General features: G+C 43.2%; 1 protein-coding gene across 1 annotated transcript; it reads left to right on the forward strand.

The window, feature by feature from the left end:
- The first annotated feature begins 12,855 nt into the window (after positions 1–12,855).
- Positions 12,856–60,470, forward strand: MIEF1 (mitochondrial elongation factor 1). The gene is made up of 6 exons (XM_033929505.1): positions 12,856–13,023; positions 23,664–24,018; positions 28,829–28,980; positions 31,511–31,691; positions 36,641–36,894; positions 57,121–60,470. The coding sequence occupies exons 3-6, from the start codon at positions 28,837–28,839 to the stop codon at positions 57,931–57,933; spliced, it is 1,392 nt and encodes a 463-aa protein (XP_033785396.1). The 5' UTR covers positions 12,856–13,023; positions 23,664–24,018; positions 28,829–28,836; the 3' UTR covers positions 57,934–60,470.
- The last annotated feature ends 83,709 nt before the right edge of the window (positions 60,471–144,179 follow it).

The raw sequence follows: 144,179 nt of genomic DNA on the forward strand, positions 1-144,179 counted from the left end.
ACCAGGAAATTGTAAACTTATGGACTGAAAGGGTATCACAGTTTGCGAAGCAAAAAGTTGATGTATATGCCAGAGTCCTGCTTTTTGCCATGTTTTCCATTAAAATAATTTATATTTGTATTTAAGAGCTGGGTTATTCCAGAGAGACATAGAAGGTAAATTAAACATTGATATGTCAGCAGACTTATTCAAAAAACAGAGAGCCTGTTGCATTGCACTCAAGAGCGTAAAAATTTTAAGTTTTCTAGGGATGGATAATAGTACTAAGAGACCTCAATGGTATTGGGGAGCATATGAATTTTTCAGTTTCCAACCAAGCCGGGGAGTCAAGTTGGGCATAATCTTGTGTCCAATATGCTCCATATTTAACTAGAGATGCTATATGGTAATAATGGAAATCAGGGAGGTTTACTCCTTCATTCTCTTTAGATGCTTTCAATTTACTAATAGATATTCTCTTTTTTTTTTTTTATTCGCCCATATAAAGTTGGTGAGCTTTGTATTTATCCATTGATAGATAAATTATTTATTATATTGTGGATTTCAACATGGGATCTAGATTTAGAAGGTTTGCACGTGGAGGGCCTATCCAAAACAAAATCTAGAGTCTGATTAAAATCTCCAATGATGATGGAATGAGTAGAAAACTCAAGCAGGGTGATTTGAAGATCTCTAAAAAATGTTAAGAAAATGTTAAGAAGTATAAATGTTAAGAAAATGTTAAGAAGTATAAATTCTGATGAGTGCAACACAACATGAGCCAAACACCATCTTCCTTCCAAGTCAGCCTTGTGGGAGAGAATGGTAAGTGGAACAGTATTTCTAAAAAAGATAGACACTCCGTTCTTTTTCCTATGAGTTGCAAGGGAAAATATATGATTGGAGTAACCTGGGATAGACAATTTAGATGCAGAAGTATTAGGGAGATGAGTTTCTTGTAGAAAAATTACATTGGGGCATTTGGCTTTTAGAAAGTTGGCTACCTTAGTATGTTTGATAGGGTGATTCAAACCATTGACATTAAATGAAAGAATATGTAAATCAGCCATCTGGGTGCATATATAAATGTTTTCTAGATAGGAAAAACCTCAGGGAAGAAATACAGAAAAGAAAAAGGACAAATCCAAATAAATAAACCGGAGCAGAAAAAGGAAGCAGATAAGAATGAGAGAAAATCAAACTCATAGCACAATACTTACTCACTAAAAAGGGAGCAGGTAAGTGTGTAAGGCAAAACAGTTTGTGGGTGTTCCTGTAAGAACAGTGAAGTAGCGCTATGGAGAAGCAAGCCACCTCCAAGAATATTTTTTTTTAACTGAAACAGACCTTTGCAAGGCTACCAAAAAAAGCTGTAACTGCAAAAATGCAGAATAGAAGTATAAACAAGCACCGGATCAGAGTGCAGAATCAAATCACTGCATTTTGACTGAGTCCAAGAAAAGTCTGAGTTCTGTCAGTTCAAGGTATGACGAGGTGCGATTATTATACGTGACTCTCATCCTTGTGGGTACATTAGCCCGAATTTTGCACCAATATCTTTCAGATCTTGTCACAAGGAGAGAAATTATTTCCGTTTAGCGGCTGTTGTCTTCACCAAATCCAGAACTATGTGAAGGCATTTCCCTTGAAAAAGTAGTTGAGGATGTGATTTTGCGGCTTCCATAATTTGGAGAACATGCTGGAATCAGAGAATTTTCACCAGAATCGGGCGTGGTGTTTTCGACAATATCGGGTGAGAGGGAACTCGATGCACTCATTCGATCTCGAGCGATTCTTTGAAGGTTAGGCTGAACAGTTTAGGTAAAGTATCCTGGAGAAAAGCAATGGTATTAGAGCCTTCCACGGTCTCCGGTACGCCTATGAACCGTATATTGTTACACCGGCTCCTATTTGAGAGACCTTCCACCTCTCTCTGCAGAGCGTGTATACTTTTATCATGCTGATCTACCAAGGTTAGCTTTAATTTCGTCGATGAAGCCTGTTCTTCTAAAGCATCTAGATGATGTTTCGCGTCTGGGTGCATTTATGGCCTCGAGTTCCTCCTTTACTAATTTCTTTTCAGCCACTTGTACAATCCGTGGACCTGGCCGCCATTTTTTCAGGCGTGCTGGGTTCTGGTTTAGGCCATTTCCCACTGGGCTGGGGTGTGGAAATCTGATCCACCTTATTCGGCTTTGGTGGGGTCATCCGTAATATAGAAGAGAACCGGAACTAAGAGTGCTGTATATAATAGGCAAAGGTATAATATAATTTGTAGATATTGTAAAAATTCCGGAGGAGCTCCTACTCCATGCGTCCGCTCGCTGTGCTGTGCCAGGTTCCGCCCCCTCGGTTCTTGATAACTTTCATTAATTTCAACGTTCATGGGTTTAGGTTGCCTCTTTTCACTAGTCAACATCACCTTAGAGCACTGTTTCTCAACTTCTTTAAGCCATGTACCCCCTAAACCTAACAAATACCAACTGAGTACCCCCGCCCAAGCTCCGTCCCTGACGCCACTCCCATGATATTAGTACTAATTGTAATGCACTTTCTTCCATCCATTTTTCATATACATGCAATATAATCTTATTAACAATACATAATGGTAATCACAAAATTAAAAAACAAAAAACAAAGCACACTGTACACAAAGAAAATGTTAATTATCATTTATAGTCTTTTTTTTCCCCCAAAGGTCAAGGCAGATGACTTTAAAATATGCAAAGTCACCTCAGTAACAACTATTGAAAAAAAAAAATAGACAAATATAGTGCAACATATAGACAGCAGATTATAAATTCTCAAAACTGACACATTTTGATCATTAAATTGAAAATAAAATCATTTTTCCTACCTCCTCCACCCCTATTAGCAACATGTCTCCCTCTCTCTCTCACACACTGTCCATCTGTCTTGAGAGATCCAGGCATCTATCCCCCCTCCTTTTACTGTCACATCCAACATTTCTCCCTCTCTCATCCCCCAGATCATGTGCAGTATTTTTCACCACTGCCTACCAGTCCCATGCCCATTTCTCCTTATATCACCTCTCCAGCACAATGCCACATCTCTCCCTCCATCACTATATCCAATATGCCTCACCCTTGCAGCCCTTCAAATCTGTCCCTTTGGTCCCTCTCCACCACCATATCCAACATGTCTCCCTCTCATCCTACTCCCCATGCATCTCTACCTCACTTCTCTCTCTATGCCCAATTTTCTTTCCTCATGTGTACCAACTCTCACATACTCATGCCCAACAATTCTCCCTTTCTATTCCCTCCCTCCTATGTCCCAAGTGAGTGTGCCCTTCTTCCCTCCCTTGTTTCCCATGTTCATGTTCCCTCCCTTCTGTGTTGAGTTTGTGCCCCCCTTCCAGCCTTTGTCCCAAAATTAAGTGGTATACCGGGGATCCCTCCCTACCTGCCCGCCGCCCCCCCCCCTGCTGAAGCTGCTGCCAGGGATCCTTACCTGCTCCCCCCCCCCGTGAAGCTGACCCAATTAATTGTTGGAGCCGCACTTGCACAACTGTCCCCAGTAAACTCAGTGCAGGGAAGGCGTTAGCATCGAATCACATGCTGCATGTCAGAAAAGATTTCCAGGTCAGCTACTTACGTGCAGTGTGTAAGTCGCTGCATGTGCCATCCCTGCATGGAGTTCGCTGGGGACGGCTTCGGGGGGGAGGGGAGCATGGAGGGAGGGATCCCCAGCAGCAGCTTCAGTGGGGGGAGGGGGGAGGCAGGGATCCCCGGCAGCAGTGGCTTCCACTGACAGGCAAGGAATATCCTCTGCAATGGCCAGGCTGCGTATCCTCAACAAGTGGCTCACATTTCCCTAAGGGTACGCGCACTGCATGTTGAGAAACACTGACTTATAAACATACCCTTGGCTTCTCAGTACTGGGGCTAGGGGTAGTAAACAGATATGGTTCCAAGGGAATTGGCATGTCTTCCCTTTATCCTCAAGGGCAAATGATTTCCTTTCAAATGGGATCCTTGGTCCAATTACTCCAGGGGTAGCTGTGTAGATGGGCCTTTAAGACTGTCCCATCTCTGGGTCTCCAGGAGGACCTCTCTCTTCTGGCATAGGTTTTCTCTTTTCGTAGGTATTTCTTTACCCATACTCAGGCTTCCTCACCACAATATACGTATAAGCAGTTTACAATACATAAAAAGTATTAAACATATTCCAAAAAATAACAAATCATATACAAATGAAGTAAAATCTAATAATATCACAGCGCTGCCTCCAGTAATTTGTTTGTATCAATCATGATACTGAAAAAGCTAATCTAAGAAAGGACAAAATCCATTTTTTAAAAACTTTTGTAAATGCACTTTCATTCATAATCCAGGGTATTCCAAAACACAGGTGCTAAGAAAAGACACAATTCCTATAATTTCAGCTCATCTAAATAGTAGCAATGCCTAACTAAACATGTGGTTTTAGTTAATTTTTTCAGACCAAAACTTTACAGTTTATTATAAAGACTGGGAGTTATGTTAAATAAGGTTTAAAAGGTGACAATTTATTTGATTTGAAGAGAAACCAGAGATTATTGTTAAATAAGGTTTAAAATGTGCTAACAGACTGTGCACAATAAAGACCAGTAGCATGTGCTAAACTTTGGTAAGCATGGCCCTATGGTTTATAAAAACCACTTCATGGCACACATTTGAGCAAAAATTTAGAAACTATAATCACCAGACCTCTTACCAGAAGGTAAAATTGTGCTAATAATTGCATTTGCAAATAATTAGTAGCAACATTAGATTTGTGGCAGTGATGGTGACTACTCTAGATGTCTATTAGCTCTCAGTGGCGTAGTAAAGGGGGAGCAGACCGTCCTGGTTGCCATCTTGGTGGGGGCATGGGCACATCTCCTCTCCACCCCCTCCCGCTCCTTCCCACTACTCCCCCCCACCACGTGCACGCTATAAATTCACTCCCACCATACCTCTAGCTCTTTGCTGGTGCGAGCAACAGTTCCAACCTGCTCCTCATGCTGGGGCTGGTGTTCCCTTCTGACGGCACTTCCAGGTTCCGCGACTAGGAAGTGATGTCAGAAGAAGAACTGATGCCGGCCTGGGCAGCAAGTAAGAAATGCTGCTTGTGCTGGGGAAGCTAAACAGGTATGAGGGAAGGGGAGCACATAGGGCAGGAGAGGGGCGCCATACCTCTCATACCTCTTAAGCAGAATGTCATGTTGTGTGCACTTTGGCTAGAGTACAAGTTTCCTCTCAGGACTGATGTAGCTTTGCAAAATGATGGTATTTTTAGTTCTTTTTCTACAGTGTGAGAATAACCAAATTGACCTTATCGTGGCTGCCTGCACAAGAGATATCCTTTGGCAACAAGTTCCAAAGCTTAACACTAGTTGAATAATTGTGGAGCTCAGGGTTCCATCCCCTCCGCATTTCCTTGCTTCCTTGACTCAGTCAGGAGCTTGAGTGCAGGCTTTTAGGTATCAATATGTCCTTTGGGGCACTCAGATGCCTAACAGCCTGCACTCAAGCTCCTGACCGAGTCAAGGAAGCGAAGAAATGCTGAGGGGCTGGAACTCTGCGCTCCACAATTATTCACACTGGCTTAACAGGTCATCAAAGGCTGCACCTGCCAGCTGCAGATTCTGCTCCTCCCCAAGCAGGTGCAGCCAGTCCTGGAGCTGCTTAAAAAAGCCACAAACAACTGTAAAAGACCACAAAATACACCATAAAAAATAAATACAGGGAGCAGATCAGAACACCTTCATGCTTGCCTGCACAAGGAAAAACTGAGAAGGGCAGCAGAGGCCAGGCAAAAGGAGGAGGAGCTGAAAAGCTATGATTTACATGTCTGCAGAATGCTCATGAGCAGACATGGACTACCCTGCGGTTCAGCATACTATTCCTATTGCACTGGAAGTAGGTTTAGTGTTGAATATGCATGAATAATTTAAATGCTATAGCTGATTTATTTTTTTAATGTTTGTCATGGAATTTATTTTGACCTGAATATTTTTAGTCAAAATTATATGCTCTGCAGCTTTGGAAGACAGCCAGCGCTATGTGGATAGGGCTGTGGTTTAAAAAAAAAAAGAATCATTCACATCTCTTCTCCACAAACATAAGAACTGCCATCTCCGGATCAGACCCATGGTCCATCGAGTCCGGCGATCCGCACACGCGGAGGCCCAGTCAGGTATACACCTGATGTAGTTTTAGTCACCCATATCCCTCTATGCCTCTCGTAAGGAGATGTGCATCTAATTTGCCTTTGAATCCTAGCACAGTGGATTCCTTAATAACCTCCTTTGGGAGAGCATTCCAGGCGTCTACCACTTGCTGTGTAAAGCAGAACTTCCTGGCATTTGTCCTGGACTTGTCCCCCCTTAGCTTCAAACCATGTCCTCTTGCCCGTGTCGCGTTGGACAATGTAAATAATTTATTTTCCTGCTCTATTTTATCGATGCCTTTCAGCATTTTGAACGTCTCGATCATGTCCCCTCGCAGCCTCCTCTTCTCAAGGGAGAACAGTCCCAGTTTCTTGAGTCGTTCCTCATATTCCAAGCTCTCCATACCTCTTATTAGCTTCGTTGCTCGTCTCTGCACCCTCTCCAGCAGTTTTATATCCTTCTTTAGGTTGGGAGACCAATGTTGGACACAGTATTCCAAGTGTGGTCTGACCATTGCTCTATAAAGCGGCATTATGACTTTCTCCGATCTACTCGTGATTCCTTTTTTTATCATGCCTAACATTCTGTTTGCTTTCTTTGCCGCTGCCGCGCATTGTGCCGACGGCTTCAGGGTCCTATCTATCAGTACACCCAGGTCCTTTTCTTGTTCACTCTTACCCAGAGTTGCGCCTGACATTCTATACTTGTGTTCCTTATTCTTACTACCTAAATGCATTACTTTGCATTTCTCCACGTTGAACTTCATCTGCTATTGCTCTGCCCATTTCTCTAACTGATAAAAGTCGCTCTGGAGTTCCTCGCTATCCTCCTGCGATCTGATTGCCCGGCATAGCTTTGTGTCGTCTGCAAACTTAATGATCTCACTGGATACTCCTTCTTCCAGGTCATTGATGTAAATATTAAATAGGATCGGCCCAAGAACCGAGCCCTGGGGCACACCACTAGTCACTTTCTCCCAGTCTGAGAACTTCCCATTTATGCCCACTCTCTGCTTTCTGTTTTCCAGCCATTTGCCTATCCACCTGTGTATATCTCCCTCTATTCCATGGCTTTGTAGTTTCCTGAGAAGTCTTTCATGTGGAACTTTGTCGAACGCCTTCTGGAAGTCCAAATATATTATGTCCACCGGCATTCCACTATCAATTTGCTTGTTCACGGTCTCAAAAAATTGAAGTAAATTCGTTAAACATGATTTCCCTTTCCTGAACCCATGTTGACTGGGTTTCATCAAGTCGTGTGTATCTAGGTGCTGGACTATGCTATCCTTGATCAGTGCTTCAGCCATCTTTCCAGGGACAGATGTAAGGCTCACAGGTCTGTAGTTGCCCAGTTCCCCTCTCGATCCTTTTTTGAAAATTGGCGTGACATTCGCTAACAAGGCCAATTCCTCCTCAGTTTATGAATGGCTCTTCTTATCTTATTCATGTTACTCCCCCTCCAAAAGTGCATCCTGAGGCTATGAATATCTTCATAAGATTTCAAATGTGTTTGTCTGCTTGATGGTTTAGATGAGTTGTCAAATTAAGAAATACAATAAAGATAAATTCATGGATGTTCCTGACCTGTGCTTTTCAGAAACTATTTGTGCTCCTCTTCTATACTGGCGACAATATGTCTTCCTGATTATGCCATACTGCATGCAGGGAGGAATAATAACACCTAGAGCGAAATGTATATGGAACATGCTAGAAGGCAGGATTAGATAAGCCTCTGGGTTTAGTTATATGAAGTGGCTGAGTTTACCAGAAGAAGACACATTCACTTGGAGGCAGGGAGGTGCACACACAGCAGCTCCATAGCTCTGAATTCCTGTATTGTCTGAATATTGGGATGTACATTCATGCCTGTTGCAACACAAAAGTCCTCTTCATGAAAGGCAGCAATGATATTTATTCTTTCCATCCCAATGGAAATGGAAAAGGAAAGGATTGAGAATATTTCAAACGTCAGCTTTATTTGGTGTACTAAAATTATTTTTGAAGCAATTTAGTATAAATCACAGGTTCTCAGCCCAGTCCTTGAGACATGCCTAGGCAATCAGGCTTTCATGACACCCACAATGAATAGGCATGAGGTGGATTTGTATTCAATGGACGTAGTGCATGCAAATTCATTTCATGCCTATTCATTGTGGGTATCCTGTAAACCTGACTAGCTAGGTGTGTCCTGAGGACTAGGTTAAGGACCCCTGGCATAGATAGAAATGGTTTAAATATCTCTGTGGCATAACTGAATAGGAGGTGAGTCTCAACTGAAAGGAAGGTCTGGAATGAGGGGGTATAGGATGAAGGTGAAAGGGGATAGAGTAGACTTAGGAGTGACCTGAGAAAATACGTCATGGAAAGAATGGTGAATTCATGGAACAGCCTCCTTGTGGAAGTGGTAAAGACAAAGACTGTATCTGAACAGCAGATTGTATGGATGGGCAGACTGGATACAGTGGTGTAGTAAGAGGGCGGTGGGGCAGACCCCCCCCCCAGTACCTTCTTCGTGGAGGGCACTGATGCCTCTTCTCTTTGCCCTGTGTACCTCTTTAAATGTTCACCAGCACAAGCAGCACCTTCAACACCTTTCTGACATCACTTCCTGGTCATGGGACCAGGATGTGATGTCAGAAGGGAGTTGGCGCATGCAGTGGGTGGAAAATGCTGCTCGCGCCAATGAACATTTCAAGAGGTAAGTGGGGGTGGGCATGCCCAAGTGGCAGGGAAGAGGGGGGAGGGTGCATAGTGAGCAATGCTGGGTGTCATTGCCCCAGGCACCAACCTCCCTCGCTACGCCACTGACTGGCTAGGTCAGTGGTCTCAAACTCACGGCCCATGGGTTGCATGAGGCCTGCCAGGCACTATTTTGAGGCCCTCGGTATTTTAAAGAATGATTCTTTATGGAAAACTTGTGCCTTAAGTGTCCGGTAGTCGCATCCGCAACCGCCTTCAACTCTCACCTCCAGCATGAGATTATGTATGCACGCACAAGCTGCACTACCTCCAATGGTTACCTTATGTTCTGGAATGTTGCCTGCCTCACTGCTGTAACCTCATGCAAGCGCTTTCCTACGTCTGTACGCGATTGTGAGATGGCTTGGAGATGGACAATCGTGTATGAGAAGAAGCCCAGATTTACAGGACCGTACAAGATAAGTGACCTCTATTGCACCTTTAACCCAGTTGTAAGTGTTTCAACTATGCTGCAAGGTTTGGTTATACAGGTTGGAGGGTTTTTTATGCCAATGACTGATTTCATGACAGCACTATACTACCTATGTTTATGACTGTCATTTTGAGGCTTTTTTCTCAACCTGCTACCGTTGCAGATAGATTGTTATACACTCTCTCTGTGGTTTTAATCCTTTTCAACAATACAGTAAAGAGTATCGTGGAAATATCTCCCATGCATGTGTAGTTGTGTGTGTGTGTGTACGTACAGCATCTGTACTGTATGTGTGTTTTTATGGAACCTCTGATCCAATCTAGTCTATTTTAGAACAATGTGTCTCTACCCCTCTACGCCAAATTCCATTATATGTTTAAAGTGGCATGAGGACTGGCGTCATTGTAGCTTTTTGGCTAGCACTGCAGAGTGGAAACCTGAATCTTGATTCCTCTGGCTACTGGAAAATTTCTTTCTGGAGCCTTGAAAGGCTCCCTGGGTAGAGGGTCCTGTGGATTGCGATTGCACCAGGAGCCACAAAAGGATCCTTGGCTGTGGCCTCTAGCTGCTCAGGGTCTGCTGTCTGATAAAGATTTTTGCTGGCAATCTTGTATACTGGCCATAAGATCACCCAGGCTCTTGCCAAACAGCATCTGTTCCCTGAAAGAAAGTCTACTCAGTGTCACTTTAGAGGTCAAACCACCCACCTATTGCCTGATCCAAAGCATATGATGGGAGATGATTGAAAATGCTGAGACTTTCACCATTACTCTGATAATGTCACAGAGTGCATCTGTAACATAGTCTATTCCCACCAGAAAAAGCTGAGGCAGGAACTCAGTCTGTCAGGCTCTGATTTCATAGTCTAGAACAGTGTGTAACAAACGTTTTGCAGCTGCGGCACACTAAACGCAGGGCCATGGCTGGAGGGTATCCAGAAATGCGAGGATGTCAATGCAATGATATCATGTGCATATGTGACATCATCATGTTGATGTCTGCTCATGCGCAGATGCCTTCCAGCCATGCTCCTGAGCCTCCAAATAATGCCAGTGGGGTGGGTGGGGGGTGGCTGGAGAAGGAGACGCATTGGCGAAGAGGAGAAGCTCTGACTGACTGCTTACAGGACGTGTAATACACTGGTCTAGAATAACAGGCCGCAGATGCAGCCTTAACCCATCAAACTGCCTCCAGAGGACCATATCCACACTGTAGTTTTGCAGATCCTTTAAAACCACTCCTCCTTCACTTGGAAGGGAAGTGCATTTGGTCACCTGGGCTTCCAGGGAGTCCACCTTTGGCATAGTAAACATTTGCTAAAATTCCTGATCCATAGGATACAGTTTAGCCATGGTTTAAGCTACCCTCGAGGAGCCTTCAGGGATTTCCCAGGGCTCTGTAACTAGGATCCTCATATCTGGGTGGTACGGAAAAAACGTGGGTTGATCTTGGATCCCGAAGAGAACACTGGGAAGATGGGGGTTTGCGGAGGGTCTATTTTCAATTATCAGAGGGACTCAGTAATGATCTCCAGTATAGCAGAGGACTTAAAAAGTTGGCGAACAGAGGGATCCTCTCACTGATCTACAGCTGATACCTCCTGGTCCTCTGGATGGGATGCTATTTCTCCCATAAGAGAAGCCTCACTTAGGGACAGTAAAGGGATCAAATCTGACCCCCTCATCTTCTAAGTCCCTGTCCGATGGACCATCATAGTCAAGCATAGCCTCCGCTTTGCCCACGGACCTAACCAGCAGATTTCTGCCTTGTGCATAAGCCTGCCAGAAGAGATTAATGAACTCTGGAGTAAAGGCCTGAGAGGGCAAATCTCCTCATTCTTTAGGGTGGAACAAATGCCTTTTCTTGGGCTGTGAAGCTTCTTCGCTCTTACGGTGTGCAGAGCCGCTGTCTTGGGGATTTAGAAGGTTTAGCATTCCCTCTGATGGGACCATCTGCCTTTCTCCAGCCCTAGAGACCTATTCCTTTCTCTGGAAAAGATTTGGTTCTGTATTAATACCTAGTAAGTATTTAAATGTCTGCATCATATCTCCCCTGTCCTCTAAAAGTATACATATTCAGATCTTCCAGTCTCTCCTTATATGTCTTTTGGCTCAATCCTCTTACCATTTTAGTTGCCTTTCTCTGGACCACTTCAAATCTTCTTATATCCTTCGCCATATATGGTTGGATTTTTTTATTGTAAGCAGTTGCAATTTGCTAAAGAGTAATATAGCTGTATATAAAGTAAATAAACGTAAAATTTTTAACTGGACTGCAGAGAAAATCCTAGCTCCTGTAACTGGATAATTTGCCAGCACTGCATCAGCAAACCTGGGTTATTAGATCTGCCTAGCCCTAAATAACGCAGTTGCAAGTGGGAGGACTTTTTGAGCAGTCCTAGTTTAAAATTAACATTCCAAAACTAGTATGGGATTTGTAATCCCTAGTTCTACTCACTGATAGTGCTCATATGTCCCATAAATCCAGGACCGATCCTTTAATTTCCCTCCTAGAATGGGGTAAACAGCAATGTTAAATATAAAAATGAACTAAGAAATCTCACCGGCTCACTATCAGAGACGAAGATTAAATTTCTCAAGAGCCCACGTTTAACTACCAGAGCTAGTCATGGTTGTTAGACCACTGTCAGGGCCATCATCGAGTATAATCTTATTTTCTCTGTGAGCCTTATGTTATAATTATTTAATTTTAATTTTATTTTTTGTTTTCTCAATAAATATTAATTTTTATATTATTTTTTGTTTTCTCAATAAATATGCTTTGATTCAAATACTCCTTTTGAGATTTTGTTCAGGGCTCTTGAGAAATTTAATCTTCGTCTCTGATAGTGAGCCGGTGAGATTTCTTAGTTCTATTGTTGGCCTAGCACAGTGTTTTAGTAAGGTCACTACTATTTTAAGCGAGAGTGTAAATATAAAAATGAAGCCTATGTTTATGATATCACTAGAAAAATGAGACCACGAACGTAAATCGATAAGTTGAATTAATAATTTATTATGTTGAACATAAAAGGTTGAAAATATTAGAAAATAAGAAGAAAGAAAAAAATAAACTAAATAGAGTATTTATTAGAGCGATCCGGTGAAGATAATGTACATGAAGCTTAACGTTATGAAAGTTGTTTGAACGTGGAGTGGTGCATCTGAGGATTCTTAACTACTGGGTTCTAAGTGGAACAAGTTAAATATTAGCTCTAAGGAAGGAGCAGAGCATAGCTACAGGTTCATATGTAGATTTACTATCATAACTTTTTATTTCTACTTAAGTGTTTTTCTTTGTGCTGGATTTTCTTAATATTCCATCATCTTGTTTGCTTAAGACACATTGTCATTTCCACTGCTTATCATAAGAGCCAGCTCTGCGGTGGGTGTCTGAGCACCTCCGATATTGACTTAAGTCCAGGGACAGGCAACTTCCATCGGATTCTGCACCCCCCAATAATTTGTAAAAGCTGACTCCTAGGCCGTTTATTATTCCCACGTGGGACCAACACTTTAAATCCAGCAGGCGGCCGCCACACTCGCTCTCGCTGCAAACGGAAAGTACCCCGCGCCGGAAGCGCATCATCTGGCGATGTCGGAAATGACGTCAGCCCGGCGATGAGGGGGGGCCGCCATGCTGTTAATGACCCAGAACAGGAAGGGAGAGGGAAGCGGGGCTGGGGGCTGCAGTAACGGAAGCGGCGGGGGAGCCTGGTAAGTGTCTGTCCTTACACCGAGGTGAAGTGATCCCTCGTCCTCCCGCTCCCCAATGCGGAGGTGTTATGGGGGCCACTTTCTCTCTGGCCGGCTCAGATTTGCGCCTTAGGCAGAAAAGTCCCGTCCAATAAGGAAGGTGGCAGTTGTTTATAATAGAATCTGTCCCCTTCATATTTTGTTCTTTCGTGTTGTCCCTGTTTCATATTGTATTTTTTTTCTCTTTTTTTTAAATTGTATCTGTGTTAATTCATGACTGCCTAGAGCACAGGTTCTTAACCTGTGTTTTACCGGGGAGGGGGGTTGGTAGAGGTCAAATAAGGTGCAGTGAAATGGCTTGAAATCTTGTACCTGTCATTTAAATTGTCTTTTTTTTTTTATTAACCCCAATATGTACAACTTAATCCTGGAAAGCCTAATGGGGTCAAAATGACCCCAGCGTTCATTTTTGAGTCTGCTGTGCAACAATGGTTCAAAGTTATCTTTTAATATTTTACGACTTTTCATGTATTATAGTTAAAGTTAAATGCATGCAGTCCCTGTTTTACGAACATCCGATTTACGTCGGACTTGTACTTACGAATGGGGGGGGGGGGGTTCTGTTCTACCTTCGGTGTCCCAACACGCCATTCTCGCTCCGTTCTGTGTCCCAAGTTCATGCCTCCTCTCTCCTGCCTTCCTTCCTTTGTCCAAAGTTTGTGCTTTCTCCATCCATTCTGTGCCTTCTTTTAAAGGAACTAAAGTACTATGTGCCAATCTTTAGTATTTCTATTTGCAAAACTATGGAATGGACTTCCTTTTGATATTAGAACTTACAAAGCTTTTGAAAATCTTTGAAAACTTTTACTGTTTCAGTAGTCATTAATTGATTGTTCAATTCCCAGACCAGATTAATTTTAATAATGAGTATATGTTTAACTTTTAATCTTTTGCTTATATTTAACTATTTATTTGTAAAGAGTCAAGCCCTCTTTTTCATGGATGATCTGGTATATAAATTTAAGGATTGGATTGGATTGAACATAGGCTCTTTAATACATTTCAGAAAGCAAAAGGCTTTTTATTTGGCCAGGCATTCTCAGTTTGATTTTGCAGAGGATTCAGCAGACTTTAGGTTTATTTTGTTTTTATGATTGATTTATATATTGTGTGTGTGTTATTTGTTCCTTGCCTAGAATGGAAAATAGTGTGGGCTATATACTGTTAGTATTTTAAATAAAATAAAAATAGAGATGACTAAAAGGGATTAGATTTTGGATTTAGTTCATTCCTTTTAGTTATAGCCCAAGGCAAGTTACATTCTGGTACAGTATTTTTCTCTTCCCAAAGGGAGAGACAAAAAGATCAATGAAGGTAAAGACCATATGGGCCTATCTAGTCTGCCTAAACCAGGGGTGTCAAAGTCCCTCCTCGAGGGCTGCAATCCAGTCAGGTTTTCAGGATTTCACCAATGAATATGCATGAGATCTATTAGCATATCATGAAAGCAGTGCATGCAAATAGATCTCATGCATATTCATTGGGGAAATCCTGAAAACCCGACTGGCTTGCAGCCCTTGAGGAGGGACTTTGACACCCCGGCCTAACCATATTATAAGGGCTTACAGTCTGACCTTGAAGCATAAAAGTTTAGGTGACTTGGCCAGGCTCAAGAGTAGCTTCTTTAGGATTTGAATCCTGGCTTCCCCTCATTCTCAGCCTTCTCTGCTAACTACTAGGCTACTTCTTCATTCAGGGGATATGATAGAAGTTTATAAAATTAAGTGGGTTGGAACTGTTAAATAAGGGAGCAGTTGTTTTAATATCTTTCAGCCAACTCAAACAAAAGCACATTCCATTAAACTAATGCTCTGAATACAAATTGTAAAAAGTTTTGTTTTGCACAGCTGAGCTGTGGAATCAGTTGCTGGAGGATGTGATCAAGGTTACTAAAATAGTGGGGCTCAAGGTTACTAAAATAGTGGGGTTTGGACAGTTTTCTGAAGGAAGTTTTATAAAAGATTTTAAAGTTTTCGTCAGCCCTTCCCCTTGGCAGATGTGCCTGCCTCCCCTCCCTTTTTGTTTTTTCCTTTTTTCTTCTTTTCTATCTAAACATTGTAGTTCCGCCTTGTCTCCTCTCGTTCCAGTAAGTCATTGTTTGTCTATTGGTCTTCTGTTGTCCTTGATGTTGTTTTATTGTCCCTTTTTTAATTTTAATAATACATTGTAAAACTGCTTTGATTTTTGATAAGGTGGTATATTAAATTTTTTTTTTTTTTTTTTTTTTTTAAATTTTTATTTATAAGTTTTCCATTCTTACAATATTTGAGTAATATAATATACAATAAAGTTTTTTTTTACATATTTAAAATATTATCATTAATAATACATCGTATTTAAAATATAATATGATAAAGATTATACATTAGCATATAAAATATAATTCCCATCCCCTTTTTATATAGTATATTTCCATTAATTAGTCAAATCCCACCCCATTCATATATAATTATTTATCATTGTGCTAAGAACTAATCATTAGAATATTTTGTCAATGGTTGCCAAATTTTATTAAAATTAAGATGATTTCCCTGTTGTAACGCTATTATTTTTTCCATTTTATAAATATGACAAACAGAATTCCACCAGAACGTATAATTTAATTTGGTGTAATCTTTCCAATTTTGAGTAATTTGTTGCATGGCGACTCCTGTTAGTATTAGTAATAGCTTATTATTGTTTGCTGAAATCGGACTCTTAGTTCTCATTGCAGTACCAAATAATATGGTGTCATACGAGAGTCCTACGTGATTCTCTAGTAACTTATTAATTTGGGGCCAAATTAAATTCCAAAATGCGTTTACAAAGGGACAAAAAAAGATTAAATGATCTAACGTCCCTATTTCCAATTTACAATGCCAGCATCTATTAGATCTAGTACTATCTATTTTTTGCAGGCGCGTTGGGGTCCAGAATACTCTATGTAATAAAAATAACCATGTTTGATTCATAGATGCTGACCTTGTAGATCTTAATCTCCAGGACCAAAATCGTGGCCATTGAGATTCAGAAATTGTCTGACCTATCTCAATACTCCAAATATCCCTAAGACCTGTTTTCTTTTTTTTATTTAAAAATCCATATATCAATTTGTACCATTTTGCGGCTTGGTGACCCAACAAATCCGTCTGGAAACATAGAACCTGTAAACTATATTGATTATTTAGATTTTTCCATTCAGGGAACCCTACCTGAATGGCCTGCTTCAATTGCATCCATTTAAAATATTGTGATTTATTTAATCCAAATTTATTTTGCAATTGTGAAAAACTAAGCAGTGAACCTTCTGATATGATATCATTCAATGTTCTTATTCCTGCATTTATCCATTGTTTCCAGACGATTTTAAATCCGCCAATTCTGATCCTGGAGTTTATCCATATTGATTGATTTAGAGATTTAGCAATAGGTTCAGGTGATAAATTACTAATATATCTCAATGTTTTCCAAGTGTCAAATAAAATTCTGTGGTCTTTGTATCTTTTAGGCATTGTTATAGTTATTAACTGTTCTGGATATAAAGGGAACAGGAGCCGCCATTCTAAATATAGCCAATCTGGTACATTTTCTAGAAGCTCTGGGAGAATCCAATACATACCCTGTCTTAAGATATAGGCTTGATGATACCTATAAAAATTTGGAAAATTTACCCCCCCTTCCATAATTGGTCTTTGTAATGATACTAAAGCGATTCTTGATCTTTTCCCACACCAAACAAATTTTGTAAGAATATTGTTAAGTTTTTTATAAAATGACCCCTGAAAAAATATTGGAATCATACTCATTTGGTAACAAACCACAGGCAATATCATCATTTTAATTGTTTGAATTCTTCCCCACCAAGAAAGATGTAATGGATTCCATTGCTCACACATTTCTGTTATTTTTTTCAATAAAAGTTTTTCATTCTCTTTGACTGTGTCTTCAATTGTATTTTTGATCATAATTCCTAAGTATTTTATACCATCATCTTTCCAAATAAATGAATATGGGTCAAATAATCCTTTGGTACAATGAACATTTATTGGGAGAATTTCAGATTTGTTCCAATTAATTTTATATCCAGAAAAAGTACCATATGTTTCTATTAAATTAAGTATACATGGAATAGTAGTTTCCGGTTTTCTTAAATATAATAATATATCATCTGCATATGCAGATATTTTAAATTCAAAATTGTTAAATGATATTCCCTCTATCTCCTTAGTTTTGTTTATTGCAATTAATAAAGGTTCTAGGACAATATCAAAAAGTAAAGGAGACAGAGGGCATCCTTGTCTAACTCCCCTGTGCAAGTTAAATCTATTTGATAAATTATTATTAATATATAATCTTGCTCCAGGAGAGCTATAGAATGTCTGAATCATTTCAATAAAACCGGATCCTATACCAAACCATTGTAAAGCTTGGTATATAAAATTCCATTCCACTCTGTCAAAAGCTTTTTCTGCATCTAAAGATATTAAAAAAGCTGGATCATTTATATTTTTTGCTAAATTTAATGAGTGGAATGCTAATCTAGTATTATTTGATGAATGTCTTTTAGCAATAAATCCTGTTTGATGTACATCAATAATGAAAGGGAGAGCTTTTGCCAATCTTAATGCTAATACTTTAGCCATTAATTTGTTATCCACATTCAATAATGAAATAGGCCTGTAATTTGAAACCAGAGTAGGATCTTTGTTTGGTTTTGGTAAGACTATAATTATTGATTCTGCCATAGTACCAGAAATTTTTCCATTCTTTATTTGATATTGATATAAATTTAACAGATGTGGTAATATGATATTTTGAAAAAATTTATAAAATTCAACAGTATACCCATCTCCACCTGGAGCGGATCCAACTCTAAGAGACTTCAATGCTGTTTCTAATTCTTTTAAAGATATAGGTTCTTCTAAACTTCCTTTTATATGATCTGGAATATTTGGTCCAATATATGAATTTAAAAAAGTTAATCCGTCTTGTTCTTTATTTTCATAAGAATTGGAAGTATATAATTCTTTATAAAAATCAAGAAATTGTGTTATAATATCTTTTGTGTTGGTATGTGTGTTACCTTTTGTATCTTTAATTGCAATAATCTTAGATTTTCTTTTCTTTGCTTTTAGAAAGTTTGCTAATAATTTACCAGCTTTATTTGAATTTCCATAATATTGTACTTGTTTGTTGAAAATGTCTTTCCTCACAATTTGAGAAGAAATTTCATTGTATTTGACTTTTAATTTTAATAATTCTTGTAATGTATTATTTTCCCATTTCTCAATTAATTTATTTTCTAATAATTTAATTTGCTTTCCCATCTCAATAAATTGTTTTTTTTTTTGTTTGTTAATAAATGTTGAATATGAAATAATATTTCCTCTCATAGTTGCTTTAAAAGCATCCCATAAGATCTCAGCATTAATATCATCTGATTCATTAAATTGAAAGAATTCTTGCATTTTTATTTTGAAATCTTCAAGAAATTTTGAATCCGCTAATAAATCATTATTAAATCTCCAAATTAAATCAGAGTTTTCAGCATCATAATTTTGAAGATTAATCCACACACCAGCATGATCTGAAATTATAATGGGATCAATTACTGCTTTTAAGACACGCTGCGCTATATTATTAGAAACAAATATATAATCAATTCGTGAAAAGGATTTATGGACCTGAGAACAAAAAGAAAATTCCTGATCATTAAAATGAAGAATTCGCCATATATCTACTAAATCACAAGATAGTATCAAATTATCTAAGCCTAATGATTTCATAACTTTACTTGGTTTTTTATCCAATATCGGATCCATTACAGCATTGAAATCCCCTGCTACTATTAAATTAGATGTAGCCAGTGGTAAGAGCAATTGTTGAATTTGTTTAAAAAACTCCATTTGATTCGTATTAGGAGCATATAAATTGAATAAATTCAGGGTAGTATTTCCCAGAACCATTTCGACATGCACCCATCTTCCTAAGGGATCATAATTAATTAGTTTAAAATCTGCATTACATTTTTTATTTATTAGAACAGCCACTCCAGCCTTTTTCTTTAAAGCCGGTGCAAATAAACATTTAGAAATAAAACCTCCAGATAATTTTTTTGATTCAATTTCCGAAAGATGAGTTTCTTGAATAAAATAAATATCCGCATTTTGATTTTTAAGGAACGATAATAATTTCTTCTTCTTAATAGGATGATTTAAACCATTGACATTCAGCGAATACATTTTTAGATCCATCTGATTAATAATTATACTTAATCAATATTCTATGATTGTTTACATGATTAGCTCCTAGCACATTCATTGAAAATTTATCCCCTAACCCACCCATTATTTTCCCTCCCCTCCCACCCATTATCTTATTCTGATTTGGAACACGCATTGGTCATGCAAAACCTACATCTCCATCTCCAGGCAACTAATAATACATTATATTATTTAAAATATATTTCTGAATTCAATACATTCTATATACTTCCACCCTTATATTATTAAAAATTATATTCATTTAATCTATAAAATTTTATAAATTTACTGAGAATTAAATATATTTGAATTATAAAATTAAATTCAATATCATGCATACTTGTAATATAATATTTCTAATAAATAAACATATTTCAAATATAGCTCTTATTCTCTATATATATCTATATCTATATCATCATATAACTTAAATATATCCAGTATTATATAAATATATAATATTGATCTTAATTATAATGCATTTCAATCGTTTTCATAGATCATCTTCATACTGAATTAATTTGAATGAATAATTGATTAAAATATACATTTTATGTCAGTAAATAAGTTTTATAATAAATTCATCTTTTATTAATTATCTATCATTCCATTACATTATTTTCTTATTTTTCATAATAAGTTAATATGACTGAATAATTAAATCAAATAAAAATTTTATATTAGACATCTATTTTATTAATTATTTCTGTCAATAATCAATTATTTTCTTGTATATATTTCATAAAATTATAATTTTCTTATACAGTGTTAAAATATTGTTTTTATAATAATTAATATATTTCATTTTTAAATCTTATTCTCAATATAACAATTATAAATTTTTCCTTTCAATATTTTAATGATATTTTCATTGTAAATCATTTCATTGATCCTTTATCATAATAATTTAATATGTTATATAATAGAATATATTATCTATTTTGATTAAAACTTGTATTTTATATATATTTTTTTAAATAATTAATTTATTTATATTTTGATAATAATAATATATATATTTTTTTTTTTTTTTTTAATAATATTAATAATAATTAATGATATTAATGATTGTGGATGCTAATTTTTAAATATTGTTCTATTATTGCATCCATTATTTCAATAAATTATATTTCCAGTTGATAACATTTCTTTTAATAATCTTCTTTATTTTCCCTTTTTTTCCCATCTTCTTTCTTCTTTCTTCTTTCTTCTTTCTTCAGCTGAATTGTTCTGTTATTTATATAAACTTAGGATCTTTTTGTGTCAGAAATTCTTTCAGTTTTGCCGGGTCTTGAAAATATATGGATTTATTTCCACTGGATACTCTCATAGTGGATGGATAATATATTCCATATATGTATCCCTTTTCTTTCAGCTGCTGTCTGTATGTGAGGAATTGTTTTCTTATGTTAGCAGTATATTTAGCAAAATCCGGTACTAAAATCAGTTTTGATCCTTTATAATTCAAGTTTTTATTTGCTTTTGCCATTTTTAATATTTCTTGAGCTTGTTGATACCGTAATACCTTGAATATCAAAGGTCTTGGAGCAGCTTGGTTTACTGGCTTTCTTGTGGGGATTCTGTGGGCTCTTTCAATTTCTAACGGCCATTTTGAGTTGAGCTGAAGCAGTTTAGGTAACAGATTTTCTAGGAATTGTACAGGATCTCCTCCTTCAATATTTTCAGCCAGCCCCAAAATTCTTATGTTCTTTCTTTTTCCTCGGTTTTCCATGTCCACCATTTGATTTTTTAAAGCTGCTATTTCTTTTTTATCTTTGTCATATTCCTGTGTGAAAGATTCACACCTCTCCACTTTTTCTTCCAGCACTGTCATTCTCAGTCTCTCAGTTTGGATTTCTTGTTTCATGTTAAGAAGCTCTTCTTTTACTTCAGATATTTTATTGGAGTTTTCAGTCAGCATAAGTTTTATTTTAAACAGTTCAGTCATTATATCAGCCTTTTCAGTGATTTCTTCAGTCTCCATCGGGAACGGCACACTCGATGGTGACAGGGGAGTGACTTTTGTTCTTTTTGCTGATATTCCCGATGTTGAAGGTTTTTCAGTTTTCCCCTGCTTTATATTCGCCATCTCCGACGTTGTTTAGTGTATTTTTTTTAGCGATTTGAAAAAGTAGAAGTTTTAATTTTGTTCCGTTTGTTGCCTGGATACGGGAGCGCTGTAGTTAGGCTGCCATATCGTGCGCGCTCCAAGCCACGCCCTCGGTATATTAAATTTTAATAAAACCTGAAACCTGATTATTAGCCAAATAGTCTTGGAAGAGCTATTGCTAATCCTTGGAAATGAACAATAAAAAATAGATCTACTGGGTACTTGTAACCTGAACCAGCCACTTTCTGATCTTGGTCTGACCCAGTAGGCTTTTCTTATGTTCTTAAAAATACATTTTGTCCTAGCAATCTCCAGAATTAAGTAACCAAGCAAAGGAATGCATGGTCTTCTCATTGGCTCTAAGTCAGGGGTGTTAAAATCCTTCCTCGAGGGCCGCAAGCCAGTCGGGTTTTCAGGATTTCCCCAATGAATATGCATGAGATCTATTAGCATAAAATGGAAACAATGCATGCAAATAGATCTCATGCATATTCATTGGGGAAATCCTTAAAACCCAACTGGATTGCAACCCTTGAGGAGGGACTTTGACACCCCTGCTCTAAATTCACCTGCAATCTGTCTATCCCAAGGATCTCTTAATATCTAATTTCTCGTTGTAAGTAACCATTGTCGTCTCTTGAATTGCTGAGCATAAACAGAGGCACCTCGGTCAGGGTGATTGCCCTTTTCATTTAAAGATCAGGATGAATTACAGTAATTAAAGTGGAAGACCAGAAAAACCACAAAGCTGCATGGGGGAAATGAGAAGGCTGGTGAAGTGTTATAGACTAACTGATCTGAGGCATGAGCTTCAGAGGGCAAAAAGCACACAACACTAAAAAAAACAAAACATAAGACATCATGATACCTGGGATTCAAATACAACAGATGGCAGTAACTTCTCCCTCTTTCTCTTAGAACTGACCAACAGTGGAGAAGCTCCTGTTGCATTTTTTTTTTTTAACAGAAAGGGTGGTTGATGCATGGAACAGTCTCCCGGAAGAGGTGGTGGAACCAGAGACTGTCTCTGATTTCAAGAAAGCCTGAGATAGGCACGTGGGATCTCTTAAAGAGAAGAAGAGATAATAGTTACCATGGATGGGCAGACTAGAGGGACAATTTGGCCTTTACCTGCCATCCTATTTCTATGTTTCCCTCAGCAGCAGAGTTTTATCATATCATGTTCTCTAAACTTGAAAGAATATTTCCCAGGTACTCCCCTGACTGGAAATACTTTTCAGATGCCATCCTGTGTTCCCTCAGAGGCTGCTGCAGTCATATCAAAAACCAAAAAAATATGACCCCCAAAATATCCACAGAGAAGAAAATCCAGAAGAAACCAAAAGAAACTCTCTGGAATGACGATGTTCCTTAATGGACTTTATATGAAAATGTCAAAGTTCCAAAGGTACACTAAAATAATCCACATAAAAGTAAAGTAATCCACATAAAAGCCTTAAAGGACCTAATCTGCTAGGGATGCAGGACCCAACACGGCCTGCGTTTCGACAAAAAGTCTTCTTCAGGGGTCCTATAATGGTGAATACATGGGAAAGCTAATATGTGGTGAGCACTTTTATTCTATTCCTCTTCAAGAATAAAAATTGGGAAATATCACCTTTTTCACATAATACAGTAAACAATTAACACAGCTCTGTTCAATATTATGTTCTCTCTGTGGACCTGTGGGGAAACTTGGTTATGACATTGCATGTAATTTCTTTCTAGCATATTATGTACAAACTTTAACAAACTCCCTCACCCCCAAGCAGTCAGCAACTTTTAAATCCAGTACACAGTCAGCAATCCTTAGATGACATGCCCTCACCAGCATGCTCCGGATTGCCCAGTACTTATTTGTGGGTATCTCGTATAATCAGTAGATTTTTAAATATTGTTTTGTGTAGGAAAATTTATTTTATTAGCCAAGATTCACAAACATAAGTGTTAACTGCAGCTGAAAGTCATTTTCTGTCCTAGTGTATTTCCACTGAACAGTAATTGAGTGTTAAATAGCTCATGACCCCTGAACTGAGCAGGTATGAGTCGTAAGCCACAAAGCAGCATTTAGAAGGTGCCCTGTTTGGGAATGAGGGGTATCTTATTATTTTGCACCAGGGACTTGCTTTAAAGTGTGGAATTGTTGAGGACAGTTCAGTTGTGTCTGGATCCTGACTTGCACTGAGCATCAATATTATCTTATAAAGACTGTAGCCTGCATTCATTTCTTCCTTTTTTCCCCCCATCAGGATGATACTGGCTTCTTCCTTGTCTTGTCATGGCAGGGTGGTCCCGGGAGGCAGTCCTGAGTCTTTATCGTGCCCTGCTGCGCCAGGGCCGCCAGCTGCAGTACACAGATCGAGACTACTATTTGTCCTATGTACGGCATGAGTTCCGCAAGAACCAGCAGCTGACCCAGCCCGAAGACAAGGAGAGGCAGCTGGAGAAGGGACAGTTCTTCCTCAGAACCAAGCTGGGAGGGCTTATCTAGAAGTGTGACACAAGACTCCTCCAGACTGCACAGAGCAGAGGAGGGGGGTGATACAAGCTTCGATGTACACCTGTTCCCTTTTTTAGTTGGAAGCCATACAGCCTGGTGGAGGGGTAAGCTTCTAGGTGTGCTAACAGAAATGTGTTGTTTTATGATGTGTAGCCTCAATCCTTAGGTAGTTTGTGTGGCCCATGAGCAGTTCAAGTTCTACATTAGAAACATAGAAACAGACGGCAGATAAGGGCACGGCCCATCTAGTCTGCCCACCCTAATGACCCTCCCCTACCTTTCTCTGTGAAGATATCCCACGTGACGATCCCGTTTTGTCTTAAAATCAGGCACGCTGTGTCCTCGATCACCTGAAGTGGAAGACTATTCCAGCGATCAACCACTCTCTCGGTGAAAAAGTACTTCCTGGTGTCACCGTGCAGCTTCCCTCCCCTGATTTTCCACGGGTGCCCTTTTGTAGCCGTGTGACCTTTGAAAAAGAAGATATCTTCTTCCACCTTGATACGGCCCGTGAGATATTTGAACGTCTCGATCATGTCTCCTCTCTCTCTGCGTTCCTCGAGTGAGTATAGCCGCAACTTATCCAGCCATTCCTCGTACGGGAGGTCCTTGAGTCCCGAGACCATCCGGGTGGCCATTCGCTGGACCGACTCCAGTCTCGGCACATCTTTGCGGTAATGAGGCCTCCAGAATTGTACACAGTATTCCAGATGGGGGTCTCACCATGGATCTATACAATGGCATAATGACTTCAGGCTTACGGCTGACGAAACCCCTACGGATACATCCTATGATTTGTCTAGCCTTAGATGAAGCCTGCTCCACTTGATTGGCAGTCTTCATGTCTTCACTGATGATCACCCCTAAGTCCCGTTCTGCTACAGTCCTTGTTAGGATCTCGACATTAAGGGTGTAACTTTTGCATGGATTTTGGCTGCCAAGGTGCATGACTTTGTATTTTTTGGCATTGAAACCTAGTTGCCAGATCCTAGACCAGCGCTCCAGTAGGAGTAGGTTGTGCGTCATATTATCGGACATTGAGTTTTTGACCGTTGCACTCCTGTCTACTACTCTGCATAGTTTGGCGTCATCTGCGAATAACGTTATTTTACCTCGAAGCCCTTCAGCCAAGTCTCTCATAAAGATGTTGAACAGGATCGGGCCCAAGACCGAGCCCTGTGGCACTCCACTGATCACCTCCGTAGTTTCAGAGGGGGTGCCGTTCACCACCACCACCCGCTGAAGCCTACCTCCAAGCCAGTTCTCAACCCATTTTGTCAATGTGTCACCCAATCCTATAGAACTCATTTTGCTCAACAACCTGCGGTGTGGTACGCTATCGAAAGCTTTGCTGAAGTCTAAGTATACGATGTCTAGGGGCTCCCCAACATCCAGCTTCCTCGTCACCCAGTCAAAGAAGCTGATCAGGTTGGATTGGCAGGATCTCCCCATAGTAAATCCATGTTGACGGGGATCCTGTAGATTGTCCTCGTTCAGGATCGTATCCAATTGGCGTTTGATTAGAGTTTCCATCAGCTTGCTCACTATTGATGTGAGACTCACCAGTCTATAGTTCGCAGCCTCCATCCTGCAACCTTTTTTGTGGAGTGGAATGACGTTAGCCGTTTTCCAGTCCAACGGGACTATACCCGTACTAAGGGAGAGATTGAAGAGCGCGGATAGTGGTTCCGCCAAGACGTCACTCAACTCCCTGAGCACCCTGGGGTGTAGGTTGTCTGGCCCCATCGCTTTGTTAACCTTGAGTTTAGACAGCTCACAGTAGACACTGCTTGGCGTAAACTCGAAATTATTAAACGGGTCTACTGAGCCATCCCTTGTCTGTAGCTGAGGGCCGGATCCCAGCGCCTCGCGGGTGAAGACCGAACAGAAGTATTCGTTTAAAAGTTTAGCCTTTTCCGAGTCTGCTTCTACATAGTTCCCGTCTGGTTTCCTAAGGCGTACTATCCCGCCTGTGTTTCTGTTTCTGTCACTAATATACCTGAAGAAGGATTTATCACCCTTCTTGATCTTCGCTAACGTCTCCTCGTTTCGGAATTTGGCCTCTCTAACTGCTGTTTTGATGGCTCTTGCCTTGGCCAGGTAGTCTTCTCTCGAGTCCTGATTCCCTGATTGTTTGTAAGAAATGAACGCTCTTTTCTTCTCTTATGAGGCCCGAGATCTCCGCAGAGAACCACTGTGGCTTATTGTTCCTTTGCCGTTTACTTACTGATTTTATATAGCGGTTGGTTGCCTCCTGTATGGTATCTTTCAGAGCTGACAACATTTCTTCTACGTTATTTGTTACTGCTTGGTTTTGTAGCGCATGATGGATGAATTCCCCCATGCCCTCGAAGTTGGTGTCCTTGAAGCTGAGGACCTTGGTCAATGTGTTAGATTTGGCGAACCCCTTTTTGAGATTGAACCATACCATGTTGTGGTCACTGGAGGCCAACGCTTCGCCCACTGAGACCTCTGTGACACTTTCGCCATTGGTAAGTAACAGGTCCAGTATTGCCTGCTCCCTTGTTGGCTCCAATACCAGTTGTCTCAGTCTTGCTCCCTTCATAGAGTTCAATAGCCTCCTGCTGCTGCTGGATGCAGAGGAAAGTGTGTTCCAATCCACATCAGGCATATTGAAGTCACCTAACAGTACTGTATCCCCACGCAAGGTGATATTCTCTGTCTCTGATCAATTCCATGTCCAGGTCATCCTGTTGTCTTGGGGGTCTGTATATTACGCCAAGATACAGGCATTTGTCTTTCCCCCTGGCCAAATTTACCCAAAGGGATTCCCCTGTGTACCTGACATCTGCGATTCTGGTGAATTTAATGTCATCTTTAGTATATAGTGCTACACCTCCTCCCATTTTGCCCTCCCTGTCACGGCGAAGTAAATTGTAGCCCGGTATGACCATGTCCCACCCGTGGGAGTCCGTGAGACAGGTCTCAGATATCGCCACCACATCCAGGTCAGCGTTCCTCATTTCAGTCTCTAATTCTAGGATCTTGTTGCCCAAACTGTGGGCGTTGACGTACATGGCTTTCCATGTCGCATGTTCGCTAAGTTTCTGTGGGGATATTCCCACTTGAGGTACTTGAACACTTTTAGTACTAGCTGTAATATGAGCACCTACCCCAGACTCAGAAATGTGTGTACCCTGTGGGGGAATTCCCGCTTGAGCTACTTAGACTCTTTTGGTATAATTTGCAATGTGTGTACCCTCCCTAGACCCCGAATCACAGCATGTACCCACCCCAGACTTGGAAATATGTGTACTCGCCCCAGACCCAGAATTTTGGTGTCCACTTACCCCAGTCTCAAAAAAGTATTGGCAGCCTAGCTCGCCAGGTGGGTTGTTTGAGCCTGTACCCTCCCCCAACTTACCTAGTTTAAAGCCCTGTGAAGTAGGCGGGCTAGTCGGTGTCCAAGGATGTTCTTCCCTCTTCTGGTCAGGTGTAGCCCGTCTGATCCTTGTGGTCCTTGTAGTGCCTCTCCATGGTGCAGGAACCCGAAGTTCATCTCCTTGCACCATCCTCGCAGCCAGTCGTTAGCCCTCTGGATGCGCTCCTCCCTGGCTCTACCCTTGCCCCTCACTGGGAGGATCGAGGAGAAGACCACCTGTGCATCCATCCTCCTCAGCTTCTCACCCAGGGCTCTAAAGTCTTCTTGTATGCTCTCCTGGGTGTTCCTGGCAGTGTCGTTAGTTCCAATGTGGATGAGAAGCATAGGGAAGTGGTCCTGGGGCTTGATGAGTCTGTCCAGGCAAGCGGTTACATCCCGGATCCTGGCCCCCGGCAAACAGCAAACCTCTCTTGATTGTAAGTCTGATCTGCAAATTGGTCCCTCGGTGCCTCTCAGTAGTGAAACCCCGATCACCACCACTCTGCGCTTCTTACGTGGTACTGAGACTGATTCTTAATGTGGGAAGAGGTTGGAAAAGGGGGCATGTGCCAAAAGAGAGAAGCATCCCTATACTCTCAGGTCATCTGAAGGGATTTCTGGCTTCTTAGTCTGACCTCTGAGAGGGAAGGGGGATGGAGGAGGCAGCAGTGCTGAGCTTTGTGTTGGTAACATTTGCTGGCAAGATAGTGGGTTTAGAATGCAAAGATGGATGCAATCTATATCAATGGTAATATTTTCATGAGCTGTAGAGACAAATATATTTAGATGGCTGCAACGTTCTCTGCCAGAGTGCTGTGTGGAACCTCCAGTTTCCAGTCTTTTTTTAAACTTGAGATGCACACTTGTGGTTTCTGCCTTCTTCAAATCCAGGATGCCTTGATTTTGTTTCAAGTTAGGCAGGCCTGTATTTCACGTGTTAAGAATAAACTGGCAAGTGTTGATTCAAGAAACACTGCCTTTGTGTGTGTCTCTGCTCGCGCAGGACCTTGTGAGACCAGAGCAAATGGCAGACACTCCCTGATGCTGGCTCTGTATGCTGTCAAGCATGTGGCTGCTCAGGAGAGCCTTCATGGGCTCTTCTCTCACCACATTTAGGGCAGAGACTTTCCATGCTAGTCCTTAAGAGCCCTAAACAAGATACCAATGGAGCTATATATGATTGCTGTTTACTTCAGATATTCTGAAAAGCCAAGGTCTGTGGCCCTTCTGCTTCTTCAAACTTGTAATTCATTGTTCATAACCACTGATTAGAAATCTTATTGTAAGCCACATTGAATCCTTGTCAAAACTTGCAGTATAGAAGAAAATGTATGGTATGGTATGGTTTTTTTAAATTTTTTTTAACAGATGATGCACCAGTTCTGAGCATGAGGGAGAACTGCCTGCTGCTGGCAGTAAGAGGGAGGAGTATCGCTGCCAGCAGAGAACTGGAGTTTTGTTGGTGTAGTAGTGAAGGAGTGGGAGCAGTATTTGAAGTCCAGGGCAGCATTTGACCAGTTTCTGTTTTGCAGGCACAAGGATGGCTGGTGCAGGGGAGCGAAAGGGGAAGAAGGAAGACAATGGCATTGGCACAGCTATCGACTTTATGCTCTCCAATGCTCGACTGGTGCTGGGGGTTGGAGGAGCTGCCATGCTGGGTATTGCAACACTGGCTGTCAAACGGGTAAGGGGGCAAGTCTCAGGTTGCTCATATGAGGTTGTAGAAAACATTTGAAAAGAAGCAAGGGGGGGGGGGAAGGATACCTTTTATATAACATCCTAGGATTACAAAGCATTAAGAATGGATATGCACTAAATAGATTAGAACATATAGAATCTTGATGCGACAAGATGAGGCTGAGGCCAAGGCAGCATAAAAAAACTAGAAAAGGTTGGGAGGGAGGTTAGGGCATTGTAGGGGTGTTTTTACTAAACATTAGTGTGTTATCTGCAGCAAGGTTCATAGGAATAAAATGATTAGTATAGATCCCTCATGAGTAAGAAGATAAGGAACCCCGAGATTCTTTGTAGCAGTGAAAAGGAAAGGGAGGGAGCTGGAGGGATTGTTGCAAAAGAAAGGAATTGAGAAGATAACCCACATGGAACTTTTATTCCAGATATGTAAAGTTTTAACATTTGAGTTATGTGAAATAACTGATTATTGGCTTATGTTGAGTCAGTGGGTTTTTTGGATGGTTATACTGTATCTAAATATTGAATGTATTTTTATTGTTAGTTACGGATACTGTGCAATAATGTGAGCTGCTTCCCTTTGAGATATGGGGTATATAAATGCTTTAAATATAAGAAAATAACTGAATGGAAGAAGGTTCAGTTTGAAGTGGGATCTGGAGATGGGTAAGGAGGTGCAGTGGGAGAACAGGCTTGAGTGGAAGTCTTGGGGATAGACAGGAGAGTATGATTGAGAGGTCTGGAGGCAGTACTGGAAAGACCGTGATCTGAGATTAGGTGAGGCGAAGCGTTCTCTGAAAGAGCACAATGGTGAGGTTGTTATAAGCTTGGAGACTGCTGGTGCCTTTTTGCCTAAGCTATTCATTGAGGCATGAGTTTTCAAGAAGAGTTAAATTCATTAAATATGTGAAGTAGATAGATTTGTCTCTTCAGAATCTCATGTCTCAACATATCATTTAGTCTAGACTAGGGATTCTTAACCCAGGCCTTGATAACCTGTAGATATCTTGTGTCCTTGGATATCCACAATGGATGTGCATGAGATAAGTTGCTTGTGCTTTCTTCAATGTATGCAAATTTACCTCATACGTATTTATTGCAAATATCCTGAAAGCTGCATGGGAATGAGGATTGTGGAATTCCTGAGGGGATGGAAGAAGTTGCCACAGGATTCCTGTGAGAGTGTAGTCAGGATCTTTAGTGACTCTGGAATGAGGCTTGGCATGCACTGAGAGAGGCAATTGGAGTGCCAGAATGAGACATGGGATGCCCAGAGAGGGAGCTAAAACACCAGACTGAAGCTTGACAAGCAGATTGAATAGTGAATACCATTCAAAAAATCCACGGGAGGCTGTTGGGATTGGGAGGAAACAGAAGGATGTGAGCAAGTAAATAGTGTCAACTGCAGATATGGGTGGGGATTGAGGAGATTATTTGAGGGAAGGGTGGGGATGGAATGGATCTTAGATTCCATTAGGGATGGGCAAAATTTCTGTCCTTTTCAACTCTCTTATTCAGAACCCATGGTCTCTAGCAGGGAAAAATGACAAACATGTCTACCTCTCTGGAACATATAATTTTATTTAACAGTATGAAACTAATAAAGCGGAAAGAAAGTCACTAAAAAGAGAGGTGAACTGAACCTGAAATAAAGAATACTGGTAGCTAGAAGAGGTGACTTACGGCTTCCAGTGTCTATGACTCAGCCAGCAGGCTGCTTCATTGCATTCCTGTGTTTACCTGAGCAACTTCCTTTGGGTGTGTGTTATGCTCCCTAGGGCCCATGCTCAAAAGATTTGCTGTAGAGGAAACTCTACTGCAAATCCAGTGCTGAAAAATCAGCACAGCATACTCAGAGTAATGATCATGCAAATTCATGCTATGTTAGAATTGTGGTAGTAATTTGCTGCTCACTCTTCTGCACTATTTTCCTGTCAATGCCTGAGCACTGATTGGCTCAGACACTGACAGAAAGTTGACATACCCCCCCCCCCCCCCAAGAAACCAACATTTTGAACAATCCCCCCCTTAAAAAAATGCTCTTGGTGGTCTGGTGGACCCCTTCCAGTCCCGCTGACAATTGTTCCAGTAAGATGCCTGACCAGTTGTGGACTCCCTACCCCCGCCCCCCCCAACCCATAGCCCCAAACATACCTTTGAGAAAGCAAGGAGGAGAGAGTAGGCATCCTTCCCTTCTCTCTCCAAGGGCAGCATCAAAATGGTGGCACTCCATCCTGCATGGTGCATTCTGGATGCACTGAGTGGAGCTAACGACCAAATAAGGGAAGCCATTAGAGCATTGGGTGGTACACTAACATTGACGCTAATTGCCCTTAGCACTGGCATTAGGTTTTGAGCATTTGGCCTGCCAGTGAATTTGGGGGGTGATAAACATGACCCAGGGGTCTATAATGGAACAGTGTAGGGAGAGTGTGACTGGAGTTGGCTAGGAGATAAGGAGCAGAGCAAGTTTTCCTGGTAACTGTAGCCATCTCTCATGCCTTGTTTTGCTCTGGTTTCAGATGTATGACAGGGCCCTTAGTGCCCCTGCCAGCCCTTCCAGGATGAGCCAGGCTGGCAAAAGGAGCTGGGAGGAGCCTTCCTGGATGGGGTCATCATCTCGTATGCTGAACAAAGATATGAAAAACAACATCAGTCGCTCACTGCAGAGCCTGCCTACGGAGCCAACGGCATTTGATCCAGGTTAGAGGAGGTTTAGATCTCAGAAACATACCCTGGGTACCATTTAGATTCTGAATTTGATTGTGCCTCATTACGTGAAGTGCTGCTTTTGGTGCAGGAGCTGTGTCTGTCAGGAGATCACAGGATTGAGATGTCTGAAGAGTCTGAAGTTACATGTTGCTCCACTTGTTATACCTCGGATCTATCATGACTTTTGTCTCATCACTGCTGCTGCTGACTGCTTCTATGTGGCATCTATAGTTCTGGCAGGATCACAGGGGAATCCCATGCCTGCTCTCTAGAGAACAGAAAGGCCTGGGTCTAGTGTGGGGATCTTGGGGCTTTTTGCTAGTACTGACTGCAAAGTGAAATTGTTTGCACTGGCGTTCGTAGTTTGGTATCCAGCGCGGGTTCTTGTTCTACAGAGATGGCATTGGGTTAGTAGAGAGAATCTTGGGTATGGAGTGCTACTTGAATCAGATGCCAGGCTAACTGCATCTTAAGTGGGATAGACACTGGGAAAGATGTAAACTCCGGTCCTTTACTGCCATTATCCAGTTGAGTATTTCAGACATCCATATTGAATATGCATGAGATGCATTTACATTTTAATTAAGTGATTTTTTTATACCACCATTTGAAGGAGTAGCATTAGAATGACTTATAGTGTCCAGTTGTAGCTCATGCATATTAATTGTAGATATCTTGACATCCTGACGGACCTGCAGCATTCAGGGCCAGAACTGCTTACCTCTGGTGTAGACCCTCAGGGAAGAAATAAGGCAGTGTTTCTCAAGTCGGTCCTGGAGTAACCTTACCCCTTGCCAGTCACGTTTTCTGGATATCCACAATGAATATGCATGGAAAAGATTTGCATACGGTGGAGGCAATGTATGCAAACCAATCTCATGCCTATTCATTGTGGATATCCTAAAAATCTGACTGGCAAGAAGGTAGTCTAGGACTAACTTGAGAAACACACTGAAATAAGGGAACAGCAAGAAATAGATTCAGTACAGCAGACCTGTAGCTGGTGCTTGTAAGTTTGAGTAACTTAGTCAATATAAAATATATTATTTGCTGTTTTCCTAGGGAATGCCTAGCTATATCTAATCTGCCTGGAACTTTTGGGGTTTAGGTGGATAGTACAGTACAGTGTTCCCGCAGTCAGCGGTTCGCTGTATTTTCCGACCACAAACCGCCAACAAGGAGAGGACAGCTGAAGAGGCAGGAGAGAGCAGCTGGAGCACCGGCGAGTGAAAGATCACTCACTGTATGCTCCGACCACCTCTTCCTGCACTAAGTCGCTCCTTGCCAATCAGGAGCTGCTTTGACACGCAGCTTCTGATTGGTAATGCCCGATTAGTGCAGGAAGAGGTGGTCGGAGCATACAGCGAGTGATTTCCTGCACTCGCTGGCACTCCGGCTGCTCTCTCCCACTGCCCTCTCCAGTCTCCCCCACAAAAAACCGTATTTGCGGTTTTTCAAAATTCGCGGGGTTCCTGTCTTCCCCATTTCCCTTCAGCGTCTTCTCCCCACTCTGTCTTCGAATGACCTGGTAGGCAAGTGGTAGGCCAGGAGGGATTGCTCCCATTTCTTGTCCCAGCCGACTGACAATTTTTTTACCTTCCTCCCACCTTCCCCCATGTATCTTTTTGAATCCCTGGTGATCAGCAAACCTGTGCTCCTGCTTTGAATTCTCACGGCCCAGCAGTATACCAGGTATGAGCGAGCTTTTTGTGCTTTTGCCTGATCCTGAGCCGCTCCCTGAATGGCTGCTGCCAGTTCTCACAAGTCCCGTGAGAACTGGTGGCAGCCATTCAGCAAGTGGGTCAGCGCTGGGCAAGAGCTCAAAAAGCTCACTCTTGCTCAGTACACTGCTGGACTGCAAGAACTCGCAGCAGCCATTCAAAGCGGCTCAGCATGGGGCAGTAGCGCGGAAAGCTCGTTCCTGCCCGGTACACCAGGGATTCAAAAAGGTATGTGGGGGGGGGGGGACCCGGGAGGGAGGTAGAAAAGTTGTCTGAGTTGGCCAGGACAGGAGATGAGAGGGATCCCTCCTGTCCCGGCTCACCAGGTCATAGGACAGGCCAATGGAGGCCTGCAGCAAGTCCGGGAACAGGGCGGGTGAGCGCTGACCCAAATATAAGACGAGAACACCCATTTTGGGGCCCCAAAATATAATCTTATATTCGAGTATATATGGTAGTTACAACTGTGAAAACATTTGAAATAAAAACATCTTTAGCCCAGATTATGTGTTGCAGCATTAAACTACCAGGCCAGCATAAATTGGGCATTGATTTTAAAGTACTAAAGTATAGTTAAGTGTTTTCCTTTCCTTTAGGGTTCATGGTAACCAAGCCGCAGCATTTAAAAAAATGGAAAAGTGCAGAGCATATGGCAGTAAATTCTGGAGAGGCTGTGAAGGGGAGGTGAGACTTGCTTATAGTAGGGAGGTAGATAGGAAGATAGGTGTCTAACAGGGAGATTTCCAGTTCCATCTTTCTGGTTTAGCAACTAGAGTTGTGCGGGGACAGAAATCCCACCCGTCCCCGTGAGTTATCCCCTCCATCCCCGCCCGTCCCTATAAACTTCAGAAATAGTTATTTCATTTAATTATGCTACTGAATTAAAGGCTCTGGTAGAGACCCATTTACAAATAAGCAAAGACACTTTATTTGGAAATATTAATTGGGAAGAATACATACTTTGTAAACGGGTTTCTACCAGAGCCTCTAATGTAAATATAAAATATAAATACTCAGCTGATGAGAACCCCTAAGCTGTCAGCTGAAGACTTCATTTGCAGTTGGCCAGGGGCACCTTTTGCCAAGCTTGGCAGGCAGCAGTAGCGTCCCTGAGTCACAGATGCTGGCACCTCAGTGGCTCATGGATGTTGCCAGCGACTGCTGTGCTTGGTGGAGGGGAGTTCTGGCCGTCTCTAGAGGAGGTCCTCTGCTGGCGGTGCTTGGGGATCCCCACCAGTCACAGCAAGGGTCAGCAAGTACTTCAACACTGTAGAAATAAAACCATTTCCTTTTATTTTGAACACAATAGAAAGACATCTGCTATATACATTTCCCAAAGCTAACATATTTTAGTCAATAAATTCCGTTTTTTACCTTTGTCTGGAGACTTATTTTTCCATAAAGTTGGTCCAGACTTCATTCCCTCCCCCAACTTTTTCTTTTTCACCCTGCCCCTTTCTTTCTCTCTCCCTGCCCCCTTTCTTTCTTTCACCCTCCCCTCCCCCAAGCCACCGCCATTGGGGAACAGGCTGCCACTGCTGCCGCAATCGGGGAACAGGCTGCCGCCAAGTTCTGAGTTCTCCCTGCTTCCTTCCCCATAAAGAGGATGCTGAAGCGCCGGGCCGACCAACCTCCACCCCAGACCCCACCCCCATAATAGTACTAATTGTAACACCATTTTTTCCATCCATTTTTCATATATACACACATACAATATAATCGTATTAAACACATAATGGTTAACCACAAGATTAAAATACAGAAAGCACACTGTATGCTTTTCAACATTCATTTCTACCAGAAAACAAATAACCCCATGCAAATGCAGGACCAAAAACTTAAAAGTACTAATATTCAAACAAACCGTAAGATGCACGACTCTTCAAGCAGTACAACCCCCAGAGAAAACCAAACAAATGCATTTCTTCCTGAACAGACAGCAGATGCAAAATCACTAAATAAAAGCATTTCCTCTACCGTTGTTGTCTCTCTCCCTCCATGTAGGCAGGTAGGGAAAAGAAGACGAACCTCGCGGCTCGAGTGCATCGAACCCCGCGACCCTAGGGGGTGTCCCCACAGGATCCCCATGACCCGAAGGGGGAACCCACAGGATCCCCATGACCTGAAGGGGGAACCCGCGGGATTCTCGTCGTCCCCGCTCCCGTGCAGCTCTCTATTAGCAACTTAGAAAGTCTGTCAAGTTCACAAATAATCAGTAGGCATTGTCTGTAGATTATAGGAAGTATATCTTTTGTTTTATTTATTTATTCATTTTTATAGCCTGTCCTCCCAAGAGCCCAGAACGGGTTACAATAAAATAAAAGTAAAAATTAGGTACTTGGAAATTCCCTAACTTTCCCGAATGTTCACAATCTAGCTAAAGTACCTGAGAAAACAAATCCTATATAATAAAAGCTTACCGGCGCATGCGCTGTTAAAACAGCTTGATCCCTGCCGCTGTGGTGTGTGATCCGTGGCTGTGTTCCATTTTAGAACCCGGCGGCAGGGAACATTCTGGCCACTCCCCTCCTCCCACCCTCACTCACCAACCGGAAGTGCAGGCAAGCTCTCTCCCTGCCCGTGTCCTCGGCAGGGAACACACCTCCTGCCCTTGCTCACCGCTGCCGCTGATCCTCCTCTTCAGAGCAGCCTGCGATCATGGCCGGCTTTAAAGAACCTCGCAGGCCACTCTCCAGCCTCAGTAGCACGTTCCCTCTGATGCACAGGATCACATGAGAGAGATTTGCATATAATGGAAGTGACAGGCATGCAAATCTGCTCCATGCATATTCATTAGGGCTAGCCCGAAAACCCGATTGGCCTGGTGGTCCTTCAGAACAGGGTTGGGAACCACTGGCCTACACCATATTACAGACCTCAGCGGTTTACATTCCAAGTTACATTAAATATCTAAGAAAAATCGATTCTCAAAGAGAGATGAAGAGAAAAAAATTGTACTATAGATAAAGACAAAAACTACATCAAGGTACAACTAAGAAGAAGCAAACAAAAGAAAAAACAAAAATTAAGCCATCCCACGAAAGAAAGGTATAATAAATCAAATCCCATTCAGTCTCCACAGTCTCATCCAAATTGGTTGCCCAATACTTGTAAAACTTCCACTGGCAGCTCTCAGCTGGGTTCCCATCCGTCTGCTGCACATAGCTTAATCTTGGTTCCTTTAATTTTTCATCATTAACCTCCTTGTTTCCACTTTAGACTTCCCTCACCTCAAGCCCCCCAGTAAGAAAAGCTCCACGGACCTCAAGAAAGCCCGACTGCGTCTTTCCATGCAGGAAAAACTCTTCTCGTACTACCGCAAAAATGTGGCCATCCCGGCTGGTGAGCAGAGCCGTGCCAAGCAGGCTGCCATGGACATCTGTGCTGAGTTGCGCACCTTCATCCATAGCAAGCTTCCTGACATGCCCTTGCGTGACATGTATCTGAGTGGCAGCCTCTATGATGACCTGCAGGTAACCTTGGAGATGATCTTGGCCACAGTATGTTGTTTTTCATTTGCTCTTGACCTAAAGTGGTGCAGCCAGAATCTTGATTGGAGCTGCTGTCATACATACATAGGAAGTGCTGGCAAGAAAAGATGCCACCCCTGTAAGATTTCTTCTCTCTTTAGTACTCTACCCCCTTAGATAGAAAAGAAAACAATATTTCCCATTTAGTTTTGTGCAGCATCTTGTCTTTCCCATGCCTAATCAGAGCTCTGTAAGGGTTCCCCTACTTGCTTCTAGGATCCTAGTTATTACAGCCTGCTGCACATACCCAAGCTACTGGTTTGATTCACACCTTTACAGTGTGACAGCTCAGTTGTGTGGATCCTATGCTACCACTAGTTCTTCTAACATTTTAATTCCATTCTTTATATGATCAAAACAACAAAATTGAGGAACCAATGACATGGATCAATGAGAAGTGAAAGAGCATTCTTTATTTCTGAATTCCTGTTTTACTACTTGGGATCTGGGTTAACTACTGTTGGAAACAGGATACTGAGCTTGATGGACCTTGGGTCTGTCCCAGTCTGGCAATTCTTATGTTCTTAGATATATAAATCTTAATAGTTTTAAACATTTTTTAATAAGGTATAATAGATAAGACTGCCTTGGTAGCCAATCTAGTGGCTCTGTGGCTGATTATGCACCACCAAATTAATTCTAAGGTGAGCAAGTTTCACTGTGACCAAACTGTTTGAGTCCATTTGTCTTCTCCCCACTCTGTCTTCCCCCATTTCCTTTCAGCGTCTTCTTCCCCCTCTGTCTTCCCCAAAGTATGCTGTAAACCATCATGCTATGAATTACATTCAGCTCAATCGTGCTTTCATAGAAACTTGTCTTGTAAAGCTTTCGCAGTTCTTTTCTGCACATCCTGGCAGCCAAGATGCCCATTGTTGAATCAGACAGGTATGGGGTGCTGTGGATGCTTTAATATGTGTGGCTCAATCATGCCTTCTTTCTATGCTTCTAGCAGGTAAGCATCCTCTAGGCCAGTGGTCTCCAACCTTTTCCATGTAGAGGGCCACAAAGTGAACAAGAGAGCTCTGGGGGCTGCCCAATGGTTTTAGGCTTACAAATGTAATTTTAAATACTAATTTTGATTCTACAAGCATAATGCCTTCCAACAGTGTAACGTCATGTAGATAAGTGCAAGCAATGAGGGTGCACACAACACAGGCCCTATATTCCATTGCTGCCCGTCAGCCCACCTTGGTGCAAAGTACCACAGACCTTTTCTCTAATTTTCAAACCTATCAAGCCAATATTAAAAAAGGAGTTGTATGTTCACCAGCAACCAGTAAACCTGTAATTCCACTTGGCTTACATTTTTGGGACTGAGCTGGAGCAGAGGTGCACCTGTGTGACTGCATGGTCACCTTGATGTACATACATACACAGGGAGAGGCGAGTAGACAGGCATTTTTGTGCCAGCGCATCAGTATGACCATGCAGGCACATGTGATATAACAGAGCTTCATAAGGCCTTTTCTCTACCCACAGTAGCAGTGGGGGTTGCTGGATAGGAGGGCCACAAAAATGGACTGCAGGGGCCACTTATTGTAGACTATTGCTCTAAGCTTATTCTGTGTCTTTTAGCTCCTGCCAGCCAAACCAGGAGGGTGTCCATGGTTTCACCAGCCTTACTGTGTTTGTCTCACCTCAGAACTTTGACTTGTCATTCTAGAACATTCTCTCTTGAAGGTTTGTTTCTTGTGCATTAATATTCTCCAGTTATTTAAGTCTCCCTTTTTTTTTTTTTTTTACCTAGGGTAGACACGGGGACAAATTTTTTTCCCCGTCCCCGCAAGAGAGTCTCTGCGAGGACAGGGACAAATTTGTCCCCGTGTCATCCTCTAGGGTAGATATATTTAGATGTTTAAGTCTCACAGGGCCTTTGATGCAGACCAATTTGGTTACTCCTCTAGACTGTCTTCGCTGTCTTATGGCCACTGTAATCACAGTACTCTAGTACCCTTTTCTTCTACTTATACTCCTGTATATATCTTCAGCTCCGGCTGTTTCTTGTCACACTATATCCCTCCCTTGAAACCATCAGCAAATAATTCTAAGTTCTTAACTTGATTTCGTGAATATCAGCATCTTACTCCTTATTTCCTTTTATTTGATTTACTGCCAAATGGCAGCTAGGCGGTTAACACTATAAAAATATAAGAACATAAGAATTGCCATATTGCCATACTAGGACAAACTAAAGGTCCATCAGGCCCAATATCATGTTTCCAACAGTGGCCAATCCAGGTCCAAAGTAGTAAAACAGATTTTATGCTGCTTATCCTAGGAATAAGCAATGGATTTCCCATGACCATATCAATAATGACCTATGGATGACTTTTTTAGGAAATGAGTGCTGGTCACGGAGGCGTTCGATGGTCTGGTTTGTTTTATTTAGTTTAATGATGTCTGTTATTGAGGCATCTTGTATGACTTATAGAATTTTATATTTTGATATGTGTGGGTTTGGCCAGTTTTGGCCTTAAATTATATTTGTCGCTGATGTAATTTGATTTGATATGTAAGTATGCAATTTGTTAATAGTGTGTCCTTGAAGTGTTTTGTATGACAAATGTAAATGTTTTAATTTGTATGTTAATATGTAACTCGCCCTGGATAAGGGCGGGTGAGAAATAAACAAACAAAACAAAAAACCCTGATTTCACCACATTCTCCAGCAACAAATTCCAGAGTTTAATTACATGTTGGACATGCCTCCTAGTCCTAGTATTTTTGGAAAGAGTAAACAAGTGATTCACTTTTACCCTTTCCACTCTACTCCAGTATTTTATAGACCTATCTTATCACCCCTGAGCCATCTCTTCTCCAAGCTGAAGAACCTAGCCGCTTTAGCCTTTCCTTATAGTGCAGTTGTCCCATCCTTTTTATCATTTTCATTGTCCTTCTCTGTACCTTTTCTGATTCTGCTATATCTTTTTTGAGATAGTGACCAGAATTGCACACTGTATTTGAGGTGTGGCCATATCAGAGCGATACAAAGGCATTTTCATCTTTGTTTTCCATTCTATTCTAACAAGATGGCGGCCAGTTAAGTCATCAGCTGTGCTGTCTCCCTCACCCTGTTTATTTTATTTTTTTCCTTTACCCTACTTATTTGTTTTCAAAATTTTATGTTTTATGTTTTATTCTTTTATATGATCTGTTTTACTCTTAATCTGTTTTTTGGCCCTGGAGTAAATAGCTCCTCAAAAAAAAAAAATTAAGATCGATCTGATTGTTGGCTCCTGTCTAACGGTCAGGGGTGCTCTCTGCCTGCTACCGCCATCTGGTTCCACGGTGGCGGTTCTGGGGTGCCGTCTCGGATGGAGAGATTGGAGTTGGCTCCTTTGACTTTTCGGCTGCACAGACCTGCTTGGAGGGTTTGTGGCCAGGTGCTGGGACTGGTGGAAAGGAAGGAAATCAGCTGGGCGGAGAGACAGAAACATCGACAGTGCTGCTGAAGCGTGGTTCACCTCAGAAGGCGGCGGCATTTTTTTTTTTTTTTTGCATGGAGCTCTTCTTCACAGGCGGCGGCTCTCTCTCTTCCTTCAAATCAAGAGGCACTGCTGAAAATCATGATTTTCCGTCGTTGGAGTCAGGCTGGTTGGGAGGAGGACGGCGCATCAAAGTGAGCTCGGAGACGGTGCTTCTGAGGAGCCACCTTCCACCACAGCCCGATCAGGAATGGTGGCAGAGAGGGGAGAGAAAACAGCTGGCTGGGGCCGAAAGTGGAGGATCGGATGCTGGAGTTGGACCTGACTGTCTTCCAAGTTACTGTTTGCCTTCCATACTTTCCCAGCATTGAGGGGTCTCTTTGTCTCCACTGGACTAGGATCTGACTGGAATTTTTTATTTTATTATCTATTATCATTTTTAATTAATTTTATAATTAACTAATTTTTTTATTTTTAATGTAATCTTTGTTTTCATCCTCATTGAATGCTTGTTAGGATATACGTATCTTATCTCTATCTTTCCTATCTTTAATGGAGTTCCTTTCTTTAATCAATTGTTGCATTGTAAACCACTTAGGTCAGTGAAATGCTGAGTGGTATATTAAATCTTAATAAACATAAATATTCCATTCCACTAAAAGTTCAGGGAGAGCTGTAAGGAGGAGGGGAAAAAAGGTCAGTTGAGGAGTTGATAATGTATGTTCCCTGCATCACGAAGGAAAGGCTTGATTTAAAGAGGCAAAGTTTATAAGGAGCTTATTAAAAGTAAGATGTTCATATTTAAAGTGAAGAGCTAAGGTTTTCCAAAGTTGAGGTCCAGTATATGCAAAAGCTTTGGCACAGGTGTTGAGCCTTATAACAGAAGGATTTCTGCGCCCAAAATGTTTAACTGCATTTTCTTATAGCTGCCAAAAGGCTGATTACCGTATTTTCATGCATATACCACGCACACGGGTATAGCGCACGGGAAACCTAAATTTATGTAAACAAATTATTATATAGCGCGCACACGCGTATACCGTGCATGCTGCTCCATGAATTTAAATCTCCTTCTGCCTGTCCCCCTTTGAAGGTCTGCCTGTCCCCCATTGAAGTCCTGTCCCCAACCTGAAAGCCTGATGCCCCACCCTGAAGGACCGCTGAAGGAGGGGGGGAGTGCAAGCAGTCCTTCGGGGTGGAGCATCAGGCTTTCAGGGCTGGGGGATGAATCGGACGTCGGGGGGGGGGGAACTATGTAAAAAAAATTGTACAACGCGCTCACGCAGCTGTAAGAAGGAAATTTAGATTTGCGGTTAAGGGCAGGGAGGTTTGTCAGACCAGGGCTGTTGTCGGTCTGTCGGTCGGGGAAGCGCCACAAAAGTAAGGGGACCTGGCCGGCTGTGCTGCACCCGGGGCGGGAGAGAAGGAGGGGGGAGAAGGACGCTGAAAGCATTGGGGAAGACAAAGGGGTGGAGAAGGACGCTGAAAGGCCATGGGGAAGACGGGGTGGGGGGGAAGGACACTGAAAGCATTTGTGGAAGACAGAAGGGGGAGAAGGACGCTGACAGGACATGGGGAAGACGGGGGGGAAGAAGGACGCTGAAAGCACATAGGGAAGATGGGGGGGTGGAGAAGGACGCTGAAAGGCCATGGGGAAGACGGGGGGGGGGTGGAGAAGGACGCTGAAAGGCCATGGGGAAGACAGAGGGGGGAGAAGGACGCTGACAGGACATGGGGAAGATGGGGGGGAGAAGGATGCTGAAAGGAAATGGGGAAGAGAGAGTGGGGAGAAGACGATGGCAGGAAAGAAGACAGAGATGCCAGACTATGAGGGGAGCGGAGGGAAGAAGATGGGTGAAGCCCAATTTGGAAGGGGGGAGAAAGGGAGAGGCACAGTAACAGAGCAAATGGAAGACGCAGAAGGAAGAGAGACAGTGGATGGAAGGAACTGAATGAGAACATGAGGAAAGCAGAAACAAGGCAACAAAGGTAGGAAAAGAATTCTATTTCTTTTTTTCTTTTTTTTTTGCTTCAGGATAAAGTAGTATATTAGTTGTGTTGATAAAAATTTATAAACAAAAGAGGCTCTGGTAGAAACCTGTTTACAAAGTGTGTATTCTTCCCAATTAATATTTCCAAATTAATAGTCTTTTTGCTTATTTGTAAATGGGTTTCTACCAGATCCTTTAATTCAGTAGCATAATTAAATGAAATAACTATTTCTGAAGTTTATAGGGATGGGCGGGGACGGGTGGGATTCCTCACGGGGACGGGTGGGGATGGGTGGGATTTCTGTCCCCGCGCAACTCTCTAGTCCGCAATTAAGATATGCGGCGCGGCGGGAAGCGAGTGTGCCGGTGTCTGCTTTGCAGCTCACCTGGCAACAGGGCCGGACTGGCCATTGGGAGGACCGGGCATTGTCCCGGTGGGCCGCGGCCCATCCTCCTGTGCTGGCTGCAGTCCTGTGAGTGGATGTTTAGCCTGCCTGTCTTCCCCTTAGTATCCTATGAGCCAGGCAGTGTGAGGGGGAAGTGGGGGGAGGAAGAGAAGCTTCACACTGAGTCTGTCACAGGAACTCAGTGAGGCTGTAGTGTGACTCCACATGTGACATCTGTAATCAGGAACAGTTCCTAGTGCTCCCATGCTAGAGAGGTGAGGATATGGGGGGATGTTAATGTGTCTAATAATGTGCTCCTCTGTAAAAACCTCTGTATCTTCCATGGGGGACATGCTAAATTCGAGGAAATAAAAAAGCTGCTTATGATGATTGCATAGAGAAGTTCAGTAAGCTGAGAGGAGGGCTGGGCTCTCTGAACAACCAACACACTAATCCTCTGTGCTGTACCTTATGGAAAACTCAATATAGCAAAAAACAGTAACGTGTATATGTGGCCCTTCACAGTGCTTTTGTAAACATCATAATAAAATAACAAAGGCTCCAATAATGAAAAATAAAAGTCCTTTTCCCATACACTCAGGTTGCACAAGTCCGGTTTTCACCCGGACAGTATATTTTTTGACCAAAACGGATGTCTACAATTAGTAAAATTCCCCAATCACATATTTTTTTATGGGGACGGATTTGGATATAGCACTTCATTAGATTTTTTTTATTATACAAATTTTATCTTTTTGTAGACTTGAAGTCTTGAACAAAGAAAATGAGTACAGCAAAAAAAGCAAAAACAGATAGTGGAAGACCATTCCAAAAGGCCTGGACAGAGTACATATGGAGTGATTGAATGCAGTGGGAAAGCATTGTGTATTATGTGTAATGAAAGTGTTGTGTCTCGCACATCAAGTGTCAAACGTCACTTTAATCCAACCATAACAGTGTTGCTGAACTTGGTTTAGCTCAAAAAAAAGAGTTCCTTGTAGGAAAATTAAAGAAATATCACTCCTAGTCTCTTAGTTTTAGCAACTATCTTTCAAAAACTAATCATCTTACAGTTGCCAGCTTTCAAATTTCACTGTGCATGGCAAAACATGGTAAGCCCCTCTCTGATGGAGATTTTATTAAAAAGGCAATTTTGGCTGGGAGTAATTCACTCTTCCATGATTTCCAAAACAAGGATAAAATTGTGCAGCGCATCTCTGAGATGCCGCTAAGCAGAAATACTGCAAAAGATAGGGTTCTGCGAATGGCTGCTGATGTTAGTCAACAGCTTACTTGCGACTTACAAAAAGCACCCTTCTACTACATGTGCTTGGATGAAAGTACAGATATTACTAACCATGCAAGACTAGCGCTCATTTTGCGTTATGCTACTGGTTACATCATGAGAGAAGAGCTGGTAAAACTGCTGTCTTTGCCTGGAAGAACACAAGGGATAGATATCCACAATGCTGTGATGGAGGCTTTTTCATCACTAGACATTAGTCCAGAAAAAGTGGTTTCAGTTACTAGCGATGGAGCACCTAGCATGGTGGGGACAACATCAGGATTCATTCATTTCTTTGCTAAGGAAGCAAAACATCCACTGATTCAATTTCACTTCATAATACATCAAGAGGCTCTCTGCGCCAAAGAAAGCGGCAAAAAACTTGACGATGTCCTCAAAGATGTAACAAAAATGGTGAACTTCATCATGGCGCGTGCTCTTAATTTTCGACAATTTCAAACCCTTCTTGATGAGATTCAGGCATAATATAACACTTTACTGATGTACAATAATGTCCGGTGGCTGAGCAGAGGACGAGTGTTAGAGAGATTTGTGGCCTGCTTGGAAGAAGTTAGGCTATTTATGAACGAAAAGGGGGAAGACTATCCTCAACTCACCAACATGGCCTGGCTTACCAACCTCATGTTCTTTACACATTTTACTAACCACTTTAATGTACTAAACAAAAAATTACAAGGCATGGGAAAAACAGCAGAAAGCATGTTTAGTGACATCAAAGCTTTTGAGAGAAAATTGCATGTTTTTGAAAAAGACCTTGAGAGTGGACAGCTAAAATATTTCCCCAACCTAAAAATACATTTGGATAATTCTACAACATTTGTGGACAGTCATAAAAAACACCAGGAAATCCACAAAGCATATTCCACCATTGTAGCCGAAGCAAAGGAGAATTTTAGTAAAAGATTTTCTCAGTTCCGTAAGATGGAGACAACCCTTTCATTTATAACGTCCCCAGAAAAGTCCACATTTGAAGATCTTGATCTTTCCTGCTTACAGTGGTTGGATATTCAAAATTTGGAAATGGAGCTACTGGAATTTCAAGAAAGCTCTATCTGGAAAAGTAAATTCAATGACCTGCGTGCGGCTCTTGAATGTATTGAGTGTGAAAGGGTGACAAATGAAATCACTGCTAGCAGTTCTGAAAATGAAATCCTAAAAGCGTGGAATTCTCTGCCAGACAATTTTAAGTCCATGAAAGCACTTGGGATTGCTCTTCTTACTTTGTTTGGGTCATCCTATGCTTGTGAGCAGCTGTTTTCGGCTTTGAATCAAATAAAATCTGATGCTAGAAACAGATTAACGGATGACATGAGTGCTGCATGTGTTGCTCTGAAATTAACGCACTATGAGCCAAGGATTGACAAGTTATCAGCATGCATGCAACAACAAAAATCACATTAATTTTTTTCAGAGCATGCCCAATGCATATGTTTACATGAAGCAGTGTTTTCAGTTTGCAGTTAAGACACTTTCTAAGTTATTTAAATATTATTTAAAGATGTTATTTAAAAAAGGGACTTTACATGGCCCTGTTGTATTCCAATCTGGAATTTCCAATAAAAACGGTTGGTTTAATTGAAAGCTCTTTTGTTTTCTTTACATCATATTATTAGAAATGTAATGATTTAACTATTTTCTAATTTGATTGTAAATTTTACAAAAAAACATGTATAGACTCTTTGGGAATGCACACCGAGTCTTGACACAGTTAACAGTTTTAAGAAGTTTATCTTTTTTTTTACTCAGGATACATTTGACATGTTATGTGAATAATACATTTAAAATATATTGTATAACTGAATCAAATTCTTTCTAAATTCATTAAATTGAATGAAATCATTAAAACATTAATTGCCAATAAATTGAAATGAAAACCAAAGGATTGTGAATCAAATTGATTCTCTGACAATACAAAGATTCCAACCTTTAAAAATGATGTTACATAGTTCAGGCAACTTTATAAAGAGTTTTTAGATACTAAAATCTTGTTAAGGTTTAATTGACGTGCTGGCACTTTGAGGAAATTCTTTGGTTTTGTGCGGCAGTTTGGGCACTCGGGCTCAAAAAGGTTAGCCATCACTGATCTAGTCTATCACCTCTGTCCTTCTCTAAGTCATTAGGTTTATTTATGGACTTCCTGTGGAGGACAATATCAAAACTTTACTGAGATCAAGTAAACATCCACCTTCAAGAAATAACTTGATTCACTTGATGTGATCTTTCTCATAAAACCATGTGTAACTGCCTCTGCTCTTGCAACCATCTGAATTCAAGATAGTTTACTGTTATTTTACTGCAGAGGGTCTCCATTAATGTTCTCATTACTAAAGTTGTTATCTTGTCTGTAGTTTCCAGCCTCCACCCTATTACCACTTTCATAGAGAGGAACAGCATACATCTTTCTCCAGAACAACATGTCTGCAAAATCTATTAAACAGATTCTTCAGCGGATTCACCAGAACCTCTTGGAGTTCCCTTGGTATCCTAGTGTGTAATAGGCCCAATAATGTGACTTTGTCCACTTTCAGGCAGTAATTCTTAAACAGAGCACCTAATAAAGATGCTAGTCATGACGCCTACTTTACGTAGAGATTACCAAAGCAAGTGACTGAAAGTGCATGTAACATTTAAGGCGCAATCACTTATCAGCCCTGTAGCTGTTGTAAATGCCTGCACCTAGATGTATTTATACACTGCTTATAGCCTAAACAGTTTACATTCAGGTACTCAAGTATTTCTCCCTATCTGTCCTGGTGGGCTCACAATATGACTAACGTACCTGGGGCAATGGAGTGTTAGTGACTTGTCCAGGGTCACTGGGCTTGAACCTGCAACCTCAGGGTGATGAGTCTGCAGCCCTAACCACTAGGCCACTCTTCCACTTACATGTGTAAGGAGGGGTGTGTGGCACAGTGGTTGGAGCTACAGCCTCAGCACCCTGGGGTTGTGGGCTCAAACCCCGTGCTGCTGCTTGTGACCCTGGGCAAGTCACTTAGTCCTCCATAGCCCCAGGTGCATTAGTCAGATTGTGAGCCCACCAGGACAGATAGGGAGATATACTTGAGCACCTGAATGTAAACCGTTTAAGCTATAAACAGTGTATAAATACTTAAATAAATAAATCTAGGTGCAGGCATTTACAACAGCTACAGGGCTGATTTACGTGATTGCGCCTTAAATGTTACATGCACTTTCAGTCACTTGCTTTGGACGAGTTGATGCTATAAAAATAGTCCATGACAGCACTGAACCTACACAGACCCTCCGCAATATTGTTCATTGAAAACTTGTCCTCTGGCACTTCTTCTTCATCTGGTATTGCCTCTCCTTCAGGAATATTCAGGTCCATTAGGTCATCTTCTGTTAATAGATACCAGAGCTGATGAATTAAGTCTTGAATATCCCCCAGATCCATATCTTGAAACTCAAACTCCTGGAGAAACCCCTCGGGAGTACCACAGGGTTCACCACTATCACCTACATTATTCAACATTTACATCTCATCCCTAGGACACTTACTGCAAAAGCTAAACTTAAACTATTACATATATGCAGATGACATTTCCATTTTAATCCCAGTGAACAGCATAACAAACGAGACCTCAGAATACATTTCTCATATTATGACCGAAATAGAACTCTGGACAATCAACTTCAAGCTTAAACTAAACACAGAAAAAACAAGTCTTCCTTGCAAGCCCAAGGGACAAAATTACCAAAACAACGTTACATATAAAAGATCACGACTACCCGATTACTAAAACAATAAAAATATTGGGAGTCACATTAGACACACATTTGACAATGGTTGAACACACAAATTTAGTGGTAAAAAAGTGTTTCCTGACATGGAAATTAAAGACCATCAAAAAATACTTTGACCCATTATTTAGATTACTAGTGCAATCACTAGTACTTTCTACACTGGATTATTGCAATATCATTTATATGGGTATACCAAAAAAAACAGTGAGGAAACTTAGAATTGTCTAGAACACAGCGGTCCGCTTGATATTTGGATTTAAAAAAAGCAACCATGTCAGCCCCTACTACAGACTGCTGCACTGACTGCCAGTCGAGGCACGAATAATATTCAAGTTCTCTTGCATATGCTTCAAGCTTGTCTGGGGACTAGCTCCTACATACTTGTAATCTCACTTCATATTATACAGTCCCATAAGACAAACCAGAAACTGCAATCTATTTGCATACCCAAGCATTACCGGCTGTAAATACAAAACCTTTCTGGATAGAACTTTTATGTACCAAGCAAACAAACAACAACACTGGCTAGACAACTACATTAATGGAGCTAGACTGACCTACGTCGCTTTTAGAAAGTCATAAAAACTGCCTTATTCGACAGATATATCACCTAAATATTAACTACTCCAAACACTAATTCCAATTCTTTTTTTCCTAAATGTCCCCTCTGAAATTCTAAACAAACTGTGTATTGTAATTCACTGCATTTTTAAGATTCTGAATACTGTAATTTCACTGACTATCTGCATATTGTAACTCGCTGATTGTCCAGCTCTCTTAGATGTGAACCGCCTAGAAGTGGCATGATTGTGGTGGTATAGAAGAATAAAGTTATTATTATTATTCCCCACCCATGTTCTTTGCCAAGTCCACAGTGTCTTCTGTAATTTTTTAGACCGGCTCTGTGGTAAAGAGAGTGTAGCACAGTGGTTAAAACTACAGCTTCAGCACCCTGAGGTTGTGGGTTCAAATCCATGCTGCTCCTTGTTCAAATCCATGCTGCTTCTTGTGACCCTGGGCAAGTCACTTAATCCCCCCATTGCCCCAGATACATTAGATAGATTGTGAGCCCACCAGGACAGAAAGGGAAATATGCTTGAGTACCTGAATAAATTCATGTAAACCGTTCTGAGCTCCCGAGGGAGAACAGTATAGAAAATTGAATAAATAAATAAATAAACTCCTTTACACATTCAGGCCAAAGATTCTTCCAGCACAGTTTCACTATTTCTGGCTTAACAGCTTTCATCACTCTTTCAATGACATTGATGGATTGGCGATAGTGAAGTCCTTCCACGTTTTCATTACTGTATAACATAATATGTTACATAGTAGATGATGGCATTGCTGTGACAATTGAATACCATGTATAGTGCGCCTTGAACTTCTTTTTTTTAAAAAGTTCTTTATTCATTTTTAACACTTACAATAAGCGAAACAATATATAACATCAATTTGTACTTAAATAAATCACTTAATACTCTAAAATTCTATTTCAGATCCCATATCCCTCCCCCTCCCTATTCAATAACTTTCATCAAACCCAAGAAAACATATAATAACCTCACCGCCCCACATTGTTTACACTCAAAAGAAAACCAAAATACCCCCACCCTGGATGTGCATATTTAAGGGGAAAAAATTATATTCATTCATTACAGTATTTTCTTAATGGATCCCAAATATCCTGAAACTTCTTAATGTTCTCCTGCTGCTTGGCAATTACCCTTTCCACTTTAAATATGTGACATAGAGAGTTCCACCAAAAGCTATAATTCAAAACGATCCCAATTTTTCATTATATGTTGTATGGCAACCCCTGTTATAATGAGTAATAGCTTATTATTATTAGATGATATTTGACTCTTAGCCCTCATTGATGTACCAAATAACACAGTATCATAGGATAATGCAACCAAATTTTCTAAAACCATTTATTTGACCCCAAATTGATTTCCAAAAAGCAAGTATCAATGGACAATAGAATAATAAATGATCTAAAGTCCCAGCTTCAAGATGACAATGCAGCATCTATTAGGCTTAGAACTATCTAATTTCTGTAAACGAACTGGGGTCAAAAATGCTCCATGTAACAAGAAAAACCAAGTTTGTCTCATAGATGCCGACACTGTACATCTCATTCTCCAAGTCCAAATTCATGGCCATTGAGACGCAGTAATTTGATGCTTTATCTCAATGCTCCAAATGTCCCGTAGACCAGTTTTTGGTTACTTATTTTTTTAAAAATCCAGATATTGATTTATACCACTGAGCGGCCTGGTGTCCCAGAAAGTCCACCTGAAACACAAGAACGGCAAACTATACTGATTACTAAGATTTTTTTCCATTCAGGGAACCTCACCTGAATGGCTGCTTCAATGTAACCATCTATAATTTTGTGATTTAATAAGACCAAACTTTGTTGCAATTGTGAAAAGTCAAGCAGTTTACCATCAGAAATAAAATCATCTAAAGTACGTATACCTGCTTTCATCCAATATTTCCAGATGACCTTAAATCTGCCAATTTGAATTTTGGAGCTCAGCCATAGGGCTTGATATGTTGATTTATGTACTGGAATAAGTGTTAAATTATTCACACATTTTAGGGTTTTCCATGTATCTACTAATATTCTATTTTCTTTATATAACCTAGGCATCTTGATACTTAGAACGTGACCTAATCGCAGTGGAGATGGGAGTTGCCATTCCAACCATAACCAATCTGAGAGACTTTCCATGAGCTCTAGGAGGATCCCTGACGCACAATATAGGATTGATGATACCTATAAAAATTAGGAAAATTTACCCCACCCTCCGCAATTTTTTTTTTGTAAAAATACTAAAGCAATTCTTGCAACTTTACCCAGCCAAATAAATTTCATCAGTATACTATTTAACTTTTTATAAAAGGACCCCGGAAAAAAAAACTGGTAACATACCCATTTGATAACAAACCACAGGCAAAATCATCATTTTAACAGTTTGAACTCTCCCCCACCAAGACAGATATAAGGGGTTCCATTGCTCACACATTTCTGTGACCTTTAGCAATAAAGATTTTTCATTTACTTTCATTGTCTCATCCAGATAACTAAATACAGTGGAACCTTGGTTTACGAGCATAATTCGTTCCAGAAGCATGCTCGTAAACCAAATTGCTCATATATCAAAGCAAGTTTTCCCATAGGAAGTAAGGGAAACTGTTTTGATTGGTTCCACCTCCTCCCCTCACCCCCCCCCGAGGCGACCGGCGCTACTCCATTCTACCCCCCCTTGAAGAATCCGACGCTGTTCCAAACCCCTCCCCGCGATCTGGCTTCCCCCCCCCCCCCAAAGCAGTCAATGACACTTCCTTTACCTGACTTGGCACCAGTGCCGGTGCCTGAAGATCCTCCCTCTTCTGGCGTGGCCTGGGCTGGGCGGTGCATCGGAGATCCTCCTTCTGGTCTGGGCTGGGCTGGACTGGCTTTGAGCATGCGCAAATGCTCAAAGCCAGTGCAGCCCAGACCAGAAGAAGGAGGATCTCCGATGCACCGCCCAGCCCAGGCCGCGCCAGAAGAGGGAGGATCTTCGGGCACCGGCACTGGTGCCAAGTCGGGTAAAGGAAGTGTCATTGCTCGGAGGGGGTGGGGGGAAGTAGGATCGCGGTGGAGGGGGGGGATGCCGGATTGCTGGGGGGATGCCAGATCGCGGGGGGGGGGCGCTCGTACAGCGAGGCAAGCTCAGTTTACGAGGCACCAAGTTTGCAAATGTTTTGCTCGTCTTGCAAAACACTCACAAACTGGTGCACTCGTAAACCGAGGTACCACTGTATTTTAAACCCTCTTCCTTCCAAAGAAAGTGGAATGAATCAAATAAAGCTTTTGTACAATGTACATTAAGCGGAAGAACCTCTGATTTACTCCAGTTTATCTTGTATCCTGAAAATTTCCCAAATTTCTCAATCAAATCCAGTAAATATGAAATGGTTGTTTCAGGGTTTCTCAAATGAAGCAAAACATCTGCATATGCAGAGACTTTGGGCTCCTGTTACGAAGCCGTGTTAGCAGTTTTAGCGTACGCAGATTTTTAGTGCGCGCTAAACCCGCGCTACGCGGTTAGAACTAACGCCAGCTCAATGCTGGCTTTAGCGTCTAGTGCAGCCAGCAGTTTAGTGTGCGCTATTACGTGTGTTAAACCGCTAAAATGGCTTCGTAAAAGGAGCCCTTTGTATTCCTGACCTGCATAAGGAATACCCCGAATAGCCTCCGCCTGTTGAATAGCTAATAACAAGGGTTCCAATACAATATCAAAAAGCAAAGGACACCCTTGTCTAACTCCCCGCTGCAAACAGAAACGCTCTGAGAAATTATTATTAATATACAATCTAGCAGCAGAGGAGCTATACAAAGTTTAAATCATTTATATAAATCCCGAACCTATATCAAACCAATCCATTGCTTGATATATGAAGGTCCATTCCACATAATCAAATGCCTTCTCTGCATCTAAGGAGAAAGAGAAGGCTGGATCTTCCATGGCTTTTGTTAAATTTAACATATGAAAAGCCAGCCTGGTATTGTTAGATATGAGGGAGAGCCTTGGCCAAGTGTAAAGCCAATAACTTAGCCAGAAGTTTCCCATCTACATTTATCAAAGAAATAGGCCTGTAATTTGAAACCAACATAGGATCTTTATTTGGCTTCGGCAAAACTATAGTTAAAGATTATGCCATAGTACCTGTAATGCAACCTGATATAATTTTAATAGATGTGGTAATAGGGTAATTTGGAATGATTTATAGAACTCTACAGTGAAACCATCACCACCTGGAGCGGATCCAACTCTTAAGACATTTCAATGCTGTTTGTAATTCTTTTAGCAATATAGGCTCCTCTTTTAGTGATATAGGCTCCTTTTACATGCTCGGGAATTTTTGGTCCCTTGATTAACTGTAAAAATTCTAATCCTAATTCCTTATTTAAATAAGGCTCGGAAGAATATAAATTTTTATAAAAGTTCAGGAATTGTTTTAAAATAGTTCCAATTTGAGAATGGGTATCCCCCTTCTCATCTTTGACTGCAACAATTTTTACCTTTCTTCCCACTTTATTCGAGTTTCCATAATACAAGGCCTGCTGAAAAAACAAATCTTTCCTGACCAACTGCGAAGAAATCTCATTGTACTTATATGAGATTTCTTTGCAGTATCTGTAGAGTAACTTGTTCCCATTTTTCAGCCAATTTTAGCTCTAAAACCTTAATTTTTTGTTCCAAATTAGAAAATTCTCTCTTTAGCTGTTTCCTAACATATGCTGAGTATGAAATAATTTGCCCCCTCATGGTTGCCTTGAAAGCATCCCACAAGGTTTCTAAGGAGATTTCCTCTTGAGGCATTAATTAGGAAATACTCAAGAAATTCTTCAAGAAAGTTTGAGTCTGCAAGCAATGTATTATTAAATCTCCACACAGGTCTAGTACTATCTTGTTCAGCAAAAGTCAATCCAAACTCCACCATGGTCTGACAAAATGATTGGGTCTATGATGGCTCTTGTTACCTGCTGAACTAATTGATCTCTCCACGCGGCATCCACTATTCAGGAAAAATGGGAAAATCCCTTCTCTTCAAAATCACAGGTCTTTGGAACAACCTCACCACCCCGCTGCGGAACCTGAGCTCCCTTCAGTTATTCCACAAACAACTGAAAACCTGGCTTTTCAGCAAATTGTAGCTCTATCCTTCCCCCCTTCTACACATAAGTTCATGTAATCCTTTTTCTTCTTCTCTACCCACTATTTTAAGTTCTTGTAAACCGTGTCGAGCTCCATTCTCATGGAGATGATGCGGTATATAAACTTAAGGTTTAGATTAGATTAGCATGTGAGCAAAAAGAAAATTTCCGTTCATTAAAATGAAGGATCCGCCATATCTTTCAAACTACAAGATTGTACAAGATTTTCTAAATCTAATGACTTCATAACCTTACTAGTTTTTTTTTTTAATCTATCAATAGATCCATAACAGCGTTAAAATCCCCTACCACTATTATATTAGAAGCAGCCAGTAGTAGAATCAACTTTTGCAGAGTTTTGAAAAATTCAATTTGATTCGAATTAGGGGCATATACATTGAATAGCACCAGCGTATTATTTCCCAAGCTCATAATCACATGTAACCATCTTCCTAATGGATCTGCAGCAACTAATTTAAACACAGCTGAACATTTCTTATGCACCAGAATTGCTTCCCCAGCCTTCTTTTCTACAGCAGGGGCAAAAAACACAATATTTTACCCACTCTCCCTCTAATTTTTTTTGATTCTGCAGCCGATAAGTGCATTTCTTGGAGATAGCATATATCCGCTTTCTGTTTCATGAAATAAAGCATTTTCTTCCTTTTAATTGGATGATTGAGGCCATTAACATTTAATGAAAATTTTTTTAATTCCATTATAATATTTTAATAAAAAGGAACCACAGGAAATTCCACAAAATATACTGTTGTCTCAGTAAATTCATAATTCCCCTACACATCCAGTCCCTAATTTAAAAAAGAACCCCTCCTCTCCCCCCCAATAAAATGACTGCCTTGGAGCACGCATAGGATTAGTAATCACAATACTCCCTCCCCCATGTCACTGTACCTCTTCCTTCCCAAATTCAAACCTTTAAAGAAATAACCCCACAAATTAACTTAACAATGGGAATAATTCCCTCCCATCAGATAAAATTGAAAATAAATCAACCCCCCATCCATTCTTAGAGTCCTTCCCCAAAACTTTCATCTGCCTTCTCACAACATTAAATAAAATATTAAATATCCCTTAACCATCCTCTAAATAACATAAGGGAGATAAAAATAAAATCAATAACACTCCCTTTTCCCATTAAACTCATCTTATTCCCCCATTTTTATTTTCCCCCTTTCCTATTTACCATCAATGAATATTTCCTGTAGTGTACATCCATAAAATTTCATAAATTTGAAACTTCATCAATAATTATCTTAAGTAATATGTCATAAAAACAGCCTATCTGAAAATTAATCCCAGCACTTGAAATTAACACCCAATAAGTAATAAAGATCATCTATTGTTACTTACTACAATTAAAATAACCATTTCTATTGTTAGAGCATACAAATTTATCATATAGTCTTATCCTTACTAATACTATATTTTAAATTCTAAATTTAATCACTCATGAATATCAATTTATCCAATTACTTCTAACTTTTTCTTTTTTCCCAAACCTTTTTTTTCCCAAAACCTCTGATGTAATACCATCTTCATACATATTTATGCAATTAAAAACCCTACAAAAATAAATTTTGATAGTAACTCCATACACACTAACCTCCTAAACTAATATCTGAATCTGCAAAAAACAAACAAACAATAAAAGCATGTCTATGGACAACATATCAGACAAACAATAACATATATGTCCATATGACTCAAAAACAGATATTAGGCATTTAAAGATCTCTTCTGTATTGCAGACTAAATAACTTCCATTCCGTTGAACCCAACGGACACATTTGTAAAGTCCTCCAGATTCCTAATATAAAAATGTTCCTGCTCAGGACCTTCTCAAAATCCCGTTTTTAGCAACTGCATCTGCATTGTCCAAGTTTGAAAATGTGTTTTTATTCACTTCTTCCAAAGCATGAACATATGTTTTCTTAAGACAGTCTCTAAGAATGAAACGCTGGCAATAACTGTAACTCATCTGGTAGATCTTCAATTTCTTCCGAATTACGAACGATATGACTTGAACTCCCGTTTGTGTAATGACCAACTCAGCAATAAGATCCTTATATCCATACTCCTCCATCCTAAATATTGATGCAAATAATTGAAGAAGCGATTGGGAATGACCAATACCATTCAGAACCAACAAGTGCTCAATTCATGAATTACTTTTCTTTTCTTTCAGAATAATAAAATCCTTTTTATTTTTCTCCAATTAATAAATCCAAATTCAGTATTATTATTTCTAAATTCAGAAACCTCATATCAAATCTATATAGACATTGGCTCCGTTTTTGACAAAATCTTTTAGTTTTTCAGGATCATCAAAATGTAATGTTTTATTTCCACTTGTAACTCGCATCGTTGCTGGATAGTATAGACCATATGTGATCCCTTTTTCTCTCATTTGTGGCCTTAACATAAGGAACTGCTTCCGGGTGTTTGCTGTCGGTTTTGCAAAATCCGGCACTAACATCAACTTAGAACCCTTGTAGTTCAAATTTCTATCAGCTTTTGCCAACTTCAATATTTCGAGGGCCTGCTGAAAACGTAGTAATTAAAAATTAATGGTCTTGGGCCCACTTGGTTTGTTGATTGCCTTGTTGGAATCCTGTTTACACCTTCGATTTCCAACGGGCTTTTTGAATTTAACTGCAACAACTTAAGTAAAAGGCCTTCTAAAAACCGAACAGTATCCCCCCCTTCCAAGCCCTTCCACCAAACCTAAAATTCTCACGTTCTTTCTTCTTCTCCTATTTTCATAGTCCTCAAGCTGTTTTCTCATTTCTTGTATAGTTTGTCTGTCTTTCTTACACTGCTGTGCATTAAGCTCCGTCTGTTCCACTCTTATCTCCAACTGAAACTCTCTGGTTTGCGATCTCCATTTGCTTAGTTAAGTTCACTACTTCCTCTTTCACCTCCATTATTCTGCCCGCATTTTCCTGAAGCATTTGTTTAATACTTTGCAGCTTTTATACTTTGTGGACTATTCATATTTGTCCTTTTGTCTGTTATTGATTGAATTTATTAATTTGATATACTTCTATTGACAACGAGGAATTAATCAGTTTACAACATAAACATGTTACGAGAAAAAAAATTACATCAGTAAAAGACAAATATAAAACCAAAAGATCTTAATCTAACAAAAATCAGTGATGTAAATTTCACTACCACACTATCCTGTTCTTAAGACTGGTCTCAGTTCCTATTATTTGTTCACATCCTATTGTAGACATGGAACGTTTTTGTACCAAAAGGGTTGGGGTGGCAAAGTCTAGCTGCCAGCTAGATGGTAATTTGTATCTTGAAGTTAGTGTTGCATGCTTCTTTGAGCCAGTCAGAGCGCCTGTCTGCCTGTCCTTCTACTAAAGCAGTAGAAGATGTAAAACAAACTTCCTTCCTTGCCCTTCCCCTACTGATGATTATGTTAGTAACCTGACAGAAAAATAGCTGATTTCATTTAGAATACATAAGATATTGAATGAGTTGTTCTTCTTGAAATGCCATCCTCAGTACTTGGGATTTGACTTGGATTCATCTGTTTTTCTTTTGGTTGCAGGTAGTGACAGCTGATCACATCCAGCTAATGGTCCCCTTAGTGGTTGAGCGGAACCTGTGGTCCTGCATCCCTGGAGAAGACACCATCATGAACGTGCCAGGCTTCTGCTTGGTGCGGCGCGAGAACCCAGAATACTTCCCCAAAGGTAGTAGTTACTGGGATCGCTGCATTGTGGGAGGCTACCTTTCGCCCAAGGTGGTGGTAGAGAACTTTGAGAAGGTGGTAGCAGGTTCCATCAACTGGCCAGCCATTGGGAGCCTCCTGGACTACATTATTCGGCCAGTGGTGCCCTCGGAGACCCTAATCCTAGAGGTCCAGTATGAGGCAGAACGCAGACTATTTATCGATTTCCTTCCCACCCTGGTCATGGAGGACTGTGTGCTGATTGCCAAGCCTCACCGCTTTGCTGAGTATGGGAACATGTGGCGCCTAAGCCTGCGAGCCTCTGAGACGGCAAGACTGCGGGCGGCAGACCAACAAGATTCTGGGTGCCGCTGCATCTGCCTGAAGATTCTCAAAGCCATCTGTAGGTTCAAACCCTCCTTGAACCGGTTAAATGCCTCCCAGCTGACTAATGTGATTCTGCATGTCAGTGATCAAGAGCTATGCTGGTCACATGATGCCCTGGCTGACCGCTTCCTGCAGGTCATCCGAGAACTGATTGGCTATCTAGAACGGGGCAACTTGCCCTCTGCAGTGAACCCCAAAGTGAATTTGTTTTGTGAGCTGACCCCTGAGGAAGTGGATGAGCTGGGTTACACCCTGTACTCCTCCCTGTCTGAACCTGAGGTGCTCCTGAAGACTGATACATAAGGTGGTAGTCTGGTGGCTGCACCAAAGGCTACTGATAGCTAACTGGTGAGAATGCCATGCTCTAGGAACAGTGGCATCTGTTCACTGAGAACAACTCTCAAGCATTCAGTGCCCCTTTAAGTACCAAGGGCTTAAGAGTGCAAGAGTCAGGATTCTCAGACTGGCATGGCACGGCACATAGTGATCATGGGAGTCAAATCTACTGGCTCCTGGAGGGGGCATTTTGGATTATGCCTGCTGCCTTAGGCCACAGGATACAAAAACACTTTTCACTGCCTGGCTGGCTGCCTGGCTGCCTGGCTGCTCTGTGACTTCTAATATTGGTTAATGATTGTCTGCCTTGGCTTAAACTGTCTCCTAGCCAACTCTTAATTCTGCCATTATGTATGGTATGCTCAGTATTTTATTCCAGAGGGGAAAAAGTAAATATTTCTAAAAAGGAAGATGCCAAAAAAGAGGCAGTGAGAGTGGCTTAATGAAAAAGCAGCAGTCCAGGCAAAAGCACCCAGTGAGGAAGTTGCTATTTTGCTAGGGAGCTAGGAACACAAGAAGAAATAGAAAAGGTGCTTTTCTTTGTGGTGGGGTTTTTTTTTTGTTTGTTTGTTTTTCCCTCTTGCTAATTTCATTGAAGTAGCTTGCAGGTGTACGTACTTGGGATCAGTAGTACTAAAGGTTTTCTTCCTTTTTGGGTCTATGGAGGAAATGTTCTAAGATATAGGGGGACCGATGAGGGAAGCCTAGAAGTGAACTTCAGAGATCAGGTTCGGTATTTTCCAAGCACACATGACCTGTTCTTACACTCTACACCTGCCTTTGCTAATAGTACTGTGAGGTGGAAGTGTCGCAGATTATCACACATTCTTATCCCCCAGGTGCATGCCGACCAGGACGCAGATATTATCCCATACCAGCATGTGCAATATCAGCTGTGGGACTCTGTTCAGTGCGTCTGCTGCAGAGGGCTCAGGGAGGAAAGAAGGTACATTTGGGTCGATGAACTTCAAAAATAACTTGCAAAGAAAATTTGATGGTTGATGTGGGGTGAGTGTTAACAGGTGTGTTTCCAGACTATTCCAATTACATAGTATATTCATCTGTCTTTTCTGACAGAAGAGAGCATTGTGTACACAATAAGAACTCATGAATCGATCCTTCCATAACAAATCATACTGTTAATTATTCAGCCCTTGGGTAAGAGGCACTGCTTGCAATGAGTTTTGGATATTTTGCTGGTATAAATATGCATAAAATAAATGCACGTCCAGTCAGTGAGCTCTACCACTTTAGAGACCTGATTGGCTATCTAGAACGAGAGAAGATGTGGGGGATGTGTGTGCCCTGCTTCTGACCTTTATGTACCATTGCCAACATCTCCGTTGCTACAAGCAGAAGGAGTGTAGAGTGCGGGTTGTAAGCCGTTTGCAGTATGAATTTGGAACTGCCATTGCATTCTGATAAGCTTGTTTACATACATAACTCTGACCTCGAAAAAACATGGGAGGATCAAAACAGCACGGGAGACACCTTTATCCCAGGTGACAGATTCTATGTCCTGGATCCTGTTTTTCCCCCACTTAAAACTGGTCTCCATGCTCTTCTTTTGCTTGCAAATCTGGAAAAGCTCAGCAAAGCGAAATGTCACTAAAAAGGAGGAATGCAATAATTTTCTATGAAAAATTGCTCTGCCTCGGCCAAAGAACTCCTGCTGTGGTTGCTGGTGGAGGGATGAGGTGAGAAATCCCTGACTAAAAAGGATAGGTAAATAATGCAGCCAAATGACTTTTTTTCTGTGAGTAAATACTCTCGGTGTGCTTTCCAGGTAAAGAATAGTCTACATGGTGGGAGGCTCATGGGAAGAGTTTCAGAGATGGTTTTCTCTATGCAAACTATAAATCAGTTTTAGCACCTCTTGAACTCATCTAATATTGTTGCAATTTTAGAGCAGATTTGTGCTAAATGTTTTGTTTTAAACAATTTTCATCCTGTCTTTCACCATATGAACCTAGAATGTTTCCCTTGCTTCAGCCTGCGCTGTTCTCTTATGCCAGCATGCCTCCTGTATTAGTCCGTCTGTGGAATGCTCACAATGAATTCCCTCATTTTGAGTTTTTCCTTAAAATCCCATATCTTTTTGGTGTACCACAGCAGAGAAAAACTGTAATAGAGAGGCCCTTGTACAGTGCATGGACTAGTTTAAGGGTCATACTGTTTCTAAATATAACTTTTACCATATCTTCTACAGTTATTTCCAATTACTTGATATGTTTAAAATGATTTTCTAGGTCATACAGCATATTGATGAATAGAATCATGTGTTGGTGGTGAATTTATCTGGTTTGGGATTAAATTAGCAAACTGTTTGTCCCCCAGTATAGTATTGAATCTAGCAGCGAAGGACCTTATAAACAGTTTTTACTGTGTCTATTTTAGCTTTTTGGCACTGGAATTCAATCTTATGTTGATAGGGATTTATTTATTTTTCTATATTCTTCAGGGCCCTGATCTACCCCAAATAAACTTGTCTCTGAAAGCAATTATTTTTAGAATGCTGACTGGTGGCTTTTGTAAAGGCTTCTATCTCTAATGAAGGAGTGGTTTTTCTTTTTTTTAAATAACAATATTTTGTATGAGTCACCAGCAAGGTTTCGTGTTGCCACAGACTTGCCTTTAGCACTTAGAAAAATCCATGGATAAACCTATCCTTTGTCTTCCAGAGGCTTTGCAGTCCATGTACAGGCACTAGCTACACTGGAGTGGACCACTGCCCTAGCTATCAAGCCCTTCTCACTTTTTGGGGAAGCCATTTTGCCAGTTGTGAAATATTTTTTTTTTTTTTGCACTTTTTGGAGTAAGGAAGGAAATAGAAACACAGTCTGGAACACACTCTTGCCTTTCACATTATTAGACAGCAGCATTTTCTTTGTATATGTATAAAGTGCTATGTTAAAAATAATTGGGTTTCCTTCTGGTCTAGTATGTGGCTCTTGAAAAATAGCTAGAGCCTCAGGAAGGGGAATTTTGTCCCTAGATAATTCTACCTTTTGTTCAAACTGACATTGAGGTTTGAGTATTCTCAAGGCTAGCTCAGATGTTCCACCTAGATTTTAGTTGCTGAGTTTATGAGAGGGATTGCCCATTTTGGGCAATGAATAATGAGGGTCATGCATATTATTGCACACTTCACGGTTCTGAAATGCACTCAGGATTTATGTGGGGTTTTTTTCTGTATATATAATTTTTTTTTTTTTTAAACATAGGATCTGATAATTTATAGTCAATGCCTTTAAGTGCTTCAGGAATGACAAACTTTCTGAGGAAGCATGAACACACAGCCAAAAAAACATATGAGAGTATGAATTTGGCAACTGAAGCTTAGTCTCCAAAACATGCTGTAACAAGTTCTGAGAACTTGAACTTAATTCATATTTAGGATGAAGTGAAAAAATAGTCCTCGAAAGTTATTTAGATCTCACGTCCCTAAAGCATTTTCAAACCATACAGCTAGTCTTAAATAGACAAAAATGAGCAGGGCATCAATGTAACTCTTTTTACAAAGAGGCTATACCCTACAACAGTGGTCTTAAACTCGCGGCCCACCAGGTACTATTTTGAGGCCTTTGGAGGCTGTTATAGGGGAACACTCTCCAGGGATTCAAGACAAAGTTAGACAAGTTCCTGCTGAACCAGAACATAAGCAGGTAAGGCTAGTCTCAGTTAGAGCACTGGTCTTTGACCTAAGGGCCGCCGTATGAGCGGACTGCTGGGCACGATGGACCATTGGTCTGACCCAGCAGCGACAAATCTTATGTTCTTAAAAGTAAAATAAGTTTCTTGCTCATATGTCATATTATGACTTAGCCAAGAGGAAAGATTTATAAACTATAAAGAGTTTTACCTCATGCAAAATTGTCATTTCTTCAATAAGACATTAACTATTTTTTCTGAGGCCCTCCAAGTACCTACAAATCCAAAATGTGGCACTGCAAAGGGTTTGAGTTTGAGCCATTGCTCTACATCAATGATCACTATAATAGAGATGTTTTCTTAGTCTCACATTTTCCATGAATCTAGACACAGTTTAATATTTCATTCTTAAAGTACAATGGAACCTTGGTTTACGAGCATAATTTGTTCCAGAAGTATGCTCGTAAACCAAATTGCTCATATATCAAAGCGAGTTTCCCCATAGGAATTAAGGGAAATTCACTTTGATTCGTTCCACCTCCCCCCCCCCCCCCCCCCCCCGAGGCTACCGGTGCTGCTCCATCCCCTCCCCCTTGAGGCCACCGACGCTGCTCCATACCCCCCCCGAGCACCGCAACGACATCGCTTACCCTGATTAGGCACTGGCACCAGCACCAATGCACAGGAGGTGCCGGTGCCCGAAGATCCTCCCTCTTCTGGCTCTTCCCTGTGCTGGGCTGGACTGGGCTTTGAGCATTTGCGCATGCTCAAAGCCTTCTGGTCTCGCTCTCTCCGAGATTCTGAATCTGAGAATCTCTTGGATGCTGGATCAATAGAGAATGACATACAGTCAAACTCGGTTTCCGAGGCGCTGATTTTGCAAATGTTTTGCTCGTCTTGCAAAACACTCGCAAACTGGTGCACTCGTAAACCGAGGTTTGACTGTATGTCTTTCTCTATTGTGCACACCCTCCCCTTTTTGTCAGCTGGAGAACAGAGTCATGGGAACACTCTCTTTAAAAGGATCCAAAATGTGTTTGGTTGTACAGTAAGTTATCTCTATTTTGCCCAGACTCTGTAGTAGTCCAGCTGTTAAGTTTGTGTGTATTTTTGAAGCTGGAATTTGCTCAGTTCACTGGCTAATTTTCTCTAGCAATTTGTGGTTGAATATGGAGTGAATCAGGCATTAAGAAATCTGTGAGGTCCATTTGGGTAAACACAAACCTTGTAAATATTATCAAGGCCCTTGATGTTGGCCAAGTCAAGATAAAGGTGGCCCAAAGTGAGATTTGTGTTCTGTATTTAGAGTCAGGCTGCCCAGTCTTAAGTCACTAGAATGGGCTTGAAGTGTCCAGTTTCTTTTGAGCACAATGTGATGTGGGAGTTGTAGTTCTTCCTTTAGAAGCAGGAGACTGTCAAAATTGGCTTTGGTCAAATTTCAAGGAAAGCTATTAATTTAAAATGGAGAAATAGTTGAATCTTTCCCCTTTCCCCCCTTTCAGTATTTTAGTTAGGCAAAGGATTTTCTTTTTCTGAATGCCAAGGATAGTTGTTTGCAGAACTCCCTATATCCTAGTGTTTAGGCAATGGATGAAAACCAGATCACATCCAAGCTGTCTCCTGAGACATTCTTAAAAGTGGCTGCAACAGCTGTGAGAAAAATTGCATATAGCGTGCCCCCCTTCTAACCCCCAACCCCACTTTCCCAAAAAAATGACATTTTCTATTACCTCTGTCTTTCTTTTAATGGAGCTACATGGTTGATCTTGAAAACCTGTTTGGGTAAAATAAAACTATAAATGCAATTACATAGTGATCCAAGACTGGGCCAGTATTGCTCTGAACAAAAGGAATTGACCCCAAAATATCCACAAAGAAGAAAATCCAGAGAAAAAAAAGCAGCAGCTCTGTGGAGTGACGATGTTCCTAAATGGACTTTATTTGAAAGTGTCAAAAGTTCCAAAGGTACACTGAAATTATCCACATAAAATAATTCCATCCACATAAAATAAATCATCCACATAAGAGCCTTAAAGTGTCTCACTTCCGGCTCACCACACAATTGGACCCCTGAAGAAGACTTTTTGTCGAAATGCGGACCGTGTTGGGTCCTGTATCCCTAGCGGACTAGGTCCTTTAAGGCTCTTATGTGGATGATTTATTTTATGTGGATGGAATTATTTTATGTGGATGATTTCAGTGTACCTTTGGAACTCTGACACTTTCAAATAAAGTCCATTTAGGAACATCGTCACTCCAGAGTTGTTTGGGTTTTTTGGTTTTCCCAGTATTGCTCTGTTCATCAGCTGTTCCATGTGATGTGTGGGAGCAGAGCTCACAAAGCTAGTGCAACCAGTAATTTCTTCCAATGTTGGTTTACATCAGGGCTTCCCCAAACTGTCCTGAAGCCCCCATAGCCAGTTACATCTTTTACATATTCATTGCAGATATCTTGAATATAAAATCTTATTTGTTTTAGGTCTCTTGTATGTGTAAAATTTCCATGCAATTCACGGTGGATGTCCTGAAAGTCCTCCTAGCTCACGTGGCCCAGGACAGATGTGGGAAGCGTAAGGAAGGAGATGGGATGGTTTTACTTGAGCAGTGGTTTTATTCCAGCCAGTCAGATTCTTGTATTATCCACAGTGAAGTGTCCCCAAGAAAGATTTGCATTGCATTTGCATATACCGCCTCCGTTGTGTGCATCTCTAAGACAGGGATGCTCAATGTTAGTTCTTGATGGCACTCAAAATCTATTTGTGATTTTAGGATTTCTCCTGTGAACAATTCATGAGATCTATTTGCATTCTCTGTCTCCATTTTGTGCAAATCTCATTTATATACAAAATGTGAGAATTTTAAGATGGAGCTTCCTCAATTACTGCCCAAATTTACAATAAAGCTGTCTTATACCTAATATTTTCAAACATCAATTATTTCTCATCTTTCATGTAACTCTGTAAGATAATAAAATACAAAATATTAATCTTACAAGAACTTTGTTACAATTGCCTTCATAGCATGTACTATCACTTAAATTTAAAATTAACTGTTGTATTACAAACTTTAAACTATGCACTCAACCTTTTACCACAATCGCATGTTCTGAAAGATTTGCAAAAGAAAGATTTGAATTTTTTTTTATCCACCATGTGGTAGCAATCCACTCAGGCTGAAATGCTTTTTTTAATTCATTCAAGCAGAGATTTTCTTTCTTAATCTGTCCACTTTATATTGCACTGAAATTGTATTCTCAAACGGTTCTTGTGTTGTCAAAAATCAATTTATGCATGAAAAATTGAGCAAGGTTTATCGCAGCTTTGATATAGATCTCTGCTGGTTTTAGTAGTTATGAAGGAATCTTGATAAAAATCTCTTCTATGGAGCAGAGTATTTGGAGCCGTTAATCACATGCTTTGTGCTGTGCTTTATGTCCAACTCTTGAGAAAGCTTCAGCAAAACGCAGATCCGCGTCGAGTTGGTGGGCAGTATTTCATGTGTGAATTGATTTTTGACAGCGCAAGGACTGTTTGAATACAATTTCAGTGCAATATAAAGTGGACAGATTAGGAGAGAAAACCTCCGCTTGAATGAATTGAAAAAGCATTTCAGCCTGAGTGAGTTGCTATTCCATGGTGGATCAAAAAATTCAGTCTTTCTATTGCACATCTTAAGGAACATGTGATTGTGGTAAAGGTTTGCATGTATGGTTTAAAGTTTGTAATACAAAATTTAATTTTAAATTTAGAAACTAGAACTAGTAATGAAGGCAATTGTAATAACACCCCCCCTTATGAAGCTGCATTAGGTTGTTTTATCACCAGCCGCGGTGGTAAAAGCTCCAGCACTCATAGAATTCTTATGAGCATCAGAGCTAGTACTGCTGCAGCTGGCGATTTAAAAAAAAAAAAAAAAGCCTAATGCTGCTTCATAAAAGATTGAAGTTATTGTAGGGTGATTATTAATATTTTTGTTAGAATTATGTGAAAGAAAAATATATATTCATTGGGGAAATTCTGAAAAACCTGACTTGGCTGCAGCCCTCAAGTATCGATGTTGAGCACACCTGTGTTTTAACATATTCATTGTGAATATCCTTAAAAAAACAAAACCCCCAGCTGGCTCAAAGTTGAGAACCATTGATATAGAGCACAGAGTTATAGGCCAGGAGACATTTGGCATGCAAGTTTAATGCTGGCTGAGCTGACCCCTGTCCTGGTTGTATAAATAAATAACCAGGACAGGGGTCAAGCTCAGCCAGCATTAAACTTTTATATTTATATAAAAGAAAACACTTTAGTACATCTGGCCCAAATTTGTTTGTTGTGTCTTGACTTAAAGCTGTAATCAAGCAATCACAAAAATGTTTTCCTTCTCCCGTTTGGAAATGGTTTGGGATGTGTGATATTTGAGCACTGTTACCAAGCAATGCCACCAAGAAGTGCCATGCTGGCTGGAGGGCACTGAATCTAATGTAGCAGTATTTCTAACAAGCTGTCCTGTTTAAGGATGGGATTCCAGCTCTTCAAGTGGTAGCTGAGTGTTGGGAATGATTAAATGCATGGTTAGTGAGAGAGGACATATATCCAAAGAATTGTGAAATAAAGATATTGAATCGAATGAATGATTGGCTTTTGCTCTTCAATGCACCAAATATCCTCGGGCACCATGCTGTGCAATGTTAACTGTGTTCTGGCTGAATGGGTGAGAATGAATTTACTTGTTCCCTCCCCCATCCCAATATTCAGCTACAGTGGTTGGCATTTTTTGGTTTTGTATTTTTTTCAACACCTGTCTGGATACTGGCTGGCACTGAATACCCGGAATCGGTAACTGAATAAAGCTAGGTTAGACTTTTTTTCTGTTCTAAATTTATCTGAGCAGTTACCCAGTTCGTAGACTGAATATTGCCACCAACTAGAAAACTCTTGGCTCTGCCATGGCACTACCAGAACATTCAGTGGCGTTCTTTGGATAATGTTGCTGAAAATTTGCATACAAATTTGCCATTTCTGCCCAGATAAGTGCTGCTGAATATTAGCTCCTCAGGTTTTGCATTCTCTCTTTGTGTTTGGATTATTTTGTGTGTGTGATTTTTAAAATGGAGATTTTTTTTTTTCAAACTAAACATAAATACATTGCCATTGTGGATGGGAATGCATTGAATTTGAGACCAGCTTAAGTTGTCACCATCTATTTTCTGTGGACAGAAGGTGCATTTTCTTTCAGCTTGCTGTAAATCTCTAAGCACTGAGGCCCAGATTCTCAAAACTTTTAACGCGGTCGTTAAACTGTTTTCCAGCAGTTTAAACCTATAAACAGTTTAGCAATGGATTATCATAAGAACATAAGAACATAAGCAGTGCCTCTGCCGGGTCAGACCAGAGGTCCATCCCGCCCAGCAGTCCGCCCCTGCGGCGGCCCAACAGGTCATGACCTGCCTTAATCACCAGAAGGGGCCCCCTTGCCCCCTAGGTTTCTCATCGAAGTCCTATCTTCCCATCAATGTCCTAACCCTCCGGCCTTGCACCTGCATGACCTGGTGAGCTGTCTATACTTATGCAACACCCCAGCACCTCCCTCAGTACCCCACGATCCCCTTTTCCCTCAGGAATCTGTCCAATCCCTGTTTGAATCCCTGTACTGTACTCTGCCGGATCACTTCCTCCGGGAGCGCATTCCATTTGTCCACGACCCTTTGGGTGAAGAAAAACTTCCTTGCATTTGATTTGAACCTATCTCCCTTCAGTTTCTCTGAGTGCCCCCTCGTACCTGTCGTCCCTTTTAGTCTGAAGAACCTGTCCCTGTCCACCCTCTCTATGCCCCTAAGTATTTTGAAGGTCTCTATCATATCCCCCCTGAGCCTCCTCTTTTCCAGAGAGAAGAGCCCCAATTTATCCAGCCTCTCAGCATATGGGCAGTTTTCCAGCCCTCTTACCAGTTTCGTTGCCCTCCTTTGGACTCTCTCAAGAACTGCCATGTCCTTCTTGAGGTGCGGCGACCAATATTGAACGCAGTATTCCAGATGTGGGCGCACCATCGCTCGATACAGCGGCATGATGACTTCCCGCGTCCTGGTTGATATGCCCCTCTTGATGATGCCCAGCATCCTGTTGGCTTTCTTCGAGGCTGCTGCACACTGTGCGGATGGTTTCATGGATGGATCCACTAGCACACCCAAGTCTCTCTCAAGTCCGGTGTCTTCCAGCAATCTCCCCCCCATTTTATACTCGAACAACGGGTTCTTTTTCCCTATGTGCATGACCTTGCATTTATCTACGTTAAAGCGCATTTGCCATTTGTTTGCCCAGTCCTCCAGCTTATCGAGGTCCCTTTGCAGTTCCTCACACTCCTCCCTGGTCCTAACTCTGACGCAGAGCTTGGTATTGTCTGCAAATTTTATAACCTCACACTTTGCCTCCGTTTCCAGGTCATTGATAAATATGTTGAAGAGTAGCGGCCCCAGCACCGATCCCTGCGGCACACCGCTCGTGACTCCCCGCCAGTCAGAATATTGGCCCTTTACTCCGACCCTCTGTAGTCTACCTGACAGCCAGTGCTTGATCCATCTGTGTACATCCCCGCCCACCCCGTGGTTCCACAGCTTCTTAAGCAGCCTTTCATGTGGCACCTTGTCAAAGGCCTTTTGAAAATCGAGGTAAATGATGTCTATGGGTTCCCCTTTGTCCACCTGACTGCTTATTCCCTCAAAGAAGTACAGAAGGTTTGTCAGGCACGACCTTCCCTTACAGAATCCGTGCTGGCTTGTCCGCAGTAGGCCATTTTTCTCGATGTGCTCGCAAATGCTGTCCTTGATCATTGCTTCCACCATCTTCCCTATAACTGAAGTCAGGCTCACCGGCCTGTAGTTCCCAGGGTCACCTCTCGATCCCTTCTTAAAGATAGGTGTGACATTCGCCAGTTTCCAGTCCTCTGGTACCTCTCCAGTTTTCAAGGATAGGTTGCAAACATGCTGGATTGCGCCCGCTATTTCCTGACTTAGTTCCTTTAGAACCCTTGGGTGGATCCCGTCCGGTCCCGGTGATTTGCCGCTTTTCAGTCTGTCAATCTGCTTGAGGACATCCTCCCGACTTACCTCTATATGCCCCAATCTTTTGGCCTGCTCCCCACTCATGAGCTCCTCTGAGTCCGGTATATTGGACGTGTCCTCGCTCGTGAAGACCGACGAGAAGAACGTGTTCAACCTCTCAGCTACCTCTTTATTCTCCTTAATCACTCCCTTCCTATCCCCATCGTCCAATGGCCCCACCTCCTCTCTCACTGGTTGCTTCCCCTTTACGTAACTGAAGAATGCCTTGAAGTTTTTCACCTCCCTGGCCAGCCCCTCCTCGTATTTCCCTTTTGCTTTTCTAATCTCTCGGTGGCATTCCTTTTGGCATTTCCTGTGCTCCTGGTGATTTTCCTCCATTGGATCCCTTTTCCATTTCCGGAAGGACACTTTCTTGTCACTGATTACCTTCTTTACTTCATGTGTCATCCAAACCGGGTCTTTTGACCGCTTGTTCTTGCGGCCTTTCCTGAAACTGGGGATGTACAGTTTTTGCGCTTCCTGCAGTGTGTCCCTGAGAAGGGTCCAGGCGCTCTCTACAGTCTCCATCCTAAAGCCGTTCCTGAGCTTCCTCCCCACCATTTTCCTCATAGCAACATAGTTCCCTTTCCTGAAGTTGAGCGCAGTCGTTGCGGTCCTCCCCACTATGGGTGACCCCCTTTCTAATGTGAATCTGATCACGTTGTGATCACTGTTGCCTAGTGTTCCTCCCACTTCTACCCCTCTTGCAGGCCCCCCTAATCCGTTAAGGATGAGGTCAAGAGTAGCATCCCCTCGCGTCGGTTCCTTGACTAGTTGCTCCATGAAGCAGTCCCTCACAGCTTCTACGAATCCTGCTTCCCTCGTGGAGTTGGAGTGTCCCGTACTCCAGTCTATCCCCGGGTAGTTGAAGTCCCCCATCACTGTTACACTTCCAGTCCTGCATTCCTGTCTCAGTTCTGCTTCCAAGTCTTGTCCTATTGTTTCTGACGCACCAGGCGGGCGATAATACAGCCCCAGCTTTATGTCTGCACTCTTCTTTCCCGGCAATTTGACCCATAGCGATTCTAGCTCCTCTGCCTTTGTTGCCGTATCGATCCCAATCGAGTAGATATAGTCCTTTATATACAGCGCTATGCCTCCCCCCCTTCTTGTGGGTCCTGTCCCTCCTGTAGAGCTTGTACCCTGGCAGCGCCACATCCCATTGATTTTCTTCTGTCCACCAGGTTTCTGTAATTCCTATTATATCCAGGTCCTCCCCCTTGGCCATGACTTCCAGTTCACCCATCTTAGCCATGAGGCTTCTTGCATTTGCGTATAAGCACTGTAGGTCCCGGTGTTTGTCCTCCACCTCTGCCTTTACCTGGGCCGCCTTCCCTTGGGTCTCGGGCCGTTTTCCCGCTCCCGGTGCCTCTGCTGTGCCCTCCGCCTTTACCCTCGCAACTCTCTTCCTCCCCATGTCCCCTCCACCCCACCTCCCCGCTTTTCCTCGGGGAGTACCAGCCCCCTCCTGTGCTATCGTCCCCTGGGCCTTGGTTTGTTCCCCCTTGCCTTGTGTCTCCCCTTTGCCCTGTGGCTCCACCTTATTGCCTTCTGTTTGCACCCTGGTGCCATCTTGTCCTCCTGAATCCCCTGTTTTCTCCTTCCCCTTAGACTTCTCCCAGCAAGTTTCTGTTACCTGGTGTTTCCCTCGCTGTCTGATCGCGAGTTCCATCGGACCCCCGTCCTCCTCCCTGCAGTCAGCCCATTCAGCATCTTTTCTTGATACTGCTGTCCGAAGCGTCATCAGGTCAGCTGTCGGCTTTCCCCCTCTCTGTAGTTTAAAGCCCTCTCGATCTCCTTCTTTACGTTGGCTGCTAGTATTCTTGTTCCCGCCGTGCTCAGGTGCAGGCCATCCCGCCTGTAGAGCTTGCTCTTTCCCCAGAAAGACGACCAGTTCCTCACAAAGTGGAAGCCCTCCTCCTTGCACCACCTCCTCAGCCACGCATTCACCTCCTGGAGCTCGGCCTGCCTCCTTGCATCTGCCCTCGGGACCGGCAGGATCTCCGAGAATGCTATCCTCTGTGACCTCCGTTTCAGCTTCCTTCCCAGGACCCTGAACTGGTCTGTTAGCGCAGGCATGCTGAAATTCCTCTGGCTCACATCATTTGTTCCGACGTGGACAATTACTGCTGTCTCCTCCGTTTCGGCTCCGTCCAAGATCCTCTCGATTCTGTCGGCAATGTCCTTTGTCCTGGCCCCAGGGAGACATGTCACCAGCCGGTCCTCTCGACCTCCGGCTATCAAAAGGGATTATTTCCCTCTTTAGCAACGATTCTAGCAGTCTCAGACACTGACATGCAAATGGGCTCTACAACATTGAAATGAGCCCTTCAGTGGATTTTTAAAAATTGCTGAGCCATTTTCTGAAAGAGGCATCGGCTTTTACTTACAAAAAAAACCAAGTGGTCCAGGGATACTGGTTCGTGTTGAGACAACTAGAAATCCCATGTGTTGTGATGCAGTGGGTGAGATGCCCATCCACTGCATCACTACACCCCTTGCCTAAAAAAAAAATATGACCCCCCCCCAGCGGGAGAGATGCCCACCCTCTCCCGCTGCACTAGAAAACCTAACCCAACCCGGGGGGTGGGGAGAATGTGGGAAGTATTAGAACATGGGTATCTCTCCCACTGCAGAAAGGGGGGGGGCCCATCCTGCAGTGAGAGAGATACCCATGTTCTAATACTTCCCACATTCTCCCCACCATTAAAATATGTTATAAAAATTATTATTCTCCACCAATAAAATATATCACTCTCATAGAGAGGAATATATTTTATAAAGAACTATTAATTTGGGGAAAGTTAGCTCGCTTGATTAATAATTCAAGGACCAAGATCCAGAACATTCATAAGCGAACTGAAAGTTTTTGTTTAAAAGCGTTAAAAACCAAGCAGGTAGGCAGTTGTTACAGATGGGACCTTTTCAGCAAAGACAAATGTTGCTAAAGCAGAAGGAATAATTTATCTGGATTCAAAAAGTTACTCACAATGTGAATAGTCCTTAAAATGGAGTAGATCCAGGGAGGAGGAGAATTATAGTTTGATCAAGGCTGGTTCTAGAGGGAGAGTGAGCATTTTTCCCTTTTGAGAACGGATTTTGCTTCATTTTTAGAAGGCTGAGACCTGTTCTAAAAATAGAATCCTAGGTCTTTGGACCCATGATGCATAGCAGTCCAGCCTTTTTCTCTGTTCCTAGGTGGATGATGATTGAATTACAATGGCTTGAAAGGATGTCCCAATACAGAGTATTGTGCTTACTGAATGTGGTATAACTCTATGTAAAGTGGTGGTTTAAAATGGAGTGATGAGCTTCTATTGTTCTTGCTGATTGGAGCAGTCCAGAGATTACTTTGGTGATCTTGCAGTCCAGAGATGAATTTAAAGTTTTGTTTAGCTCTGGTATCTGAATAGGTGTGCTTAACACTTTCTGAAGGTGATGGTTCCATCCTTTCTTTTGTGATATGTGCATTTAACAGAAAAATGAGTTTCTGTTGTTCAGACTGGGGTAGTTCAGAGATGAATTTGGTTTTCTGGCCTATATCCTATTATCCACTCTGGCCAGATACTTAATACTTGCTGAAGGCAGTTGACTCAGTCCTTCCTTTTGTGTTCTATTGAATGGGTCATTTAACACCTTTCTAACAGATGCCTGTGCTAGCTCAAACACCACATCAGAAATTCATTTTTAAATCCATCAAATTAATAATTATAAAACCATTTTAACTCTAAGCAGAATTATAAAACTATATCTTTTACTTTTAAGTCCCTCAAAATAAATGATCTGTTGGGTCAGGCAATAATTAACTAATTTCATGCTACACCCACCCTCTCCTGCTGCACTAAAACCTAACCTAACACAACCCCCCCACCCCGGCAGCGGGAGAGATGCCCACACTAAAACTTAACCGGAGGTCCCGTCCCCCCCCCCCCCCCCGGCAGCAGGAGAGATGCCCACTCCCGCTGGCAAGTAAACCCTGCCACCCCCTGCACTCCCTCCCTTTACCTCAAAGATGAAGAGTGGGAGGGACATGGACTCGCTCCTACCAGCTGCCTGCATCGAGTAAGGGAATTCCCGTCGAGGGGCTTGAGGCTCTGGCCCAGGTTTTATAAGGCCTCTCCCATGGGAGGGACCTTATACAACCAGGGCCAATCAGAGTCTCCCCGGAGCCTCCCCAGTGCATTTCCTTACTCAACGCAGCCAGCTGGCAGGAGTGGGTCCGTGTCCCTCCTGCTCTTCATCTTTGAGATAAGTGGGGAGGGTGTTTACTTGCCAGCAACAGAGAGTGGCCTCCGGTTAGGTTGTAGTGCAGCTGGAGAATGTGGTCATCTCTCCTGCTGGGGGGGGGGGGGGGTTTGGGTCAGTCGTGGTGTGTTGGTTTTGGTTTTTTATTTACGGCGGCATTGACAGCAGCATTTTTTCTGCACATGTGCCCATCAACAAATTTTTCATGGGAGTGAAAGCTGAATTCTGTACACGAATTACAGCAGCACAACATCTTTTCCATTCCGCACAGCAGAACCCCACCAACCCTCCCACCATGAGTCCAACATACCTTTGTTACGAACAGCAGCAGCGGCAGCACTGAACAGGATGCTTCCCTGCCAGGGCCTGCCCTCTGCTGCTGCATCACTGATTACATTATCAGGTAACTTTCCATATCTTCCTCCCTTACCCCCCCCCCCCCCCCCCCGTGCAGCAGAACCTCGATGACCACGCCAACCCATCCCCCTGCACAACATCTTTCCATCTCTCCCTCCCATCCCCCATGTGCAACAGAACCTCAATGACCCTGCCAACCAATCTCCCTGTGCAGTACCTTTCCATCTCTCCCTCCCATCCCCCATGTGCAGCAGAACCTCGATGACCCTGCCAACCAATCTCCCTGTGCAGTACTTTTCTATCTCTCCCTCCCATCCCCCACGTGCAACAGAACCTCAATGACCCTGCCAACCAATCTCCCTGTGCAGTACCTTTCCATCTCTCCTATCCCCCATGTGCAGCAGAACCCTGATGACCCTCCAACCGCAAGGCCCCGATATACCTCTGTTCTCAAAAGTAGCAGTGGCGGCAAAACTGAAAAGGCTGCTTCCTTGCCAGGGCAGTCCCTCTGTTGCTATGTCACTAATGATGTCATCAGTGATGCAGCAGCAGAGTGAAGGCAGCAAAGCAGCCTGTTCAGTGCTGCTGCTTTTTAGAACGGAGGTATGTCGGCCTCACGGTCGGTGGGGTTCTGCTGTGCGGGATGGGAACGAGGGATGGATAGATGTTGCACAAGGTCATAGTGGGCTGCCGACTGAGGTTTAGGGACCCCTGCTATACATGATTAGACAATATCAGTTCTGTAACATATGCTTCACATTCCTCAACAACAGAACTAGATATTTCCTTACATCTCAACAAACAAGAAAAAATAGATTGTGGTGTTGCCTCATGAACAGTAACACCCTCATATTATTACCAGACACACAGGGGGCATTCATTCTAAGCAGTGCTCTGAGATGAGTACAGTACTTAGAGCCAGTTCTCACACCTAATGTCGATCTTAGAGAATGACACGGGGAAAAAATTTGTTCCTGTCCCTGCAGATTCTGTCTGATCCCATCCACACAAGTCTTGAATAGCTATTTTATATTGAAATCATTTTATTAAAGTATATAAAGGAACAGTATACTGTACAACTGTCATTTTATAAATCACAAATACATAAAAAGGATCAACAAAACCAATCTCTCCTCACAATATCCCTTCCACTATCAGGAAAACTGAATACCACATAGAAAATTCATCCTAACAGAATACCTTGGTCACACACGGAACACAAATGCTATATACATAATAACTGACCAAAAATGATAAACATAAGGGATAACCATGTCATTCTCTAGTTGATCTTAAAACTCCTATTTTCTCTGTAGTATTTAATCCTTGAAGAATACTGGGGAATGAATAATTTGGCACTCGCTATTGTGGGTGTTATGATTTTCTTTCCTATTATTGGAGTTCCTTTTATCCCAGGACAAGCAGGCAGCATATTCTTTACGCATGGGTGACGTCACCGACGGAGCCCCCGGTACGGACCTTTTTAACTAGAAAGTTCTAGTTGGCCGCACCGCGCGTGCGCGAGTGCCTTCCCGCCCGACGGAGGAGTGCGTGGTCCCCAGTTTCTTCGTTTCCGCGGAGCAAAGAAGACGCGTGTTTTTTCAACGGCCGTTGAAACTACCTTTTTTGCCTTCCCGCTCGTGAATTTTCTTGTTGTTTTACTTTTCTTACCTTCGGGTTCCCTTTTATTTTCTTTTAAAAAAAAAAAAGAAGAAGAATTTTCCTTTCTTTTTTCGAACTAGCCCCGGCGGGGCCTGTTGCCACTATACAGGCCTCCGGGTTTGATTTTGCGGAGGCCGTATTCCCATTCATGCCCCCGCAGCCAGGTTTTAAGAAGTGCCAGCGGTGTGCACACCCGATCTCCCTCACTGACCCACACAATTGGTGCTTGCAGTGTTTGGGTCCTGAGCATCGGGCGGACTCCTGCACCCGCTGTGCCACTCTTAAAAAGCGAACATTTAAGAATCGCCAGATTCAGCAGAACATCCTATTCGGCACCGGTTCTGCGATGGAATCCTCTGCGTCGACGGCGGTACCGCCAAAATCGACACCCACCACTTTGACGACGCCCGACCCGACATCGGCGCCACTGGCGCCAGGTAAGCCGGCTAAGAAGCCTTCCTCTTCCCTCGAGCGCCCGCCAGCCACAGTGGCGGCACCGACCATACCGGCTTCACGCTGGCCCCAGAAACGCTCCGCCCCGATCTCGGTGAGTGCCTCGTCATCGGCCTCCTCATCGCCGGGGCGTGGAGCGGCACCTATGGAACCGAAACAGAAGAAAGCGGTTCCGGTGCCACCCCTGGATGACCGCATCGTAGCCATCCTCCAAACACAATTACAGGAACAGCTGCAGCATCAACTCCAGCACCTGTTACCCACTATCCTGGCACCGCTCCTTTCGGTACCAGACCGGCCTGAGCCCTGCGCCGAACAACCGGTATCCACCCCATCGGTGCCACTTAATACGTCCATGCCGATTCTCTCGGCTGAACAACTCCGTGCCCATCCTGTAGTTCACTCACATACCACTACAGATCCGCCTCGGGACCGGGCGGGGCACCGTTCTTCCCGGGACCGGGACCGACACCGATCTTCCTCTCCCGGTACCGTTTTGGTGCGCTCGGGCAAGTCTCTATCTAAGACCCACCATACCGAGCCTTCCACCCCGGTTTCTCGGCACGTGCACCCGGAGGTCCGGGACCCGGACTTATGGGAAGAATCCCCCCGGTACCGAGGAGGATGTCTCATCATTGGACGAGGAACCCTCAGCGCCCGATACCACTTCCAAACCTGAGCAATCCTCGTTCTCCAAGTTCCTCAGGGAGATGTCAGCGGCTTTGTCTCTCCCTCTAGAGTCAGACTCCAAAAAATCCCAAGCCTTTCTGGAGGCCCTGGATTTTGAACAACCACCTAAGGAGTTCCTCAAGTTACCCGTGCATGACATACTACGGGAAACCTTTTATAAAAACTGGGAGAACCCTCTTACGGTCCCCGGGGCCCCCCGCAAGTTAGATAACCTTTACCGAGTTATCCCGATCTCGGGGTTTGATAAACCTCAATTGCCCCATGAGTCTCTCCTTGTTGAGTCCACCTTGAAGAAAACTCAGGGCTCCAGTGTTTATGCCTCCACCCCTCCTGGCAGAGAGGGTAAAACTATGGACAAGTTTGGCAAGAGGCTCTACCAGAATGCCATGCTGGCCAACAGGGCGAACAATTACACGTTCCACTTTTCATTTTACATGAAACACCTGGTCCAACAGCTGTCCGCCCTTCAAAAATATCTTCCAGAGAGGAAGATTCCACTTTTCCAGCAACAAATTTCCAGTCTCCTTCAACTGAGGAAATTTATGGTCCGCTCTATCTACGATTCCTTTGAGCTGACCTCTCGTGCCTCTGCCATTGCTGTCGCCATGCGCCGCCTGGCTTGGCTGAGAGTATCGGATTTGGACATCAACCACCAAGACCGTCTAGCCAACGCTCCCTGTCTTGGGGATGAACTTTTTGGGGAGTCCCTGGATTCCACCACCCAGAAACTCTCGGCCCATGAGACCAGATGGGACACCCTGGTTAAACCCAAGAAAAAGGCTCCACCTGCTCGACCTTACAGACCACAGTCCTCATATCAACGCAGGTTCTCAGCCAGACCGCTCAATCCGCCTTCGCAACAACCTAGGCGGCCCCGCCAGCAACAACACCACACCCAGGCTCGTTCTCAGTCCAACCAACCTGCCAAGCCTCTTCCACCTTCCAAACCCTCTCAGCCCTTTTGACTCTTCTCTCCAGGGCATAGCCAGTCTCCCGCCTTCATTGCCTCTTCCTCAACCAATCGGAGGCCGTCTCCACATCTTCCTCAGCCGTTGGGAGGTCATCACATCGGACCAGTGGGTCCTCAACATCATCCGCCACGGCTACTCTCTCAACTTCCAGACTCTTCCACCAGACAATCCTCCCGTAGAGTCTGCTTCTCACTCCTCCCAAACCCCCCTCCTCCTGAGGGAGGTCCAATCCCTCCTTCTTCTCAATGCCATTGAAGAGGTGCCTCCGGACCAAAGGGGTCAGGGATTCTACTCCCGCTACTTCCTGGTTCCCAAGAAGACAGGAGACATCCGTTCCATTCTCGATCTCAGGGACCTCAACAAGTGTCTAGTCAAGGAGAAGTTCAGAATGCTCTCCCTTGCCACGCTTTACCCTCTTCTCTCTCAGCACGACTGGCTATGTTCCCTGGACCTCAAAGAGGCCTACACTCACATCCCAATCAATCCGACTTCACGTCGCTACCTACGATTTCAGGTACAGCACCGTCACTATCAGTACAAAGTGCTACCTTTTGGCCTCGCTTCATCGCCCAGGGTGTTCACCAAGTGCCTTATTGTGGTGGCGGCCTTCCTCAGGTCTCACAACTTCCAGGTGTTCCCCTACTTGGACGATTGTTTGGTGAAAGCACCTACGTCTCCACTTGTGCTACAAGCCACTCATCACACCATCTCTCTCCTCCATCTTCTGGGGTTCGAGATCAACTACCCCAAGTCGCATCTACTTCCCACACAGCGACTTCAGTTCATTGGAGCAGTTCTCGACACCACACTAATGAGGGCGTTTCTCCCCTCCGACCGTCAACGGACCCTGCTCCACCTCTGCCGTCAGGTGCTCCTTCATCACTCCATTCCTGCCCGAAAGATGATGGTCCTCCTGGGCCACATGGCCTCGACGGTCCATGTGCTTCCTCTGGCGCGACTCCACCTCAGGACACCTCAATGGACTCTTGCCAACCAATGGTCACAGACCACGGATCTTCTTTCTCATCCCATCTCTGTGACATCATCTCTTCAGCAATCTCTTCAATGGTGGTTGAACTCCTCAAATCTTTCCAGGGGTCTACTTTTTCATCTACCCCCTCACTCCATGATCATAACCACGGATGCCTCCCCCTATGCGTGGGGAGCTCACCTGGGAGATCTACGCACCCAGGGACTCTGGACCCCGCAGGAGCGTCAACATCACATCAATTTCCTAGAACTCAGAGCCATGTTCTATGCTCTCAAGGCCTTCCAGCACCTTCTCTGCCCTCAGGTTCTTCTCCTGTGCACAGACAATCAAGTCGCCATGTACTACATAAACAAGCAAGGCGGCACCGGATCTCGCCTCCTTTGTCAAGAGGCTCTCAGCATCTGGACTTGGGCCACGGCCCGCAATCTCTTCCTCAAGGCTGTCTATATCCAGGGCGAACAGAACTCCCTGGCCGACAATCTCAGCCGCATCCTTCAACCTCACGAGTGGACTCTGGACCCTTCCACACTCCACTCCATCTTTGCTCACTGGGGCACTCCGCATGTGGACCTCTTTGCAGCACCTCACAACCATCAGCTGCCCCAGTTCTGTTCCAGACTCTTCTCTCCTCATCGTCTGACCCCAGATGCATTCCTGCTCGACTGGAGGGATCGGTTCCTCTATGCCTTTCCTCCACTTCCTCTGATGTTGCGGACGTTATCCAAACTCCGCAGGGACAGGGCCACCATGATTCTCATCGCTCCTCGGTGGCCTCGCCAACACTGGTTCTCCCTCCTGCTTCAGCTCAGCTCCAGGGAGCCCATTCCTCTTCCTGTGTTTCCTACTCTACTTACGCAACAACGTCAGTCTCTACTGCATCCCAATCTGTCTTCGCTCCACCTGACAGCTTGGTTTCTCTCGGGCTGACCTCTCCAGAGAATCTGTCTCAGCCTGTCCGTCTCATTTTGGACGCCTCCAGGAAACCGGCCACCCTCCAATGTTACCATCAGAAGTGGACCAGGTTCTCCTCTTGGTGTCTACGGCGTCATCACGATCCCACCTCTTTAGCGGTGGAAACTATACTGGACTATTTGCTCTCTCTATCCAATGCTGGCCTCAAATCTACCTCAATCAGAGTCCACCTCGGTGCCATCACTGCGTTTCATGAGCCAATCCTCGGAAAACCTCTCACGGCTCATCCACTGGTTTCCCGGTTCATGAGAGGCCTCTTCAATGTCAAACCGCCTCTGAAGCCTCCTCCTGTCATCTGGGACCTGAATGTGGTTTTATCAGCCCTCATGAAACCCCCCTTTGAGCCTCTTGCCACAACTTCGCTCAAACTTCTCACATGGAAGGTGCTTTTCCTCATTGCCATCACCTCTGCCAGGAGGGTTAGTGAGATGCATGCACTGGTCGCCGATCCACCGTTCACTGTTTTTCACCATGACAAGGTGGTTCTGCGTACCCACCCTAAGTTCCTTCCCAAAGTGGTCTCGGCTTTTCACCTCAACCAGTCCATTGTGTTGCCTGTCTTTTTCCCGAAACCTCACTCACATCCTGGGGAACAGGCGTTGCACACTCTGGATTGCAAGCGTGCCCTTGCCTACTATCTTGATCGTACAAGGGCTCACCGCTTGTCCCCTCAGCTCTTCCTGACCTGCGATCCTAACCGTCTAGGTCGCCCTGTCTCTAAACGGATGCTGTCCAACTGGCTTGCGGCCTGCATCGCGTTCTGGTATGCTCGGGCCGGTCTGTCACTGGAAGGTGCTGTCACGGCCCACAGGGTTAGAGCTATGGCTGCTTCTGTTGCTTTCCTCCGTTCCACACCCATTGAGGAAATCTGCAAGGCTGCCACCTGGTCCTCAGTTCACACGTTCACTACTCACTACTGCCTGGATGCATTCTCCAGATGGGATGGGCACTTCGGCCAATCTGTACTACAGAGTTTATTTTCCTAATGGCCAACCATCCCTCCTCCCTCTCTGTTAGCTTGGAGGTCACCCATGCGTAAAGAATATGCTGCCTGCTTGTCCTGGGATAAAGCACAGTTACTTACCGTAACAGGTGTTATCCAGGGACAGCAGGCAGATATTCTTACGTCCCACCCTCCTCCCCGGGTTGGCTTCTTAGCTGGCTTATCTTAACTGGGGATCACGCACTCCTCCGTCGGGCGGGAAGGCACTCGCGCACGCGCAGTGCGGCCAACTAGAACTTTCTAGTTAAAAAGGTCCGTACCGGGGGCTCCGTCGGTGACGTCACCCATGCGTAAAGAATATCTGCCTGCTGTCACTGGATAACACCTGTTACGGTAAGTAACTGTGCTTTCTTGTCAAGTCTTTTGAATTTTTTATTTCTTTTGTACATCACTTAGATTTGACCAGTCCAACATTTGGCAATTCATCAAGTATTGTAAATAAACATAAGAATAGCCATACTGGGTCAGACCAATGGTCCATGTAGCCCAGTATACCTGTTTCCACAGTAGCCAATTCAGGTCACAAATATCTGACAAAAACCCAAATAGTGGCAACATTCCATGCTACCTAACCCAGGGCAAGCATTGGTTTCTCCTATGTGTGTCTCAATAACAAACTATAGACTTTTCCTCCAGGAACCTGTCCAAAGCTTTTATATCCCCTCTCCCACCTTTCCTCCAAAGTATACAGATTGAGATCTTTAAGTCTGTCCCCATATGCCTTATGACAAAGACCACACACCATTTTAGGAGAAAGCAGAGAGTAGGTTTAAGTGGTCAATATTCTCAATGGAGAAGGGTAAATAGTGGTATTACCCAGGGAGCTTCGCTGGGACTGCTTTTTTGGGGGGGGGGGTTTTTTAATCAATGATCTAGAGATGGGAATAACTAGTGAGATAATTAAATTTGCTGATGACACAAAGTTGTTCAATGTTGTTAAATTGCAAGATGATTGTGAAAAATTGCAAGAGGATCTTGGGAAACTGGGTGTCAAAATGGCAGATGATGTTTAATGTGAGCAAGTGCAAAGTGATGCATGTGGAAAAGAGGAACCCAAACTATAGCTACGTGATGTAGGGTTCCATGTTAGGAGTTACCACCCAGGAAAAGGATCTAGGTGTCATTGTTGAGGATACATTGAAACCCTTGGTTCAATGTGTGGTGGCAGCAGCAGCAGCAGCTAAGAAAGCAAATAGAATGTTTGGAATTATCCAGACAGGAATGGAAAACAAAGATGAAAATGTTATAATACCCTTGTATCACTCTATGGTACAGCTACACCTCGAATACTGTGTGCAATTCTGGTTGCTGTATCTCAAAAAAGATGTAGTGGAATTAGAAAAGCCTAAGGCCCCTCCCAAGGCCACTAGGAAGAGGGGTTAAGTGTCTCAGCCAATCAGAGCCTTAGGCTCTTCCCTATGAGTCCCAGGCAGCCTTTTTGAAGAGACGGGCCTACTGGCCAGAAGGAGTGGTCATCCCTCCTGCCATCCTGCTTGTGTGTGTGTGGTGGGAGGCAGGGGACCCCGGTGGCAGGAGGAAGTGGGCATCCCTCTTGCCATCCTTTAAAGGTACTGGAGGGGGGCAGAGGGTTGGAGCCAAGGCACAATATGTGTGTGTGTGGGGGGGAAGGAGGTCTGGGTAGCAGTGACCAAGGCAGGAGTAAGTAGGCATCCATTCTGCTGATCTTGTACAGGGTGGGGGGAGAGGAGGACAGGCAGCAGCAGATGAAGGTGGGTGGTGGTGGGAGGAGGGATTTTTACTGATCTCCCTGCTGGTCAATTAGCTGAGCTGCAGCTCAGTTGATCGGGACAGGGAGAACAGCTTTGATAGGTGGGAGGAGCTGTACCTAGCAACTACTCTTCTGAGCAAGTGCTAGGCACAGTTTCTCCGCCTGATTCTCTGCACAATGACTGTAGTAAAATTTGTGTACTATTATGCTGAGAATTGTCAGTAAAAGAAAAATGGGTTAGCCAGTCAGGTTTTCAGGATAGCCGCAATGAATATGCATGAGATAAATTTGCATGCACTGTTTCCACTATATGCAAATCTATCTCATGAATATTCATTCTAAATATCTTGAAACCTTGCATTGGTTTAAGCCAAGGGTTCTCAACCCTGTCTGCAGGACAGAGCAAGCAAGTCAGGTGTCCAGGATACCTACAATGAAAATGCAAATCTCCCTCATGTATATTCATTGTGGATGTTACAAAAACCTGGCTGGCTAGGCGTCTGTCCCGAGGACAGGATCAAGAACCCCTAGAGCAGAGGTGTCCAACCTTTTGGCTTCCCTGGGCCGCATTGGCCGAAAAAAAATGTTTCTGGGGGCCGTGCAAACGCTGCAGCAAGACAGAGGAGGGAGCCGGCAGGATGGTATACACCCGGGGGCAGCAGAGGAAAACACTGCATCGCCCTCGACCGGGGGCACACAAAATACTTTGTGGGGCCGCAGGTTGGATACCCCTGCCCTAGAGTAAGCAGCATTGTATGCAGAGAGCAAAGGTGTTCAGTTGCTGACACACTAGGGGGCAGTCTAGTAACATTTTTATTCATGGATTATTCATAGCAGCATGAAATGCTTGCCCTAAGTTGGGGGAAAAAAATGGAGAGAAAACTCCACTTAAGGGATGAAACAAAAACAAACAAGAAACCCCAAAGATGCAAGGGTGGATCAAACCTGGAGGGTCTGAAATTTTGTTGGACAAATGTTTATTAGAAATCAACATAAAAACCAGCAATGCATGCAAATATCCATCCACTAACAGGAAAATAAAGGAAAAACCACTTGGACTCAAGCTTGGAAATGCTTGTCTAGGCCTGGTTTCCTTTCATCCCAAAGGCAGTATGTCGTAGTTGGCCTGTTTGGATGAGGAAATGAGCACCCTAGAATGGATTTCAAAATCAGATCTGGTACTAAGCGTCTCTTAAGTGAGAGAGGGTTACAGAGCAGAAAACATTGCAGGATTACTAGAGAAAATGTTATGCAATGATAGAATTGACAGTTGAAACACACTGTCAGAATAATTCATTTCTCACCTATCATTATCTGATTTATATTCATTCCACAGTTGCTCCTTCCATTGTTGAATTTTGGTGAATTAAGCACTGTTGAGTTGTTTCTCAGAGCTTTGCTCGGTTTTTAACTGATACATGGGCATCAGCAATTAGGCACAGCTCTGAGTAAAAATGTTTTAAAATAATAGTGTGCACACTGGGTATTGAAAAAAAAAAAAAAAAAAAAAATTGTGCAAGCTCCCTCCTCTACCAAAAAACCTGTACAACAGCACAAAAATATATTGCTTAAAAGCAAGAGAAGCAGTGAATGAACCAAGAAACAAGAACCAAGTACGTTGATGTCTTGTAAATAATATCTCAGAACATGAACAAAGGTGAACCAGAAGTTTCTTATGTTCTGCTAAACTACAACTTGGGATGGGTGAAGAGACTGTTAATTTTATGGTCTTATTAACTACAGTACATATTAACATAGTAGACGACAGCAGATAGAGGTGAATAGTCTAATCTGCCCAATAGTTCATGATTAAACACTATCCCTCCAGTATTGAACCCAATCATTCTGCTTTTGCCAGACCTAAGTCCTTAATTCTGACCGTGTAATAAGGCTCACCAGATGTACATGGTTCAAAATCAGGATCCAGTGTCACTGTCAGGGCTTGGCTGGTGCATTGCAGATTCTTTGTCAGCTTAGTTTAAGCTCCATTTCTCTGGTGGCTTTGGTACCGGAAGACTGTCATCATGAGGCACTGGTCTCTTGGCTGAAGGAAGATTGGTGTATTCGATTTATTTCTACCACAGAAACCAGATACATTTGTCAGACAGACATAACAATCTGTCAAGTTATCCTTCTGTTCTCGCCATATTATTGGGATAACAAATGGCATTGAGTTCCAAGACCTCGGAGCACATTTTGCACAACAAATGTGAGGAGCCCATGGTTTGTCTTGATCATCAATTTTGCAACTGAAGTACAGCTCATATGCTTTCTTAAGTCGAGTTATGGTGCGTCTTTGAGGCTCGCCACAAATGTATCAGAATGCATCAGCTGTTGCGAAATGAACACCTCTCCTTAGGCATGCCTCCATTCCTTTGATTTTTAGCCACCACTTTGTTAGCAGGGCTGGATTTATATATCACATGGTCCTAGGTCAGTGATGATGACAAGTACTTATTACCTGCCTTATCCCTAAATATAGGTTCAAGGTGGGTTTAACAAAGATAAAGAAAACTGATTCATTAAGCAGGAGCTCACAATGAACAAAAGATTATATACTTCTAACTCATAAACCGAATTATAAAATTGTAATAACATTTTTTTTTAGAAACAAATGAAACAGTAATTTATGAAACTGAATATAATTTGAACAAATATGAACAGCCACTGGTAAAGAATTTTCATATAAGGATATCTTTTTTTTATACCCTTAAGAACAGGTGACAAGTGAGACTGAACTGTAAACATCAATGCTGGCTCCCTGAGACTCTTCCTTCAATTCAATGGTGATTTTTATATCGGGTTCCTGCTCTGGATCCTTTTTGAACCTTGTTTCCTAATACAGCTGACCTAGTTGGAAACCGACTGAAACTGCCACCAAACCTGTTTGAAAACTTTTGACTGAAACCAAAACTACATTCAAAACTCAAAACTAAAGTTTGGTTGTGTGAATATGAACCAGCGAGAGCCTCTAGAGATTTTTAGATCATAAAGTCTACATCCCTCTGCCAATCCCAGAGTATCCAAGCCAGAATATAATAATTTATGTAATGAAAGACTATTTACCTTCAAGCTAAATAGCCTCCACACATACATGGACCATAGCTAATGAAAACCAAACTAAAAGCCATGTGCTTTTAAAGTGGCTGACTTTGCGCCACACTCAGTGACATCTGTCATCAGAAAACAGAGAGGGTTACTAGACAGCAGGATTTACCCAGACATGTCTTGTTTTTAGAGGACTGTCTGGACGGCTTTCTCCCCTGTCTGGGGAGAAAGTATCTAGGAGTCCTACCCTGTCCCTCACATACCTTCAGCTCCACTGAAATTGAATCTTCAGGCTGGCCAACAGCAGCAGTGAGATGAGCCTGCTGCCATCAGCCTACCTCAGAAGCTTTCTATCTGGAGCGACTTCCTGTTCCTGCGTAGGCGGGATGCTTCAGAGAGGCAGCTTCTGGAGCAGGCCAAAGGCAGCAGGCTCACCTCGCTGCTGCTGCTACCAGTCAGCCTGAAGATTCAGTTTCAGCGAGGAGGTAGATGGGGGACAGGAGAGAGTGAGAAACACTATCCTATGGGAAGGGGGTGTGAAGGGAGAGAGAGAAGCAACATGAACAGGGACTTGGGACAGAGAGAAAAGAACCCATGAGGTAGGTGGTTGAGAAAGAGAAAAGCACCCATGGGGGAGGGAGAGGGAAAGAAGCACCCATGGGGGGAGGGTTGTGGGGAGGGAAAGAGAGAAGCACCAAAAGGGTACAGAAGATGGGAAGGGAGACTAAGGAAATGGATGAAAAGTGGGGCGGGGGTGAGACTGGCAAAAGATGGGAGGTGGGGCAGAGGAAAGACTAGTGAGAGGGGGGGGGGCAGGGATGGGGTTGGTATGGATCATATGTCCTCTTTTTTTTACTTCACAAATATTGTAACCCTATTCCTAAGGAACTTATCCCAAATTTACAAACAAATTTATGTTAAAATTTTATTTCAAAAGCATTTATTTGGAGCACTCTATTTACCATAAAAATGTATTGTGCAAGATCATAATTGCATTATTTGCAATCACAGTACAAAAAAATATAATGAGTAATTCCTCCAGGACTAACTTACATTCCCCGGTGGTCTTGTGTAATCAGGGCAGGAACAATGCACCAGTCAAGGCAGCCATTTTGAGAGAAGAGTTGGAATGGGCAGGAGTAACTGGGAATGGCTCCTATCCCAAGTACACTCATAGACCACCAAAGATTGTAAGATAGGACTAGGGGGTCCTATAGGTTGAGGGGGGGGGGGTTGGGAAAAAGTACAACTGTTCGGGGGAGGGATACAAATGGGGCAAAGCACTCGTTCAACTTCCAGCAGAAACATATCTTCATTTTTGGCTGAAACTGAGAACAAGGCTGAAAATTAAAATAATCTTTTGGTTGAAACAAAAACCGAGCAGAAAAAGAATTTTGGGCAGTTATGGTGCCATAACCAATGCCAAAATTTGATCAGCCTCTACTAAAGACAGTTGTTTTTTTTTGTGTGTGTGTGTGGGGGGGGGGTTAAATTACCACTGTCCCTGGTTTCTCTGGAGGCTTGTTGCCAGCACTACCTCTGCCAAGCAATATGAAAAACAAAAGGACTGGTCTTGAGACCATTCTAGTAGCAAACAGCTTCTGGGGAAGATTATGATTAACAAACAGAAGCAAGCTGGCCAAATCTACTGAAGAGGGCTTTAAACTAGAAGTGATGGGGCATATGATCAAAGCCCCCGGTAAGTATAAACTCTCAGGTAAGTAAATCACAGAATACCTCTACATGGATGGGAAAAGGGGACAATGTTTGGAAAACAGTATATACTAATGATCGAAATATGGGAAACAAGATTCTGGATCTAGAAACTGTGATGGAAGAAGAGTTGGATATAGTAGCGATCATGAAGACATGGTTCACAGAGAACCATAACTGGGATGTAGTTACACCAGGTATAATCTGTTCTGGAAAGAGGGTAGGAAGAAAAGGAGGGGAAGTAGCATTATATGTTAAAGATCATATTAAAGCAGTGGTCTCAAACTCAAACCCTTAGTGGGGCCACATTTTGGATTTGTAGATACTTGGAGGGCCGCAGAAAAAATAGTTAATGTCTTATAAAAGAAATGACAACTTTGCATGAGGTAAAACTCTATAGTTTATAAATCTTTCCTTTAACAGTTAAAGGAAAGATTTATAAAATATAGAGCTTTACCTTATGCAAAATTATCATTAACTATTTTTTCTGTGGCCCTCCAAGTACCCTATTTTTTCTGCAAACCTCACATTTAAAGTTTAATATCTTTCCTTTCTCAAAACTGACACATTTCAATCACTATATTGAAAATAAAATCATTTTCCCTACCTTTGTTGGCTGGTGACTATTTTTCTGTGCTTTTAACTATGTTTCCAGAGCCTTCTTGTCCTTTGAATGTTTTTCTCTCCGTCTTCACTTTCTGCCTTACATCCATCTTAGGCATTAACTTAATATTAAATTTTTTCTGCTTTCTTTTCAAAATCTACGTTTCCATGTCTTACCTTCCCTATTTCCATGGTCTGACATCTCTTTCTTTCCTTTCTCTCCCTCCCTCCTTCCTTCCTTCCTTTCCCCTGGTCTGGCATCTGCCTCCTTCCCTCCTCCAACTTTTTATTTCTTTCACCCTGTCCCCTTCTTTCTTTCTCTCTCTCTCCATGCCCCCTTTATTTCTATTTGTCTGTCTTTCTCTCTCTCTCAGTGCCCCCTTTCTTTCTTTTTTTCTTTCTCCATGCTCCTTTCTTTCTGTCTTTCTCTCTCCATGCCCTTTTTTGTCTGTGTCCCATCTCCCTTCTTTCTTTCTGTCTCCCTGTCCCCCCTCCCCTTTCTTCCTTTATTTCTCCCTGCCCTCCCCCCAAGCCACCACCATTGGGGAACAGGCCGCCACCGCCGCAATCGGGGAACAGGCCAGCACCGAGGTCTTAGCTCTCCCTGCTTATCTTCTCCAGCGCAGGGCTGACCAGTTCTAGCCACCCGTCATCAATTCTAACGTCGGAGAGGAAGTTCCGGGCCAGCTAGGCAGCGATTGGCTGGCCTGGAACTTCCTCCCCGACGTTAGAATTGACGTCAGGTGGTGAGAATTGGTCGGCTCCGAGCTAGGGAAGATAATCAAGGAGAGCTAAGACCTCGGCGCTGGCCTGTTCCCCGATTGCGGTGGCTTGAGGGAGGGCAGTGAGAAGGGAAGGGAAGCAGATTGGGGACCCCTGCTTTAGGCGAGCTGCAGTCGTGGTCTGTACGCGATTGTCCTCGCCACAATCTGAAAACTTGTGAAGTGGAGAGGACAGATCGTGGGCCACAAAATAGTCCCTGGGGGACCGCGTGTTTGAGACCGCTGTATTAAAGCTACACAATTGCAGGATCTGCAGAGCAAGGAAGAGGCACTGTGGATCAATTTGGAAAGAGGGAATGGTGAATATATTTACATTGGTGTGATATACAGGCCTCCACAGACGGAAGAAGTAGATAGAGATTTAATAGTAGACATTCGGAATATATCTAAAAAAGGGGAAGTCTTGCTATTAGGTGATTTTAACATGCCGGATGTTCATTGGGCTATCCCTATTGCGGGGTCTTCTAGAAGTAGGGAGATTCTGGATTCTCTACAAGGACAACTATTCCAGCAGTTGGTAATGGAACCCACTCGGGATGGGGTCATACTTAAGGTGACCATACGTCCCGTTTTCAATGGGACAGTCCTGTTTTCGGACCGACCGTCCCATTGTCCCGACCCACCGCTTCAGGACACCGAAATGTCCCGTTTTCAGGGACAGCGTCCCAAAGCTGTGCGCGGGGACACCAGGATGGGCGATCACTTTCCCTCCCTGCCGTGCCGATTCTAACCTTGGGCCGCTGCTGCTGCTTCTTCCCTTCTTCCCGACATCAATTTTGACATCGGAGAGGACGTTCCAGGCCAGCCAATCGCTGCCTGGCTGACCCAAACTTCCTCTCCGATGTCAAAATTGATGTCGGGAACAAGGGAAGAAGCAGTGGCGGCAGCCCAGGGTTTGAATCGGCATGGCAGGGAGGCAGACAGGCAGGCAGCGGCGGCACATGGGTGGACGGATGGGCGGTTTGAATCCGGGGGGGAGGTTGTTGAATCGCAGGGGTGGTTGAATCAGGCACTGGAGGGAGGGAAGGAGGTAGGCAGGCAGGCTGGCTTCGGGGAAGGGACAAAGGCAAGGGAAGACATAGGAAGGAGGCACTGGGGGCACTATGGACATGGGAAGGAGGTATTGAGGGCACTAGAGACACAGGAGAGGCACTGGGGGCACTATGGACATGGGAAGGAGGCATTGGGGCACTATGGACATGGGAAGGAGGCACTGGGGGCATAAGGACACTGGACAGGCACTGGGGGCACTGTGGACATGGGAAGGAGGCACTGGGGGCACTAAGGACATAGGAAGAAAGGAGGGAGGGAATAGAAAGGGACAATTGTTGGGCCTGAGTGCAGAAAGAAAGAAATGAAAGGATACACAGTCAGAAGGAAACACAACGCATGAAATCACCAGACAGCAAAGGTAGGAAAAATGATTTTATTTTTAATTTAGTGATCAAAACGTGTCAGTTTTGAGAATTTATATCTGCTGTCTATATTTTGCACTATATTTATCTATTTTTCTATAGTTACTGAGGTGACATTGCATATTTTAAAGTCATTTGCCTTGACATCTTTGAAACCCCCCAAATATAAATGATAATTAACATTTTCTCTGCATATAGTATGCTTTATAGTTTTTTTTTAATTTTAAGGTTACCATTATGAATTAATATGAAGATATTATGTGTACATGGAAAATGAATGGAAGAAATTGGGGGCGGGATTGGGGGCGGGGCTAGGGTGGGATTGGGGCGAGGACTGAGAATTAATAGATGTCCCTTTTTGATGAAAAAAATAAATGGTCACCTTAGTCATACTGGACTTAGTGGCTTACAAACGGGGAAAGTGTTTCTGATGTTACAGTGGGTGATCATCTGGCATCCAGGGATCACTGCATGGTACAGTTTAATATTAAGATGGGTATAGAGAGGGCTCATTCAAAAGCAAAGGTTCTAGACTTTTTTTTTAAAAACTAACTTTGTTCAGATGGGGGTTTATGTCAAGGAATTTATATAAGGGAAGAGAGACATATAGATAGATTCAAGGGCAAATTAGAATGCTTTCTTTTTAAAGATGCTTTTGACTATTAGTTCCCTTAATCAAGATCGCATACTTTATTATTATTTATTTTTTTTTTAAAAACCTGTTTTTAGCCCATTTTAAATTTTTCCTAAACCCCACCTTGTGTTGCTTCCTTTTATTGTCTTATTTACTATCAATTAATGTATTTCTATCCCTGCCTTCCCTAGTGGTTCAGTCAGTCTTGTAAGTCATGTCTGTAGCATTGATAGTTCCCCCTTATATGTTGTAACATAATTTTAGTATTGTACATCGCCTTGAATATATGATTAGGTGATTAATCAAATTATTAAATAAACTTGACTTCTGTAAACGAACCGGGGTCCAAAATGCTCTATATAACAGAAAAAAACAAAGTTTGTCTCATAGATGCAGAAACTGTACATCTCATCCTCCAAGCCCAAATACGTGGTCATTGAGATGCAGTAATTTGATGCTTGATCTTAATGCTCCAAATGTCCTGAAGATCAGTTTTTGGTTTCTTATTTAAAAATCCAGATATTAATTTATACCACTGAGCAGCCTGCTGTCCCAGGAAGTCCACCTGAAAGCATAAGAGCGGCAAACGATACTGATTACTGAGATTTTTGAATGGCCTGCTTCAACTGCAACCATCTATAATTTTGTGATTTATTAAGACCACATTTGTGTTGCAATTGTGAAAAGTCAAGCAGCTTACCATCAGAAATAACATTATCCAAAGTGCGTATACCAACCTTCATCCAATACTTCCAGATGACCTTAAATCCGCCAATTTGAATATTGGAGTTCAGCCATAGGGTCTGATAAGTTGATTTATGAATTGGAATAGGTGTTAAATTATTCATACATTTTAGGGATTTCCATGTATCTACTAGTATTCTGTTGTCCTTGTATAACCTAGGCATCTTAATACTTAACACATGACTCAATCTCAATGGTGACATGAGTTGCCATTCCAACCTTAACCAATCTGGGAGATTTTCCATGAGCTCAGGGAGGATCCAGGACTTACCCCGACGCATAATATAGGCTTGATGGTACCTATAAATGTTTGGAAAATTTACCCCACCCTCCGCAATTGTTTTTTTTATAGAGATACCAAGGCAATTCTTGCTGCTTTCCCCAGCCAAATAAATTTTATCAGAATACTATTTAATTTCTTGTAAAAAGACCCCTGAAAAAACACTGGCAACATACCCATTTGGTAACAGACTACAGGCAGAATCATCATCTTAACTGTTTGGACTCTCCCCCACCAAGACAGATGTAATGGGTTCCAATGCTCACACATTTCTGTGACCTTCAGCAATAAAGAGCTAACTGATGTTAAGTGGTGAGTTATTGATCAAGTGAAGCTCGGGTGGGAGGGTGGAAACCTAACTGAGAAAATTTTAAGGAACAGAAATGGATTTTTACTCTTGATACGGTGAACCCTAGGGGCCTGAATGCTGAATTGGAGTGGATGACGTTAGTGTAAAATGAGCTTAATAGCTATCCATGTCATTAGAGGGTTCTTCCCTCCTGATTGGACATGTAGAGATATCTACTTCATTACATTGTTTTGAATACGTATAAAGAATAGGACGCCGCAGCCATGTTTCCCTGCATGAACTTGGAAACGCGGGAGACATCATTCTGGCCAACTTAAAGGTTAGCTTTAAAATCTGATAGTAAGGACTTTTTTGACTATTTAACTAAATTATATATATGAGATAACTTTTCTAATTATATTTACCTATCTGTGTATAGGGGGATTCCTTGATACAGCCATCTGGCAAAACATAGCTCTATGTTGGAATATGTACCCCCAAGTCGCATTTCTTGCATATTAAGATGAGAATCTATATTTATTAAATATATTTATAAAGCTTGCACTTTAAGCACTTGCTAACAAACTCTGGACCGATGACGATGTTTGCTGTATAATATACTGTGTGTACTGAAACATGATTTTCACACGGTTACACCACTGAGGTCTATGAACTGCTATAATAGGCTATTCTAAGGTTTTCTTTGAAAAAATATGTTTGTTCATTGACCTTGATCTCATTAGCCTATTTATTGTTGTCTATGTTTCTGAAGTGACTGGTAGTGGGGATGGGACAGTTGAGGGTAGCTGGGAGTGGGTTGGAGAGGAGTGTGTATTAGGGAAGTGAAATGATCTGGGGAAGGGGGAGAGCACTGGGTACAGATGGGGTTCTTTTAGTTTGTATACACTACCAGCTGTGTGCAGCATTGTTAAGCTGCACATAGACTGCCTCTGCTTCTTGAAGTTTACAGTGTAATAAAATAGACTGAAAGGAGAGGGAGTGTTGGGTGGAACAATGTGAGAAGATGAGCAGGGAGGGGCATTAGCTGGAGAAGGAGAGTTAGTATCAGGAAGAGACAGGCTGAAAGAGACTATGATGGAGCTGACTATTTTAGTTACAGAAGTTGCTTTTACTGCACATGAACAGTTCCCCTTTCCCCCTTCCCCCATCCAGCTACAAGCTTTGCCTGGCAATGACCCAGTTCACACTGAAGTTTTTTTTTCTTTTTTTCACTGTCCTCTGTGTAAGATCTTGACTTTTCTCTATTCCCTTTGCCCCATTGCATCACGATACTTTCTCATCCCTTTTTGCTGGCAACATGTCTCAGCACTGCTGTCTCCTCTGCCAGTTTAGTCTGAAATCTGAACAGCCCCAAAGCAAAAATATTAAAATCGGAATTTAGTGGAAAAACACTTCTACTTTCTCACCCCTCCATGATTGTCTTGTATCTTTCAGTATTTTTCCACACATGACTCTTAAGTAACAGAAATGTACATTTTTGATCCCACTGGAAATCATAATCTGAAGTAGTACTTGTGGTTTGAAAACACTGATAACCATTGATCAAATACCACCTAATTAACTGGAAACTAAACACTTAAATTTACAGTTTATAAACAAGTAAAGATAAACCCTATTTGTAATGAGAGACCTTGCACTGGGCGATCCTGGTATCCTTCAGCTATCCAGACACATTTTTAAAAAAAAATTTACATTCCTTATGCATTGGCCAGTTTCATTACCTTCCTCTATGTTCAAGAAAGGCATAAAGTTGTGCTATTTGCATACTGTGGAAGCTATGCTGATAGCAGCTCAGCTATTGTAATTTGAGATGGAGTTTTGTCCATTAGGCAAGCATTACTTCATTCCACAGGGGCGTCCTGATATGCTGCACACTACTGGTGTAGTTGATTAATGCATCAAAGGTGGCATTGAATGTGAGCTGGTAACCTTTTTTGTCCTTGAACTAATGTCTCTAAGATCCAAAAATCTAAATTGCAGAAAAACTTTAGGTTATAGTATCTCCTGAGGTCTATAGTTTGCAAATGACTACTATTTATCCCTCGGAAACCTGAAAAGCTGACAGTACTCTAGTTGAGGTTATTCTTGCCTCGTTTGACCTGGCAGTTTCCTTCAGTTGCTTTGATCTTTTAGTTCATTCAAAGCAGTGATGTGGGGATCTGGCACTCGAGCCTTCATTTATAACTACCCAGGGATTTTTTTCTCCCATTTTATATGTCCCGCTGCCCTAAGAAAAACATTGCAGTGATGATCCATGGCCATAAGATATGGAACTCTTCAATTGTAATGGAATCCTTCTATTGTGGTCCTTGACTCTGGCCACTAGGTGTCACCCTCAAGCAATCACCATAACTCATCCTGCACTCGATAGGGGCAGTGCTTACAATGCCCTACTAAGACATTGTGACTGCTGCCCTCATTGCTGTCCCAGTTGTGGCAGATTCAACTTATAGATTAAATTGGCCACTGAGCTGACTGACCACGGCATGGCGCAATGGAGGATTTTGATTGTCAAATCTGATGTGGGAGTTTTATAAGTAAACTTTACAACCTCAACCATTGTACTGGCTTGGAATCACTGCTACCAAATCTATTGCCCCCTTCTCCCACCGTACAGCTTTTGACTCCATCTAGAACAGTGGTTCCCAAACCTGTCCTGAGGGACCCCCCAGCCAGTCAGGTTTTCAAGATATCCCTAATGAATATGCATGAGAGAGATTTCCATATAATGGAAGTGACAGATATGCAAATCTCTCTCATGCATATTCATTAGGGATATCTTGAAAACCTGACTGGCTTGGGGTCCCCCAGGACAGGTTTGGGAACCACTGATCTAGAAGATGGACAATGTGATTCAAGATGCGAAACTGGTTTTGTGTGCAAGATGGTTGCAGGCTGAATCCTTCATGACGCATGGAGGAACAGGAGGTGGCAAAGTTGAGAAGCAGCTGTAACTGAAAAATCATTGATGAAATGCTTCTTAAGGCATCAACGATCTCTAGCAAAGGGGAGGATGCAACTGTACTGAAAGAGGACAGCCAAAAGCAGATTTACCAGGCCCTGCAGAATGACCTCCCTGCCTACCTTCCTCTGAACCAAAGAACCAGTATACAGCTTTGGAAATGATGAGGTAAGAACATCTTAAGAAGAAAAGGAACTGGAGCTCAAAACCCCATGGAACAGGCTGCCAAGTGACATGCAATCGATGGAAAATTACTTGGGTGCTATTGAAAACGTGGCTTTTTACCGAAAATCTTTGTATTATGGAATGAACATTATAACATGGATAGTATGGAGAGTCAGAATGCTATGGGTAACAGCTATTTATTGAGGTCTTTCATATATTGTAGTTAATGAGTGGATTTGATAACGAGGGTTATAATTAGATGATTATTATATTTGGGGTGGATCCTATGGATGTGATGGCATAATTACTACAATAATAATTGTTGCACAATGAGATGTTTTTAAGTTTGTAACTTGTTATAATGAGCTGTTTTTAAATTTGTAAACTGCTTTAGCACTTTGGTTTTTAGCGGTATATTAAGTATTGAAATCAAATCAGTGGTGACTAGGATAGTGATGGTTGGTGGCTCCCTACCAAGGGATACAAAGGTGTACCCATCTGCTGACCAGACACAGTGCCCTTGTGGGGGGGGGGAGGAGTATGCTATCTGCTTTGGTGCCAAGATTTGAGATGTTAAAGCAGGTTTGCTAAGACTCAAACTTACTATTAATACCCAATGTTAGTAATCCATGTTGACACCTCTAGGTCTCCCTCCAAACATATGTAAAGTAACCACTGTTCCCTCTAAGCCAGGAGTGTCAAAATCCCTCCTCGAGGGCCGCAATCCAGTCGGGTTTTCAGGATTTCCCCAATGAATATGCATGAGATCTATTTGCATGCACTGCTTTCATTGTAAGCTAATAGATCTCATGCATATTCATTGGGGAAATCCTGAAAACCCGACTGGATTGCGGCCCTCGAGGAGGGACTTTGACACCCCTGCTCTAAGCGGAGTGGGAATCCTCCACCTACAGCCCTGCAAGTGGGTGGGGCTGTTTCACTGTCACATTTTCAATAAGTTCAGATAAGCACTAAAGGATTCCAAAGAACCTACCTATCCCTAGCACCACTTTTCACTATCAGCAATGCAGTTGTTCAGCTCAAACAGAACAGTGAAAGCAACTACACAGCTTTGGGAGAGAAGAGGAAGCAGATTGGTGTGCAGGTGGTATTTTTTCTCCATCCTTCCTATCAAAGGCATAGGCCGAAGAAGAAATACTCATATAAATGCATGACTAGACAAATACTTCTTGGACTATGGGATCATATTCCAAGAGTTGGTGAACAAAGATAACATTCACCTATCTAAGAAGACGTGAGAAGTGTCTTCTGCAGCAGACTAGCTAACCTACTGAAGATGACTTTAAACTAGGTTTATCAAGAATGGGTAAGAAAAACATTAAATACTTGTGTAGATATCGGATAAAGGGCAACATCTGGAAAGATATGTATTCTAATGCCCCTAGTATAGGAAATAAGGTTCTTGATCTAGAGACTGTGATAAAAAAGGCTGAGTTAGATTTAGTGACAATCACAGAGAACCATGACTGGGATATATTTATTCTAGGCTATAATTATCCAGGAAGGAAGAAAAGGGGGAGGGAGGAGGAATGGTGCATGGAGGTAGAGGAAAGGGGAGCAAACATGGCAACTGCTTTGGGCCCCACCTGTTCCAAAGCCCCCCTCACCTTTTAAAGTGCAAAGTTGTCACTGGTGCGGCAGCAGTTTAGCACCAAGTGCAGATTCCTTGGTGCTGTTGCCCTGCTGTGGTCTGCCCAAGTGGAAATAGGAAGTTGTGTGGGGGGGGGGGGGGAGGGGCAGATTGCAGAAGGAGAACAGTGCCGAAGAGTCAGATCAGTGCTAAAGAATTGCTGCCACACCTGCAACCCCTTTACATTTTTAAAGGTGGGGTTGGGGGGGGGGGCTTCAGAATGAGTGGGGAGATGGGAAGGACAACCTAGCCCATGGGAGTAGATGGGAGGGATGCTAGATGGGAGGGCATGTGGTGGACCTGGGGGTGGTAGAGAAAGGGAAGGAAGGAGATGGGATGGGAGAGCACTTTGTTGATGGGGAAATTGGGGGAGGAGAAGAATTGGGGACCCCCTCCTTAATCTATGCCCTTGGCCCCAGCATATCTAAAATTGGCCCTGATGGCGCTATAAGTTAAATATTAAAATAACAGAATTGCAGGGCTTACAAGGTAAGGATGAGAAACAGAATTGCAGGGCTTACAAGGTAAGGATGAGACACTGTAGGTTAATCTGGAAAGAGGAACTGAATATCTGCTTTCATTGATGTAATGTACAGACTTCCTTTAGAGATAGAAGATAGAAAATAAGACACATTCAATATTGCTAATAGGTGATTTCAATAAGCTGAATGTTGAGGCGCTCCTGCTGCTGTCTCATCTAGAAATAGGGAGACCCTGGACTCTACAGGTAGAACTGTTCTGGCAACTGGTAATGGAACCCACATGGGACTGGACTTAAAACTTTTGAATGGGGAGACTGGGTGAACATCTGGCATCAAGTGATAACTGGACAACAGTGTGATTCAATTTGGATAAGTATAGAGAAGGTTCATTCATAAGTGAGTGTCCTAGATTTCAGGATAAATAACTATCAAGATGAGGGAATACATCAAGCAATCATCTAGAATTTCTATGATTGTCAGAGCATTTACCTCACTCGTTCATGGTAGTAACTTCTACCACTGTTTAGTAAAAGGAGCCATAAATTATGAATGTACAAAGACTAATAAAACAATTATGATTGCTAAAATGGTATGTATATAACATAAGAAAATTATTTAAACAATACAATACAGCATTTAGACATAAAGATAAAGTGATATAATATTAAAATGTGTAACTCAAACATTAAAAAATGCTTGGCATGAATGAAAGAACGTCAGTTCTAAACTATGGTTGATGAAGAACTAAGATAACCATTTAGCTGAAAAAACATATTTAAAGTAAATGACGGACAAAATGCAGGTGTAATTGTAAAAGGATTTCACTGAAAAAAAAAGTAATAAACCCCATTCTTTTAGACTAAATAAAAGACATTAAGCAAGTGTAGTTGGAAAACAACTACTTCAGTTAAGTTGTGACTATGGAATATTTAAGCTAGTGTAGGAGATGAAAAGGAAGACCTAGCAAAATCAAAGTAAAACTATCCCTAAAACACTGTAGTGCCTAGCTTGTATGGGTAAAATAGTCCCCATAAAGGAACAGTATACTAGCCCCCTCTTCTATTAAACTGCGCTAGCAGTTTATAGTGCAGAGAGCCGTGTTGAATGGCCCACACGGCTCCTGATGCTCATAGGACCTCTACGAGGGTCGGGAACAGCGCAGGCCATTCAGCGCGGCTCCCACACTAGAAAACTGCTAGCACAGTTTAATAGAAGAGTCCCTAAAAGTTATAAGTAAACAAATTAGCAGCAAAAAAGGCCACCAACTCAATAAAAAAAAAATTTGCTAAAATATGAAATTAAGATTGTGCTGGGCAAGGATTAAAACTTATATTAATAACATTGTTAATTGCTGATCTGGAAAACTATGGGCTCCTTTTACTAAGGTGTGCTCGTGTTTTTAGCGCACGCACCGGATTAGTGCGTGCTATAGTGCGCGCTACCCGAAAAACTACTGCCTGCTCAAGAGGAGGCGGTAGTGGCTAGTACACGCAGCATTTTAGTGCGTGCTATTCCGCGCGTTAAGGCCCTAATGCATCTTTGTAAAAGGAGCCCTGTGTGATACTGAGAAAGAAATCTTAATAAAAGCTAGGCGTGTGAGAAGAAAGAGTAAAAACAGGTTGTGAATGATTTTTCTTTAATGGGTGATGCTTGGCACAAATAGCATGCAAATTATATGCATGCTATTTGTGGGGTGTAGCCTGGTAAAAGGGGGGGGAGGAACTGTGCTTGGCGCCTGCTCGGAAGAGCTAAGCAGTAGGCACAGCTGTTCTGAGCAGGCCCAGTAGTTTTCAGGCTCTTCTCTCCCTTGCTTGCTGCCTCGGTGAAAAGTCCCAAACCTCTTCCTGATTGTCAGCAGTGCCGCCGCTCTCAACCTGCCCATGATCAGGTGAGCTGTCAGGGTGAGAGAGTGAAACCACTATTGGCTGAGCCGGCACCAGAGTTGTGATCAGCTGACTTTTTAATAAACTACTTTATCATGATTATCGATTCCACAGTTTTCCTCCTTTGTTGGTTTCTCCAGTCTTCCTGGGGAATTTTTTGGTGAATTTCTTTGCTTTTTATTCAATTTGAGAGAATTAAATACTGCCTGTGTTTCATCTGATGTCAGTGGCGAATTAAGCCGACACACTAAAGTTTTCCCTAATTAAGGAAGGTGCAATTGTTCAAAATCATGAAGGGAGAAGCCCCCCATAGAACTATCTTCATCCTACAAAAGGCAGTGTATATAACAGCCAATACTTCAGCAAAATGATCAGCTATATCTTTACTTTTAGTTAAGGGCTATCTTTGAATACTTAATATAACATATATTCATATGCCTTATGTCTCATCCATGGTCACAATATCTTGACCATGAGCATACAATTTTTTTTAATACCATAGGCATAGAGTCCACACTTATAAGTATGATTGTGAAGGTATTGCTCATGGAGCAAGGTATTAAGTGCTACCTGAACTGGCAACAATCAATATTTATTAGAGCAGGTAGAATTGTTGGTAAACCACTGGTGCTCTTTCTGCAAATCTTTTTCCCAAGTTTTAAGAACATAAGAACAGCCTTACTGGGTCAGACCAATGGTCCATCAAGCCCAGTAGCCCGTTCTCATGGTGGCCAATCCAGATCACTAGTACCTGGCCAAAACCCAAGGAGTAGCAACATTCCATGCTACCGATCCAGGGCAAGCAGTGGTTTCCCCCATGTCTTTCTCAATAACAGACTATGAACTTTTCCTCCAGGAACTTGTCCAAATCTATCTTAAAACCAGTTTAATTAATTCTTATTCAGTTCTTGTACTTAAACAAAGGAGGGAGTTCAGTAAGTGATGCTGAAAATATTGAGCAGTAAGCATTATTCTGTAAAGGAAGTGCACTCTCTATAGAATAGCATTTGGAACGAATCTGGTGCCTAATCTTTTGAAGGCATACTTATGCCTGCTAAGCTAAAAGCAGGTATAAATGTCAGTGCTTATCTTAGGAGTGCTGCGGGCAAATTCTGTATGCAACGTTTTGAAATGCCACTGGCCGCACCCCCTTTTCAGGTGCACTCTGTGTTAGGCACCAGGCCAGGATTCTGTAAATGGTGCCGGTAAGCACAGATTTTCATGCCAGTAGGTGCCTAAAAAATCGGCGCCAGAGTTGCGCCTTTCGCCACTGTAGGCATGGCTAATGCCAAAAGTGGAGTTAGGCTCTATAAAGTGCCTACGGAGGTGCAATTCACATCAAAAGTGGGCACCAGAAATGTAGGCCTGGAAAACCCTAGCCTACATTTCCGGAGCCTACCTTTGCTGGAGGCGCGATTCTCTAACCACCGCCATCAAGTGGTTGACACACGATCAGCCACTGCTCTTATAGTAGCTGCCGACAATAGCATCGATTAGAGAATCTGGCTCCAAGGCTTATACAATAGAGAGCAGCCAGTTGCACATGCAAATTCTTTTTTTTTTTGTTTGTTTGAAATATCTTTATTGAGAAGCAAACAAACAAACACAGCAGCCAAACAATATCTGGATACAATGCAAAATCAGAACGATAAATGTCACAAAGAGAACAACCATGGGGGACAATTGGGAGCACCTCTCAGACAAGAGAAATAGCAATAGCCCAACAATACCTCTTCCTCAATAGCAGCAAATAATGTGAATGGAAAAGAAAGAAACACCATCTGTTAGTTTACTCCCACAGTTTTTTAATATATATAAATCCCACCCCTAAACCATTAGACAAACAACCCCCCCCTTAGCCCCCGCCTCAGTGACTGGAGAAGTAGGTATATTTAGGTATATCAGCGATAGGAAAAGGAACACAGACGGTATAGTACGCCTTAGACAACCGGACGGAAACTACGCGGTGGCGGATTCAGAAAAAGCAGAACTACTAAATGAATATTTCTGCTCAGTCTTCACCTGCGAAGCACCGGGACACGGACCACAGTTGAAGATAATACAAGACGTGGATGACCCGTTTCAGAACGTTGAGTTCACTCCTGGGGACGTCTACAATGAACTGGCAAGGCTAAAGGTAAACAAGGCCATGGGACCGGACAATTTACACCCAAGAGTGCTCAGAGAATTGAGAGATGTCCTGGCAGAACCGTTGGCGGTGCTCTTCAATCTCTCACTAAGTACGGGGAAAGTTCCGTTGGACTGGAAAACAGCCAATGTCGTTCCTCTACATAAAAAGGGTTGCAAGGCTGAGGCTGCAAACTATAGACCGGTAAGCCTCACCTCAATAGTGTGCAAACTCATGGAAACACTAATTAAGTATAAATTAGATACGATCCTGAACGAGGGAAATCTCCGGGATCCCAGCCAACATGGATTCACCAAGGGTAGGTCATGCCAGTCCAATCTAATAAGCTTCTTTGACTGGGTAACAAGAAGACTAGACTCAGGAGAGTCCTTGGACGTCGTGTACCTGGACTTCAGCAAAGCGTTTGACAGCGTCCCACACCGCAGGCTGCTGAACAAGATGAATTCTATGGGATTAGGAGAGACTCTAACTGCATGGGTTAAAGATTGGCTTAGTGGCAGACTTCAGAGGGTGGTGGTCAACGGTACCCTTTCTAAAATGTCAGAGGTGACCAGCGGAGTACCACAGGGTTCGGTCCTGGGCCCACTCCTCTTCAACATATTCATTAGGGATCTGACTCAAGGGCTCCAAGGCAAGGTAACCTTATTCGCTGATGACGCCAAACTATGCAATGTAGTAAACGGCTATAATCTTCAGGATGCTATGGAGCAAGACCTGCGTACTTTAGAAAGTTGGTCCTTGATCTGGCAGCTGGGCTTCAACGCCAAGAAATGTAAGGTCATGCATCTCGGCAACGGAAATCCTTGCAGAACTTACACCCTGAATGGAGAAACTTTAGCAAGGACTACGGCAGAACGAGACTTAGGAGTAATCATCAGTGCTGACATGAAAGCAGCCACTCAAGTGGAGAAGGCTTCATCTAAAGCACGGCAAATGATAGGCTGTATCAAGAGAAGCTTCGTCAACAGGAAACCTGAAGTCATGATGCCACTGTACAGAGCCATGGTGAGACCACATCTGGAATACTGTGTTCAATTCTGGAGGCCACATTACCGTAAGGATGTGCTCAGAGTCGAATCGGTTCAGCGGATGGCCACCAGGATGGTCTCGGGGCTAAAGGGTCTCCCGTACGAAGAAAGACTGAGCAAATTGCAGCTCTACACTCTCGAGGAGCGTAGGGAGAGGGGAGACATGATTGAGACATTTAAGTACATCACGGGACGGGTAGAGGTGGAAGATGAGATCTTTCTTCTCAGGGGACCCTCGACCACAAGAGGACATCCGCTCAAGCTCAGGGGAGGGAAGTTTCGTGGAGACACCAGGAAATACTTCTTCACGGAGAGAGTGATTGAGCATTGGAACGAGCTTCCAGTGCAGGTGGTCGAGGCACGCAGCATCTCAGACTTCAAGAACAAATGGGATACCTATGTGGGATCCCTACGAGGTCATGCCAAGGGACAGGGTCACTAGGACTGAATGAGCGGGTCAGCAGAGTGACAGTATAATTACAATTATTCTTTAGGGGGTCAGTAGATTTAAGAGGGTGGGTAAATAGTGTGGGCAGACTTGATGGGCTATGGCCCTTATCTGCCGTCATCTTTCTATGTTTCTATGTAACAGCTTCACAAGGGATCAACCGCAGCCAGGACCAGACCCAATAGTGACCCATACAACTTATGAGGTCCCACCACACTCCCCCCAAGGCTACGCAGCTCCCAGTGTGCCAGCTCTCAAAGGGACCGCTTCCATCCCACCAACTCCGGAGGTGCCTCATCCATCCACATGCGAAGTACTCGCCGTTTGGCCGCAAGAATAGCAACATATATGAAACGTCAGTGGTCCACAGTCAGCCCCTGATCCAAGAGTTCCTCATCATGGCCCATTACTAAAATCTCATATGATCACTGAACCAGCACCCCCAGGATCTTGGCAAGAAAGTCCTGCACCCCATTCCAGTAAATGCCCAGAACCGGGCATTCAATGATCATGTGCAATAGGGTCCCGGACATACACCCACACTTCACACAGCAGAGTCCCAATAGGCCAGCCCTCACCCCCCTGCGTTCTAGTAAAATAAGTGCAATGGAGCAATTTAAATTGTAGCTCTTTTAATTGAGCATTGCATGCCCCCGGGTTATATTGGAAAAACAGGTTTTGAACACCCTAGGTGTGATCTCCTTCCCCATCTCCAGTGACCACTTAGATGCCAGAGTTATCAACTGGGTATCCTCCCTCTCCACTCGCTCTGTTCCATACCAGAAAGACAAAGAGTTGAGAGCAGTGGGGAGAGATAGGAAAATCTGATCCACCTTCAGAAAATGGCTACCCCCCCCCCCCCTGGTTGGCGGCGAAGATTATCCAGATAACAGTGTCTCAGATGTAGGTATGCAAAAAGGGCATGCGAGGCAAGGCCCAGATGGTGCGGAGTGTGTTGTACGAAGGGAAGGTAGATGGTGGCCCAAGCAAAGACACATGGCCCAAGCAGAGATAGAAGCTCACAAGAAGCTACAGCAGGACTCAAACCCAGTTCCCAGGTTCTCTGTCCACTGCACTAACCTCTGCCTTCACATGACTTTTTCATACCACAATTTTTTTTAAATATTGTGAAATAATATAAAGCTAAAATATATATGGTAAGATTAAAAGAGAGAACGGGTGAATGTAATCACTTTAAGACTCAGCTCATTGCTTACATTGGGTAATGGAGTCTGAGCATCACCGACATATAGTTCCATAAAATGAGACTTTCTGGCATCTCTATTTTAAAGGAACTCTGGTGAGAAGTGTGTTATAAAAATAATGCCTTGGCTATTTCCTTGTTATAAATCTTACAAAAAAAAAACAAAAACCCTGTGATGTAAACCAGGGATGTTTTACAGCAGTCGTCTCCATAACCACAAGAATTCATCTGACTCACAGCAAACCATTCCCCAATACCCTTAGGTGCCCCCACCCCTGGCGGAAAAGCAGGGCTCTGGCTAAGCATCTGGAAGGCCCAGTTACTCTGTCCCTTAACAATCTGGTACCACCACCAATTCAGCACCTTCTGCAAGGGGGTAAGCCAGACCGAGTTGAATCCTAGCGGGGACGCCTCTATTGTGGGCACGCCTTTCAGGCCAATGCCGTATAAGGGGCCGTCCAAGAATCAAAAAGTCCAACGGGGTAAACTGAGACTCAGCGGTGAGGAGCTCATGTATCCGTCGTATAAGAGCAGCAACATTGTATAATAGAAGATCTGGCAGGGCTAACCCTCCCCCATCATGACTCTGTGTTAGCTTCCACCAATTTATACTTGCTCTCCTATGATGCCATATAAAGGAGCCAATAAAAGACTGATAAGAGCATTCATTCGCACCACGAAGCCAGTGGGGAATCATCTGTAGGGGATAGAGGAGTTTGGGGAGCAAAACCATTTTCACAAGGGCAATTCTGCCAGACAAAGATAGGGGTAAGCCCCCCAATGATCACAGTATTCTTTCAAAGTCTTCAGGTTATCAGAAATATTGCGTTGGTAAACACTGGTCTACAGTCCGCAATAAGAAAGATTCCCAGATACTTGAGCTCCCCCCCCTTGCCCAGCGAAACAGGAAAGCTGGGGTATGGCGCGATACAGGGAAGAGATGGGCAGAGCTTCAGATTTGCCAAAATTGATACAAAGACCCGAGAAGGCACCAAAGTCTCCAATAAGAGTAGTCAAATGAGGGATCGTCTCCTGCGCAGTACTCACAAACAACAGCATATCATCAGCGAATAGTGTGATTTTGCATTCCTTAGAGCCCACTCGAATACCCGTGATGTCCTGGCCAGTCCGAATTTTTTGAGCCAGAGGCTCTAAGGACAAAATAAACAAAAGCAGAGATAAGGGGCAGCCCTGCCGTGTACCCTGATACAATGGGAATGAAGCAGTGCGTTGTTTATTGATAAGCAGTTGAGCCATTGGTGCAGTGTAAAGGCTAACAATCCACTGATGGAACGAACCCATAATCGCAAACTGTTGCACTACCCAAAAGAGGTAAGGCCAGGTCACCCTGCCGAATGCCTTTACGGCATCCAAACTGGCCAGGAGATCGTCACCCGCTCTGCCCTTACCCTCCTGGAGTGCCAAAGCCCGCAAGATATTGGAAGAGGCAAAACGCCCAGGGACAAATCCTACATGATTATCATGAACCAAAGAAGGGACCACCTGAGCCAACCGACCCGCCAGAATTGCTGTGAGGATCTTCATGTCCTGAGTTAACAGGGATATCGGTCGATAATACTCCAAGTCAGGATCGCGCCCCGGTTTTGGGAGGACTACCATGTGAGCATGGCTTTGTTCAGAGAGTATACATCCAGTAGACAGCATGTTGGCATACATAGCCACCAGAGTGGGCCCTATCTGGGGTTTCAGTATTTTGTAGAACTCAGGACCCATGCCATCCAGTTCAGGAGCCTTTGCCAGTTTCAGCTTCCCCACAGCAGCATGAAATTATTTACATGAAATAGGTGCATTCAACAGCTGCAAATGGGCAGCCGACACTTGAGGGAGGGCAATAGTACAAAAGAAGGAGTCTCGAGCTTCCAAGTCATAGGGGCCTGGACCATAAAGTTTGGTGTAAAAATGGACAAAAGGTCTTGTATCGCTTTCTCCTCCGTGTGGAGAGTGTGCTGCCCTTCGCGAATGCAGGAAACACAAGTAACCTTTCTAAACGGCCTCACCAGGTTGGACAATAATTTGCCTGGCTTGTTGCCCCACTTATATAACCAGAACTTATAAACGTTGATGAGTCATGGCCCGCTCAGTCAGCAGGGTTTCTATCCGTTTACATAGACCAAAGTACGCGGCACGGGATTCCTCCTGTAGTGCGACCGTTGTACGCGGTGGAGTCCTCTCCGACACCATTTTGGGGGAAATCGTGGTCTGCTTGTACTTTGGCAGCTGCGGGGCCTTTGCGGACATAACACCGCCCAAACACTCGTTCCTCAGCCGAATTGCTCACCCGCCGGTACCCCCGATTTACTACACAGGATCCACTATAGTGAGAACGATTCTTATTGCTGCATGTGGTTAATAATGGCCTGAATAAGCGGTGGCTCAGGCAGAGAGCCACCGCTCAGCAGCGTATCACCACATGACCCTCCCCACATGCAAATTCTAATTGATGTCAATTAGCTGCAATAATTGGTTATTAGTGCCCAATTATTACTAGTTAAAGGCTTATTGATCAATTAAGTTGCATGCACAACTTGGGCCCATGCCCAAATTTCTATGCGCAACTTTGAGCATCATATATTGTATCCAGGGGATAGGCAATAATATCACTTCGGAGAACAGCTTCCGCTGCCTTTCAAACCTGCCAAAATAAAACGGGTTATCCTTATGCACATCATGATGGCTATGCTCTTCTCAGCAAGTCTTAAGATAGGGCCAATACAAATAGTATGGAAAGGCCCAGCAGTAAGATTTCTCGCAACCCTCCCTACCCAAAAGATATCCTATTTATCACACATTGTTCTGCACACAACTTGCATTCTGAAGCTGTGGAGACACCCTCATCATACCGCTATTAGCTTGCTAAGTAAATAATAATTCCCCACCTAATCAAGAGGCCAGAGTTTGCCCTTTTCCAGCTGGAGGCAATTTGACAACAAGAACCCACAAGACATTTTAATTAGTTCCCACAGCTTCTTATTTACCTCAGGTGTTTGTAGTGCAACAAAGACAAGGATCTCCTGAGAGTTGTGCTTCCATTAATGATTTTATAAATGTAATACATTCTCTCCAATAATTTATGTATTTATTTATTTATTTTAAAAAATGTATATACCATTTAAAACTAAACGGTTTACTAGGTTTACATACATAATATTTAAAATGGACCCATAGTAAAAAAGACGAATAATTAAAAACATATAATAAAATAGACATAAAAACAATCTTCAAGAGATACCATAATGTGATAATCATGGTTAGTTCATCAACTTTGTCAGAAATACCTAAAAAAAGGCATCAACAAATAGCTGCGTCTTTACTAATTTTCTAAAGCTACCCTTTCCACAGCAATTTCATATCTGCCCCACCAAGGCGTTCCATAACTTAACTCCTGCGCAGCAGAAAGTCATTTTGCTAGTCTCAACATCTTGGGTTCAAAGACATGTTCAGTAGTGCTAAGTATATTACTTTTAAGCAATGCTAGAATATTATCATACACAACTTTATACTGGACTCTGAAGGCGACTGGAAGCCAGTGCAATTTTTTCAGATATGGTCATATTTGGACAAATAGTAAAACACTAAACAGGAAAAGCCCAGGTGGTTGCCCATTAATTAAATCAAAAAAGTAAAAAAAACCACCAATACCCAAAATGGGTGCAGCTCCATGATTTGAGGCCTGTTCCCCTATTAACAAAATCCTTACAGTTTCATTTTGGGTATTGGTGGGTTTTTAAAACTTTTTTGACATATTTGGACAAACCCATTATGAGATGTGCCGCTGCGTTTTGTATAACCTGCAAGTCCACCATACATGAGTCCCACATATTTACCAATATCTGCTTATTAAGCTTTCTTAACTTGATAAACAAAGTCAGCAGCATTACAAAAGAGCACCATACACACAGGATGTCAAATTATCATAACCACAACAAGCAGCAAATGGTAAAAAAAAAAAAAAAAAAGAGAGAGAGAGAGAGAAAACACTTCATAATCCCCTCTCAAATATTCTGTGAAATTCCAGAACATATCAGCTGCTCTTATCCTGAGTGTCTGAACATGGAGAGTTCTGCACCTTTCCAATATTTTAAATATTATACCCCTGGAAAGCAGCAAAAACTCATACCCTCCCCTCTCCCTATATATCCCAAATGAGACCATTCTTTCTCATCCACAGTATAAACTTATGTGGGCACCTCTAGATTCAGATGCCTCCTCCACTGTCATTGGTTCTCTATCATGTTTCTTTAAAACTTGGTTTATTGGAAGCTTCAATACCGCTACTAATAACTGGGGAGTCAATTCAGAGCGGTTAGCATGAGCTTCAATAAAGGTGTTAAAACACTTGAGCTAAATATATGTATATCTTACTTATTTATACCATCTTTGTACATATACTCTAATTATAGCATCTGTATTATCATATTGTTGTTGCTTGGTTGTTAGGTGCAATCATGCTCAAATCCTAGCGACTTGATGAAGTGCGGATCTGGAAAGTGCTAGTCTGGAAAGGTCCTCCAGCGTCATCCCCATGTATTACCATATACATATACTTATAGTATCTGTATTATCATATATTCATCTTTCTTTGTATTATTTGTGTTCACCCTTTTGTTTTCCAAGTGGGGAGTAGCCTGCTGTTTCTCCATATTGCTATTCCCCCTAAATGTTTCTTTATTTGCTAAAGTGTTCTTTATTTGCTGGTGTCCTTTTCTAGTTTTAATTCTTCGGGAGTTCCACCACATTGGGGCCATCACCGAGAACATTCTTTTCCTGATGCTTTTGTTTTTTATATCTCTGTAGGAGGGTATTTCCAGTAGGTATTCTTAGCTTGAGTGTGAGGCTCGTGTTGGTGTATGGTTGTCTAGTCTAGTTGTTAGTTCTAGTTGTTAGTTCTAGTTGTTCTGACAGATAAATGATTTTGTGTGTCAGCAACATGATTTTGAATTTTACCCTGCTTTCAATCGGGAGCCAGTGTAACTCTTTCAGTAGCAGGGTGGCACTTGTCTGCTTCAATTTTTCCAGCAGAAATCTAGCTGTTGCATTTTGTACTATTTGGATCTGTCTGATCATGTTCTTTGGAATGCCCAGCAGAATTGTATTGCAGTTGTCGAAGATTGAGAGTACTAGAAATATTACTATGTTGGACATTGCTTGATGGGTTAGGTAAGGTTTTAGTCCTCTGACCCAGTGGAGTTTGCCATAAGCATTTTTCACGATGTGTATTGTCATGTCCAGGTTTGGGGCTAGCAATACTCCTAGGTTTCTCCCTCCCTCTGTGGATGATTTTATGGTGTTGCCTTTCAGAGTTAGTTGGTGACTTGGGTTGGCCTCCCCCCCCCCCCATTTGTTAATTAGAAGTAGTTCAGTTTTTTTCCCTGTTGGCTACTAGTCTGAAGATTTTCTCTAGGCCTGTCTTGATCTGCTTGGTTTTCACGTCCTGTTACTTCACTGGGATGTCCAGTTGGACGTCATCTGCATAGATTTAGCATTCCTATCCGTGTTTTCTGATGAATTTCCCCAATGGTTAAAGGAAGATGTTGAACATGATATGGCTGATTCCTGTGGTACTCCTATGTCTGTTTCTTTCCATTTGCGTGTAGCTCCCTGCCATTCTACTCTCAGTCTTTTTGATAGAAAGGTTTCTATCCATGCCATGACTTTTTCTTTGAGGTCGAATTCTCCGCATCTCAATTTTAGCAGTGTGTGTTGGATTAGGTTGAAGGCTGCCGAGAGGACCAGGAACTCCAGCAGCTTCTCCTTTAGCATGGTGTTTGAGGACCAAGTCCTGTACTGCTACTAGTACTGTTTCTGTGCTCAGGTGTCTTCTGAACCCTGATTGGGCCTGGTCTAGCTTTGATGAGTTTTCTAGGAAGTCTGATATTTGTTGACAAACTAGTTTGTCTATTACCATATTTTTCGCTCCATAAGACGCACCTGACCATAAGATGCACCCTAAATTTAGAGGAGGAAAACAAGAAAAAAAAACATTCTGAACCAAATTCTCCCTGCTAGGCTCTGTACCCAAACCTACACTCCTTGCCAAGCTCTGTAGCCTGTCCCCCTTCTGATGGTCTAGTGGTAGGCCGGGGCAGGGCAAAGGGCAGGCAGGCATAATGGCTGGCAGACAGGTAGGGACAGAACAGGCAGGGACACGGCATAGGGCAGGCAGGCAGGACTAGTAGCTGGCAGGCAGGGACAGGGTACAGGGCAGGCAGGGCTAGTAGCTGGCAAGCAGGGCAAAGGGCATAAAGGGCTAGTAGTTGGCAGTCAGGCAGGGACAGGGCACAAGGCAGACTGGCCTAGTGGCTGGCATGCTAGTAGGGACAGAGCAGGCAGGGACAGGGCACAGGGCTGCCAGGCAGGTAGGGACAGGGCAGACAGGGCACAAGGCAGGCAGGCCTAGTGGCTGGCATGCAGATAGGGACAGGGCAGGCAGGCCTAGTGGCAAGCAGGCAGGGGTGGCCTCCCCATACCTTTTTTACTTTTTAAAATCCCAGCAGTGCCCTCCATACCTTTTTGTACTTCCCTCCGTACTTCCCCCTGTGTACTATTTTTACTTTTTTAAAATCCCGGCGGGGTCCCCTGTACGTTTATGTTCTTCCCCCCCCCCGCACTCCTCCCCCTTTAGCATTTTTACTTTTTTAAAATCCTGGCAGGGCCCCCTGCATCTTTTTGTATTCCCAGCACTTCACTTGCTGGACGGCTGTGGCAGCGCCCTTTTTGGACTCCCGGCGCTTCCCCTGCTGGACGGCTGCGGCAGCAAGAGGCAGAGTGACAAATAAGGCAGGCGTGAGCTTCTCACACGCCTGCCTGGTCCCGCTGTGTGAATGGCTGTCATCAGTTTTCGCCTTTTCAGCTGCATCAAAACTTCTCCTCTGACACAACTTCCTGTTTCTGCTTAGGAGAAGTTTCAGGGCAGTCACGCACATGATTTCTGAAAAGGTTCTGGCCGCTTGGAGAGAGAAAACTGAAAATCACCAGTGAAGGTGAGAGGAAGGGAGGGAGATGCCCCGATAAGGGGAAGAGATGCCTGGACCGCAACAATCAGGAGGGAGGGGGCTGCTAGACCGCATGAATGGCCTTGTCACCATACCCGCAGCAACCAGTTTTTTCCTCCCCATTCCGGCGGGTAACAGTCACCGTGTCATTCTCTAATTGGAATATCAAAACCCTCAAAATGAAAACTATTATCTTCCAAACTAGATAAATAATCTGTATTTTGGCTACATTCAACCTCATTTGCCCCCCCACTCCCTTTTCTCAATCTGCGTTAGAGGTTTTTAGTGCAGGCCGACAAGGTACATGCTCTGATGCTAATAGGAATTCTATGAGCGTTGAAGCATTTACTGCGCTGGCTTGTGCTAAAATCCTTTAGCGCATCTTGATAAAAAGGGCCCTATTATTTGTTGGTAACCAGGAAATAATTGCAACATAGATTGCATAATTGAGACACTTTACAAATATCTTTAAAAAAAAAAAAAATGGCAGGTAGAACCAGAAGCAACAGGACTACAATCAAGGTAGGCGGTCCAGTCACCAAAGGGATCGAGGGGGTGGCCACGGAAACAGAGGGAGAGCTGGGACAGAGCACAGAGGTATCTGTACAGTCCGAGGCCATCCCCACAAAAATGGCTACAGTTTCTACGCAGACAGAAACGACAGATCAACTAGAGAACAGCCTTTTACAAGAACTGAATAGCTTGAGAGAGGAGGTCATGCGCTTAAGAAGTATCCGGGATGACGAGGCTTACATCGATGAAGTCATCCAGGAACTGTCCCAGATCACCGTATAGGAACCTGGCAGGACCATCCTCGGGACGCCCAAAACCACCATTCCCGCTTCATTGGGACCAACAATTGGAATTCAGGAGGAGGCTGACGACGCTGACTCCTGGCAGCTGGTAACCTCCTCCACAGGCAAACACAAAAAACCTTCCTCATATACTGTCTCTTTTTCTCACATACAGGGTAGTTCTACATCAACCCCGCAAATCCCATTGAGGAACAGATTCCAGCTGCTTCAGGGAAGACCTGACAATGAGGAACAGGAAGATATCCAGCAGGAGGTTCCGGTCCCAGAGACATCAGTACGGTCCTCCCCTAAGAAGCGTAGAGTGGTGGTAATTGGGGATTCAATGCTGAAGGGCACGGAGGGCCCAATCTGCAGACCAGATATTCAATCGAGAGAGGTTTGCTGTTTGCCAGGAGCCAGGATCCGGGATGTAACCGCCTGCTTGGACAGTCTCATCAAGCCCCAGGACCACTTCCCCATGTTTCTTATCCATGTCGGAACCAACGATACTGCCAGGAGCACCCCGGAGAGGATACCTGAGGACTTTGGTGCCCTGGGTGAGAAGCTGAGGAGGTTGGATGCGCAGGTTGTGTTCTCCTCGATCCTTCCAGTAAGGGGCAAGGGAAGAGCCAGAGAGAATCGGATCCAGAAGGCAAACGACTGGCTGCAAGGATGGTGCAAGGAGATGAACTTCGGGTTCCTGAATCACGGAGAGGCACTACAAGGACTACAGGGACCAGATGGGTTGCACCTGTCCAGCAGAGGGAAGAGCGTCTTTGGACACCGATTAGCCCGCCTACTCCATAGGGCTTTAAACTAGGTAAGTTGGGGGAGGGTACGGGCACTAATAACCTATCTAATGAAGTAAGCTGCAAATACCATTCAGGATCTGAGGTATATACACATAGCAATCATGGATCTGGGGGGGATACTGACATTTTCGTGTCCGGGGTAAGTTCACACTGTGTTTCAGGGTCTAAGGAGAATACACACATTGCAAACAATACCAAAGGAGCCGATGGAGCTCAATCGGGAATATCACTAGATAGCCATAACAAACCTAGGATTTGGAAGGTTATGTACGTCAATGCCCACAGTTTGGGCAACAAGATTCTGGAATTGGAGACGGAAATGAGGGGCGCCGACCTAGATGTGGTGGCGATATCCGAAACCTGGCTTACGGACTCCCACAGGTGGGACATGGTCATACCGGGTTACAATTTGTTCCGCCGAGACAGGGAGGGCAAAATGGGAGGAGGGGTAGCACTATATGCCAAAGATGACATCAAAGTTACCAGAATCACAGATGTTAGGTACACAGGGGAATCCCTTTGGGTAAATTTGGCCAGGGGAAAGGACAAATGTCTGTACCTTGGCATAGTATACAGACCTCCAAGGCAACAGGAAGACCTTGATATGGAATTAATCGAGGACATAGAGAATATCACCTTGCGTGGGGACACAGTATTGATGGGTGACTTCAATATGCCTGACGTGAATTGGAACACACTTTCCTCTGCGACCGGCAGCAGCAGAAGGCTATTAAACTCTATAAAGGGAGCAAGACTCAAGCAAATGATTTTGGAGCCAACTATGGATCAGGCGATTCTAGACCTAATACTTACCAACGGAGAAAGTGTCACAGATGTCTCTGTGGGAGACACGCTGTCATCCAGTGACCACAACATGGTATGGTTTAACCTCAGAAAAGGTTTCACCAAATCCAACACATTAACTAAGGTTCTCAGCTTCAAGGACACCAACTTCGAGGACATGGGGGAATTCATCCATCAGTCGCTGCAAAACCAAGCAGAGACTGATAATGTAGAGGAATTGTGGTCAACACTGAAAGCTACCATACACGAAGCAACAAACCGATTTATTAAATCTGTAAGTAAACGACGAAGAAAAAACAAACCGCAGTGGTTCTCTACGGAGGTCTCCAACCTCATAAAAGAGAAGAAAACAGCATTCATCTCCTTCAAACATTCAGGAAAGCAGGGCTCCAGGGAAGACTATCTGGCCAAGTCAAGAACCGTCAAAACAGCAGTCAGAGAGGCCAAATTGCAGGCGGAGGAGAATCTAGCAAAGAATATCAAAAAGGGCGATAAAGCATTCTTTAGGTATATTAGTGATAGAAACAGGAACACAGGAGGGATAGTACGCCTTAGGAAACCGGACGGGAACTATGTAGAATCGGACTCCGAGAAGGCTAAACTGTTAAATGAATACTTTTGCTCAGTTTTCACCCGTGAGGCGCAGGGATCCGGCCCTCAGCTACCAACAGGAGATAGCTCGATAGACCCGTTTTGCAGCTTCGAGTTTACGCCCAGTAGTGTCTACAGTGAACTATCCAAACTCAAGGTTCACAAAGCTATGGGGCCAGACAACATACACCCCAGAGTACTCAGGGAGTTAAGAGACACCTTGGCGAAACCACTATCAACACTCTTCAATCTCTCCCTTAGCAAAGGAAAAGTCCCGCTAGACTGGAAAACGGCTAATGTCATTCCACTCCACAAAAAAGGAAGCAGGACGGAAGCTATGAACTACAGACCAGCGAGTCTCACATCAATAGTAAGCAAACTAATGGAAACTCTAATCAAACACCAATTGGATACGGTCCTTAACGAGGGGAATCTGCGAGATCCCCGTCAACATGGGTTTACAAAGGGGAGGTCCTGTCAATCCAACCTGATCAGCTTCTTTGACTGGGTGACGAGGAAGCTGGATATTGGGGAGTCCCTGGACGTCGTGTACTTAGATTTCAGCAAAGCATTCGATAGCGTACCACACCGCAGGTTGTTGAGCAAGATGAGCTCTATAGGTTTGGGAGATACCTTGACTACATGGGTGGGGGACTGGCTAGGAGGTAGACTTCAGAGGGTGGTGGTGAATGGCTCCCCCTCCGAAACGACAGAGGTGATAAGTGGAGTGCCGCAGGGCTCGGTCTTGGGCCCAATCTTGTTCAACATCTTCATAAGGAACTTGGCTGAGGGGCTTCAGGGTAAATTAACGTTATTCGCCGATGACGCCAAATTATGCAATATAGTGGACAAGAACACAACAGGACCTGACAACAAATCCAAGACCGATAGTATGGCACACAACCTCCTCCTACTGGAGAATTGGTCCAGGACCTGGCAACTAAACTTCAATGCCAAAAAATGCAAGGTCATGCACCTTGGCAACAAAAATCCATGTAAGACTTACACTCTTAATGGTGAGATCCTAGAGAGAACTGTAGCGGAACGAGACTTAGGTGTAATCATCAGTGAGGACATGAAGACTGCAACTCAGGTGGAGAAAGCTTCATCTAAAGCCAGACAAATCATGGGTTGCATACGAAGGAGTTTCGTTAGCCGTAAGCCCGAAGTCATAATGCCATTATATAGGTCCATGGTGAGACCCCATCTGGAATACTGTGTACAATTCTGGAGACCACATTACCGCAAAGATGTGCTGAGACTTGAATCGGTCCAGCGAATGGCCACACGGATGGTCACGGGGCTCAGGGATCTCCCGTATGAGGAACGGCTGAATAAATTGCAGCTCTACTCCCTAGAGGAACGCAGGGAGAGAGGGCACATGATCGAGACATTCAAGTACCTCACGCGCCGTATCGAGGTGGGGGAGGATATCTTCTTCTTCAAGGAACCCACGTCAACACGAGGGCATCCATGGAAAATCAGGGGAGGGACATTGCATGGTGACACCAGGAAATACTTCTTCACCGAGAGGGTGGTGGATCGATGGAATGGTCTTCCGATGCAGGTGATTGAGGCCAGCAGTGTGCCTGATTTTAAAGCTAAATGGGATCGAAAGGTGGGATCTCTTCGCAAAGGGAGGTAGGGGAGAGTCATTGGTGGGGGCAGACTTGATGGGCCTTGGCCCTTATCTGCCGTCACTTTCTATGTTTATCTTTGATCACCTTGGTCAAAAAATGTGTTAAGTGGCATACTGGTTCCTATGATATTATTAGAACCGGTTGTTTCTTCGCGTCCACCACTTTCAGTTTTTCTGTAGGCCCCTTGCAAGATTTGTGTGTCATACTCTGTGCTCTGAGCTCCCAGAAATACCCACCAGTAAGTTCTTGGGGTTCAGTTGCTAAAGTTTACCATTCATGGGGAAGTTAAATGTGCAAGAGCTGTTTTATGCTTAATTACAAAGTGTATGGTGGGGGGGAGGGGGAAGGGAGAAGCTCCCATAGTGTGAGTCTGCACACATGACTCCTCTCATATAATGTGAAATACCGCCAAATTAAAAGAGAATGAAATCTTATGAATATTCCCATGAATGATCTTCCACTCTCTTCTGCAACTGCCCTTTCAAATTCCATTCCCAGTCCACCATATATCTAGACCAGCGGTTCCCAACACTGTCCTGAAAGACCACCAGCCAGTCAGATTTTTGAGATAGCCCTAATGAATATTCATGAGAGAGATTTGCATACAATGATGACACAGCACAAATAACTCCAAAACCAAAAATACTGGAAAATATACTAAATAGCAACCACAAAGCAGTAAAAAAGTCTAATGGACTTTCAGTGACCCAGTCTGTCAAAAGCACTCAAATGATAATAAATTGTTATAATTATAAATATGTGAGAGGGATTCTCAGTGTGAAAAATAAGTGAAGGGAGAATATTCTCCAGCGCTTACACATACTGGTGAAGATATAATAACCTCCACCTGCACACCATCACTTTAATCCCTCTTGTGTGCTCAACTCAATCATAAGTGAGAAAACTAATACAGTGATAAAGTAAATCACAAATTTAAAGTGCTAAAGTAAAGACAGAGTGGGACACTCTGAAAGTCCCCCAGCCGACTCCTAGATCAAAAAAACAGACTTAGCTTGCAGGCATGGTCCAGAAAATGGAAGACAAAGGCAGGGCTACAAAACCCACTGCCAAATCAGGTTCTACCAAGTCCGGTTTCGGAGACTCTGGGTCCCTTCCTCAGGAACCTGTAGCATTAAGCGGACTCCAGTCATTAGGCCATGAACGGAAGCAAGCCAGCTGGCAAAAGGGAGGAGGAGCTAACAGAGCAGCATGCATTGAAATCTGGCCCATGCATATTCATTAGGGCTATCCTGAAAACCTGATTGGCTGGTGGTCCTCCAGGACAGGCTTGGGAACTACTGATCTAGAACATAATATAAACGTTGCCCTATTTGGTCAAGCCAAAGGTCCATCTAACCCAGTATCTTGTTTTTAACAGTGGCCAGTCCAGGTCACAAGTACCTGGCAGTCCCAAAAAGTAGCAAAATTCCATGCCGTCTATCAAAGATTACTGAGAAAATTGTTTTTCTTCAGTTAAGTCAATACATTGAAGACAACTTTAGCATTAACCCATGACAATCTGGATTCCGGTTACAGTAATAACATCTGTCCTTAGTAACATTCACTCTTACCTGGATCAAAACCGTATAACACTTGCTATCTCTTTGGAGCTATCCACTACATTTGATTTGGTTGATCAAACACTACTACTTTCCTCTCTTTCTGATCAAGGGTTGACTGGCTCTGTTATGTTTTGGTATAAATCTTTCTTGTAAGGTAGAACCTTTACAACACAATTGTCATCATCTTCTTCCCTGTCATTCGTCCGTCAAGTCCACTTTGGAGTCCCACATGGCGTCATCGTATCTCCCATGCTGTTGTCTCCGAGTCCATTGACACTGATAGTTCAGGACTTCACTGCTCTGTTCTTTCAAATCTATGCAGATGACAACGTTCTCCTTTTTCCTACTAGTCTCTGGTGCAGCCTTTACATTGCTTACTGTAGATCAGCCCTTGGCTTTGCATAGTACAAATGTCTTGCCCTTATAAGGCTGTTAAAATACCTCTGGTCTAAGGGATCCTTCAACTTACTGTTCACAAATCCTTGGTGGAAAATATCAGAGAAGATGAAAAAAGAGAGTAGAGAAAATGAGGACTGTGAAAGGAGAGGCTTCATGTGGGAGAAAGAAGAGACAGAGTGGCCGCAGTGAAAAATAGGCAGGGCAGAAAATGAATCACAGGAGGAAACAGGAAATATCAGTTAATAGCTTGCTTTATAGAAACTGGCAAGGGTAAGTGAGCAGATATCCAGAGACAGAAAGGTGGAGGCTGATGCTTTCATTATTCCAGTACAGTTTAAGAGACAATCTGGCAAGAAAGTGAGGGTCAAGCACATAATTCATTCAGAGGTCAATTCTCACGTTACTCAGGTTATTGCAGAGACCTTGGGTACTTCTTACCAATATATTTTTACTTTAAAAATTTTCTAGGGGAAAACCACCACACAGAGTCATGCACCTCCTTTTACTGTAGGTACTTTTTCCAGACAAACTGACAATTTTAAAGATGCAGAACTGTACCTACTGAAGCTTTACTTGGCCGAACCCTGGCCTTGAGAGCACTTCCGCTTAATATAGGTATAACTAATTGCATTGAGAAACAAACTTAGAATATGTCACTGCTATTGACTGTCTGAATTAGGATAATTTTGTTGGACAACCAATCTTTGAAAACCTTTAGAACATTCTAAATTGTGCCAGCAATAGGGGACACACAACTGCCCTTATGCCCCAAGGCGGCACAGCTTGCTACTGGGCTTTGAGGCTTCCTCCAAAATTTCTGTCCTGGATCCCAGCATGTCTAACACTGGCCCTAGTTTAAGGAAATGTATTTGGTGAAACTTTTCTCGGAATTGTCCAAAGGGCCTGAGTGTGAGGTCCCTTTCCGTGGGTCCGCAGTTCAGATTTGACATGTCCATTTTTAGGACAATTTGAGTTGAAGAAGTTTGGCCAGATTGGGGAAATGGCATTTTGAGAATTGCTTGAAGAGTGAAAATCTGGAGATTATAAATATACTAGTTATAAATCACAAGCTTCTGGTTGCACTGCTAATAAATAATTATTCACTTGTGAATTGTATGCACCATGCAAACAAATTTTGGAAACTACTACGAGGGATGCCTCAGATTCTAGAGCTTTCACAGGTTGGCACTATAAACTACTGCATGAAAAATTATAAATACATGTATTCATGCAGAAGCCCAGGTCCAACATAAGCGAAGATGCGTGTATATTCCTGGGTGCACATTCCATATGAAATATGTGCATATGAATGTATTTATAGAATTCTTGTGCATAAGCATACAAGTTGCTTTGTAAGTGTATTGTGTGCAGGTTTGTGCAGATGCCTGTGTGTGTGCATACGTTATCTATTCAATAAATAACAATATTAAAGCAAATTGGTTGACTGTCTGAGTGAGGGATACATATGTGTTTTGCTAGAGAGAAGTAGATTTGTGGTGGAACCTGGAGCAAAAGAGCATTACTGCAGGAACAGGTGTGATGCATGAACTGTAAGTGCTGAAGACCTATGAGATCTGAAGAGCTAGGGGTATTGCAATGAGCTGTGAATGGGGGAGGAGAGAAAAAAGAAGGGAGGGAGAGAGAAAGAGAGAGTGAGAGCTGGAGAGGAAGAAAGAGGGCAAGAGGCTACAGTAAGGAAAAGACAAGAGTAAGTGCTGAAACTTCATCGAGCCAACGTTATACCCAGGTCCTCTTTTTCTTGCATGACCACATGCATTTTATGCAAAGAGGAAGATGCCAATACAGGGATGGGATTTTGCTTTATTTTTCAGCAGGTGAGTCACATTCAAGGTACACTAAATCCAATCCTCTTTCCCCCTTTCCTTCCTCAAGGGATCAATCTAATTGTTCAACTTTCAGTCAACAAGGATGTGATTTTTCTTTTTAAGCGCTTACCATCAAAAAGCAGAGATTGGATAGCTGATCTATATCACTGATAAGAGAGGATGATTTGATATTTGGAACTATTGGAATATCAGCGATCGACTATGCAGCATTTCAACTTTGGAGTGTGGGGTTTTTTTTAACCTGCAAACGAATGAAGGACTGTGAAGCACAATTCAACATACAATCATGGGCTAATATCAACAAACTCAAACTGAACACAACCAAAACAAAAATCCTTTGGTTCCACACCCTCTCACAAACAGCTCCCAATAGCATTGTCCTACCATTCAGAGCTAAATTAGACATAGAAGAATCCTCCAAAGTACTGGGTGTTATAATGGACTCCACACTATCCCTTGACCCACAAATCTCAAATTTCTGAAAGAAAACCTTTGTCTCAAATGAGAGAGCTGAGACTCATAAGACCCTACTTCGATAAATGACTTTGCCATACTTGTATAAATGCTAATTTTGTCACAGCTCAATTACAGTATACTCACTCTATGCAGGCATCAACACAATACTAACCTGCAAACTACAACTAATCCAAAACACATCAATGAGACTTATTTTCAAGCAAAAAAAATAATGACCCAATCTCCACCTATCTCAAACAGCTACATTGCCTACCCGTCACTACTCAAATTTCAAAATCTCCTGTATAATCTTTCATATCCTACATGGAAACTCTGCATGCCACTCATAAACTTATTCACTTCCTCATGGTCCACCTCAACCAGAAACCTTAGTAAGCTGCAGATGAACTACAAAAGGCCTCAGATACAAACATATTTTCAACACTATGTTTACATATATCAGCACAAAGATATGGAACAACCTCTCAACAACCATCAGAACTACCTCAAGTTCCGAAAGAAACTAAAGACATCTCTTCAACACCATATCCACCACAGGAAACTAACCCTCTAGCCTACAAAACACCTTATAACCTCTGTGACTTTGGACTATAAATTTACCTCCACATTCTATCTCATAGCACCACTCTTTAAACAGTTCTAGTCTATCTCCTCTTGTATAGTACCTCCTTTCAAACTCTTTTGAAATGAATCTCCTGTAGCATCCTTGTACTGTACCAAATTGTATCTCTTTAAATTGTACAGTAAGTCACCTTGAACCTTTTTAGGCATAGTGTAACTCATAAATCCCAGTTTAGATTAGATTAGAAGTACTAGTTTGGTGCAGGGGAGGGGGGGAGAGAAGCATGCAGAATTGTAGGATACAGTGGAATCCATAATATCCAAATTTTCAGTTATCCAATAACCTGTCGGTCCTGTTTAATTCAGATAATTAAGACTCTACTATGTGTCTGTCTATAGATATTGATATATGATTATATATTGTTATTCAGATATATTCTTATCTATAAGCTTTGCATGTTATTAATATTTGTCTGAAAAAAATCATCAATTTGCATGTCCAGCCCCTGCAGTTCACTTTAGTCTGACTACATGGTGCAGAGGTTAGAGCTACAGCCTTAGTACCCTGAGGTTGTGCGTTCAGATCCCACACTGCACCCTGTGACCCTGGAATCACTGAAGCCCAAATTCTGTAACCGGCGCCTTAAAGTTAGGCACCTATTTTGGAGGCCCCCAACTAGATAGGTGCCTATTTAAATTGAATAACAAGCTTTTTAGTTATCAATAATTGAAACTTAGGTGCCTATCAAGAAACAGCAATTCTGTAACAAGGCACCTCTAAAAAATTTAGGCGCCTTGTTATAGAATCGCTGCTCTTAAGCGTGCTTAAGTGCTCGCTTGGGCGCCTAAGTTTTAGTTGTGCCTAGAGCTGGACTATTTATTGGGCGCCTCCAAAATAGGTGCAAACGGGGCAAACCACCAATTACCCTCACTGTGGCATTCTGAGCCATTACGGATTTCTTTGGAAAACCACACATAAGAGAATTGCAGTAATCCAGGTGAGGTGCAACGAAACACTGCATGACTTAGTGAAAATTGGATGGGGAAAGCAAATTCTGCAATCTGGATACCATCTGGATCTTAAAAAACTCTGTCTTCACTATCATTGAAATATGGCCATGAAATTGTAACGAGGATTCTAATATGACACCTAAACTGTTAATCTCTTACTGTATCTGAATTGATACTCCATCAAAAAGATATAAAAAGGATGGAGTCGGTCTAGAGGAAGGCTACTAAAATGGTGTGTAGTTTTGTGATAAGGCGTATGGGGACAGACTTAAAGATCTCAATCTGTATACTTTGGAGGAAAAGTGGGAGAGAGGCAGCTCACTGTGTGCTTTTAACTTCGCCACACAGCTGCTGCTAGCATTAGTTTAACTGCGATTTCATCAGGCAGCCTCAGAGCCTTTGCTAGGCCAACTCACCTTGCATCATTGAAGCAGGCCAGCCTAGCATAAGTCCCGAGGCTGCCTCATGAATCTGCATCTAAAATATTGCTAGTGGCAGCTGTGTGGTGGTTAACAGCACACAGAGCTGCCGCTGCTGGTCCGGGAGTGTGGAGACAAGACGAAGGCGGGAATCCCGGCATACGTGATGGCAGCAAAAAGTTGCAAGTCAGCTGATGCCGGCACCGGAGCCAGCACCAGAACCTCTGCCCAGTAGTGCTACCCGATTCAGAGAAAAATATTTCGATTCGATTCAACCTATTTAATCAATTTTTTGATTTGATTCGATTCACTTTCAATGACACAGCTTTTTAAGTTTAAACATTTTATTTAACCAAGGCAATATCATATCAAAAATAGGAACATCCTAACTATAACATAGCTGTAAAATTAGTTAGAAACATAGATTCACAGTTTCCCCAAAGCAAATCATCCCCATAGTTTCCCCAGCCCCCCTGCCAATTCTGTTTTACCAGCCCCCTGCTGATTCTCAGTTTCCCTAGCCCCCCTGCCAATTCTGTTTCCCCAGCCCCCCTGCCCAATTCTCAATTTCACCAGCCCCCCTGCCGATTCTCAGCTTCCTCAGCCCCCTACCGATTCTCAGTTTTACCAGCCCCCCTGCCGATTCTCAGTTTCACCAGCCCCCCTGCCGATTCTCAGTTTCACCAGCCCCCCTGCCCGATTCCTATACTTACAGTACACTATGGATGTGGAATCACGGGGAGGAGAGGAGAAATGCGCAAAGGAGAAAGGAGCCAGCCAAAAATACAAATATCTCCTTTGCTGCCGCCGGCACTGATCTGCACAAGGTCCTTTCGTTTCTTCTGATATAATTTCTGGTTTTGCAAAACAGGAAGTTACACTTGATGGGAACGACTCCGGTGGGCAGTGGCAGAGGAAAACCTGAACGGGTCTCGGCCAAATCGGTGAGTCCGGTTTTTCTTAACAACTAATTGATTCAAATCGATTCACCTGATTCGAATCGGTGAATCGATTTGAATCGGAAATCAGGCAGCACTACTGAAGGTAACTGCCTGGAGGGAACCCAAATCCTTCACGGACCAGTAGGAAATTTTTGTGGACCAGCACCAGTCCATGGACAGGCGATTGAAGAACACTGATATATAGCACATGCTCTATATCTCAAAAACTAGAGCTGATAGGAGAACACTGGTGCCATTTTTAGAATCAGCAGGTCAAATATACCCAGAAACAGGTCTAACATTTGAGGCACCAAAATGAGTGTTGTCCAGTGTAATATACAATTGATGATGTGCGTGCCATTGAAACTGTTGCAGGAGATAGGTTAAAAGAGTGTTTTAAAATGATTACAAATTGCCTCTGTGAAAACTAATTAAATCTCAGGCAATGTGTTTTTCTAGGCTGACGTATGAGTTCACTATAATGCCAGTGATTGTTGGGTATCTTGTGTTAATAGTAGATTATTTCATTATTAGTGTTTAAGCCCATTACATTTGTTACAGTAATGGGTGCTATACCCTGAAGCCTCCCATGTCCCACCTGTACCATGGCTGGATTGTGCCTCCCACTGATCCCAGTCCCACCACCTCCCCTTTCACCATTTCCTTAGTCCTCTGTACCCTTTTGAGCCTCATCACGCCCTTTCCCTCTCTCACACCCTCTACCATCTCTCTCTGACTCTGTTTCACCCCTTTTGCCATCTTTTCCTTTCAGGTCCCCTTTGTCCTTCCCCAAGGCCATATGTCTTTCTTCTACCCCCTCCATCTTTCCTGAAGTCCCATGTCCAGTAGCACCCCTTCCCTGCTCCCCCCCCCCCCCACTGTCCAGGAGTAACAGCATCCATAATCCAGCAGTTCACTTTTACCCTTTTTTTACTATTCATTCTATTCACGATTTTCACCAATTGCTATATATGTAACCTCCCCACCTCAAATCCACTGCATTCATGTTTGCCACTACCAACTCCCCCTTTTTTCCCCCTTTAGGAACCTTTAAGTCATGGCGCCAGAGCCTACTGTCCACTGTGTCCAGCGCATGTCCGCATGCCTTATCCATTGAAACCTGCTCCCTCCTTCCCTCCATCATGTCCACACTTGCCGGCCCGTTTCCTACCACCCAGACAAAAATTATTGCCGGCGTGAAACCCAGTCTGCGGCTGACAGTAACACCTCCATTGAAGAGTGTCGCTCTCTTTCCCCTCTCGGACTGCTGCTTCTTCACCTGTTTCTCTACTTTTGATTCCGAAAAGGAGGAAGATGGGTCTGTGGCTCTCTTTTCCTCCTCCTCCCTCTCCTGCTCTCGCAGTCTCCGGAACCGCTGCCCTCCAGCCGTTCCTCTCAGCTATGTGGAGTGAGTGCTGGGAGCGTTAGAGGGAGCACGATAGCGGGGCCGGGATGGGTGCCATGGAGGTACGGCGGGGCTTCTTTTCGGCGTCAATGAGGAAGGAGAGGTTGGAGAGGGATTTTTGATTGCGCAGGTTCAAGCGCCCACTGGCCGCTGCCCGGAACACCTTCACCTTGCCAGTCCTGCGTGGGGGCAGCGGCCGACCCTCCACCAGGGCTTTGGGGAGAGTCTTTAGCGGTTCGGAGCTATAAATAAAGATGGGATGCGCCGAGCTTTTTGCCTCCCCCTTCCCTCTGGCTCCAGAGGTCCGCGAGTGTGGGGCAATTGTAAGTACGCATGCGCACTCCTGCCGGCTACGGACATACAGATCACTGAACACGCAGGTAGGTGTGCGCATGCACGCTTAGCATTTTATTATAGTAGATTTATTTACTTATTTGTATCCGATATACCACAAGAACTATTTGGTTTTCAGTAAGATGATTTACAAAACACAATTAGTTAAGAAAAGACAAGAATAAAAGTTAGGCCACTCCTCCCACCACATATTAAAATGTATTTATTTAAGAAATATGTTGTTAAAGATGCACTATAAGATGGACATTTTTTTGCATATTAATGATATTGTATTTCCTGAAAATGTCCAGCTTCTTTGTATTGTGAGTTGCTCTGAACTGTAGAGGTATGAGTTATGCACACTCACCTCTATCCCTGTAAATAGCGACATAAATAAATATGAAATTTCACCTTCAAATTCTCAGATTAGAATCCTCTTATAAAAAGTTTAAGTCTGGCAACATATTATTTTAAGCAATCCTCTGATCACTGAGCTCACTTCCCCATGACAGATATATATTTTTTTTCTTTATTAAGCTCAAAATACATTTAATAAGGCACCATATAAACGGGGCACATCAAAACGGATATATTACATGCAAAACCTTCTATTTTTGTGGATAAACAGCAATGCTATTTTCTAATTAAAGGAAAAGATCTATTAACTGAAGCACAGCACATGAAAAACATAGCTTTAGCTTTCTTGCTAAAAAGCTACGCTTTTTTTCTGACTAAACAGTGTTCCAATCAGCTCATTCTTGAAAGCAAAGAAAGCACATGACAAAAATATATAGATTGCATACATAACTTCATTTGCAAAAGGTTAAAAACAGAAAAAAACAAACAGATACAGACCTTAGCATGGCTTCTACTTCATTGCAAATGGAGGTTTGCAGCTGCACAATGGTGACCTCATTGTGAGATCATCAAGGTGCACTTGCAAGATTGAATGTCACAATTAAAATATGTGCTGGGGGTGCTTGTTGGGATTCAAACTCATGACCTCTAGAAGATGAGCACAGGGCTTTGACTTATTGAGCTATAGCAGCTTCCAGGCAGGTGTCTCTGACTGCCCTGTAATATGATAGCTTAAGAATCTGCTAAGCTATCATATGCAGAGTTTCACAAGGTTCCATTCCATCACCATTACTCTTTAATATCTTTCTCAATCCTCTGTTACGTAACTATAATTCAGGAACATGGTATTTCATTTTACACATACGTATGCTGATGATATTTTACTTCCTTTTCCCAGTGGTTCCTTTCGTCCCCTGTCTTCAGTAATCTTCAACTTTGTCTTAGTTCTATGGTAACATGCTTTGCAGTCCATAAATTAGTGCTTATCCAGGACAAGACTACAATCTGTTGTCTGACAGGATGCTCCATTCGCCTACTGTTAATCTCTGTTTTCTTTGGCTGTCCAGTTATGACTGTTGATTCCTTCAAATATCTGGGGGTTATTTTAGATTCTGCACTTTCATTTCATAATCAAGGGCTCCTTTTATCAAGCCGCGCTAGCAGGGTTAACGTGCGTGACTTTTCATCACGCGTTAACCCCCCGCGCTGGCCAAAAACTACTGCCTGCTCAAGAGGAGGCGGTAGCGGCTAGCGCGTCCCGCGGTTTAGCGTGCGCTATTACGTGCGTTAAACCGCTAGCTCAGCTTGATAAAAGGAACCCCAAGTTTCTAAAGTTACATAGGCTGGATTTATAGCACTCCATTGGCTACTTTCCTTGAGTACACTACTAGATTTTTCAGTTCTACATAGTTTAATACATGCTTTTGTAATTTTACACTCAGATTATTATAATATAACGTATGTTGGCATTTCACAATCAGAGCTTAAACGGTTGCAAACTTTACAAAATACTGCTATTCATTTTCTGTATAATGCATCCCAGGTTCATCATTATTCTTTGTTGAAATCTCTTCACTGGCTACCAGTTCGTAAACATATACAATGTAAGGTTCTTTGGTTAGTTCATAAAATATTACACTCTGGGATCCCATCTTATCTTGCTAATTTGATTTCTGCTTATATTCTCTCCAGAAACCTGTGCTCTTTTGACACCCACTGCTTAGTTCTTCCTGCTCCCCACCCCCACCCACCCACCATCACCAATGATTATTATGAGTCTACAAGACTTTCTGCTTTTTTTTTTGCCCCAAATTTGCCACTACAAAATTTGTTTGCTTCTACCCTTGCTCCTTTTAAGAAGGCTTTGAAATTTATTTATTTTTTTTTTATCAGACTTTTGCTTGCTCTTAAGGCTGAAGTATTACCTGTGGTAGTGGTCTCTGTGAAGAGAGTTTACAGTAGTTTTTTTAATGATGTAAGTATGATTCTTTTGATATGCTTGGCTCTGACCTACATAAGATGGCGTTATTTTCTATTTTATTTTAATCTGTACACCGCTTTGGCCTTCCCAATGTGTGGTGGCGGCCAAAAAAGCAAACAGGATGCTGGGAATTATTAAAAAAGGGATGGTTATAATGACTAAGAATATTATATTGCCCCTATATTGCTCCATGGTGTGACCTCATTTGGAGTATTGTGTTCACTTCTGGTCTCCTTATCTCAAGAAAGATATAGTGGCGCTAGAACAGCGACCAAGATAGTAAAGGGGATGGAACTCCTCTCGTATGAGGAAAGATTAAAACGGTTAGGGCTCTTCAGCTTGGAAAAGAGATGGTTGAGGGGAGATATGATTGAAGTCTACAAAATCCTGAGTGGAATAGAATAGGTACAAGTGGATCGATTTTTCACTCCGTCAAAAATTACAAAGACTAGGAAACACTCGATGAAGTTACATGGAAATACTTTTAAAGCAATAGGAGGAAATTTTTTTTGCACTCAGAGAATAGTTAAGCTCTGGAACGTGTTGCCAGAGGATGTGGTAAGAGCAGATAGCATAGTTGGTTTTAAGAAAGGTTTGGACAAGTTCCTGGAGGAAAAGTCCATAATCTGTTATTGAGAAAGACATGGGGGAAGCCACTGCTTGCCCTGTATTGGTAGCATGGAATATTGCTACTCCTTGGGTTTTAGCCAGGTACTAGTGGCCTGGATTGGTCACAGTGAGAACGGGCTACTGGGCTTGACCCAGTAAGGCTATTCTTATGTTCCCTGTAAAAGTGGTATAAAAAGCTTTCTAATAAACAATAAGCTTATATTCTGCATCATACCATGTCATTTTGTATTTATCTTTCATCGTTTATTATATCTGCATGTTACTACTGTGTGAACATTATTCTGTAACTAGGATCCTGGATATAGTATTGTCTAAAAAAAGCCTTTCCCCATATTCTTTCCATTTGAACAACCAGCAATTTTCATTTCCCTGCACAAAGAAAAAGGCTGTCTTATGTGCTTTTACACTGAAGCATCATCTCTTTTGAGTCATTTAGTTTCTTTGTACCTATATAGGATTATTTAGCTCCATAACCATCCATTGTTAGTTCTCTGCAATGTCTACACCTGCAGGCCAGCCAATCACAGCTCTACAAAAGCATCTGCCCACCTGTCAGCCACTCACATCATTGCTTGCTTTTTTGGGAGGGGGGGGGGGTGTTCTCTTAGGTACTAGCTGAGCGCTGGATGCTCTCACTCATTTTCACAAATGTTGTTATGGCTACGCTACAGATCACTGATTAGAAGTCCTGCTATGATTCTCTTTAGAATGAGCTTTCACTGATTTACATTTTAAGGAAAAAGGAAAAAATCCCCACTATCAGCACCTTATACCACTTAATATTTGTGCCTCAAATTAAGTGGTGCAAAGTATAATCTCAATAAATATGTGCACATTAGGTGATTTGAAAAAAAGCACATTTTGGGGTTGATGGTAGGGATCTTTTCCTTTTTCCATTTATGCTCACTGTCCTCTCTTGAGGGCCCTTTTACCAAACTGCAATAAAATGTGGCTTTAGCACATCTTTACATGGGTCATTCCAGCGGCGTAGCAGGGGGTGAGCGGCACCCCGGGCAGTGGCACCCCTCTCCCCCCGTCTTCCTCCCTCCCCTCCACTGCACGAACATGCCCCTTCCCCATACCAGCCACACACTTGCTGCTCACGTGGGCTTCGGCGATCTCTCCGACATCACTTCCTAGATGCGGATCCCAGAAGTGACGTTAGAGAGAGCGCTGAAGCCAGAAGCAAATTTGTGGCTGCCCACACCAAAGTTAAAAAGGTACAGGGGGAAGGGCACGCGCATGGCAGGGGGAGGAATGGGAATGGGGGGCAGAAAGCAGGAGGAGTGCCAGTGCCCCGAGGAAGACTGTGCCCAGGGCAGACCCCCCTTACTATGCCACTGGGTCATTCCCAGGCTCTAAAGCAATTTTTATTGCAGAGGTTAAATGGCTAATTTTTCTATTTTCTGTATTAATGGCCACAAACTAATTTTCTCATTAGTAGGGCTACCAGATGTCTGGGTTTCCCCGGACATGTCCTCTTTTTGAGGACTGTGTCAGGAGTCTGGGACATCTTGTATCCTCTACAGCAGCTTGCACACCTATCCGGGATCCTCCTCCCCCTCGTGGGATCTGATGCTTGCTCACATGATGCTGCTGTAAGTCTTCAGATCATTGGCAGCATGATTGAAGTAGACAAGCTGCCTTCAGTGACCCCGAAGCTCCTCCTCTGCTATTGCTTCCTGTCCCCGCATAGGCGGAAAGCAGTAGCAGAAAATGTTTCTGGGTTGCCAAAGGCAGCATATTTACTTCAGTCAGGAGGTCTAGCCATCTTAGTCAGAAACACCCTAAATCTAAATATACTAGACAAAACGTCCACCCCATACATGGATCTACTAGTCTGCCAACTCTCAGGCACCACACTCAAAGGATCCATAACTAACGTGACCATTTATTTTTTTCATCAAAAGGGGACATCTATTAATTGTCAATCTCGCCCCCAATCCCGCCCTAGCCACGCCCCAATCCAACCCTAGCCCCGCCTCAAACCTGCCCTAGCCCCGCCCCCAATCCAGCTCCCAATTTCTTCCATTCATTTTTCATGTACACATAATATCTTTATATTAATTCATAATGGTAACCTTAAAATTAAAAAAAACTACAAAGCAAACTATACGCAGAGAAAATGTTAATTATCATTTATATTTGGGGGGGTTTCAAAGATGTCAAGGCAAATGACTTTAAAATATGCAATGTCACCTCAGTAACTATAGAAAAATAGATAAATATAGTGCAAAATATAGACAGCAGATATAAATTCTCAAAACTGACACATTTTGATCTCTAAATTGAAAATAAAATCTTTTCCTATCTTTGCTCTGTGGTGATTTCATGAGTCTCTGGTTGTATTTCCTTCTTACTGTGTATCCTTTCTTTCATTTTTTCTTTCTTTCTTTACTCAGGTCTAACAATTGTCCCTTTCTATTCCCTCCATCCTTCCTTCCTATATCCTTAGTGCCCCCCAGTGCCTCTGTCCTGTGTCTCTAGTGCTCCCAGTGCCTCCTTCCCATGTCCATAGTGCCCCCAATGCCTCCTTCCCATGTCCATAGTGCCCCCAGTGCCTGTCCTGTGTCCTTAGTGCCCCCAGTCCCTCCTTCCCGTGTCTGTAGTGCCCCCAATGCCTCCTTCCCATGTCCATAGTGCCCCCAATGCCTCCTTCCCATGCCCATAGTGCCCCCAGTGCCTGTCCTGTGCCCTTAGTGCCCCCAGTGCCTGTCCTGTGCCCTTAGTGCCCCCAGTGCCTGTCCTGTGCCCTTAGTGCCCCCAGTGCCTCCTTCCCGTGTCCATAGTGCCCCCAGTGCCTCCTTCCCATGTCCATAGTGCCCCCAGTGCCTCCTTCCCATGTCCATAGTGCCCCCAATGCCTGTCCTGTGTCCTTAGTGCCCCCAGTGCCTCTTGCCTTTTGCCTTTGTCCCTCTCCCGAAGCCAGCCTGCCTGCCTGCCTCCTTAACCTCTCTCCAGTGCTTGATTCACCACCCCCACCCGCTGATTCAACCCCCCCCCCCACGCGATTCAACCCCCTGCCCACCCGGCCCGTGTACCACCGCTGCTTGCTTGTCTGCCTCCCTGCCGGGCCAATTGAAACGCTGGGCCGCCGCCACTGCTTCTTGGCTTCTTCCCGACGTCAATTTTGACATCGGAGAGGAAGTTCAGGGAAGTCAGGCAGCAATTGGCTGGCCCCGAACTTCCTCTCCGACGTCAAAATTGACGTCAGAAAGAACAAGAAGCAATGGCGGCGGCCCAGGTTTTCAATCTGCGCAGCAGGGAGGGAAAGTTATCGACCATCCTGGTGTCCCCGCGCACAGCTTCAGGATGCTGTCCCTGAAAATGGGACATTTTTGGTGTCCCAAAGCGGTGGGTTGGGAGAACGGGACGGTCGGCCCGAAAACGGGACTGTCCCATTGAAAACGGGACGTATGGTCATCTTATCCATAACCTGCATGCTCTGCTACATAACACCAGGGAACTGGAACACATCAAGACCAGAATTTGAAGATTTTATTTACCAAAGCTCACTAACGGCAACATACAACCTAATCCTAGGAGATCTAAACCTCCATCTTGAAGACCAATCCTCCAAACAAGTAGAAAACTTACTATTGTACCTTGAAACCTTAACATACAAGATCTTAGACCCACAATCCACACATGAGAAAGGTCACCAACTTGACATTGCAGCCTTCATGACCCAATAGCCCATTCAACCAGATAGTCAAACCTCAAATGGAAAATGGTCCCGATCCCTCTGGTCAGACCACTACACATACTCCTTCAATATCAACTGGGCCAAAAGCAAAAACAAACCAAAAGCTCAAAGAACAATCTACAACTCGCATAAATACATCGACCCCTCCAAATTCTGGAATAAAACAGACGCAATAATCCAAGATTGTAACCCCAAGGACTTCATCTCACAATGGTGCAGTCTAAGTACAGCTACCTTGGATGAGCTAGCCCCAATACAAACAAAAACCAGAATCAGCAGACGATCAGACTAGTGGTTCGACAACGAACTACTCCTACTCAAAAGACAATGCAGACGACTAGAAAGAAAATGGAGAAAAGTAATCAAGAGTCCACAAAAACATACCAACAATACAAACTAAAACTGAAAGGCACTAAAAAACTATTCCAATTACTAAAAGAACTCACAGACACCAAACCCTACCTGGCCATTAACGACACTTCTCCAACCTCAGCCACACTTTTAGCTGAATACTTCAAAAACAAAATCACAACTGCCAGGACTACTTTAACTGGAACCCCTACTCACCTAAAAGAGATCACATTGCCCCCCCCCCCCCCCCGAAAATGAATCGGTTGCAGCAGACAGAACCTGGTCCCACTTCTCTACTATACAATGATCAGACCTTAACAAACTATAAAAAATACAGCCACGCAGCCTGTGACCTCAACCACTGCCCACCATACCTGTTAAAAAAACCTCCAGTACTTTATTCTGCACCCTCCTCTTACAATGGATATAAATCTTGCTCACAGATGGTCTTTTCCCGCAAGACCTCAGCAAAATCATTGTCACCCCCGATCCTAAAGGACCCTAAAGGAGCAACAGATCAACCATCCTACTACAGACTCATAGCCTCAATACCACTTTATGTCAAGCTAATGGAAGGCCTCATAGATAAACTTCTCAACAACTAGCTAGAAAACCACAACTTACTCCACACTACACAGTCTGGTTTCAGAACCAATTACACTACAGAGACACTACTGGGATCCCTCCTGGACACAACTAGACAACACCTCAGCACAGGCAGAAAAATGCTGATTATACAACTAGATCTCACCGCAGCTTTTGACCTGGTAGACCATGACATCCTACTACGAATACTAGATTCAATAGGAATCACAGGTAAGGTACACATGGTTTCAAGGATTCCTACAATCCAGGACTTATAGAGTAAAGTCAAAGAAAAATCAGAACCATGGTCTAACCCCTGCGGCGTACCCCAAGGATCACCTTTATCTCCCACACTCTTCAACCTCTACATTGCATCCCTCGGCACCTGCCTAGACAAATTAGGCCTAACCTCCTATAGCTATGCAGACAACATCACTATTCTCCTTCCTTTTGATCAATCGGTGCCCTTCATGACAGGCACACTACACAGAATACTAGAAACAGTAGCAACATGGATGAAAGAGCACAAACTGAAACTGAATCATGACAAAACAAAATTCATCCTCCTCGAAAATAACAAAACCCCAACCATAACAAATCTAGTAATAAACTCAATCACATACTCCATTCAACCTACTCTAAAACTTCTGGGAATGTTGATAGACAGAGGCTGTACCATGCAGCCACAAATCAACAAAACAATACAGAAATCATTCGTGATCATGAGAAACCTAAGGCAAGTTCGAAAATTCTTCGACAGAAAACAATTCCAGCTTGTGGTCTAGTCTTTAGTCCTGGGCCTTCTAGACTACTGCAGCATCCTCTATCTCCCCTGCCCCGCAACCATGATAAAACAACTACAAACAGTACAAAACACAGCTCTGAGACTTATCTACTCACTGGGGAAACACGACCACATCACAGCGGCTTACCTCGATTCACACTGGCTCCCAATACAAGCAAGAATACTATTCAAATTCTACTGTCTACTATTTAAGACCATAAACGGAGACTACCCAGCCTACTTGAACAACTGACTAATCCAAACAACCATAACCAGACATAGGAGAACCCACACTCCATTCACGCAGCCTCCAATCAGAAACGTCAAACGAAAAAAATGTACGATGGCCTCCTGGCCACTCAAGCAGCAAAACTAGACTACCAACTCTCCAATTTACTGATCATGATCCCAGACTTCAAAACCTTCAGAAAAGAAATAAAAACCCTGCTATTCCAGAAATCCTTAAAGACAAACTAACACAGCAAGAATCATCTCAATCCCCAATAGCAACCCCCTCCACTCCATAATATGAGAAATGTCCAAATAACTCCTTATATAATCTGCCTTGAACTGCAAGGTAATGGCAGAATAGAAATCACTAATGTAATGTAATGTGTCCTGCCTTATAGAATCTTCTATATTAGCAATGCTGTTCAGGTAACACTCTCACAAACTGACCAAGAATTAATCCAATGTGGATTCTCTTTCCAATTTAACTCAGATCTAATATACTAGCTATATAGAAGTTGGATCTTTAGAAGTGCCTCCATTTGGTTTTAATGGATTTTGCACTATAGCTGTCATTAATCCACTTCAGCTTTTATTTTCTTTAAACCATTTTCTTTTTTTAATCAAACTTAAATCTGTTTATATTATTATTTTACTTAAACCTCTGACAAGATCAGAAGGCAAGCTAGCCAGGGGGGGGAGGGAGGGGGGATGGACCCCAAGCCCGAACAAGGTGGCACACAACAAGCTGGCTCCGCCGAAGTTTCTCTGTGAAGCAATAGTCTGGCTCCTTGGACTTCCTTTCTTTCCTCTGGCAGATGACCACCGCAAGGAGTCTCATGGCACCTAAGCCACCGAAAATGAACTTTTTTTTTTTTTTTTTTTGAAATTATTTTTTTTTTGAAATTATTTTTTTTTTTGAAATTATTATTTTTTTTTTTTTGAAATTATTTTTTTACAGCTTAATAAAAAGTACAATATTCAAATTATAATGTGAAATATTTGACAAAATGAATACAATACAACTAACGCAAAACGTGATTATAAACAACATTTTTAGTTTCACTTCCAGGAGCAAGAACATATACATTCTTGGGTGAACCCACCCTTGAGCAAGCAACATAGAGTTGTGGGCCGCGAGACCCCCAGAACATATCACCCCAGGTAGTGAGGGATCTGCATACCAAGTTTCGTTCAAATCGGTCAAGCCGTTTTTGCGTGATCGCGGCACATACACACATACCTCCGATTTTATATATATAGATTGCACAGCTATTCAACAATAAAGAACAAATAAGTATGCGCTGCAGGATGAAAATCAGTTGTCCAACACAAAATTGCTCCCAAATGTTATGTAGGAAATCTTTTGCAGGGCCTTTCACACCTTCCCCTCCCCAACAGTTACAGATAAAGTAGCTGTTAGGAGCCAGTATATAGGTAACACTAAACAAGCAAACAAAAAAATAGAACTAGATATAATTATCAAAAATACCATTGTTGGTACAGGTTAGAAAAATCCTCCGCTCCCAAGCATCCCTTTTATCTATACCAAGAGGGCATTTGGAAAAGTTGAAAGGGGACAGATTCAAAACGAATGCTAGGAAGTTCTTCTTTACCCTAAGAAGGTGGACACCTGGAATGCGCTTCCAGAGGACGTAATAGGGCAGAGTACGGTACTGGGATTTAAGAAAGGATTGGACAATTTCCTGCTGGAAAAGGGGATAGAAGGGTATAGATAGAGGATTATTACACAGGTCCTGGACCTGTTGGGCCGCCGCGTGAGCGGACTGCTGGGCACGATGGACCTCAGGTCTAACCCAGCGGAGGCATTGCTTATGTTCTTATGTTGATTAAGCCTAGGAGACAAGATTTGTACATGCTCTGTTGGGAACATTCACAGCAAATGCAGTTTTATATCATGGTGATCTTTTAAAATAGAACTCCATACCAAATAATAATTAAAGCTAGTCTGCCCTCCCTCTGGGGAGGGGTGGCTATCTGAAGGAAACATAGGTACAAACATTTCTTCCATCCCCCACCCCCAGTGCTTTATTAACTTCAACAGTAACAGGCTGCAGTTAAAAATAATACAAATGCAACCTTATTACAAATTATCAGGAAGGAATAACCTCAGAAGTATAAGTAACCACAAATGTAGTACTGTACATTTATAGGAGAAGCATTCAGCGCCCCCACCGAGGAGCCCAGCAACTTTCCGCCCCGGCTTCATTATGAGAAATGAATATGTCAGAAAAAAATAAATACTAGTGCTAGAGACTAGAAAATAAGTTTGGTAGCAAAACTAAGCATCAAATGTAAGTAACATGTGTGTAAAAGGTACCTTTTTAAAATCAATTTTGAATATAAACAAAAAATGGTTTGCAAATGTTGGAAAAAAGTAGCATTCTATCTTCTAATTCTGCCATCAATCTTTCCATCAATATAGTAAATTATCTAATTAAGCTCTTCAATTTTGGAAGAGATAGATTCTCTTTTCCAAAAGGGAGTTATAATACTGTATATCTAGCCCAGTGTTTTTCAACCTTTTTACATCCGTGGACCGGCAGAAATAAAAGAATTATTTTGTGGACCGGCAAACTACTAAGGCTGAAATTTAAAAAACCACAATTTCGCCCCGTCTCCACAAGTTCGGTGCCCGCAAACCATCTGATCCCATCCGCACAAGCCTGTTATGATTTTATATTGAACGTATTCCAGTACCTCCCCTCTTAATCCAGCAGATACCTTCCATCACCCCACTCCCTCCATTCCTTATTCAGCATCTTCTCCTTGTCTCCCTATTCCCCCTTCACCATGTCCAGCATATCCCCTCTGTCTCCCTACTCCTTCTACCCATGTCCAACATCTTACTTCTGTCTTCATACTCCACCCTCCTGTTCAGCATTTTCCATGTCTCTCTACCCCCTGCAAGGTCTAGCATCTGTCTTTGTGTCCCTATTCTTCCAACTCCCACCTAGTTCCAATAACTATCCTCCCCCAAGGGGATCCACCATCTCCCTTCTGTCACCCCAATCCCCCCTCCTGGGTCTACCATCCCCTTCCCACAATACCTATATCACATTTTTCCCTCTCCTCATAATCCAGCATCTCTTATTTCCTCCCTTGGTTGCTGGCCCCGATCCACTCTTCCAGCAATCGATTGCTATCAGCTTCGACTCTGATCCTGATAAACTTGGCAGCAATAACAAAGACAAAATCTACCCTTCCTTCAATTGTGGTCCCGCTAAATCAGACGGCTAGAATGAAGACAGAAGCTGCGGGACCTTTCCTCTTGCCTGCATTGTTTTTTGCTACAAGTTCTGCCGGTCTCAATCCTGCCCCTCAAAAACAGGAAGTCACTTCAGAGGGGGGCGGGATCAAGATCGGCAGAGCCTATAGCGATGCAGGCAAGAGGAAAAGTCCCACGGCTTCTTTCTTTCTTTTTGCATTCCGTTTGTAGCCGTACCGCAGCCGATCCTAACGCCGGCCCTGGAAGGGAAAGGGGAACAGATGCCCGACAGGAAATTAAATTTGTAGATCTCGCCGGCCCTGCGTGGACTGGCAGAAATTTTCTGCGGACTGGCACCGGTCCGCGGACCGGCGGTTGAAGAACAGTGATCTAGCCGATAAAAGTAACATTTTGATTGAATATAAATGATGTGAATTTCAGACACTTGGAGTATTATGGCCAGCAAACATGCTCTAGGGACTAGCACAGTATATCACAATCTGTGCATTGCCCAAGATTCCAGGTGTGCCGTGAGATGCCGAGAAGGAGGATAGGTGCTGGCACCATCTGACTGCCTACAGGATGTGCCTCTCGCAGCGATAGACACATCCTGTAGGCAGTCAGCTGGTGCTCCAGCATCTCTCTTGCTCTCCATGCCTCTTCCCTTCCAGCACCCCCCACTGGCGGCTTAGGGGCCCTTCTGGAGGGCCTTCGTGCATATGCAGACATCAATGTAATGACATTATGCACATGCATGACATCATTGCGTGAATATCTGCGCACTTCTGAATGCCCTCCAGATGCGGCTACCACATTTAGGCCCGGATTCTGTATAGAATGCCTGGGAGGGGCGTCCTATACAGAATCGGGCCTACACTAACCCCCGATTATGTAACCGTCCATGTTAAAGACGGTGATTACAGAATCGGGTTAGAGTAGGCGCGGCCGCTACACTTATCGCAACAAGAGATCTCCCTGCCATGATAGGTATAGCGGCTGCGGCCGCCTGTCACCTGCCCCCAACAATTGCCGGCAGGAGGGTGCCCAACCCTTCGCCTGCTGGAGGACGCCCCCCTCCGGACCCCCCCCCCCGTGGACCTTCCCCTAACCTCCCCCACCACCACTAACCTTTAATAGATAATTGGCCGGCCGGGTCTTGCTCTAGACTGGGCCAATCCGGCCTTAGGCTTAGCGGGGATGGGCCTGCTGTCCGTCTGGTAGCAAGACCCGGCCAGCCAATGATTAGAGGTTAGTGGGAGGGGAGGTTAGAGGGGGTCGTCTTCCAGCAGGAGGGGTAGGCATCTTCCTGCTAGTGATCGTGTGGGTGGGCGGCCTTCCAGCAGGAGGGGTTGAACACCCTTCTGCCGGCGATCAGGGGGGCATCCTCCAGCAGGAGGGGTTGGGCACCCTCCTGCTGGCGATTGGGAGGGAGACAAGCGGCCGTTATACTTATCGCAGCAGGTAGATCCCTTACCACAATAAGTATAGCGGCCGCGTATACTTACAATGTGGGCCAGCATTTTGCTGGCCTAAATTGTAAGCATCTCTCGCTCTATTAGGGAGACACGTAGGGTTGCTTAGGTTCGCCTAAGGCCCTTAGGCAAGCTTAGATGGTCTTGTGGGCCTGCCTAGACTCCTGGAGGCGCCTTCAATATAGGCGGCCTGCCTGGGGAACATGTTTTTAAAAAAACGTGCACCCCGATTGGCTGATTAGACAGCTTTAGGATGCCTACAGCTGCCTAAAATCGGGATGCACTTTGCTGAATCCGGGCCTTAGTGTGCCACGGCTTTGCAAAGTTTGCGAGACACTGGACTAGCAGAATCTTTGCTTGTATATGTGTATTCAGTACTTGTTATTCAAGAGGAGGCATTCAAGAAAGGGCAATCAAAGTGGTTTATATACTAGATAAGAAAAGGAAAGGAACTACAAGTCACAAATAGGAAAGAGAAAATAAAGAAGAGTAGAAAATAAAGACCATCCATTGCCCAAGCCTGCTCCTATGAAGTCTACCCAATCTGAAAAGGCTTGAGTAAAGAGATGGGTTTTAAGACCTACTTTAAATTCAGAATATGATAATTCTGGTCCGAAGGTTCAAAGGGAGAGAATTCCACAGAGAAGGTGCCAAATAGAAAAATGTACTAGGTGAGTTGAGGTAAATTGAGTATGATAAACAGAGGGAAAGACCAACTGGTGTTCAGAACTGGGACATAAGGAGATATCTATTAGGACAAATAAGGAGACAAACTAGTATGGAGTGCCTTATATGTTAAAAATTAAAACATTAACATGAATCAGGTAGATGATGAGACGACAATGATGGCGGTTAAAAAAGAGCTATTGCTGTTGTCACACCCCGGGTTCTTGCCGATGTTGCAAACCCCAGGAAAATGACCAAAACTCCAGTCCCACGTGTCCCTTGCTACTAAGGGATCCTCCAGGTCTTACTTTTAGGCATGCATGCAAGGAATATAGTTTCAGTCAGAATGTGAAAAACCAAAAATAGCTTTATTTCAGTACTGGTAACATAATTCAAAAACATTCAGGCATCAGCCTTGCAGTGCAGTATGCATTCACAGCACATGACATCAAACTCATAAAGGTTCCAAAAACAAAACTCGAATAACACTGTAATTAACAACAGTCCCTGCTTCTGGGCTTGCAAGTTTATGGGTCTCAGTTCTCTTCACCAGAGCAACAGTGTTTTAAAATCAATATTCTTTTATCCAAACAGTTCTTTTGTATATTCCAAAAATCATTGATATATCACAAGTACGTTTCCCTGCTCTGCAATAGTGCACTTGGGGATTAGCCACAGCTGAGAGGAAACAACGTGTTGGCTCAGTTTGGCAATCAGCCAGGAAATACAAACACTCATACCACGTTATATAATTCAGGGCTTTAAAGAAAACTTCTGCATTTAAGCTTTCCGGGAGAATTCTAAAACTGAAGTATCTAAGCTTTCAGATTCCCTAGCAGCACAGAGGAATGAACAGCATGAGAAAACATCCAGGTTTAAACTCCCTATATTTCCATAGGCAATGGCTGAGTTTCAGTGCATGCCTGGCTTGCCTGGGTGTCCATTGCTTCCTCCTCTGGCTGCTCCCAAGGCTCCCTGGTATGAGTTGCATCATCTACCTCTAGCATGGGCCAGTCTGAGAGAGTCTGGCTCTCTCCAGCTTCATACTCTCCTGGGTATTCCTCTCCTGGGTGCCTCGTGAGTCTGGCTTCCCTTGGCTGCTTCCCCCTCTCTGTTCTCAGCAGGCTCATTATATCTGGTGGAAAACCACTCCCCTTCTGAGACTGTGGGGGAAGGGTTTTCCACCCACTCACTTGCTTCCTGCTTTCACAAACGGGATACTTTCTAGCCCTGGTTTTAACTGGCTGTTCAAATTTCCTGAGGGATTTAACAGTGTCAGGATGAGGTTTGCCTAGAGTGAAACTTTCACACTTATCCTGCCCTGTTTCTGTTATTTCCATTTCCCCGTCAGAGCTAGAGTCAGCTTGATTAATTCATTGGTCAGTCACCTGATCCACTCTCCTGCACCTAGGTGGCTTGTGCACATTCCTGCTCACTGGGACAAAACCAGGAAGGGATTCGGGTTTATTGTGGGTAAGACACGAAATAGACCTGGGTTTGTCACACTGTGGATTTAAGCAAATAGAGCTGCTGCTGTGCTAATGACAATTCCACATTGATGGCCCATAAACCTAATATTAAAGAGTCTAGAAAGCAATATCTCATGATATTATCAGTGCTGCATGCCAACTCTCAAAAGGGCGGGCCGCAGTGGAGAGAAGACGCAAGGAGTGGTGGCAGGAGTGGATCGCTAAATAACTACCGCCACCAGCAACACGTTGTAACGTCAAAAAAAAGGTAAATGGCGGGAGAGGGGAGATGGACTTGGGGGGAGCTGGTGGACTGGAGAAGATGGATGGGAGAAATGAACTTGGTGGAGGGGGGATAGACTTGAGGGAGATCATGGAGGGGAGATAGACTTGGGGGAGAAGGAGAAATGGACGTGAGGGAGTTGGTGGACTGGAGAGGGAGAGATGGGGAGAAGATGGATGGGAGAAATGAACTTGGTGGAGGGGGAGATAGACTTGGGGAAGATCATGAAGAGGGGAGCTGGGGGGATGGATAGAAGAAATAATGGATCTAAAAACAGGAGAGGGAGATGATGAACAATGGGATTTAGGGAGGGAAGGAACAGAAAGGAAGAGAAGGACACAAGGGATGGTGTGTGGGGGGATAGAGATACTGGATAGGAGGGTAGTAAGAAAGAGAAAGGGAGAGCTGGCGGGGAAGGAGGGAGAGATGCTGGATGAAAGGGTAGCTGAGAAAAGGAGAGATGGTGGATCTGTGGTATGGTAGGGTCCATCGCTGCAGCTATGGGAATAGAGGCGGAAAAAAGGAAAGATGCCAGACTTCCAGGGGAGGGAAGGGAAATGGAAGGGGAGGACAGAAATGGAAGATGGATGGTCACCATGGAGAAAGAAGAAAACGACAAATGGGCAAGAGACCCTGGCAAGCAAGTTATCAGAAGATGTTTGTTGCAGAGCCTGGGACTAACATGATTTGAAAAATGACCAGACAACAAAAGGTAAAAAAAGAATTTTATTTTCTGTTTTGTGATTACAATGTGTCAGATTTGAAATTTGTATCTTGCCAGAGCTGGTGAACGTGAGCTAGTATTTAACAGAGAGGAAAAGTCTTTTTTGTTTGTTTATACCACAGCACCAGTGTGGGTAGGAGAGAGCAAAAGGGGATGAAGAGGCTATAAAATAAACTCACCAGGAAAATCGAATTGAAAAATCAATTCAATAGGCTGAATCAAATCGAAATATTTTTTCCTGAATCGGGCAGCACTAGTGCCTACCTCTTTTCTGCACCTGCAACCCCCAGGACCTCAAACAATGAGATGACATGGGAAGGATCATGGAAGGGGGGAAGGCATATATCTATTTTTACCCATCAGTTCCAAAGGATACATTCTCCCACACACTCATACATTGTTCATTGCTGCAGTTGGGAACAAAAGAGACACAATCACCAACAGAGGGCACTGAACCCCCAAACCTTGGCACTGCAACACCTCAGCCCAAACCAATATGCTACACAATCAGCTGACAGAAGGGAAAGGGGTGAAAGACAGTACAATGACACTCACCATATCATTGGCCCCTCAAACTGATAACCCCTCACACTTCCAAACCATACTTATTGGATACAACACAGTCAGTTCTACAGGTTGAGATGCTGCCTGCTTGTTAAGTTGTTCACCATACCACTGTTGCCAGTTGTTATCCATAAGGTTTCCTTGTATATGATATACTTTTGGACCCCTGAGGAAGGAATGTTTCTTTGAAACACGGACTGTGTCGGGTCCCAGTTCATCAACCCCTTTTGGATACAAACTGTTTCATGACTATATTTATGTTTGTTCATTAAAGACTTTGCGCTTTGTACACCATCCCTGCAGTTCTTGCTTTTGTTTTTCGATTCAACATTTTATTGCAGTTCTGTTGGCTTCTTTGCTTGTTGCTGAACATGGGGAACAATACATACACAGAGATAGAAGATAGATAGAAGATGGATGGTCAGCATGGAGAAAGAAGAAATGTTAAATGGTCAGGAGAGCCTGGCAAGTGAGTTAAGAGAAGAAAAATCAGAGGCCAATGTCTGAGCCCAACATGATTTGAAGAATAAAATGACGAGACAACAAAAGGTAGAAAAATTTTTTATTTTCTATTTTGTGATTAGAATATATCATTTGAAATTTGTATCCTGCTGCTGTTAGACCTAACTGGGGACTGCAAAGCCCAGGCCTTGCTTCTTTAGCTTCCAGGGTTAGGCAGTTGCCCTAGTTCAGTGTTTCTCATCTTCTTCAAACCAAATATCAACTGAGTACCCCCACCCAAGCTCTGCCCCATAGCTGCCCAGGCTCCACCACAGATAAGCCCAAGCTCTGCCCCTGACCCCACCCCCATAATAACAATACCAATTAAAATGGATAGAAGAAATTGCAATACTTCATATACACACACTATAATCTTATTAATACACTAGTCTTTAAGCCCGTTATATTAATAGAATAGATTTGTGTGTCTGTCTCTTTCTGTCTCTCTCTCCTTGGCCGCTGTATGTCTGTCTTTGTTTTGGTGTGTGTCTCTTTTAATCTGTCTCTGTAGCCCCTGTCTTTTTTTCTGTTTGTCTCTCTCTCCTTGTCCAAATTTTTGATTTTTTTTTTCTTTAAATCTGTCTCTTTAAACCCCTGTTCTTCTGTGTGGTTTTTTGACTGTCACCTTCTGTCTATCTCTTTGGCTGCTGTCTGCATTTCTTACTTTTGGTCTCTCTGTCTGTTTGTTTTGGTGTTTGTCTCTTTGGCTGCTGTATGTGGATTTTTTTTTTTTCTGTGTCTCTCTCTCCTTTTGTCACCTACCTTTTTTTGTGTAATAACGGAAGTTTCACAGAGTAAGTTGTTTGAATTATTTCCCCTCCATTTCCCTCCCCCCCCCACTACTTCCCTATGCAGTAGCAGCATTTCCCCTACCCCCCCTTTCCCTTCCCGCGGTCCCGACAAACCTGTGACTCCAGCAGCGTCTGCAGCACTCTACACATGCTGCTTCGGGGCCTTCTACTGCCCTGATGTGCTCTGCCGCGTCTCTGATGATGTCATCAGGGACATGCCAGAGTAAATCAGGGCAGTAGAAGGTCCCGAAGCAGCGTGTGTACAGTGCTGCAGGCTCCTGGAGTCAGCCAGTTGGATCGTGGGAAGGAGAAACTGATTAGTCTGTACTGTCAACTCTCTGCTGTGCTGGAGCTGGATGAGCCTGAAGCCGCGAGTATGGGGCCGTTTCTGCAGCCGCAAAGTGGAGAGGTGGAGAGCAGGAAGGCTTGTCTGCCGCGCATGCGCACTCCTACCGCCACAGCCCGACAGAACAGGGATCAGGGAAGCACGCGGTGAGAGTGCGCATGCACGCTTAGCATTTTATTATTATAGATAATGGTAACCACAAAATTTACAAAGCACAGTGTACGCAGAGAAAACCTTATCATTTATATTTGGGGGGTTTTCAAAGAGGTCAAGGCAGATGACTTTAAAATATGCAATGTCACCTCAGTAACAACTATAGAAAAATAGACAAATATAGTGCAAAATATAGACAGCAGATACAAATTCTCAAAACTGACACATTTCGATCACTAAATTAAAAATAATAATAATAATAATAACAGCTTATATACCGCAATACCGTGAAGTTCTATGCGGTTTACAAAGATTAAGCAAAGGTACAAATTGATTGACTTTAACCTATCTCATAATAAAATCATTTTTCCTACCTTTGTTGTCTGGTGATTTCATGAGTCTGGTTGCACTTCCTTCTGACTGTGCATCCAATATTTCTTTCTTTCTGCCTTCTGCATGCTTTCTCTTTCTACTTGCCCCTTCCCTCAAGTGTGACATCCCTCCTTCCCACCCACCCCCCAGTCCATCTCTCCCCAACCCCACTCACATATTCTCTCCCTATTTCTCCCTCTCCTCCACACCATGTTCATTTCTCCCTCACTCTCACTCATCCTGCAACAATTTTCCTTTCTTCCATCCCCCCATTCCCACTCAAAACTAATATGCTTTCTTCCCATCTCACCCTCCCCTCCAGCGTGCAGCACCTTTCCCTCATCTTCTCTTTCATGTCAAGCAGCACCTTTCCCTTCCCCTTCTGTCAGGTCCAGAAGCACCTCTTCTCCCTTCCCTTCCCTAGCAGCACCACTCCCTCTCCCCATGTCCAGCAGTACCTCTCCCTCTCGGCAGCTCACTGCATGCTTTTAACTTCCCCACGTAGCTGCCGCTAGCGTTAGTTTAGCCATGATTACATCAGGCAGCCTCGGGGCCTTTTCTAGGCCAGCCCGCCTCTGATGATGCAACTTCCTCTTTCATTGAAGGCGGACTGGCCTCGCAAAGGCCCAAGGCTGTTTGATGGAATTGCGGCTAAATTAAAGCTAGCAGCAGCTGCGTGGGGAAGTTAAAAATATGCAGTGAGCTGCCGTTAGGGAGAGGAGAGGTACTGCTAAGCCAGTGATTCCATCAGGCAGCCTCAAGGCCTTTGCTAGTCTGGCTCACTTTTGATGACGCAACTTCCTCTTTTGTCGGAGGTGGACTGGCCTAACAAAGGACACACAATGAGCTGCTGCTGCAATTCGGGGGGGGGGGGAGAGGAGGGAGGCTGGGGAGAGAAGACGAGGAAGATGGGAGATACACGATGGCAGCAGGGAGACCTACAGAGCTGCATATACGTAATGGCAGAAGAAGTTGGGAGTCATACAGCGACGACACTGCATACCCCCTACAAGTGGCTCACGTACCCGTACTGCTTGTTGAAAAACACTGCCCTAGTTGCACTCCCCTAACACTATTCCTGCCATGTGTGACTGAAG

Source organism: Geotrypetes seraphini, chromosome 2, assembly GCF_902459505.1.
Source record: "Geotrypetes seraphini chromosome 2, aGeoSer1.1, whole genome shotgun sequence".
NCBI lineage: Eukaryota > Metazoa > Chordata > Amphibia > Gymnophiona > Dermophiidae > Geotrypetes > Geotrypetes seraphini.

Bases quoted from the DNA above. Each gene is read 5' to 3' on its own strand.
- MIEF1 (XM_033929505.1), top strand. From the start codon at position 28,837: ATGGCTGGTGCAGGGGAGCGAAAGGGGAAGAAGGAAGACAATGGCATT. The intron at 28,981-31,510 runs GTAAGGGGGCAA...CTCTGGTTTCAG, and splicing joins CAACACTGGCTGTCAAACGG to ATGTATGACAGGGCCCTTAG. The intron at 36,895-57,120 runs GTAACCTTGGAG...TTTTGGTTGCAG, and splicing joins GCCTCTATGATGACCTGCAG to GTAGTGACAGCTGATCACAT.